This window comes from Rhamphochromis longiceps, linkage group LG18, assembly GCF_057381845.1.
Source record: "Rhamphochromis longiceps isolate RC_006_pf linkage group LG18, R_longiceps_female_GT1.1, whole genome shotgun sequence".
Lineage (NCBI taxonomy): Eukaryota > Metazoa > Chordata > Actinopteri > Cichliformes > Cichlidae > Rhamphochromis > Rhamphochromis longiceps.
This window is the reverse complement of record NC_140574.1, coordinates 11887175-12009070: the sequence shown is the minus strand read 5'-3', so window position 1 is coordinate 12009070 and position 121896 is coordinate 11887175. Positions and strand designations below refer to the sequence as shown.

At 38.7% G+C, this 121896-nt stretch overlaps 2 protein-coding genes across 3 annotated transcripts; one reads left to right on the top strand and one right to left on the bottom strand.

Moving 5' to 3' along the window:
• Positions 1–12954: 12954 nt before the first annotated feature.
• Positions 12955–79349, bottom strand: LOC146647808 (netrin-G1-like). 2 transcript variants are annotated; one of them, XM_085390078.1, is made up of 7 exons: positions 79023–79349; positions 73648–74291; positions 47024–47667; positions 24674–24846; positions 20593–20619; positions 19361–19405; positions 12955–13606 (listed from the first exon to the last, which is right to left on the bottom strand). In XM_085390078.1, exons 2-7 carry the CDS (start codon positions 73903–73905, stop codon positions 13368–13370), a joined length of 1386 nt encoding a protein of 461 aa, XP_085246204.1. In that variant the 5' UTR covers positions 73906–74291; positions 79023–79349; the 3' UTR covers positions 12955–13367. The 2 variants fall into 2 exon arrangements, with proteins under 2 accessions (XP_085246204.1, XP_085246205.1); XM_085390079.1 differs by lacking the exon at positions 19361–19405.
• On the top strand, positions 50174–106290 carry LOC146647807 (uncharacterized). Its single transcript, XM_085390080.1, has 3 exons — positions 50174–50456; positions 50814–50899; positions 106080–106290. The coding sequence occupies exons 1-3, from the start codon at positions 50283–50285 to the stop codon at positions 106183–106185; spliced, it is 366 nt and encodes a 121-aa protein (XP_085246206.1). The 5' UTR covers positions 50174–50282; the 3' UTR covers positions 106186–106290.
• Positions 106291–121896: the final 15606 nt, after the last annotated feature.

Below are 121896 nucleotides of genomic sequence, written 5' to 3'. Positions count from 1 at the left end.
TTTTATCTATAGGTGTGTTCATTTTACTGGTTTCGGTTTATTTTAATGCCGTGATGCAGTAAGCTAGTTCTCTTAATTACTGAATGTGCATTTCCTGCTGTTTTATACAGTCTGATCATATATTACCATAGATGAAATTCTCTATCAAATATAACAATGGATTGATTTACACACTGGAGCCTCACAGTATCAGTATTCTTGTAATGTAAACACTCCCTCAGGCTTTCTTTCCCCCCACTGCTCTGAAGCCACTCTAATGACCAAACCCAGCAGAGGGAGGGTGCTGCTCAGCTAACAGTAACCCTCCCATCACGAAAGAGGTAGAAAAAATGGCTCCCCTAATACTCTTCCTCTCCTTAATCTGTCTGTTCTTGTCTTAGCCAAGGAGATGAAAGGCGACAACAGAGAAGTTGGACACCAGCCAGAGAGAGAGAGAGAGAGAAATGGATGTACAAAGCTGCATGGAGTATGGTGAGATAAAGAACAGGTAGAAACACGATAGTGTGTATGGATATGAGAGAGGGACAAAGGCAGAAAGAGAAAGCAAAGGAGGCCCTGCATCATCTTCATCTGTTGGGATGATCTTCTTAACCCCAGTCTTCACCTGTCAGTCCCTCTGGATCTCTATATGGGGCTAAAAGGGAGTTTAGCAAAAGCTGAAACTGCAAATACAGTGAGCTCTCACGTCCCCTCAAAGGGGCTCAAATCAAATCAAATCAAATCACTTTTATTGTCACATCACATGTGCAGGCACACTGGCACAGCACATGCGAGTGAAATTCTTGTGTGCGAGCCCCACAAGCAACAGAGATGTGCAAACACAACAACACAAACGAGCAAAATATAAGAATGGCCAACCTGAAACTAATAAATATATGTACAATATATAATAGTGTATGCATTTCTGGATGTGTATACTAAATATTTTCCTACATGTGTGTGTGTGTGTGTGTGTGTGTGTGTGTGTGTGTGTGTGTGTGTGTGTGTGCGTGTGTGTGTGTGTGTGTGTGTGTACACATTTTTACAAATTAAATAGTAAAAAAATAAAAAAAAAAATAAAAAAAAATAATAATAATAAAATATATAAAATAAAATATACAGAGTTGAATATGTGCAAAACAAGTGGCATTTATATACAGTGTGGAGTGCATAATGTTGAAGTTCCAGTAGTGAAGCTGAGGTGTCTCAGCTTGGCTCGGCTCTCTGAGAGAGTTTAACAGTATGATTTACATTCAACTGATGACTTCTGACCATGAAACCTCTTACAAACTAAAACTGCAGCTAATGTTTTTCTTCACTGAGGGAAGGTGCATATAAAATGTCTCACAAGAAAAAAGGGAATGATTGAAAAAGTTATCAGATCTTATGAGAAAACCCAAACCTGACCCTGAATTGGATAAGTGAACAGAAATGGATGGGTAGGGGTGCAGCATGATGGCACAGTGGTTAGCGCTGTTGCGTCATAGCAAGAAGGGTTTAAATCTGCCGGCTGGGGTCGTACAGCTGCGGCCTTTGTATGTAGAGCTTGTGTGAGTTCACTCTGTGTACTCTGGCTTTGGTCCAAAGACATGCAATGGGTTCAGTTAACTGCCAGTTCTAAACTGGCTGTAGATATGAATGTGAGAGTGAATCTCTCCCTGTGTTAGCCCTTCACCCCATAGCAGCTGGAACAGGCTCCAGCAACCTCCCACGACCCTGAATTGGAAAAGCGGAAGAAAATGGGTGGATGAATTGAATTGTTATAACATGACATATATGATCTGATGGCAGCTCCACCTCATACATGCAAAACATTCTGATTAAAATCTGAAAATAATGTGTTATTCTTCTTTTTAGTGCTCTTACTGGGATTTTATGGGGAAGTTGCCCTCATAAGAAAAAACAAAAAACTGTATTGATTGTTCATTTAGAAACATGAGCAAACATGAACGGTAGTTTTGCTTAATTCATTAATTTATATGCTAGAAAATAACTCAATCTGACCACAGTGCTTTTGTTTTTTGGAAGTCCTTAGTTACTTGGCCCACTAGGAGAAAGGCTCTGAGTCACATGACCTATTTGAAAACCCTAGGGAAATGATCAATTCTGTGCCTACAAGAGAATAGAAGAAGTATGAGCGGTTGACTTTAACGCTTCAAAAATGTCATTATGAGGAAAGGTATCGAGGAAAGAAGAAATTGTACAGAAAACTTAGTGAGTATCAGTGACAAAGTTGAAAATGCTCATTAATTCTTTTTGCTGTAGTCACATGCAGTGATTGCTAAGTATGCCATAGGCCACCATTGCTGAATGGTCTGTCGAACTGAGACGAGTTAATCAGTAAAACAAGAGAAGAAGAGAAGGTAAGAACACAGCCACCCTCCTCCCTGCTCGCCTGTATGGTGTTGCTAAGTCTCCATGAGGACTCTATCAGTGCTACCCAGCAATTAAGATCTCACAGATCAAAGCAGTCTAAATGAGCTAATCCTCAGAGAACCGCTGCTCTCTGTCTGTCTCTCTCTCCGTGTCTCCCTCACCCCAGTTACTTCCTCTTGACTCATGGGCTCCATGTGCTGACTGCGCTTTGATGCTTGACAGCGGTGGGTCTTCTAAATGTAAAATGGTGAATAAATGTGTATTAATGGGTAATGCTTTCATATCCTTAATGTCAATTTGCACAGGTTGGGGAGCATGTTTTCAAAGCTCTTAAGACATAATTGACGATCACGAATCTGTAGCCGCTGTATCTGATGTCCACATGCAGTGCACAAAACCTCTGAGGACCCCATCGGCAGGAAGAGATTTAATACAACGTTTGATAACAGGCAGTATTAAAATGTCCAGGCCTGCATTAAAACGAATGATGCAACAAGCCCCTTCTGAGTGTGGCGAGTTGGAAGCAGCAGTGGCGTGAAAGCGAGTGACAGCTTTGAGGTCAATAGTTGTTCACAGGAGCGTGACGCTGGTAGCTGCTTAGCAGGTCGGTCATTATCATAGGAAAAGCAGAGCATCTGCCTGTGACTCCCGGGGACAGGTTTAACGAGGTGGTGGTGCTTGTCATGGGGGCTTGCTTTGGCAGGGTCTGTCTGTCTCTAACCCCACCTGCTCATCCCCCACCCCCCTTCATGTCTACCTCTTCTCCTCCAACCCTTTCCTTCAGGTCTGCCAAATGGGGGTGTTCATGTTTACAGCTGCCTCCTCCATCAGGGAACCATTGTTTCATGGCAGCCTTTTGTGATGAAGGTTTCTGTCTTCCCGCTATTATTTCTTCCCACTTGATTCCCTTTTTTGTTTTTTTGTCCCCCTTGTAAGCTGTCTATCTTCATGTTACTTCGGTCTTTGTCACTCTGTTTTTGTCATTCTCTGTTTATATTCTTCTGCTTGTTTGACCCCATTATTTGTGCCACTACCTCCAGCTTTCTTTTAATACATGTAATAGCAATCCTTTGATTCACTAATTGCCAAAGTCAATACTGCTTTGTAATAAATCACGAATAAATGCTTAATAAAATAACGTTAAGTCTGTGTGAGGGCAGTAGACAGAAACAGAGGAAAAAGTATTCTGGCTTTTCACAATCCTCCCTGTTTATCCAGGCTTGGACCGGCACTAGATGTACACCGGCATGTGACCCCCTTGTGGCTGGATCAGAGAAGTATGTAAGTGTGGCAATGGTGATGTATGAGGCTGACAGATGAGGACAGGCAGGAGTCTCTGTGGACTGTGATGTTTGCAGATAATATTGTGATCTGTAGTGAGAGTAGCGAGCCGGTGGAAGAGAGCCTGGAGAGACGAAGGTATGCTCTGGAGAGAAGTGGAGGTGTGTAGACGCACAGCAGAATACATGTGTTTGAATTGTGAATGTCTAAGGAGTAGAGATAGTGCGGGTAGATGAGTTTAAATAACTTGGGTCAGCTATCTAAAGCAAAGGACACTGCACGAGAGAGAGGAAAAAGAGAGTGCAGGCAGGGTGAAGTGGGTGGAGAGGAGTGTCAGGGGTGATTTGTTACAGAAGGACACCAAGCAAGAGTGAAAGGGAAGATTTACAAGATGGTAGTGAGATCCACTATAATGTATGGTTTGGAGATGATGGCACGGACAAAAAGACATGGTGCTGACGTGGAAGTGGCAGAGTTGAAGATCTCATCATTTTAATTGAGATTGAGCAGGATGGAAGTTTAAAAATGAGTATATCAGAGGGGGGTAAAAGACACAAAGTTAGAGGTGAGGCTGTTGTGGCTTGGACACGTGCAAAGGAAGGATAGTGAATATATTAGACAAAGTATGTTGGAGAAGGAGCTGCCAGGGAGGAGGACAAGGGAAAGACCACAGAGAGATTCATGGATCTAGTGAAGGAGGAAATGCAGATGGTTGATGTGACAAAAGAGGATGCTACTATTTCATGTCAAGATTATGGCTGTGAAAAATGTCTGCTGCAGAACATGAATTACAGGTGTAAAGAACAGATTAATAAGGTCCAAATATGCTTTAATTGGAGGGAAATGATAAAGAAGGTAGCTAATTCCTGCCAAAAGCAAAACATTCCAGCAGTCAGTGTATTCACATTATGCAACTGTGTGAAAAAAGTGATATGTAGCAGTCTTGAGTCACAGCTCACTTTTTTACATGTTGCTAGAAAAATGAAAATAGGTGCACTGATTTATTGAAACATGCACATATACAATGAAATAGAGTTGTAAAAAAACATCAATCCATACTAAACATTAAAATTGAATTAAGATGCTGTTGCAAATGAATATTGTAATTAGTAGTTAAGTAGTTTCATATCACTTTAGGAGGAATTTCAAAGGTCAGTAAAGCTCCTGTTTCAGCAATATCAAGTATTAACTAAATAAAATGTTAACTTGGTCTGTGCACAAGGTAATGTTAGCTGTTTATTAGCAATCACCCACATTAGCCATCCATTATCATCAACATAGCACCTAGCTCACTGAGGGTCATGGATGGAATATTGAGCTGTGGCATAGCGGATTGTGGACACATGGAGAACCAGGGGAACCAATCCGAGTAAATAAAGATTTAAATCTGGAGCAGAGCAGAAGAATCAGATGGTTTCAAGCCTGAAAAGTAGAGCTGAGAATGTAAAAGCTGCAAAAATGAGGCAGAGCGGTGCGAATGGTGCTGAGAGGCAGGCATGGGAAGCTGCAGGCAGATGTGAAAAAGGTGATAAACTTTAACCTTTCTACAGTAATTTATTAAAACATATTTTTGTTTTATTGTAGCCAGCTGTGTGGTCAGTTTTAAAATACAGGCAGTGATCGGTTCAAATATTTCACAGTGAGCGCTCTGTTATTTATATCTCCTTATTTTAGCATAACTAATACCACACTCTATCCAAAGTTCATTTTTAATTTTTCTCTAGGGCTCTTTTTCTACAGCAATTAAATGATTTAGATGTATTGAGGAATTGTGCTGTTGTGCCCTTTGCTTATTAGTCGGTCATAAAAATATATTTTACCTTTGGGATCTGTAATGAAAAAATGATGATGTGTAAAATGAGCTTAACTTAATCGGAACATACTTATTTTGTTAAATCTAATTTACAATTGGGAAAATTAGTTGAAAATGAAAGTAAAAAGTTAATTAAGTTACCTTGCATGTCTTTTTTGTGTCATGTATGGCTGGGGCAGGCAGGAAGTGGACCCAAATGCAGACACTCGTGCATGAAAAATAAACTTTATATTATTTTCAGCTTTATTTTTTGCTGGAGGAACATCCTTCATAGCATAAACTCATAATATATATTCATCACTTCACAAGTATATTTCTTGTGTAATTTGGAGCACCTCAGCCTTTTTTCTCCCTGTCTCTGTTCTTAAGATTGGGTTCTTGACAGCCACCTTTCCACTGAAATCAGGTTTCAGGGAACAGTCGATGGATCTGCTGAAGGGCTGGATGGATCTCTCAGGTATTTAGTATGTAGGTATTTCCACAATGGTAAACTGACTGGTACTTAAATAGCCTCTTTCTACTCAGTTGAGCACTCAAAGTGTGTTCTCGTAGAAGTCTCATTCACCCGGTCCCACAATCATCAGTTTTATATGTGTCTAAGCACGTTCTAATATTCACTATATTCTAATACTCCAATGAATGCATCGGGAGGTACTGGAACAGTGGGTTACTTGGACTGGAGAAGTCAGAGACTGATTGACTTGGTAGTCGGCCTGCTACAGCTGCAATTTAGGACAAAAAGGATCAATGCAACTTCAATTTTAAGTTTCAATCATTTGAATCTCTCATTTGGAAAAATATTTTTCCCATACCCAGAAAACAACTCAGATTTTCTTAATATACATGTAGCCTGTAACTGCAGCTCAGTTTATATATCACAGTCTGAGTGTAGACTGTACTTAATAACAGGTGGCAATCTTTCACACATTCTCCAGGTGCGTTATTTTTATTTTTCCAGTCAGACGTGTTTGTAATGCAACCTAGAGGTTCAACACAAAAAAACACTTTCTTACCAGCATGCAAAAAAATGAGGATAAACCATTTCTTCCGAGCTCCAGGAACCCAGGAACAGACTGTGAAAGGTATCTTTTATTTATGGACAGTGTTGGTGTGATACATAAATAATTTCTTCGACAGGGTGTTGGGGTGCTCGTGGTGCCAATCCCAGACGGGGCTGATTTGCAATTTAGGTGTGGCACTGAAGGCCAGAAGTGCTGGATCTGGCTCTGAAGAAAACAGTAGAAGACAAGTGCTGTGATCATGTTTGACACTGAAAAAGATTGCAATCTGTAGCAAAGATTGTATCGAAGTGAGGGGGGACTTCAGATTGATTTAAGCAAAATTTTCTGTAAGGTTTCTTTTAATCTCTACAACATGACGCTGCTCTGCTTAAATCTGTCTATGCTTTTCAAGCAAATAAGAAATATTTTGTAATTATTTCCCCTTAGTGAGACAACTATTATAGCACAAGTGTCCAACAACACAAGGACTGCTATCAAAACATTTTGAACAATAATATTAATCCCATGTTCCACAAAATAGTTAAAGAGTAAAAGGACTTCCATATTTAAAAACAGAGTAAATGGGTATTTCAAGGTTTCTTCAGCAGGGGCAGCTTAACTTCCTCTTTGTTTTGTCTATTGATTCCAGCGTACTCTGGCTCTCTGTGCCAAGCCAGCAAACCACCCACCAGCTGTCCTTGCAATGTCAGGAATGTGAATAGCAGTTTGATAAAGCCACATATGGCATGCTGCTCCAACCTCTCCATAAGTGCCATTCCTGATGTGGTGTCACATAAATGAAGTCGATAAACATTGATCAGGATGGAGGGGGTGGAAAGTCCTATAGATGCTGGTGAGTCAGTGTACACATAAGCGCACAGGTGATGCAGGTTTGCAAGTATGCTTCTTTCAGGCTGTCACATAAGGTGTTAAACCTCTTTATGCTGGCTCAAAAAGTAAATATCTAAAAGTGCTAAATTACGCTGCTCAATTCTGGCACCAAAACAACATTACTGCCATTTATCTGTTTAATAAATGCTCTTATTTTTTATTCAAAACACCTGACTTGTGCTCTGCTAATATGTGAATACAGTAGCTGTGTTAAAACAGCAGATATCTCCTTGCAGAGGTTTTCTGCACCTACATCGTCTTTTTATTATTATTATTTTTTATTACATGGTCTTATTCCTCATGGTGGCATTTAGACGAACCCAATTTTGAAGTAAAATCATTTTAAACAGGACTGTTGTAATGAAAAGATTTACTTGAAAGGATCAAGACTGTCCGCTCACTGGTTCCTCTAAAGAGTCCACAATGAAAATTTTATGCTACTGAACTACAGAAGGAATTATTTTAAGACAGTTATGAGAGATGTGGTGTCCCTTATTTACTAGGCTCACTAACTGATGGTTAAACCTGACTACTTGACACTTAATATTACTGTACTTAAGTTCAAATCAAAAGTTTATCCTAAAAATGATTAAAGTTTAAAGTTTATTAAGATAATGTACAAAAAATGCCTTTAGTTTGATGTGTCTAAAGAAGAGTCGCTTTAACTTTTTTCTTTTCAAATGGCATTTGCAAAACAAACAAATAAAACTATGAACAACGCAATTGTAAGTAAGTCAGTAAGCGTAACTCAATAAATGAAACGATAAGTTAGTAAGTGAATAAATAAAACAACTTTCACCGCAATGGATAAAGTTGCTTTAGTGCTGCATGAACAAGACATCCTCTCATCCTTTCTTTTGTTACAGCGACAGCTGAACCAGCAGTTGAAGCTTGCTAAGCGACAGGGTCAAGGACGAGTTCATGTTGCAAACAGAATGGAGTTTATCAATATTCAAATATTTAGACAAATTTGATAGGTTTATGGATAACAAAGTGCAGATCATTAATACGATCTGTAATGCCGATTGACAGAAAAGTGGAGATTTCTGGTGGAACAGCACCAGTTCTATTGCTGGGTATTTTAGAGCTGAATATGGATATTGGTTTGCTCAGTGCTCCAGTCATGTTGCTGAGCCTCTTCTTTCCTCGATATTGAATACCCCTTGTCTTACGTTATGTAACCTTCTGTTGGTGCCACCAGTGCTGACAGTGGCAGAACACAAGGACTGTACATGTCTAAAAATGTCCTCCTAATACCCCCTCCTGAGTCTTAGATGTGAAAGTAAAAAGGACAAGGCGTTGCTGTGACATAAAACAGTAGGGAGCAGAGCTAGTGGAGGAAAAAAAAACTTTCTTTCTCTCTGTGGTCTAAATTCTGGTGACCGAAAAATCATCATACTTTACAAAATCATCCCAGTTATTCAACTTCCACTGTTGCCACCAATAAGTTAGTAAAAATTCTTGAATAAAAATATCTACCTTCCACCTTTATTTTTGTTCTCTCCAAAGACAGATAAACTAGTGAGAAAAACATATTGATATTACCATTAAAATATGTCAGTGCTAAGCAGACTGTTTCCTTGTGAATCTCATTGCAAGAGTGTTGGAGCAGCTTTTGAGTTGGAGCAATGCTCCCTATCCAGTCATTCATCAGTATTTAAGGGCAAGAGACTTGGATTTAACCTTAAAACATTTTAGTGGCAATAGCTAAATACAGCCCAAAGCTAAGAGAAAGGGTCATAAAGCACTAGTTTTATTGCACTAACATGTCATAAAGGTAATTTTCTTTTCTACACACACACTGCTCTAAAAACTTCTTTTCCTTGAGCTATAACCACAGCCTCAAGTGGACCACTTCACATTCTCCAAAGCCAGTTCGGAGACAGGAACCTTGAAGCAAAGTATTAAATCACTGAAGGCGATATAATGCTGGACAGATGAAGTTGCTGCTGTATTTAGGATAACAGTGTAGTTATTTGCCAATTTACTCACACATCCTAAAGAGCTGAGCACAATCCCCTTACTGCAGAGACACATATGAAGTCTTCTGTTCTCACATGGTGAATATAACAATGGAGCCAACTTTACCATTAAATGTATTAGTCATTCCGGATGAAAAATGGATAGTCATTTCTAGCTAATTATAATAGCACCTTTTACCAAATAGATTTTATTAGCTAGTGCTGTTTCTGGCTCACTTCTTTCTGCTTTAGATCAGGTCATTTAAAAAAAAAAAAGGATGAAAGTTTCCATTAATCTGATGCCTGCAATATAATGTGAAATAATTGAAGCTAAAGCTGTATGTCCCAGGGAAAAGTCTGCATCACCAGCTAATGATTTCAGACATTCAAATAAAAAAGCTGTTGTTTTTTAAGATAAAACAAGTATAATAAATCATAGGCCTAATTATAGCTGAGCAGCTTCGCTTACGCACTTGCTTGCTACATAGGATACCTGAATAAACAAGATAGAAAACGTGGCTTTTACGTTTTTTGTCTGTCCACCTGTATGTTTCTTTTTTATTATTATTACAGCCCTTTTAGTGAAAACTGTAATAAACTCAGAGCTGGATATTTGGTAGTGTGTGAACCTTCATGAATCCATCACAGAACTGCAAGTAGTCTATAAACTACAAGTCGGACAAAATTTGTGGCAGAAATCTGGCACCTACAGACATTAGACAAATACACCACAGTATATGCACTACTCTGAGTAGAGACTTTCAAAATATGAAATTTTCCTTGGCTTTAAAAGCAGCTCAATTATTGCTGTTGCTGGTAAATAGTTAGCTTGCAATCCTTAGCGTAATGTTCAGTTAGAACCTCTCAGTCAGATGACTGTATTTCAAAGTTAGACGTAGCTTTTGGATATCATTACGACTGTGGTCTAATTTGTTCGTTTTAAGTCTGGTTGAACACAACATGATGCTCACATAATGCATTATTGCTCCCATGGAATCCTATATAGGCTATAGCCGTGTGTGCTTTTAGGGTGGAGTGGTAAGGTGTGCAGCATCCCTTGTTTCCTTGACTTGTGTTGTCAAGATAAAAATGCTCAGCTCAGTGCTTCATGACTCGTCTCCATTAACCAGTGGGTGATGTCACATTGGCTATTGTCATTATTAATATACAGAGGATGGGACAACTATAGTAAAAAGTAATTTACCTTCTGTAATTTCCATCTGCAGTAGTTTGGCAGCATGGCACTGTTGGGCCTCGTAATTGAAAGAGCAATGCCTAACGTAAAATTCAACCCTTTTAATCAGCTTCAGATATTATGTCTGCTTTATTCATCAACAGGCCTCAGCTGGTCATGAAAGTGATTGTCAGTCAGTTGTTAGCCAGCTGTTAGTTATCAATTAATTTTGAAATGGGGAAAGTATGAAAATGGCTGTAATTCCCAAACACTTAATATGTTTTTTTGTAAAACCCCTTGCATTAAAGCTACATGTCATGCACAATATAGATCTAACTGTACCTGGAAATAATACGTGGGGAGAGCAAGAGCGCTCAGCTCTTCGCATTAATAACACTGCCAGCAAAAACACTTGCTTATATTGTCTGCTGAGCACATTGTCCACATGTGTTTTTGTACTTCATGTCTTTAAGGCTGAGTGTTAATTCTCAGCATTTCACATTTTGGTTGAGGATTTGGTTCAAATTTCTGAGCAAAGGTAAACAAATAATATAATATTGAGATCAAAACAAGGAGTCGTAAGAGTGTGGTGGTGGTGGCCTGCGGGGTGATGATGGACTGAGGCCTATGCAGACAGTTGGTCATCACAGTCTCTAGGATCCTGGAGATTGTTCTTTCTTTGCTGATCCATCGGGATGACACCTTATGGGTCAGCTGATACCCTTCTGTGCTGCTGCTGATGTAGCTTGGCACGGGCTTGGCACTGAGTCGCAGGCCCACATAGGGTTTTGAGACAGATTTTCACACAGATCCACGAATGTAAGCTGCATTCAAGTCCTATTTGAAAACTGGGACATCTGGTCTTCCACTGTATTCTTTTTGTAAGTAAACAGAATAGCTCATCACACCTCAACTAGATAACATAGATTTAGCCTTTTTAATACAGTCGGGTGTAGACCAAACCTGCTGCTGCTGACTCATTTTCTGAATAACTGATAAGTCTGTTAGTGTTTTCTGCATCAGAAATTCTAAGCAAAAGATTTTGTTTTTTCTCTTCCAAAACTTTAAACCTTGCTAAATAAAATACACCCATACCTTTCTAGTGATTACATATAGTGAATTAGCCTTTTTCAAATACCCTGTGTTGGTTCTCAAAGGACGCTTTATAAGCAAGAGTCTGTCAAAAAAGGCATTTGCAACTCTTATCATAGATAGTAATTTAATGAGAGGCACTTATAATAGACTCTAGCACAATTAGATGTTTCATGACAACCTTTGGGAGTACAATTAATCTCTCAAATGAAATTGGTCTCAGTGCTCAATATGTCACCCAGTGGGATGCATCTTAATTTCTATTCATTGACCCTGCATGAATTAAAGCTCATTTCCTCAACGTGTAGCTTTGTGGTGGCTGCCACAGCAGGATGCAGGCTTTCAGTCGCACTAGCTCAGAAAAACGTCCCCTCTTCCCATTTGATTCAAGGATTAGATCTGATTACAGACTTGAGCTGAACAACCTCTGTGACAGCGGAGCAATCTCCTTTTCTTTGAATCTTCTTGTTAAATTTACATAAAATTGATGGGATTTTGTCTTGAGTTTCTTTTCATTCTCCCATGTTTCATGAGCACAACAAGAGCGTGTCACAACACAGTAAAATAACCAGCCATGGACAAAGAACCAGGGAGTTACGCGTTAACTGATATTATTATCAGCAACTGCTGTTGAGTTTAAAATCCTTTATAATGACATTCATCTATTGTCATTGGTTTGCACCTATCTAGAAACAATAAACCCGTAACTCTACATATGTTGTTTCTAATAATGTTACCATTGTTCAACAACAACACAAAGACATGTTTCGCTTTTTCGCTTTGGTGGAAGTGTATTGTGTAAGTGGGAATGTAAACATAGTTTTGACAGCAGTTCTCAAACCATGAAGAGAACCATGTGCCACACAAGCAAAGAAATAATACAACCAAAACTCCTTACGCACTCATAGTCCACATCTACTATATGACAGGTCGCCAGCAATAGAAAACAAGTAATACATCTTTTTTTTTGCGTAGTCATGAAAATATCTGTTTTATACAAAATTAAATACAGTTACAGTATGTTACACCTTTTTTCCCCCCATACAGGTGAGTTCAAGCATGACTACAAAGCCTCTTAAAAAAAAAAAAAACATACTAGATTGGTACTTTTAGGGAATTGAAAACGCATGTGCAGCTTTTGGCAAAACAACAGACGCCCTTCCGCAAAGTAAAATCACCAGGGTCACCAAAGCACATGAAGGAGAAAGATGGTAGCAAGGAGAGAAGATGGTAGCAAGTAAGGAAGGAGGCAGTGAGGCAACATGATTTTAGTCCCGTCCACACTATTATATATATATATATATATATATATATATATATATATATATATATATATATATATATATATATATATATATATATATATATATATATATATACTTTTTTTTTTAAACTTCAGATGATACTTAGAAATCATGTGTCTAGTTTTATACAGTTTGCTCTCAGGATGTGGGTATCTTTATCTGAGTGGAGTATCCAGTCTGCCTTTATTGAAGTATAAGCCAATGACAAGATCACAAAGCAAAGGCTCCAACCGTTTCCTCTGGGAAGTTATAAGACAGCAGTGATTTCACCAGACCTTTCATAAATCCTTCTATCATTCAGTATAACACATCAGTGCACAGCCATTTGCGCTAATAACACTGCCATCCACCACTGTGGCCTTGGATATACAAAAAAGAGTTGCTTATATTGTCTGCTGAGCACATTGTCCACACATTCTTTGTTCTTCATGTCCTTAAGGTTGAGTGTTCATTCTCAGCATTTCATGTTTTGGTTGAGGATTTGGTTCAGGTCCCTCAGCAAAGGGAAACGAATAATAGCGGGAACACTACAAGGGTAAGAGTGTGGTGGCGGCCTGTGGGGCGATGATGGAGCGAGGCCTGTCCAGACAATTGGTCATCGCAGTCTCCTGGACCCTGGCAGCGAGTTCTCTCGCACAGGATGCCCGTGAAGCCGGGGGAGCAATGGCAGCGTTGATGGTGGTGGCACGTGCCGCCGTTCTGACAGCGCAGCATCGCGTTGTCACACACCCGAGCTGCACAGACAAAGCAGAAAGGGCAGGGGAGACAGGAAAGCGTGATTAATAGATCACTCAGTGATAGGGCGGCAGAGAACATCAACAGGCAGGTTCACGGGGCACAAGCTGCCTCTTCCTGTCCTGTCTGTACTGCTCTGTGTCCTTAGAGCACAGCTGACACATTAGAGAGGGTAAAGCCAAGGACTTCAGAAAGTGTGCAAAAAAAGGAAGAGGACACCGACAGCAAGGGTACATATTAAAAGAATATAATGCTGCCAACAGCCTCTGAAAATACTTAACAAAGGAACACAGACATTGTATGGATTCATGGATATTTTTAGTAGCGCCAAAGGGACTTTATAGCAAATAATTCTGGCAAAACAAAAGAGCAAGCAAACCATGGCTCTGATGAGGTGAATTTAATTATTTGAGAATCAAAGGATGCCAGAGTATTGTGAAACAGCCCCTCTGTGCTGAGGTGAAGAGAACAGAAAGAGGAGAAGACACGGGATGGATACCTGGCTCCATCACATCACCACAACCTTTCATATGCAAATGAGCATTTCCAGGTATTTCACCAGTAGCTGTTATTTTCTTCTCTGTAGTTAACCTTACAGCAAGCAATACAACATTGTCAGAAGAAGGATGTAATATCAGTGGCTGGAGTTTTACCGGCTAACAAACATTTCTTTGTTTTGATGTAGACTGATTAGGACTACATAAGTTAATATCCACATTTCCAGACAAAAACTCACAACTCAATTATCCCAGGAATCCTCTCTGCTTGCAGAGGTGAAATCCTGGAAGAGGTAATATTTGCCAAGAGATTTCAGTGTAATTGGATATCTCTCCTTGCATAAATAGTAATCACATTTTTGGTTTTCAGTAATGTGGCTCATGCATCAGAATAAACTCAACAAATAATCATTGCTCATGCCAAAACCGATTAAGAAGGCATTGGTATTGCATTTAACTTAATAATATTCCCACCCACTGCACATAGACACCACTGCTGTTATGCACTTTAAATGGAAATTCCAGCTGTGGACACAGGGTTTTATCTTTAATATAGGATTTTCAATAACTTTGCGATGAAGTGTTGGAAATGATGCTTCTGGTAGATCTGCTTTTCCTGACATGTCTACATCTTCTTTGAACAGTCTCCAGACTTGTTTTGTGTTAGCCTTGTTATGTTTAATGGCCTTTCTGTGCTTTTATTTAAAGCGTCAATAACAGTGGCACTAAACAAGCAAATATGGTAGTCAAACCCTTTATTTTAATAGTAAGTTTGTTACTGTATGCAAAAGTTTTTTTCTTTGTGTAGCTGTTTAAAAGAATGAGTCTGGAAAGGAGAGTTCTAAAAAAGACCCAAATGCAGAAGGGCAGGTAAGGCAAACAAAGGTGAAATTTAATGAAATTTACTAGAGATGAATAACAAAAAGATGCTGGAGGGTTAAGACGTGTAATATCAACAAGCCAATAAAATAAAAAGCAAAGAAACAACCCACCCCACCAAATAAAACAGTAAGAGAAAGAAATAAGCAAGTGAAAATGGGCAGGAAACACAAAATAACTCACACATGCACTAACAGCTGACTAAAAAACATAACAAGTAAAACTAACAGGGTTGGGAAAAGCAATCAAACTGACTGAAATAGAGACAAGGACAGGGCAAGACAAAGCATGACACATAAGCTAAGTAACACATGAGACAGGAATATAATTTACATGTAGATATATGTAAATGCAATAAACAAACTAAACTAATTAATAATAAAATGGGCCTATGGCAAATCCAGTCTCTGTACACGGCTTGAATGTTGTGGGACTTTCAGATTACAACCATTTCATAACTAAATAGGTTGCCAATCAAATGTCAATGCATTAATCGTGTCTTTCTGTTGTGTGAAACTGACTGACTGGACCACCACGTGGGAACAATGTTGTAGTTGTTGCTCTCAAAGAAGGGACAAATATGACTGGGGAGATATTTTAACCAGGTGTGGTGGGAATGGACTCATGAATTATGGGTCCAGAGTGGGCGCAAACATTAATGGCCCTCTCGCAATTCCCCAATCAGTGATTTCTAGTCAGTTAAAAAAATAAAAATTCTAACAGCTAATGCAAACACCTGCTCAGTGTGTTTTGGAAAACACTTCAAGTCTCAGTAGTTTAGTCAACACATTAACATTGTTGCCTGTGGCCGAAGGATAATCTGTGTATCCTCCAGCAGACCCTCAGGACCATTACCTCTCTAAAAGCATCTGTAAAACCAATTAGTTTGCTTATGCAGAGGCTTAAGACTGTTCTGTCTTTGTTGTGCTGTCGTGACAAAAGATGCTTTACGCTATAAATTAATTATTATTTTTTTGTTATCTAAAGTGAAATGAAAACTTTCTCAGTTGGTTGTATTATAGTAACAAAGGACAGCAAACCAAGCATGGTAGAATACAACATCCACAAAGTAAACTACCTGGATGCAATACATTTCACATAACCGTGTACAGAGTGGACAACAGAAGAAGAACAGATTGGCTTACATCCACCCCAGCCCTCAACCCAGAGTGCTCCCTAGGTTTAAAATTGGGGTGTGGAACGTTTGTTAAATTACTTACTTTTTTTTTTTTAAAGAATAAATCGTATTTATTTTCTCAGCTCTTCTGCTATCGCTGAAGTGACTAATACTTTTATCATGAAGTCTTCGTATATACCCAATATTTTTTAAACTATTGGACAAACATTAGAGTAAATCTATTACTCAGTTCTCCCCTGTGGTGATAATAGTTGTCAAGTTATATCAAGAAATATTCTATAAAGACAACAAATGCACCCAGTCTCTCCAGGCCTGCAATCTGAAGCAGCAAGATCATATAATCTAAAATAATTCCTGACATGAATATTTATTCAAGACCTGCTATTAGATGTGGTTTACTAACACTAGGTATCACACCATCTTCCATGAGAGAAAAGTGTCTTTTGAATCGGAAGATGTGAATGAGAAATTCATTATTATGGGTAGTTTAAATTTCCTGAGCTAGATTGTTATGTAGTTTACTTTTTTAAGTGACACATTAAATAAGTGCACTGGCAGTGAAAGTTAAACTGTCCTCCTGCTTCAAACCCATCCAGTGGCACATATGCATCTCTTAGTCAATAGGCAATGGAGCGGATGCTGGCAGCACAGTAATAATGTGGGAAATTTGGCAGAGCTGGTCCTCCTTCTATCTTCAATTTACATAGATGAGCCTTTCCCATGTAAGAATAATGGAATCTGAAAGGACACCGTGGGACACTGTAGGGAGCGTCCCTGTAGAGATTCCTCACTGTATGCCACACCAGCTCTTAGCTTAAAATTTGTAGTCTTCAGTCTGGCTCGGAGGAATTAATGAAAACATTAAAGGGCTATTTTTCAGCCTTTGTAAAGCACCCTCCAGAAGACATTAAAAATCCCCCCCCCCCCCCCCTTTTTTAATGCAGTGGGTCTACAAATTTACCCTGTGTGACATCATTCACTCTTGGGCTTGTGCAAGTGAAGACACAGCAATTCCAGTCGTACCCAAGGACCGGCGTACTCTGCGGGAGACATATGTGCACCTCACACCTCTGTCACATGTGTGACATTTTAGCAATATAACTGTTATGACAGAGCCACTCTGGGGTTTTGGTGCTGCACGAAGCAACATGGAGAACATTTACCAAAGCAACAGCACAGAAGTGACAGGAAGGACAAACACCTGAATTATGTTTCCCATTGTTGTTTGTGGAATTGCAATTGTGACACAATTTAAAGCAATTGCATTGTGCTACAACTGGATTAGACTATTGTGGATACATTGAGTCTATTGTGGTTGTGACACTTTGGACTTATTCATCCTTCTTTTCTGTTTTTTAAAAGGAGATTGTAGTCTGTTTGTCCAAAAGCACACTCAGACAGTTCTTTTATCCTCTCATCTCTGTGAACTCTTGATGTCCTCACATACTCCGCAGCTGAAGTGTCTGAGATACCGAAAATCACAGCACGATAAGTTAAAAGGCACAAATCGATAAGCTGGATCACACTGTAGCTAGTGTCACTCTTTTAATGAAAGATCTAGATATGTCATGTAGTGGAGGTGTATTCTATTGAACATCCAATCTTGTTACATACATCTGTCTGTACCAGCCAATCGGGTTTATTACATGAATGAGGTTTGCTCATGATGACTGAAAGTGAGTCATAAAGTTTAAGATCCAATTTTTTAAAAAGACTACCCTGCAGAAACAAAATGCCCCTGTATTTAATTAAAGTTTAAAATATATTCATTCACAGTTATGCATTTAATATTTTTTAAAATGTCTCTATAACTATGGATTCGTACAGGTAATTGACTTTACCTGGAGACAGTTGTCAGATACAGGATCTTATTATCTGCCTGGAGACAGAATACTGTTGTTTCAATTACACTCAGTCAATATCTTTTGCCATGATGTCAGTGAAAGCTGAAACTTTCATTCAGCCATATCCCCAGTTATCGTATTAGCATGAAGGCTTCATCATTAGTCAGTAACTCAGCGCTCTGAAGTTCAATATAAACTGTCAGTTGTACAGTAGCACTTGAAGGTGGTTTTTAGTATATGTGCTTAGTTACTTCTGGGCCGACAGTATGATGAGGACAAGGCTATCACTTTTATGTTGATATGCTATACTTCAATGCAGCTAACATGCTACCAGTTTAGCTTAGCACACGGGAAACACGGGAGAAACCTCTGCTAATGTAGTTTGTTAGTTGATTTTTTTGTGTGTTTTGCTTTTTATTGGGTCTTCGCAAACAACAGAAGTGCGTATTAGGTCAACTATATACCCATTATTATAGTCCAGACTGGTTTGTTGTAAATGCTATTTACACTTAAGAGCAATTAAATCAGCGGGTGTTCAGGTTAAGGTTTTAGTTTTATATATCACAAATCAACAGAAAATTAACAGATAATTTTCTAAATAATTACTCAAAACATTGTCTGCTTCAAACTACTGGTGGAGTAACATAATCCATTTAAAGATGTCACGTTTGATTTAGAAAATTCTTGATGGAGTTGTTGTTTAATGGCCAGTTTCATTTAATTATTTTTTGACGGCAGAAAGATTAGATTATTGTTTAATCTCATACACAGTTTTACAAATCCAGAAAAAGAAAAAAAAGAGGGAACCCCCCTCCCCATCTTAATTGTGGAAATCCTCAAAGTCTTCTTTTAATTTTTTTCTCTCCTGGTTGTGAGAGCAGTGGTGCAGATGTGACTTAACACACACTACACAGAAAATCTGGGTTTGAGGATTATCTGGAGATAGCTGGAGATCAATCTACATAAACCCCCCCTGGAGCCTATTCTCTCCTTCCTTCTCCTTCTCCTCTTTTTTCTCCCTGTTTTTTCTTCTTCTTCATTTTTTTCCTTTCAGAACGTGGCAGAAAGGGTGCACCCCTAGAGAACATACTGGGTAATTAAAAAAAGGGCATGATCAAAGGGGTTAGAAGGCTGTGGACTCGGTGATCATGAGGCATGTGGTCCATTCCCTGCAGTGTTCTCACAACAAAAGGTCTGCCTTGTAAGGACCAGCGTGTGTTTGTTTGCATGCAGGATGAAAGCATTGGGGCTTTGGGAAGACAACCTACTGCACACAAGAATTTGCATATTCTACATTACACTTTTGTTTTTTTCCAAACGGTCAATCAATAACCAGTCGATAATTTTTTATCTATGGGTAATGTCATGCTGAAGTTACAAAGCCAATAAGCCTACCTTGATTACGATTTGCAACACCAAGAGATGAAGCATTTGCCCGATCTGTGTAAAAATGGGAAAGGTTATGTATTACACTGGCTGTCAAATAAGTCATGCTGTTATTTAGTTAAAGCACAGGGACAGCATGCATAGTTGCTGGTTTTTACAATAATGACCTTTATCAGGCCAAAGATATGTCCAATTTTCCAGAAGATTCCTGCCATACATTTGGAGTAGTAAATGGCTTAATGTAGAATAGTGTGCATGCAGCTTAAATGAATTTTCCACAGTACAAAGATAGCAATGTGTATGCATGGTAGCTGCTTTTGTTATCCAGTATGTGGAGACACCTTCAGGCATCAACATGCAGAGGGAAGCATGGCTGGAACCACACCTTCATTTAAAAAAAAAAAAGGTTTTCCTTTCTTTAGGGCAAATATCTGTCTGTGCGCTTAGAACAAATATTCTAGTTTGGAAAGGAAAAATCATTCTGATACACTGGCCAGACACTCGGGACTTCCACCATATTTTATAAACTCGCCAGTACCAAGATGTATCAATTGTTACCATTATTTTGCAAGTTTTCACATAATAGCTACCAAATATACATAATATTTCTAACCACCAATCCAATTTATGCATAGCTTAAAGTAATGAATATGGCAAATCTTAAGATCTGAATTTGTTTTAAACCTCAAAGATTATTCAGACTGGCTTATGGTATAATTAAAACCCAGAAATTTGATAGCTTAATTTAAAGAAGTGTAACTGATTTAGTGCCATATGGGAATTAATGCACATTGTTTTTTATTTAATATGGCAAAACAATCATTTCAAACTATGAAAACCGGCAGCATGAAATATGAAAAACTGCTGGAATGTGGAAAAGGTTTGAAATAAATTAGAGGAATGTTAAAAGGTTAAATTTTTATTAGTAGGATAAACTCTAAAGTTTTCAAACACTCTTACTTTTATGTCAGTGATCATTATTAGAACTACACTGGAGAAACTCAACCTCACGCCATGCATCGTTTCACCCCCTCAATAGACGTGGGTATTAGGATTCAATTCTACATGAGTGCCCTGGTAGGATGGATTTTTTTCCCCACTGTGGAAAACATGCTGATCAATGGTAATGGCAACGTACAGCACAATTTCTCACACAACATCATCAGTCAAACAAGAGTTAGCCATGACTGAGGGAGGAAAATATTAGTCAGCATGCCAATAAAAAAGCCTGATCAACTTACGCACTGGTCTGTGATTACTGGGAATACCTGCGGAAAGAGCAAGGAAATAATGTATCATTAACGCATTGACTCATTTCTTTTTACTTGTGAGAGAAAATATTGTTGATGGTGCTGTTTACTTTGAAAAAACAAAAAACAAAACACCAGCACTTATCACATTGATCTCCAGTGCATTCGCTGATTAGCAGCAGCTACTGTATTGCTCTAAAGAGAACCTGACCACTCCGCCTTCTTCTGATGATAATAACAGGCCTGCTGGCAACAAAATGTCAACCGAATCAAAACTCTATTGAAAAAGTCTTGTCATCAGCAGTTTCATTCATGTTTTCAATAAACAGAGTTTTTCTCTCTCATCTGCTTTTGGCTTATGTTCACCGTTTTTCAATATCATCTTTGAATGAATGAATCAACACATCAAACGTCATCTACAAATGCTAGTTGCTGTAATCGTCTTTCATTGTCAGGTTCATGGAACTTCCTAATATGTAGAAAAGAGAGATAAAAGCTCATTAAACACACTGGGGAAGAAGAACAACAAAAAATTACCTTCAACTGTCTTAAAACAAAACACACATTTGCAAACAATGACAACCTGACAATCCATGTGTGTTTCGATCTGGCTGTGGATTCACCATCTTTGTGTGATATTTATCACCAAGCAAATGTGACTCCAGGATTAGTGCAATTTTGGATGCCTTTCACAAGCTTTATCACTTTGCGTCACGTGATTATGTTTCACTGGGGGTTTTAATATTGTTTGCAGCCTATTCATCACTAAATTACCTGTTACAACAACTGTTGAAAAAAACGGAAAATCAGAGATTCTGAGCTCCAATTTGCAAAAAGCACATTTAGACTGCAATTTCTCACTCATAGCTTTATGTGAGAAATGGAGGGCAAACAATATTGCCCTTTGAAGCCAAAGCACATTCTACAGTCTGATCAAACTCTCAGACCCAACCTGCCTTAACCTCTGAACCTGCTTTGGAACACAAGATGAGTTGACGCTCTTTGCAAAGTGAACTGTCAACATAATTCTTGAAGTGATTCCTCTTCTGCTCTGAAGGCAACTTACAGACAACACCCCTTTTCCCCCACCACCACCACCTACACACACACACACACACACACACACACACACACACACACACACACACACACACACACACACACAGAGCTATTTACTTCAGAAAATCATGGATTTGAATCACTCTCAGTCTTTCTGCTGCTGACAGCTATGGCCCCTAGCAACTCAGTGCACCATTTTGGGCTAAAATTTATTAGATGAAGGGTCACGTATGTCCATATATCTGCATGTACAGTGGTTTTGAATATGTAATAGACCCTGCCCTGTTCCTAGCGGTGAGATAAATGACTTCCGAGATTAAAGAGGAAGACTTGATGACAGATGAAAGCTATTAAATCGTAATTACATTTCGCATGTTCCACATATTTGTGGTAATATAAGGGCTGTATGTTTAATATCCTCATGGGAAAAATGAGCTTCACATAATAGGTAAAGGCATATTATTGGACCCAAGCTTAGAAATAAGAATCATTCAAGACTAAAGTGTGTTCGTTCAACACCTGGGGGACCAATATTGTTACGTCACTACCATGTGCAACATTATTGCATTTTATGCCACTTCCAAACAACTGCTAATATTGCTTTTGATATGGGTAGACCTTGGTTTCATCAGTTCAGTGCAGATGCGGCCAAGTGTTGGATTTTTTAATAACACCCTGTCAATCTGACAGTGAGCACCACATTGCCAGGAGATTCATAACACAGAGGAGGTGTAGGGGTAAATCCAGCAATATCTCCTTAGAGTTCACAAATGTTCCCACAAACAGACTCCCACACACAATCGAGTGTGGTGCGTGAGCGTGTATGTCATGCGTGTGCGTGCACACAGCTTAGCGTGCATACATGCAAACAGGAGACTGATAAAAAAAATTCTAATGAACGAATAATCATCCAATCCATCAATGAGAAATTTCCCTTAGAAGAGCAAGAAAACTAGTGTTACTGCACAAATTTACCAACACAGCGGATCGATAGCAATACCATATCTCTGTACAAATCTAATCATAACACGATGTCTGAGAATTCAAGTGAGACAATCAAACTGAACATCTGAAGAACTTGCTGTCAATCCCAGCAGACGGCTGCTATGAGAGTGTTTCTGACTGGAGGCTGAATCAGAGCGAATGGGGGACCAGAGGGCTAGATCTTCCACCATCTGGCCTTGCCTGGCCGTCTACCACCATATCCCTGCGTGGCTGTATTAGATTTATTGAAGCAATGAGCCCCCTGCCTCAGGCATGGGATTTGATAAATGTGACTCAACTCCAGTCCAAGATTATAATGGGGATAATGCAAAAGAGCACCTTCTGCCTCAGAGATACCAAATTCACACTTGTCATGGAGTTGAGGTAGCAATAACAAATTCAATGTTAAAGTGTTACTACTGTAGGAGGACTATTGACACTTATTTAATTGTGAATACTAAATGAATGAAATACAGAAAATAGGTTACCAGTGATGCAAAGACCCTAAGACTAACAGGTTACATTGAATTTGAGTCAGTGATCCCATTGCGTTCGCATCCCAGGGCACAAAATACTTCTATTCCGTCAGATGCAGAGATATGGACAAGGTGTCCTTTGGTGTCAGTGCCTTGACTTGCTGGCTGCAGCAATATTAGACACAGAGAGATTAAAGTTCTCTGTTAAAGCTCGCTATAGTATGCCTTACGTTTGTCAGACAGGAGAAAGCTGTCTGTGACCTGCTCAGGAGCTTTCCCCTTCCCAACATTAACCCTTCACACTGAAAAATGGAGACTTACTCAGTATGTTTAAATGTGACACCGATGAATCCTTTACATACACATACATCCATATGTCACATGTTTGGACTGAGTCGCCCATCTGGTTATTGTCTGACAAAACATGAATGTGAACAGGGTTTTTTTTCCGCTGTATTTTTCTATATTTTTTCTATACTGGCTTTGCTAACTACTTGGAAATACTTTAAAATTATTTATAAGTAGCAATTTAATACAATATCAAAATAAGAAAATTATAGGATCTGAAAAAAATCATTAGCGAGAACAAATACTAGTGCATCTAGTATTATCAAGAGCTTGATGCTGATTTCCTTTCCCAGCAGTACCAAACATCTACCCACACCACCAAAGCTACTACCAAATGGTTTGCTGACCTTCAGATTACTGTGCTTGACTAACCAGCCAACTTGCCAGACTTGAACCAGGTATTGTCAAGACAGATAAGAAACAAATGACCCAGAAATACAGATGAGCCAAAGACCGCTTTTAAAGTGCCAAAAGCTGATCTGCTCCAAACCACACCACACTTTACCAAGTAATTCTTGGTAATCTACCGAATGTTTAAATAGACATACATTTGGAAAGCTGTACATCATTTATTCTAATAAATTGAGACAATTGAGTTTGATTGTTTTTTTGTGAAAACACAAAAAAGCTTATATTATTTGACTTTACATGAAATGAATATTGAATAAATGAAAGCTCACCCTTTTTATTTATGAATTTTTTTTCATATTTTAATGTTTTTGTGTTTATAACTAATATGTTGTAATTTCTCTTGACAAATGATTTGAGTAAACTATGTTGAAAGGCTGTGCACTCTTGGAATACCCAGCTATTCACCAGTCAGCTTGTCACAATGTAAACATGGGTCTTTTAACGAGTTTCACCTCAAATGTCAAAAATACAAGTTATACTACTGATCATTGTCAAATATGATGTGACATGCAAGTCCTCAGTATGCAGTTTGTTAAATCTACAATGCATTAGAAAACATAGTCAAAAAACTAGGCTACAAACAGCATCTGGCAAAAATGCAGTGCAGTGGCAAAGAGCTGAAATCATAAAGAGGCAGAATAAGCTCTCAAAGAGAATGAAAAGAGATGTTTCATTGTGGCTCCCTTTATTGGTAACAAGCAGCAAGAGTGGAAACAATGTGCTGCCAGCCACTTGCAAATTAGCTGCATGGCCAGTGCTTGTCCACATAGCATTACAAGCGCTTCCGTACTTACATATATTTGCAGTTCCTTTGGGTATAGGGAGGTAGGACCCCACACTCCAGGCTCTTCCATGGTAGTGCTTCTTACAGCGGCTGCAGTCTGGCCCTGTGGTGTTGTGTTCACACTCACAGCCCAGCTTCCCCTTGTCAAACACACAGCTGTTGGCATGCAGGTTACACTTGCACCTGAGACACAAGAATAACAACAAAAGACAGAGACATGAATAGGCATCATTCTGCATCCATTGAATCAATACTTTCTGGAGGGAATATGCATACCCTGCCCTCGGTATGTTTTTTTGCAGCTTTCAAAGTTTTTGACAGTGGTAAATTAAAATCCTGGTGGGTTATCTGACTTGGATCGTTCCTCCACAAAGCTTCATTATGCTCTCCTTTAAAAAAAACAAGGCCTCATTTGTTACTGCCCCTGCGGAGAGAACGGCAATGCGAATAAGGTCACTTTTGCCACTCTTGCTCTACATGAAAGGCACTCTGTAAGATTCGCTAATTGAGCACAAAGCAGGGATCTGATAGAGAGATGATACAATAAAGAGAAGCTGGGCAGCCAGAGAATACTCCTTTTTTCTTTCTCTTCAAAGTTATTTGGCAAGGGAGCTTCCAGGCAGGAAACCCTACCAGTTGGCAAAGCTGGTTTATTAGACCGAACTGTGGCAGAGCTGACAGATTCTCCTGACAGGAGAAGAGAAAAGGGCGGATGGCTTTCAGGCGCTCCAAATCCACCTCCCTTCTGACCACATGGAAGAAGCATGCGCCTATGCTTGCTGAAAAAAAAACAAGCTGTTTGCAATTTGAGTCTCCTCTGAGTGTTTCTAAACAACCTGAATGAGCAGACAGTAAACTACGTACACTTAGAATATAACCTTTTTTCCATTTGTGTTAACTCCAAGGAAAGAGCTCTACCCGAGGCAGAACAAGCTGTTTTTGTCGCCAAATGAGATAATACAGTTTCATATAGTAAGTGTTCCAAATATAATTCCCTTTATTTGATTTCAGTCCCATGAGGGTAAAAGGTTACAGCTAGTGACCTCAGATCTTGTAAGGAGGAGGGCACTGATACAGAAACAGCTGGGATGCAGGCCATTGAGTGAATCTGACACGGGAGACCTCCCCAGAGGTTTGGTCAGCTCATGGTTTCACATCATGCCTATGTTTGTTTTTACAATGTGCTTCCGAGGGAAGATTTCTCTCATTTGAGAGTCAGGATCTGGGTATCTGTTTCCTATAATCACCGCTGAACATGAGACAAAGAAATAGCAGCAGCAATCTGAAATACATCTGTTCTAATTGACTTTCTGGCCTTACTGTGACATCTCACTTTAATGATAGATAACTGCGGGAAACAAAGGAAACTAGACCCCGTCTGGTATTGCTGTTAAACAGAATTAGAGAGTCAGTGAATAAGCTTTAAAGGAGCGGTTCTCAAACTATTTCTGCCATGGCCTACTTCAATCAATACCAACAAAAGAAGCTCAAAAGTGTACTTTACATAAAATAATAGTAGAATTTAGATAAAAACAGGACATTAAATAACCATCAGCACAATAATATCAGAACTATTTTAAAACTAGGATTTAGACTTTCCTTTTTTACTTACAGTATGTACAATGACAATTGGATAAACTGACCCTGAATCCAACCCTAGTTATGCTACATTACTTGGGCTACTGGGGCTTTCCATGATGCGTGAGTGTTTCTCCTTCTCTCATACTTTTTCACTCATGCTGCGTTTATACACAACTTTAGTAGTTTTTATTCATCTCTGGTTCTCACATGTCTTTGTCCTGTCTCCCTCCCCTCTCCCCCAAACCATCGTGACTTGTGTGACATCGTGACATTGATGTCGTCACATCCTTGTGACTGCTTCTGCTGGAGGATTCTTCCTGTTAAAGGGGAGTTTTGCCTTTCCACTGCCTCCAAAGTGCTTGCTCAAAGGGGATCATCTTTGTATTATTGCAGGGGCTTTACCTTACAATATATAAAGTGCCTCGAGGTGACTGACTGTTGTGATTTGGCTGTGTATAGATAAAACCGAATTGAATAGAAAAAGTCTCTATCTATCTATCTATCTATCTATCTATCTATCTATCTATCTATCTATCTATCTATCTATCTATCTATCTATCTATCTATCTATCTATCTATCTATCTATCTATCTATCTATCTATCTATCTATCTATCTATCTATCTATCTATCTATCTATCTATCTATCTATCTGTGTCTAAATGCACGCACACAAATCATCTTTCCTCATTAGCAACCATTATAAATTGCGATGAATATTGGACGACAATCACAGCAATGAAATACTAGTGCCTCTTACCACGCATTCCCTATAGTCCTTAACTTTTTAATCAATTAAAGTCCCCGCTTCATAAAATTAATGACTGGGTGTAGCTCTTCTGCCATGCAGACAGCATCAGCTCCCTGAAGTCAAGAGCGATGAGATTTGACCTTCCACTTAATTAAAAACCAGCAAAATCTGGATCATCAGGCCCGACCGGTGCAGCTAGCAGGCTGATAGAGTAGAGGATGTGGACTCGGGGGAGCTTGGGGATGTGACGCTTTTGCCACTGGCATTGTCATATTGAAATCAGAGAATTTTATTTTTTAATAAATGGTTTTGGCCACAAGAGGAAAGCGGTCCCCTGTAATTCCAACCTATTGAGCTCAAAACACTATAAAAACACATTTTATAATTGCTGGTTCAGTACTGATATAGGCGTGTTTTGTCTGCAGTGAGGGGATTATTAAACAATTACAACATGAGCATCTCAATAAATACAAATGACACAAACAGGTAACTAGCACTAAAATATTAAAATCTTCCCATCAGTCAATTATGCAACAAAGTAACAATGAACTCTATTTCAAATGCCAAAACAGCTGACTGCTGCTGTGCAAAGAAAGAAAATTTTTTAAAATGTGGTAATTTAAAAGGAGCAACACTGCAGATTTAACAGGGTGGAATAGATGTTTCATCCTACTACTGCTGTCAACAAAACAAAACAAAATAAAGCAAAAGGAGTCTTTAATCTTGACATTAAAAAAGAAGACATTATAATACTGCTAATTTTTGCTACATGTGGAAAATAAAGAGACATACGGATCTTGATTCCAACTAAATTTGCTGCCTGCTCATGCAATTAGCAAATTATTAAGCAAGATGGATTTTTGGTTTATTTTCTGTTGATACTCTCGAGTAGACAGCAGAAGTGCCTTTTCTTCTCCTCTGGCTGCTGCCTAACCTTGGCTTCTCCTAGCTGCTTGGCACTGTGTTGACAGGCTCACTATGTCTAACACAGCTTTTCTTCCCTGTGACAGCTTCTAGCATCACTGATTCAAGACAAGAGAGAAGTACAGAACTTAAGTTAAATAGAGAGCCTGAACTGGCAGGTTAGAGAAACTTTCTTTTTGTTTTTATTATAGTTTTTCTTTCTTTTTTCATTTCCCTTTATTACATTTTTGTTGCTAACCGTCAAATTGGATTTTCCAAACGGAAAAAACCCCCCATTAATTTATCTACTAGAGTGTAGTTTTACTTCAGACAAATACCTGTAATTACTGCTGTTTTCTACAGTTATATAAACGTATTATTGTGAAGCAGCACTGACTAATAAACCACTGTAATAAACTATTTTGATAAAAATTATATTTTTATTACAATTTCATTTAAGAAAACATTTCAAACATTTTAATAACAAGAAATCTTAGTTGAGAAAAGAGGCATCACACTAGGTACCTACTAATTTGTGCTTATTAACATGAATAATAAAAATGTAATTCCACCCCCAAAATTGACTTCTTGGACAGTCTGTTAGGAACGTTACCTTAAAGAATCATATTAGATAATTCCCTTTAAAATGCAATACAATCATGGTCAAGTGATTGAATTCCTTGAGTTAGTTCCTTAAATTATTGTCACTTTCGATCTAAGACTAGATATCCACTTAAAGAGGTCAAGGTGACCACAGTTGGCTTGTGGAGCCAGCCTCAAGTGGGCACTCGAGGAACATAATGTTTTGCTTCTGCACTGGTCTGAATCTGAAAAAATATATACTTCTTTTTTCCTTTTGACAAGCTATATAAGCTAAAGGACCGGTATGAATGATATAATTGATGGGTGACAAATTCAATTTAGCTGTCATGGTTTCAAGGTCTCATTGGTTACTGCGGGCTCTCTAAGTGCATCTTGATCTAGCTCTTTTTATATTCACTTTATAAAAAAAATCTTTCAGGTTTGTGTGAAAGGCAAAGTTGATGTGTTATTGAACAAATAAAAGTAAGAAGTGACAAAGTGCAATGGAAACAGACTTAAAAAAATCATTTTGTGAGATTACATTTTCTGCATTAGTTTAACGGCACTTTCAAGATACAGTTAAGATGAAAGAGAAACCTGTCTGCAATTTATGTTTTCTGAAGCACTTTATTAGGACAGAATCAATATTATTAGTAACATATATACTTTTCCTACAAATTTTCCATGTTGAAAAGGTCTGCTGGTGCACTGAGTCTGGCCTTTACCTTTTATAATTCCCAGGATAGCGCTGCTAACTTTAGCCTGAACATAGGTCCAGTCAATCAAGTGTGCTGGTGTGCAGGAACATGTGTGCAGACCACTGACATTAAAGAAGATGTTGGTTATATATAAACTTGTTCCAGTAATATTTTACTGTTAGCAGATTAATAAATCACCAAATCCATGTCTACCAAAAAGCTACATAAAGCTTAAATGCTACAAACTCTCTGTTTCTAACTTATTTCACATCTTACTTTTTTATCTTAGGTCCATCCATCCATCGATCCGTCTTAGTTATTTATCTAATGAGTCTATCACGGCTGTCACAGGGCAAGAGACAGGATATACCCTCCACAGATCCCATTCCATCACAGTGCTAACACAGAGGGACAGACCATTTACAGTCCCATTCACACCTATAGCCAATTTTGAATCACTAATTAACTTAATAGCAGGACTGTAGGAGGAAGCTGGAAGCCCTTTTTTTTCTTTTACCACTTCAATTAATTTGTTGCTGCTATAAATATTATTTCATGTTAATGTGTTAATGTGCGATGTGCCTTGTTGTAGCTGGTTCAACTTGGATTCTTGAAATGATATAATTTACTGTGGTTGCATGCAAACTAACACTTCTACATAGTTAGGATATAAACTGCTAGAGCGTTGTCCACTGCTATGAAAACAGGCAAAATAAGAACACCTCCATATAACTTACACTTAAAAAATACAACAGATTAATACTATTAAATTATTATTATTATTATTCATTATTATTCCTATTTTGTCAAAGAGCATCACTGCAAGAAAATTGTCTAAAAAAGCTGAAAATGTTTATGTTGGTACTACTGTCAGATTTTTTTTTTTCTAAAATGGACACACAGTATCTTAGAATGGATAGCCTTTCTCCCTTTTTCATTCGAGATTTAACCCATGGCCGACACTTTGACTGATAAGACTGAGCAAACCAGTCTCCCTCAGCTCCATATCTCACCTGTTTCCTCACACAAGTCACCCATGGTCAGAGTCCGTAATGTGCCTCCATGCTGTATAAATACATACTGAGGTTTCCTGACACTTTTTCTCTACAAGACACTGTACTGAGCCTCACATATCCTGACCAGTGATAGCTTTGACAGATATGGAGAGATCAAGGCTGTTGAGGGAAACTTTGGCCTTGGTGAGAGTTTTAGAATGTCAATGTGTTGCTGGGAAAGACAGAAAAAAGGCCACCACCTAACAGAGAGATGGTGGCTGTTTGAATGAACACTGTAGTGCAAGTACGCTACAGGGCTCCAAAATAAGAAAATCAGAAGTCCTTGTTTTATTTTAAAAAGAATTATTTCCCCTGAAACAATATCTAACCTCTTTATCCCCAAAGGGGTTTCTGAGCTTCGTGCTCGAAAATGAAATGCCCAAAATTATTTGATTATTTCTCTGCAATTACAAACTCTGTGCTTACAATCTTGGTATCAAAATAAAGCTAACACTTGTGAAATTTCATCAGAGGTGTAAAGATTGCAGCAGATATTACTGTGTAAAAGTTACTGAGACTGGAACACAGAAAAAGGAAGTAGATTTTAACCTCGCCTAATTTCTTTTATTTATTTTTCAGCATATAACCATTTTAAAAATATGCTTCAGTTCACATTTCATTCCAGAAATTCAGTAACCAACATATAAACATCATCTGTGCAAAGATTTATTTTGATTTGTTTCTACAGTGAAATAGTGAAAAATTTACAACACTATCAATACATGAATAAATGTCAATTTTTGGTACACATTGGACACTAGGCCAGTTGAATTTTTTAGGTATTAAAGAGCAGAAATTAATTAATTTTATTAACAAGCCTAAAAATGCTTTTTTTACAAATATATTTTTCTAGGAATTAACCACACATTTACATGGCCTTTTCTGCCGTGCGCATGGAGCATTTAATTGGCCACTGGCCCTTTAAAATTTGAGGGGCTGTAACTTTGGTTTCTTTTGGTCAATTTGCATGATTGACACCTCTTTTTATTCGTTTGAGCCAATAGGAGCACAATAACGATGTCACGGTCATGTTACTTCAACCAATCAGAAGTTGCAAGGCCAAATCCCGTGGGCCCAAATTTACTGCATGTGGCGTCTGTCCAGTCACGTGTCTGTAGGTGGGTCTAAAATGGAGGTTGTTGACGGAAACGGCTCTGATGCAGCTAGTTAGGCATGGTAACTGCTGATAATCACGTGGCTACCGGCTACGACAAAAATAACAGAAATCAGGACGGTAAGCCAATTTCTGTCTTAGCATTTGCGCAGTGTGTGTTTTTGTGGTCTTCTTTTGCGACGCATTCAGTGAATTTTGGTCAGAGCGTGGTGAAACTTGGTGTTTGGGGTCAGTAATAGCTCTGGAAGATAACCAGCCTGTCTTTAGCCAGTTACATGAAGTTTGGAGAATTTCTTGTTTGGTGTTGTTTGTTTTGCGGATTTGTGTAACTGCTCGTTTAATCGTGGCTTGTTTTCGTTGTGTTTGGTGGTTGTAGAAACGATTTATAAGCGATTTTAGCTGAGATTCAGAGGTTTCTGTGGATACCACACATGTTGGGACTTATATTTCTCAACCCCTGTTATAACCGATTAAACGTGATCTCCTCCTTTTTCCCCCGGTACCAGGGGCGTGGGGCTTAAGTGGCTAAGACAATATTTACATTTCTGGAATAACCTTAAAACCAGTTATTGGGGAAATATATATCAGTGAGTGTCAAGGTTTAATGATATTACAAGTGGCCATGAAGTCATAATGGGTATGAATACTATGGTAATCTTTTTGAAGTTTTGTTTTTCCTGGGTGTAATAATTGCATTCAAACAGCAATTGGGTGCACAAGTTTGAATTGATTTATTATTTGATTTATTATGTATGGATTTATTATTGAAAAATTGTGTGTGTGTGTGTGTGTGTGTGTGTGTGTGTATACTTGGTTAATAAATTGCAACTTGACCAGGTGCGTGTAGCCATTAACAGGTGTGTGGCATAATTCCGATATTTGACCATCATTCTTGGCAAAGTAGAGTTCATTTAAATTGGTTGGTTTCCTGGCACAGACCAGGTTTTCCAAAACACAGGTTTGAGTTTGGGGCCTTTCCAGAAACTTAAAGTTAGCCTGCTTAATCCATTCCAGAACCAGGTTTAATTTGTGTTTGGGATCAACGTCATGTTAAAATACAAAATTTTGGCCCTAGTTACCAGCTAGCTGTTGATTTGAGGAGAAATTGAAGAATTTGGAGGTAGTCCTCTTCATTGTTCTGCAATGTATAAATATCACAGACAGCAAAAAAGTCCCAGACATGACGCTGCCACCACCATGCTTGACAGTTGGTACAGTGTTCTTAAGCTTGAAGGCCTCACCTTTACCTTTCATAAATTGGCATAACATCAAAATGCAATGAAAAGAAAACACAAGTCTTTCTACAGCATGAACAGAACAAATCCAGCTAACACAGTGAGCTTGCCAGGGTTTCTTTACATTGAATTCCTTCACATTTCAGATGGCATTGAAGTTTTTCACAAAAAGGCTGGTGAGTCGCAGAGTCACCTCATTACAGCAGCCTGTGTCACTGTGAAATTGAAGAGTCCGATTAGGCTTGTTTTTGTCGCTCTACGCTGTGGCCAATTTTGTCATTCTTCGCGGTGTTATGCAATACATATCAAGCAAATTGTTTGTGTTCCCCATTGAAATATAGAGTAGCACCGCCAAGGCTCCACAAAACGCTGGAGAAATATTAGGAGTGGATCACAAGTTAATTCCCCCTGCTCCAATTTTCTGCTGAAGCGAAATGAAATTTGAATTTGCATGGCTTGGGCCACTGCCCCTGAAAGCCTGTGATTTGTTTACATGACAGGGCCTATTATTGAGGTTGTGCTTTGATGTAGGAATACAGTATGGTAATGTCTATCCCCCTAATCCCACCTCACTCCTCATGGTGGAGAGCTGTATCATTCGTGATGTGATCTAAGCAGCTGAGACAAGGAGGAAGTAGTGAAGGAACCAGAAAGGGAAAGCTATATTAATATGAAAATCAGAGTTTGGCTGCATGCTCTACAGTATATCTGACAGCATAGGCCCTTGCATGGGCACGCAGTCACCTAGTGCATTATGATGAGTGAAAGCATTAATACAATATTTTCAGGAAAATAGTTTTAGCACTTTAATAGGAAGAGGAGAGAAAACAATTTGCCACTGCATTCGTTAAGAGTGGAAACACCCACATAAACCTTTATATGCCCATATAGCATTAGCACTCAAGAAGCCAAAGCAACCTTGTCTGTTTCACTTCTGGTATAGCCTTATCGTACAATATCATACAATAAATGTAGCAAGAGAAAATTTGTGATGATTTTACTGGAAAAATGACTGATGCCTCTCCGGAGACTGCTTATGTTGATTTACTTTCTCTATCTACCATATATTATTTACAAAGAAAACCTAGGCCTTAATGAGCACTAATTAAACACTGGAGACTAGGAGATGACTGGCAGAAAACATCGCAGCATGTGACAGACATCTGGTGGAAGATAAGTGAGCAGGCGTTGGCAGAGCTGGGAAGAACCTTACATTGGAAGCAGAGTAATGCTGGGGTCGTGTGAACCTGCACTTGAACCTGACTTTCAAACTCTGTCAATCAAGCTGGCTACAGCTGTCATGGTTCACAGGGCATGGGCTTAGAGGATTGGGAGTGTGTGTATGTGTGTGTACTGTATGTAAAAGACTGGATAAGAGCCAGTAAGTCGGTGTGCTTGTTTTGTGTGCAAGCATGTTTGCAGTTTGTGCTGGCTTCTGTGGCTATGTGAAGAGCAAGCTCGCATTTACAGTGTCAGCAATAGAGATTCTGTAACAAAAAAACTAACAAGAAAAAACTGCAAAACACAAAGCTGTGTTTAAGTCACAGTGAGACACAGTGCTTTGAACAATATATCTCCTTCCAGCTATTCACTTTGTCGTGTGTCAGTGAAACTTTGTAAAATGTAAAATTTGAATTTTTTAAAAAGCATAAATATCAAAAATCCTTTTATTAATCACCCTTTATTAATAACCTAAAAAGTAACAACTCTATCAGTATTTCTTTCAGATACACTGTGCTGTAACTGTACACAACAACTAATAAGGACTTTTTATGTTTTCTATAGCTTGATAATGATAAATGGTCACTCAAGCTCGTTAACACGCTATACTTAGATTTTTACATACTGTATATACCTGTAGGTTGGGTATCATTTAAATGCAATTAGTGCACAGTTAAATCTTGGGCCATGGCAGCAAGGTCTGACACACTCTGAGGGCAACCTCCTACAAGGGAGGGAAAGAGAAATTATGCAAAGAAGGTGATTTTGGTTTCTGGAAAATTTCCATGTAAAAATTCTTCAGGACGAAAAAGTATAAAATTGAACAAGCCATGGTAAGAACCCAGCGACTAAGCTGATTCACAGAGCATGGGTTTTCTGTGCAGTAGTTTTAAAATAAGTCACTTCTCAGTCCTGTTAAGGGTGACATCCTAGAACACAACTAGCAGCTCTACAATATTATCAGCACAAAATACCACACTGCAGAGCAAAACTGCTAAGCATTTCCCAAATCAGATACACTGTGATGTTATGAACTTGCAAAACATTCTCCAATCAAGGTCAAACTACTGCCATTTGTCAGCAGCACAGGCTTCAATTGTAGAATATGGGAGATGGATTAAACTAAGACTTAAGGAGAAAATCTATAGTGCTACAAACACTGATATAAACTGAGAAACTTGAAAGAAAGATCTGCAGAGACAGTAAAAAGGCTATCTTTTGCATAGAATGATATTCAAATGTCAGTTCTAGTTTAAATGAGGGAGGGAAATGTGTAGGCACATTATACAGGAGATAACGTGGCATAATGTCATTACTCTGCTTTTCCCCAATTCCTGTGTGCAGCTCTTTGAGACACAAACTGATAGATATCCTCTGGGTTTAGATCTTCTTTATGCAGTTCAATGGGGTGTGGTAACCATCATGTGATGGCACTGGGGAAGAGCTACAAATTTAGTCTTCTTTTAAGTGCAAGATACAGTTGAAATGTGGGATACAGTACTTTTATGCACTTAGGATTCCCACAAGGGGAGGGAGATGTAAAGTTTTTCTGTGGCTTGAGGGGAACATTTGGGAGTGTAAAATAACAGTAAAATGTTTCATACCTTATCTAAACCTATTATTCTTTTTATTAAAATTGCCTTTGAATAACTCCCATGTCTACCTCAGAGGAACTGTTCAGGATAAAATAATTTTTGGTCTTTGAAAATTTGGTTTGGTTTAAAATTTGTCAGCATAAAAAGTCAGTGGGGGATAAAGGATCTCTTTTTAATTTCTGAAAGCCTGCAGTTATGTCAACACAACTCTTATGTGTTACAAAGCTTGTGTTTTACACTGATCTGCACTAGATCTGTTGATAGAAAAACTAGCATATCATGTCTATTCTAAGTTTAAAACTGGCTTATTACACAAAAGTTACGCAAGTACAGCCCATAATCCTAGCCAAGGCATGCCATCTGCAATCTTGTATTCACCCACAACAACTGTAATCTATTCATGCTTTTGCAGTATCTGCCAGTTGGTTGCATATCTAACTAAACCAACCGATGCAGCCACAGCATTACTCTACTACAGATGGCAAAGTAAAATATTCATTTTTATCAAGATGTCATAATGGTCAGTTGTTACAAATTAAACCTATTCAAAATGGAAATACATCCCAGTGAGACCTACCAGTCAAACCACAGCATTGAAAATAAAATGAAAATACAGGTGCATTCTGAAAGCAATCACATTCAACCATTAACAAAACATATGACCAAGCAACTGCAATGTCTTGGAAAATGATTGTGGCATTTCAGCAATATCTCTTGGTTGATCTATATTCAGCCAGTCTATGGTCATTCTAAAGATTCACGACTGACATCAGTCAAAGAAAAAGCACAACGTCTTCTTTTAATGCTTTTTTCTTTGTTGTGTCATGAAATTTCTCTGTCAGTAAGAAGGCTGTTTAATGGACCTCAGACCTTTTACTTTGATTAAATGAACATTTCAGACAAATACTCACACAAGAGAAGAAAATCTGCATCTTTGCTAACACTAAACACAGCTACACTAACTACACTAAACACAAGTATAATGATTGTACAATTCCCAACCAACAGTCAACTTAGAAAGTGCTATAGTCTTTCATGGCTAAGATATCAAGTTTTAATACTAGATATGTGAGAGTGCTGCTTTTCCTCACCCCTTCCACCTAGTCTCATGTCTGCCACACCCACATCACCTTGCTCCCAGTTTTCCCATTAGCCTGTCTATTTCCATTCATCACTCTGGCATAGTGTACAATATATTCAAGATTCTCTGTCTCTCCAAATGTACTCTTCCCAGGTTGTCTTTGGATGTTCAATCAAGCATTCCAGCCTTGTTTTGTCCTGTTTACTTTATTGCCTTCTGAGATTTCTTGCCTTACTTACAGTCTTTATTCTGTTCTCACCCTCCTGTTTTGTTTGCTTGATCCTTTTTTCCCCAATTAACCCATAATCAACTTTTCCTGACTTGCTTTGGTGTGCATTTGGGATGTCCTCACTGCCTTCCCAACATTGGACTGTGACAGGAACTTTAAAAAGACTAACAAAAATTGACACAAACAAATAAATGAATAGCAGGCGGAAGACAAATCAATATTTTATTTACAAAATTGCACTTGCAAGATAACAGGGGGTGTTTAAATCCTTTCATACACAGGACAGTGTTCATCTAAACGCATCTAAAGGCGCTTTATCTACTAAGGTGATTTTGTTCATACAACAGAGCAAAAACCACAGATTTTCTCTATGTTCTGTCTCACCTAAAAAGAACCTCATGTTTAGCAATCTGTGATCCTGAAGTGATCTTACACAGTATCCATCATGAGGCAACCGTAGCCATGTTGTTGACAGTTGCTAATTTTAATGTTACTTTGAGACCGTTCTGTGTAAAATGGGAAATGAAGGAGAACGAAACAGTGATGCTCAAAGAAAGAAATAAAGGAGAAAAGGTGAAAAAATCTAGAGCGTGACATGGAGAATACGAGAAATAGCACATTAGCACTTATAGATTAGATGCCTCTCGTTCCCAGGCCCCACTGCAGCCCTGCAGATGTGCAGCGGTGACCACGCAACCTGCCGGTAGCGGTCATGTCTTAATTAACAAGCAGACATCTGATCAATAAGTGAGGAAAGATGGAGAGGGAGACGAGAAAGGTGGGCCCGCTTGCATGGTTCAAGGTTTTTGTTTTCTGTTGATGTGGAATAACATTAGAAATCAATAGCACAGCTAGCAGTGCCGCACTCTCTGACTCTCTATTCAGAAAAGGTGAAAAGGAGAACTCCATTTCAATTCTTTTCCCTTTTACCCATCTCCTTTCTGTCACAATAAATCATTACAGGGGATGATTTGTGACAGTATTGGTACATTTTGAATCAAAGCACTGTTGAGGCATTTTATAAACAACTCGTAGATTATTAAAGGAGAAATCTACTCCTTTTCTTTGCTGCCCTAAGAGGTAAACTCAAGGTTCCTCACTTTTGTAATGTGAATCTGCTAAGATATGCCATCTGCATGCCTTTTATAAATGAACCAAATAGGAAAAGCTGCTGTTTTCTTTTTTAAAGCACATTGTCAGTTTATTTGTGATAGCTACTACAGCTGTATGGATGAACGCACATTCAGTGAAAAATCATAAGATTTTAGTGATAGAGATGTGATGTATAGCAGTTTAGGCAAAACATGATATTTGAATGTCTATAAACTTCTTGTTAGTAATCATGATTGACTACAAATGATCTCTTTGACAGCATAAAAAGGATTTGCTTAACAGCAATAATTGAACTGACCGATACTGAAAATAGTGGGAAAGTAACTTATTGATATCTTAGAAGGATAATTATTAATTGCATTCTAGTTGTGTGCTGAGTCGTTGAGACACCTGTCTAGTGCACTGGGAGGACAAGTTGGGAAGACATTTCTAAACCGATGCTGATTCCACAACCATCAGCTCTAACAACTAATGCAAGTTAATTGGATGTGTAACAAACTGTGACTGTTAGATTAGAAGAAACTGATTAGGATGTTTGATTAGGAAACTGATTAGGAAGAAACTGATTAGAAACTGATTAGGAACAACCCAGGAACCACCAAGGTTCAAGACTGCCATGAACTGAAAACTGCTGGATCACTGTACACAGTAAAATGAGTTTTACATTGCCATGGACGGAGAGGCTGCTGATCAAAAAAAGGAGTCCATCTCCTAAATCGACAGCATCGAGCTTGCCTGAAATTTGAAGCTGTCCACATAGAGAAACCAAACGCTTTTCATTGCTCTGAAATCCTTCCTCTTGGGCATGAAGCTGTCAGATTTAAAGACATTCAGTAGGAAGCGGACTGAGCTGCCTTTAGTACGACAAGTTATGACGTGGCAACTTCTCAACATCTTCAACTTCCCCTCAAACCAACAGGCAAATGGCTGAAACTTGGACACAGTTGGGGGTTCCAACAGGACAATGATTCCAAACACATATCAAGACTGGTTTTGGAATGGATACAACAAGCTTATGCTGGCTTATTATTACTATTACTGCTGTTATTGTGGAATTTGTGTCTCATTTTATTTTCATTTCTGTAAAAAAACAAAAAACCTTTTGTCACTCATTTCCTGTCTCCAGCCATTTCATTTCGCATCCACCTCAGTTCCTATTGTAATCTTGTCAAACCTAGCCACTGGTCTGTACTTTTGGCTGTTCTAAACCATTTAAAGTGAGTCAGGGGTTACATACGCACTCTATATTTTATCAAAAAAAAAAAAATCGTAAAAAGCCCCAAATTATCATGACATGCAATAAACAAAAAAAGGAAAATTATCATTACTATGTTATGTTTGTGGGTTTTGAAAATGACATTTTTTGGATAAATCCACACCAACAATTTGTGTTTACACTAAAAAGGATATTGAAAGACAGTGTGTCACTGCAAAATATGTACATCCAAATCCTAACTTATAGATCACCGTGAAAAAATAATTTAATATTTATGTTCAGAGCAATAACATCACATTTACAAACACTTCAGGATGTAACTTGAGACTAAATATTCTGGTGTGTGTGTGTGTGTGTGTGTGTGTGTGTGTGTGTGTGTGTGTGTGGTAGAGAGAGACTGTGTGTATACGTCAGTTAAAGTTTATCAGTGTTTGTGGAGTATTCTGGGAATTCTTGGACAGGATGGCCATTCTGTGATAAGGCTTTCACATTTGGTTGTAGCCAGAAGGCTGCTGGGGCTGGTGGGAACTCTAATCAGTCTCTCCCCACCTGCCTCCATCACCCTCTTTCATGTGAGTTACTGATCCACCTCTGGACAAAAATCGTATGTTTATTTTCTTTTCTTTCTCAGTGCAAACTTTTGGTCAAAAATTGAATTTGATGCCCAGGGGCAAGGTGGAAAATTGGGAAAAATAGCTTATTTTCCTCACATTCAACCTTTTGCTACTCTTTCTAATGAATGGCAGAATAAGATATCTGTGGGAGATGCTATTCTGTGCTGTGGAGCAATCTCTGCAATTTAAAACTCATCAATTCATGTTTACACAAAAAAGAATGAATATTGAAAGACTATGTTTACTGCAAAATATGTACATTCATTGGCCACTTTGTTAGGTACGCCTGTTAGTCATCTAGGATGTAGACACATCAAGATGACCTGCTGAAGTTCACACCTGGTATCAGAATAGAAAAAACTGTGATAGGAGTGACTTTCAATGTGGCATGGGTATTGTTCCAAATGGGCTGGTGCAAATATTTCAGAAAGTGATGGTCTACTTGGTTTTTCCCACACAACCATATCAAGGGTTAACAGAGAATGGTCCATTATCCAGTGAGAGACAGTTCTCTGGATGAAAATACTTTTTTGATGCCTGAGGTCAGAGGAAAATAACCAAAATGTTCAAGTTCACAAGAAACAGTAACTCAAATATACACACATTACAACCAAAGTATGAGGAAGAGCATCTCTGAACTCATAACACAGTCTTGAAGCAGTTGGGTTACAGCAGTAGAAGACCACAGCGAAGGCCACTCCTGCCAAATAAGAACAGTAATCTGATACTACAATTTGCACAAAGAATGGAAAAATGTTGCCTGAAGAGCTTCATATTTATTTTCAGTTGGTACGGTCAGAAGTTGGAGTAAAAAACATAAACGCATGGATCTATCTTGCCTTGTGTCCACAATTCAGGACCAAAGTCTCTGAGGAATACTTCCAGCAGCTTGTTTAATGAAAGTCATGAAAGGTTAATAATAATAATGGATTGGATTTATATAGCGCTTTTCAAGGCACCCAAAGCGCTTTACAATGCCACTATTCATTCACTCTCACATTCACACACTGGTGGAGGCAAGCTACGGTTGTAGCCACAGCTGCCCTGGGGCAGACTGACAGAAGCGAGGCTGCCATATCGCGCCATCGGCCCCTCTGGCCAACACCAGTAGGCAAGTAGGGCAAAGTGTCTTGCCCAAGGACACACAACGACCAGGACAGAGAGCCCCGGGATCGAACCGGCGACCTTCCGGTTACAGATACGCTTCCCAACCCCCTGAGCCACGGTCGCCCGTTAAAGATGTTTTGATGCTAAAAAGGTGTCTCACTGGTACTAGTATCATGTACTCCATAAAGATCATGGTGAATGTATTGTATATCTGTCTTATGCCTGCCTCATATTTTTATTTTTCCTTAGTTTTGCATTTGTATTGGCTCAGTGTCACTACAGGTAGCATAAGGTGACACCTGACCTTACAGAGGTTGCACAGGTATTCCAAATTCATGATGGCACATGATCATGATGCTGTTGGCAGAAGTTTTGCTGCGTCTCCCAGCACAGTCTCAAGAGCATGGAGGAGATTCCAGGAGACAGGCAACTATTCTTGGAGAGCTCCGAGTGCAAGAGCATCATAATATGGCCTCCAGCAGGCCACTGGTGTGAATGTATCTGACCAAACAATCAGAAACAGACTTCATGAGGGTGCCTTGAGGCGGTTGGTGGGCTAGTGGGCCTTGTGCTCACCAACTCAACCGGCATGTCCATGAAGGGATGTAAAGACCTCTACAGACTCGGCAACAGCGCCCGAACTGCAATTAGGTACTGAGATGAAATCCTTCGACCTACTGTCAGACTCAGTGTTGGTGCAGTGGGTCCTGGGTTCCTTCTGGCTCATAACCATGACCGGGAGTGGTAATTGTAGTCAGAGTATGCAGGCAGTTCCTGGAGAATGAAGGATTTGATACCACTGACACAGGCAGGTTGCACCTCAGACTGTCCAGAAGTTCAATTGATGCCCTGATCCAGATCTGGGAGGAGATCCTGACAGGATGCATTCATCGTCTCATTAGGAGCATTTCCCAACATTGTCAGGCTTACATATAAGCATGTGGAGGCCTTACAAACTACTGAGTAACATTTTGAGCAATTAAAATGAAATTTCCGAAAAAGAACAAGCCTGCAGAACCATTTTTTTACTGTGAGGTTTTGGTGTTTGTTAATTCAATCATCTGTAGTTTGATAGTTTTCAATTCCATCAAACGATGTAGCATCCTTTCTTTTCTAACACATTACACAGCCCATATTAGTATACATATCCAGCATGTTTTTCTTCCAAGTGAGATCAGATGTGTATTCAAAATGTTCCTTTAATCTTTTGAGCAGTGTAATAATAAGAATATTAGAGACCTGTGAAACTGTTACTTCTGAAACAAAAAGTGTTGCTCGCTCAAATAGGAAACCTCATTGACACAACATAAATCTACTCGTTATTAAAGAAGGCAAGGCTAAATTTGGAACAACAGCCTGGTAATTGTAAATGTATTCACGTTTCACTGATGTGTCCCTGATGATTACCATTTAATCAGCTGCAAATGCTCTTAATTACAAGATTAGTCTCCTACCAATTAGCCAATGTGCTAATGGTTCTAATCTGCCATTGAAGTTGACTGAATTCTAATTAGGGACTAACTGTTTTAATTCACCTAGGGCCCATCTGATGGGTCATTACCAACCTAGTTACCCTCCTATAAACTCACTGCAGAAAGCAGCACAGGTCCCATTTGGAGAGCAGCTGTGGAGGCTTTATGATCATCATGTGGGTGATTTCCATGCATCATGAAATGACAGTGTTTCCATTTCCTTTCCTCACAGAGGCATTCTGATGACTCACTGAAAAAAAAAAAACGCTATTATTCTCTGTAATATCACACTTTATGTAAATTAAACGCGCACCATAAGTTCCCTTGATTTTACTAAACAAAGCATGGTTGTTTAAATATAGGAAAAAGAGGGATTGACTCTTGTTGAAGAGTATTGAAATTAAAATATGTCAAATATGGTTATAGGCTTGAAAAAGAGCTCAGCACCAAATACCTTTTTTAGGTGCCAGTGGACAGAATGGCAAAATTAATTAAACAGATCTTTTGGACAATTACCCAAAAATAATGGATGTTCATAATCAGAAAACAATTCTACTGATAAAAATATCAGTAGCTCTCATTGCCATCAGAAAACAGCTGATAAAAGGCTATTAGCTGATAGCCTTTTATGGATCTCACCACATTTATGGTTACATTGTTTTCTACAATTGCTCCACATCTGCAAGGTGCTTTGTAACCCAACTCTTCCCCAGCTCCTCCCTCTCATGACATCATCTAAGTTACAGCAAATATTGTTGAGTTTATGCTCTTCTCATCTTGGGATATTTTGTAGGTATACAACCTAACAGATAGCAAGTTGTGCACTAAATATAGCCATCACACCAAACACCAATTCAGGCATTTATTTTTCTGACAGTAATGGTCTTGACTGGCTATTGACTGCACGGCCAGAAGATTTTCAAAGCAAACACTTAACTGAAGTAAGTAAGGTAACTCTTGATCTACAGCTTGACTCAATGATTATTTCTTAATCCTCCAGCCATTCGTCTGTCAAGTTATTTTTCTGATAAATAATTAAGAAATTTAGTATCAGCTCAGTCTGCTCCTTCTCCCAAAATTCTGGTCAAATTAAATAAAAAGGCTGCATTGAACTTAGCCTTTGCAAACTAAACACTTGTGAAAGTTTAAAAGGTTACTATAAGAGTGGTACTCAGCGTCCTATCTTTCTGAATTACACTGTAAAAAAAAATCCTAATATAAAAGTATTTTACTGTGTATTTTACAGTTTTGTACTGTTCTTCTAGAATATCGTTACATTTACATCAATAGACTTTGATTTCACATTTCAAATGTAAATGCAATGGGGAAGGCTTTAGGACCCAGGGGACCCAAGTAGCAGCAGGTGCTCGTCGTTTCATTTGTACTGATGAGCGGCTGTGAACAATTGTTGTGTGAGTAGGTGAAGAGCCTGAGAAGTTTTAATTGTCTTCTACACAAACGGTTGTTTTAAACCTCTACAGCAGAGTTTCGAGGTACAGGCTGTTTTTCTTTCAGTGCTTTTTTTAAAAATTCGTTGAAATGTATTTGATGTTTATTGTATTTTATGTTTCTAGTAGTGATTTTAGAAGACAAGCCAGGTGTGCAGCAAACACAATTGTCTGCTGGAGGTATGTTAACTTAATACATTTGACATTTAAAAAAAAAAAAAAAAAAAAAAAAGTATATTTATGCACTACAATCTAATTTATATTGTACTGCCTTCTGCAGGACAGGCTGCACATGTGAATTTGTCACTGTTTTTTTTCCTCCTTCTCTTTTTCTTTGCGTTTTTCTCCCAAGTTGGTTTTAGAGTAGGGTCACCTTTTAAAACTGATTTTTTTTTTTTTATGCTGGGTTTGTTTTTATTTCTACTGGGCTGGTGCAATATTAGTCGGGCAATGTGCAATCCCGGAGCTGGGCTCTTACCTTAGGGGAATTAGGTCTTTTAGAGGTGCTCCGTGTGGATTTGCAGTGAATAAGTTTTATTAAGAGTGATTTTAGTGGCACCAATTATTGCCTGAACTAAAACACAGTGCATGCGATAAGTGTTCTGTTGGGCTCGTATTTATTTGGGGTGGATTTGTTTCTTTTAAAGCAGCGAGCATCTGGGACCACCGGGGTAGAGCAAGCCCTCAGGTGATAGTTGCATTGCTGGCACCCATACGGAAAAGAAATGGTAAAAACTGTGAATACAGAAAGAAATAGTAAAAAATGTGATTACTCATGAAAGTGGCCACTTTCTCATTACTTTCATATATTGTTTTAGTAAGTATCCAAAACATACAAGTTTCATTATATAATTTTTCAAGGGACCTTATATCTGTTTTCACTCTTATATGCTTTTCATACAAGTTTCACACAAGACAGATACAAACTTTATAAGATTTATATATATCTTTTCCATATGGGCAGGTTGCACCAATAAAACTATATTGTGGTCGTTAGTGACCTTCCCCATTTTGATGTTTTAGGCCTTTTGCAAACCCTTTGTTTTCTTTTAAAATAATAAATTTTAACGTATCTGACTGATATCGACCCTCTTGTCCCGTTTATTCTGGGCTCGTTTCTGTAAGAGCTTTGGTCCTGAAAGTTTGCATGAGTAGTATAGAGGCCCTTAGCAGTTACTCGGTGGCTTTTACTCGCTACATAAATTAACGTAAAATCACTGTAATGTAATAAAACATATATATATATTTTTTTTTTTATGTATTTGTCTGTACATATGCATATTTAGATTGTTAAAATACATTCACAAATGTATCATGATTTCACAAATATTTGTCCGTTATTTGAAAATGTAATGCTATGGAAAAATGCATAAAATGATTCTTATAAACTTTTTTTACATCAAATAATTATTATTATTATCATTATTGAGTGAATGGGTCAAATGCAGAGAAAAACAAGTAATTTCCCCATGGGGATCAATAAAGTATCCATTATTATTATTATTATTATTATTATTATTGCTATTTAGGGCAATCGTGGCTCAAGAGTTGGCAGTTCGCCTTGTAATCAGAAGGTTGCCGGTTCGAGCCCCGGCTCCGACACTCTTGGTCGTTGTGTCCTTGGGCAAGACACTTCACCTACCGCCTACTGATATTGGCCAGAGGGGAATTATAAAGTGGAATTGTAAAGCGCTTTGAGGGTCTCAAAATGCGCGATATGAATGGAATCCATTAATTTGTTCCTAATTTAATGTTTAAAAGCACTTGAAAAAGGCAAAATCCCATGTAAAATTAGGGCAACAAATTGTATTTTCATTACTGGAAATAACCGTATTTTTGAGTTATTTTCTATTATTTTACGGTATTATTTTAGCGCCCCAGCTGCCGGAATATTACTGTTTTGTTTTTTTTTGTTTTTTTTTAAAGATGTTTTTTCTAACAGTGTACCTTTGTACCAATTTCTTTCATTAGGAAGCCTGCTTATCAACATGAATCCAGTCTTTCAATCATTCATCTCACTTCATATCTGGACAGTGGGGGACGAAATGTAAAGTACTGTCTCCAGGCAATTTTTTTTTTTTTCAAGTGGTTTCTGCACACAGGATGATTGCAGACACTCAATGATGCCAGTGGTTTCACAGTCAGGTGATTGTAACTGACTGATACAAACAGTGAACATTAACAACAATACAAGCCAGTAGTATTGTTAGACCTACAAGTCAAAATCATTTGTCATTCATTCAGTAGCACTGAACATAAACACAAATATGCAACTACAACAACCTATTAAGGTAGGTGTGTGTGTGTGTGTGTGTGTGTGTGTGTGTGCATGCATGCATATATATGATAAGCTCATAGTTTTTGTTCAAACAGAATGATTTAGGGGGAAAACAACTTTTACGTGCTTGTAACTGTTTACTTATCCATTTTAAAAAGCCCTAAATTAGCTATCTTTTCTGTGGCTTTCAAAAATATTGAGACCTATCAAACACTCTGCAGTACTTTCTGAAAACCTGACAGTTTTGTAGATGGAAATTTACGTAGTTTAAAAAAAATCAATAGCTCATAATGATGACATGGAAAGATGATTTTAAATTTTTGCAGATGTAATTGACAATAATGGACACTGCCAGCCAGGACTGATTTTAACTGACACAAGGTCCAAGAAACTCTCTGCAGACCTTTCTGTTAAAACTGTGACACGGTGTGGATCAGCAGTGTAAAATCATTTCTAAAGTTTCAGTTTCCATAAATCTGTCATCTCAGTGACTCTGAAATAAGGGAGGTTTGGAATGACCAGACCTTTTTATGGAGTTGGTTGTCAACCAACTCTGCCGTTGTTCATCAGTCAAACCTTTATACTAGAAATGCTAAATATAATGAACCAAGAAACACATGAAAGCTCACATCTGAGTTGACAAACAGAATTTAAAGTAAAATATAAAGGAAAAGATTCTATGTCCTGATGAGACAGACTGTTCTGAACCCTGCTGTCGAATACTATGTCTGTTGAACAGCCTAAGGGCAAATACCTTTACAGTGAAACATGGTGGTGAACCTCAATAGCAAGGACAGGGAGAATGCTCAGATGTGCCACGGGAATGAAATCAGCCACAAATCAAAGAGTCCAAAGACTACTACTACTTCTTCATCGTGGCTAAGTTGTTTAGACTGGGAGTAAAATATTGACCCCCAAAATGCTCATCTTTGCAAGTCCATCTTAATAAAGCAGGTAAAAATCTGCTCAACGTGGAAAAAAACAGCTGAAGTGCAAAAATGCTAAGAATCTGAATACTTTCTGAGGAAACTATTACTACTGAACATTACCATATGTAAAAGAGCTTACCTGCCCTGCACTTTGATGTCAGAGATTGCGTAGAAGTATCTAGATAGGTTGTTCTCATCTACCATGGTGGCTCCAGTGGCTGGCTTCAGCAGCCTAATCCTTAGATCAGTGATTGTGAAGAAGTCTCTCAGGTTCTTGGTGGTATCCAACTGGCCATATAGTGAGGCCATGTTGTGTAGTCGAGGCCCAGCAAACAATGCAAAGCGGTCCTTTATCTCAAAACGTACTGTCTTGTCATTCTTCCACACGTACCCTCTAGAGTAGTCCTCGGTACAAATGATGTCCAGCAAGGTCTGCTGGGTGAGGTCATTCGCTGTCTTGGGCTCCATGGTGAAAGCGTCCAGGCAGTCAGTGGCGTAGAACTGGTAAGGGGTCCAGGTCCGGCCGTAGTCGAGTGATTTTTCCAGGACCATCTGTTCTGGTCGGCCTGACTCGAATGTGAGTACGATGTCATCAGTCAGCTCAATTGTCTTGTTCCATGACAGCGTGATGTTGACCTGCAGAGGCTTTGGGTATTTCTTCCATGACGTTGATTGCCAAAAAGTTGTCGGGTTGCGACCCTCAATGTCAAACATCAACTCTGGAGGATGAGCCAGCTCCTCAGTGGCAGCATCACATTCATTGTTGCACATATAAGGATTCTCCTATAAAAAAACAAAAAAAGATACAAGTATCGATTAACATGTTTGTTTTTGCCCCATTCTGTATGTGATGCAATCCAGTATTTAAAAGTATATTCTTAAAAATGTATTACTTTAAAAATGCCCATTGAGCGATGATGTGAGCTCTTTAACATGTGCAAGAAAACTTCAGTATCTGTAATAATTTTAGTGAAAAGCACAAGACAACTGTAGCATAAAAATGAATGCAACATCAAATTTACCAAAAGAAAGTTAAAACTGCACGACCTATTCATGAGAGTGAATTAAGATTTCACAATTCGCTGACAAGCGTTCAGTGTGCAAGGTATGTTGAAAATGCACTTCTTTATACACTGCTTCCCTTTTAACACCTGTACAATCTATCAGGGAGCAACTCCCTCAGCTAAACAGGCAGGCAGGCAATGCTACAGCACATGGATTTGATCAGAACTGATCAAAGCAGCAGTAAAACATTAGAAATGCAGCCAATACTGAAACATTTTAACGTGCCAGTTTACCTTTGCACAGAAATTGTTTTCTACTATGTACTTGACAGTTTAAAAGCTGCCCTTTGTGGTTTTAGAAAAGAAAGCTTGGCAAGTGACTTGTCAAAACGGTAGGTAAATATTTAGTTTTTCATAAAGTATTCAGTAGAAATGCCACAACTTACAAAACAGTTATAAGGCAACATTGAGCAATATTCTCATCCAAAAATATCCCACAGGTTGAGGTACTTTAACTTGAAAAGTTATTTACTTTTACATTGCCTTGTTGGCTCACGATCCCACTGCTGTACTCAGTAACATTCTATCACATTCAGGGCCAATGTGTATTTTATAATCTGCTCCAGGAGACAGTGACCCTCTCACTAAGATGACACTGTGGATGCCATATTCTAGCTGCACGAATTCCCTGCCTAAACTGCCACCCAAATTGCTTTCGTAATTGATATTCCTGTGTTGTATTTCAGGTGAGATGGGAATGGAATCCTGATGAGTGTTTCTTATGAAACACGCAAAGGGACATGCATTTTTCATAGGCCTGTGTCTGCTCTGTACCATAGTGAGTCTGGATGTTTGAGTGAGCATGTTTGTGAGAGGAAAAGAGGAGCTCTTGATGTCTGTGTGTTTGTTTGTGAGTGAGAGGGATAGAGAGCTCTGAATGTGTTTGTTTGTGTGTGTGTGTATGTATTTGTGTGTGTGTGTGTGTGTGTGTGTGTGTGTGTGTGGATGGCAAAGAGAGGAACAGAGAGAGCTGAAACAGGCCCAGAGAGCAGAAGACACACTCCAATTGACATTCCTCTCACCTCTGCTGCAGGAACAATGAGGTTAAGTGCTGAAGAGATTCAGATCAACTGTAAAGCGGTTCGATAATCAGCAATCATCCAACACTACACGCAAAATTATCTAAAGGTGAGAAAAGTGCTATCTGCAACATTAGTCACTTATCTCTCCAATATTGTAGTGCATTCAACCCAGACTGCCACTTTCTCTGAAGATCACTGCCAGGAATACTGATAAGCAGACGCTATTATATTTCATTTGAAAAGACCAGTAGCTGTTTTTTGTTTTTGAGTAAGTGCATCAAATATCTCCTCCCCAAAGAGGGGAAAAAAAAAAGTGATGCTTTATCTTCTTCACAGGAAAATGTATGGATGACTTCCCTGCTTTAGATATAGCTCTCCAGAGACCGCATTATTTCCTGTGAGACTATGATATGTTATCAGTTCCTTACTCCTCAGCTAAAAGTGATAACTATTTGATGACAAGACTGAAAGATTGTGGGTCACTAGGCCTGCTCAGCTGACTCAAAGGAGCATTGCATGATCCAATTAGGAGGGTAATAAGGGTTATGCTGCCACCACAGATTGTAAGAATAAGAGAGAGTGGGAGGGAAAGTGAATGTAACCTTTTTTAAAGCAAGACTTCAGCTGCTAAAAGTATTCTCCTCTCACGCCCATGCACACCCACACACATACAAAGCTAACACAAAAGCTTGAAAGGCCGGGCTGTAGAAACACAGAGAAAGAGAGATTTGAAGGAGAGAGTTGCGCAGTAATAGGCAGGTTGGTGGCTGCCTGAGTTCTGCCACAGGGACAATAAATTGTACTTGAGTCAACTGTTTACCAGTGATGTGTGCTAAGGCTCCTTATATTCCCTACTTGTGCTTGAACAGCCTTGGAGGTCTGCTCAGAGCTCAAACCTTAATGTTACCTAGAGAGAGAGGGAGGGAGAGAAATATATTGTAAGAGAGTGATTTCCCTGTTGTCATTCAAGACCATGAATTTTCACCTATATTTGATTTATTTGTTGTCATGGTTTGGTTCGGGGAGCAGTGGGGTGGCTGTTTTTGCATCTTCCGAAATGGCAGCCTTATTCACAGTCGATATGAAGAACTCCGACCACGGCGTCCGTAGCTAATGAGAAAAACAATTTCCCAGCAGAACAGTGAGAAACAGAGTGAACAGAGGCTTTAAAAAGAGAGAAATTTGCTTCATCACACTCAATGGCGTGTCCAGCGGGGTGGCCTGGGGGGGCACAGGCCACCCCCCCCCAACCAGACTGGCCACCCCAGGTGCCACCCCAAAGGCAAAACAATAAAATTCAATCAAATATCAAATGTCCGATTATGTTTTCACGGTGACGCTCAGATATCCGAGTGTAAGTGAATGCAGCATCGGCTTCTGCGCTATGTGCATCACGTTAGCAAAGGTAGGAGAGCCAAGCACGAAAGACGTCACTGCAGGAAACAATTTTTCGGTGAAAGAAAATGAGGACAGAATAAATGTCCTGGTAAGTAATATTAAGTTTGTTGAGTTTAGTAAACTTCGGCGAAATTAGAATACCAAGGAAAAAATAACACTTAAAGAATTATTGCAGCCGTGGAATATTTCAGACAGTATGCTACAGAGGGGAGCTAACATAAGAGTTATGAGTTATAAGATGTAATCTAAGTCGTAACATTGCTGTATGGAGCTGCAGATTTGGTTGCAGGTTAACATAGCTGGACTGGCCATCGGGCTTATTTGACTTATTTTTTATTTTTTTTGTAACGGCATGAACAATGAGAGGTGGTGGATTGGCCAGATGCAGGTCGATGTGTAGAAATAACTCCGTTGTTTGGTGGTGGCTATGGCGGGGCTTCCACAGAGGCAGCAGGTGGATGAGGGAAGGGGAGGCAGAAGGAGAGCCCCGAGGCAGCCGCCAGTCCGAGTGTCAGGTGAACTGAACTTCAGGTAAGAAGTTATGACCTGCAGTCTATCTGGGTCAGATATGAACTAAGTTTAGGTGGAGTTTATTTTCGTTGTGCTGACTTTTTACTGTCAGTTGCAATAACTCATACTGCGTTCTAGCCAGCTTGGAGTTTTTATACAGCTGTTCGGTTGCTATGATGTTACTGATAGTGAACTTTATTTTATTCATAAGGTTAGTTAGTAGAGTTGCCAACGGCTCCTTAAAAATGGAATGGTCCCTCAATCAGAGAAAATATTACACGTTTCGTATTGAGCTGAGAAGAGACGCAGTTTGTCCCGAACTTCAGCTAGAATGGAAAAAGACACAAAGCTGGATTTATTCTGTCTTTACGCTGCACAGCTGCCTCTTCTCTCATCCTCCCTCTCCTGTTGCTACTTCAATCATGAAACTGATCGATGATCAGCTGATCGGCTTTTCTCTCTTGTTTGTTTATCGCCCACTTTGCGCCAGAAAGACGAAACCAGCAGATGTCGCGCTAAACAACAGCAGCACGTTTAAGCTTGATCGGCTGTTGTTAGAATTTATTTAATATTAATTTCTAGTATCAGCTGATGTTTGCTGGAGCCACAGCTGTAAAGCTGCTGGTCATGATGTCGGTTTGGATATCTGGTGAGAGGGAAACGTGAAGACCACCCACCAGGATCCTTTTTTATGTAGCTGACAGCTGGTAACTGTGCAGGGGCGGGTCTAGCAAAGTTTTGCCAGGGGGCCAGGTAGGGCATTAACAGGGAAAGGGGGCACAAAGAAATACTTTTCTTTCCTATTCTCATTTAAAATATCTAGCTTTTATTAAATAATTATCTAAATCTTACAACCAAAGTTTTTATCTGATGTAAAATGTATAGAAATCATACATATACCAAAAAGACTGTACATCACTGTCACAACAGGGTTTGTTTTCATTCAAAGGCTTTATGGCTTTAATACCTGGTGGGTCGGTCTGTAGTCAAAATGCCCGATTTTCTGTCCCAGTCCAGCCCTGCAGGTTATACTGGCAGTGTCACCATGCCAGCTGAATGTATTTCATCATCAGCCAGTGTTGTTCTTTATCAATATTACCAAAGTTTACCATAAGGCAGCATAGAAAGTATTTACTTGCTTTCAGGTTTTATTCAAATGTTAGTCTTTTCAGTTGTTTCTCCACTTTTTTCCTGTTTCAAAATCAAACACCAGTTTGTGAGAAGATTATCTTCTTTTTTTAACAGGCAGAGAAAGTTTTGCATTGGAATGGCTAATTTGTCAATTGTTTGCTACAAATGTTCGTATTTTAATATTCAAAAATGTTTTTGCCCAAAACATATGTGCAGTATATGTCAGTAAAAATACTATGCAAATATTGCTGTCCTTGAATGCTGAGTAAACACTGACAAAGCACTGATTGTATCTCTTGTACTTTATCAACGCAGTATCTAAAAACTTTGCACCGTAGTGGTTAAAATCTCATTCTAATAAGAGTTAAAAGTGCATTTGGTTATTAGGTTTATAGGATTATTGAATTATGGTTAAGGGTTGGTAGAATTTTTTTTTAAAACATTATCTGCCAATTAAATCTGCCACCCTTCTCCAAATCTGTGCCCCTACCTGGCCCCCCCAACAAAAATTTTCTAGACACGCCACTGATCACACTAGTAGAAGTGTTGGGAGACCAGTGGAAAGCAGTCATAAATTTGATCCATAATCATTTTCTTAGTGCCTGCCTCAACTTTCAGGCCTTCGGGGAAGTGATCACTCTAACCAAACAGCCCATTCATATTTGGGAGCTGGCTGGGGACAAACCTTTCATAAAAGCCCTGTCCATCATTAATAACAAACAATAATCTAAAGTCTCTTTTCCAGTTGAACGTGAAGTGACATGTACAGTATTTAGTTTCTACCAGTAAACCCCACCATACTTCACTGCTTTCATATAGCCCAGTTTAGGTGAAATGAAAGACTTAGACAAAGGTCAGGACCTTCCATCGGATTTCCTGTGGTGGTTATTTAACAACAAAAACAGTGCCTTATGAAGATCAATACCTTCTGTGGTCATTCAAGACCAAGGCTACAGCGCTATGCCGGGGGGGAAGCTATTAAAAAACAATAAACCCTCTCAACTTGATCCTTTACCTGTGATCATAGGGGCAAGTAGTCAGCAGAGGATTTGGGGGAAAAAAAAAACCCTGAGTTTTGGACTAAAATGAGATATTGATCAAATGAAAAATGTGGCCAAACAAATTAACTGGTGCCACAAAAATATAATTGAAGTAATAATGGCACCACTTCTAACCAAAATGTTTCATGGTGATGATATGATTCGACTACAATATCAATTCCACTGCATGTTTGAAATACTAAAAACACATTTTTGCTAAAGCAGCATGTTTTTTTTTAAATTTTTTTTAAATATCACCTTATTTTAGTAGACAAGAAGATTTATTTCACATTTAACAGACAGAAAGCATTTAGACAAAACTAATTGTCAAATTAGAAGAATTATAGTAGCCAACATGTTTGCACGGTCCTTATGGTCACGTGAAAAGCAAAGTTTTCCAAGGACTCTATGCAGATTTGTGAAAAACATTCTTACTTTCAGGAATTAAGTTGCCAGGTCTCTCTTGGAAATGAGATTTGTATCTGAATGAGATTTTTTACCTGGATAAATAAGTATTTAAAAAATAGCAGCCAGGTTCTCCTAAACAGTGCGGCTAATAAATTAATTATCAATAAGTGGGAGCACTTCTATAAAAGAGGTCTCTGCACACAGGATGATTGCAGACACACAGTGATGCCAGTGGTTTCACAGTCAGATGATTGTAACTGACTGATTGTTACAAAAAGACAGTGAACATTAACAGTGCAAGCAAGTAGTACTGTTAGACCTGCAGGTCAAAATAATTTGAAAGCTGAGTTCATATTTTTCCTTCAAACAGAATAATTTAGGTGGAAACCAACTTTTATTTGCTTGTAACTGTTTAGTTATCCATTTTAAAAAGCCCTAAATTAGCTAGCTTAATTTTCTGTGGCTTTTGAAAATACTCAGACCTATCAACCACTCTGCAATACTTTCTGAAAACCTGACAGTTTTGTAGATGGAAAAAACAGTAAAAAAAAATAATGCAGACTGCGAGTCAGGGCTGATTTTAACTGCATGAAGTCCAAGAAACTCTCTGCAGACAGAGGTTTTGATAGTTTGCTCGTCTAGAGCATTCAGCTGATGGTTGAAGAAAGAAAAAGAAAAGAATCAAAATGTTGCAATGACAAAGTCAAAGTCCAGACCTCAACTTGATTGAAATGTGGTGGTAGAGAATAAAAAAAGCTGTCCTTAAACAAAGTCCACAAATCACAATGAACTAAAGACATGTTGTAAAATAACTCCACAATGATGTAAGAGACCGAAAAACTCATACAGAAAATAATTACTTCAACTTATCACTGCTAAGAGTGTTTCTATAAACCATTGTCTCATGGGGTAGTATACTTTGTGTTTGTTTTTTTTTTTTTGTTTTTTTTTTTTTTTTGTTTTTTTTTTTTACAGAACTGCATAGAGTCATGTGAAAATTTTCTTCTTCATGCAGATCTACAAATCCATATTATCACTATAATTTCTCATTAAATCTTTATCTTGCATAGTACATATAGGTTCATGTTATAGATTGATGACCTTCCTATGTATCTCACACCCACTGACATTACAGAACATACAACACTGCAAGAGCGTCTAATGGGTCATCATTCATTGGCATTGCTGACATCTCTGTTACCCTCATGGCTGCTGTGTAACGGAGCACAGTTTCTATTGATGCTAGATGATCCGTCCGGGGGCACTGCCTTAGTGAAAGAGTGAAAGGAGGCCTGAACAGCAAATGATGTCCTAATCTCTGGAGCCTATACTGTACAGCCATTTATGAGGGAGACCCACATTTTACACACACACACACACACACACACACACACACACACACACACACACACACACACACACACACACACACACACACACATATACACACATAATGTGTGAGGCAGATGCTTAAATGAGTGACATATGGCCTGTGAGATAGACAAAGTGCAACCTCCTGTTGAGGTGCCGTTTGACAGAGGATGTGGCTCGGAAGATAAATTCTGTGGCCAGTGACAGCCACTGCTGAAGAACGGATAGAGGCAATCCAACCAATCAGTTTAGCTGACAGATTTCTGGACCTGAAGCACAGATTACATATTGAACTCAGCATAGTTTTGCACTCCAGTCATCTTCTTTAAGGCGTGCTTATTATTTCAGACTGTTTTCAGACTGAACATTAACATGTTTTGGCTGGTTTACTTTGTCTGTCTATTGCTTGGAGACATATCACTTTGCATAGTAAATGTGTATTAAGTGAATTAGACTTCACTTTTTTCATGGTGATGTCTCATTTAAATTTACACACTACCCTGTGATAAATGTGTTCAATTTTAGGTGCAAAAAGAGGCTCAGAGGATATGAAGAGAGATGCAATTTGTGCACTTAAGTTTACCTTGACTAAGAAAAACAAAAGGAAGACATAATGATGACATTTATAAAGTCATATTTTTCAAGTTATTACTAAGAGTCAGACTAAATCAAACAACTTCTTTGGGTTTTCATATGGAGTGTTAACCCACATTAGCACCTACATATACAAAATAATACATGTCTACAATGATACTCTGTATGCATGCTTATACAAATGGAGTAGAGAACAAATTTATACAAAAAAGGAGAGAAACCACATTTTCAGTTCTAGCTAAAACTGACAACTTGATAACAATGATTCAGTAAGCATTTATGTTAAAAAACAAAAATGCAATTTCATCAGATTCAATGCAACAAAAATAAGCATATAAATGCAGCAAGCATTTTTTTCTTGCAGTGTGGGTGGCCAAAGTAAATGTGACAACCAGAAGCACTATTTGCATGATAAAATCTGAGGGGGTAAGGGAAAAAACAAGAGTTTATCTAGATTATCTAAACCGCATTATTTGGAGGTTTATAGAAAATAGCAGTGGACTTAAAATGGAAAAGTTTAAATTAGCAAGATTTTGAATAATTTTAATAGAGGTTGATAATTATTTTGATAATATAATATTATGATAATTTTCCACTCACCCACACTTTTTCTTCCCCGGTAAATCTGACTAACCTGTGGGCTTCCTGAAATACACAACAACATGACTTCTTGGTACTTTGGAGATTGTTGTAGTATAATTCTGTGGTTTCCATTCTTATTCATGAAATCTGCAACTACAATTTTTAAGATGCTTCAGTATTTGTTTATATGTACAAATTGAAGTAAAAGTGCAATATGAACCCTATGGTAATATTAATCTGTGACCTGCGTGTGTCTCGCTAGTTTGTGCTGAGACTTCAGTAACTTATTTGACTCAGCACCTCTGTGGCAGCAAAATCTCTCCCATTGGACCTGAGGTGTTGCTGGATTAATCAGCCCATCATCCTGCTCGGCCTTGCACCTCCTGACTTGCTGCATGACACCTGCAGACCTGTCGCTGGCCCAAACCCCCTTTATCACACAATCGGATGCCCATCCTCATTCATGGGGTGCACCAGAGGAGGAGAAACCCTGACAAATGACAGTTTGAAGATGTAACTCGGCTGCGATTCAGTGTTCAGGTAGTTGATCCAAGAAAACCAAAATGGCGATAATTTGAGCTGAAGCGCCACTCGACAAAATCAGAAGATGCCCATCAGATGTGACAATAAATTCTCAACTCTCAGGAAAACTCTCTTTTGAACTGAACTCATACTGTTCCTGGCTTTAAGTGAGGATGATACATTTGTAATGATGCACAGGCGACAGGCCAAAACGATGATATCCAGGAATGCACATGTGTATAGTGAGCACAGAGGCTGGGTGTTGATCTTTTCAGGGCTTGGTATAAATTGGACAGAAAAGACAGCTGAGATGAGCCATGGTGAGATATTGGTAGAGTCAGAGCTTTGGCAGAAACTCAATAGAGCTTTAATGACCTGCAGTCAGGGCCAGCAGTGGTTCACAACAGAGCCAGACTTTTCATTCTTCTGACCTTCAGAGGAATGAAGGACATCCGACCTCTGTGTGTGTGTGTGTGTGTGTGTGTGTGTGTGTGTGTGTGGGGGCGGGCTGGCTGGCTATCATATCATTTCTGAGGTTGGTGGGATATGGGTGTTACTGACCTGACGACACATAAGTTAAATTATATATAAAACATGTACATTTAATACACAAGACAATAGGATAGTTTAAACTAAATATTTTTAACAGTAAAATTATACTTATTATAAATTGCAGGAGCTTTACAGAGGAGATAAAAAAAAAAGTTAATATAACCATTACTTAACCTCAGAGATGTGAAGTAATGAAGTACAAATACTTTGTTACTGTACTTACATAGAATTTTCAGGTATCTGTACTTTACTTGAGTATTTATTTTTCTAGCAACTTTTTACTTTCTACTCCTTACATTGCATCTGGCTAGCACTACAGAAGATACGGAAATGTGAAGGGAGGAGGATTTTTGTCAGGTAATTTTAAGGAAGCTGTAGGAAGACAGACAGGACAGGAGAGGAAGAAAAAAGGTTAGATTTAAAGGTAAGGCCTGCTCAGTAACACTCGATAAACTGCAAATTTAAAGCTTATATCTGATGTCATAATTTTAATCACATATTGGTTTTGTATAGGATGTGTTTTGATAAATTATGTATTTTCATATTGTGAAACCTCCTGCAAAACAAACTAAGTATACTATGTCTGTGTTATTCAAATGTTGCATGAACATACTGGATAGTTTCGTGCAGGATAAGCAGGTTAGCTTGCAGTAGAATTCACAGTGGCTGTGGTGCTCGTGGTCAGATTTAGGTTTACATCAAGTGTAGCAGAGATCATTTTGCATTAAGCTGATTAATTCAAATTAACTGACTGAATTCCAACTTTATACTGTGAGTATAAACAGTATAGTGTCAGTGAAAGGGATGGACATTAGGCATGATAACTGCTCAAACTGTGTACATCTTGCTTGATTCTGATGTGTAAATCCACAATCAGCAGCACATCAGCTGATTATATCCTGCAGACTAAGAAAATCTACTGAAGCTCACAACAGAAATTACTGTGATTTTTTTTTTTTTCCCCTGTGCTGAGCCACTGCACAGATATTAGGGTTCCCCCACCTTCTGAATCTCACTTTAACCCTTAACTGCATAGAAAGCAAAGAAAGAATGCCTGTATGAATGGGTGTAAATGGATGAATGAAGCAAGTTGTATAAAGCACTTTGAGTGCTCGGATAGAGTAGCACAGCACTATATAAGAACCAGTCCATTTACCAGTTACAAAAAGGTAGGAACTCAAGATGCTACATAAAGATGGCAGAAAAATATTAAATCTAACGAAGGAAAAAAAAATAACGCAGGGGAAAAAAACCCTCAAGGACACAAGGTTGGAAAAACAGACTGATATACAAAACCGAACATGGAAAACAAAAAATCTGAGAAAGAGGCTATATAAAGGTCTTATATATAGATCTTAGGCTATATATGCATTCTCAGGGGAAACTGACAATGTCACACAAGTGAAAACAATTAGGGCAGACATTACAAAAGGCAAGAAAACAAAGATAAGAACAAAAGACACCAAAGACACAAGATATAAAATATTTTCAAAATAAAACAGGAAATTAAGATTAGCCAGTCCTTAAACTCATGACAAAAAATTTAGCCCCATGACAAATGTAATAGCAAGAGTTTTTATACCCGTCAAAGATAATAAATAAGACATATACTCAATGGTTATTTGAGAAAACTGTGCAAATACACCAGTATGTTCCTCTGAGTGTCACGCATGACACCGCATACTGCAGATAAAATCTTATGCATGAGATAGTTATGCAAACAACATATCGGAGGGTGTTGTAATGTGTTATTGGTGCAGACGTTTGATCAAAACGAAAACACAAACTTCTCCCGGCGCTCGTGTTTCAATTTGCCACATGCCAAACACTCCGCCCTTTGGAACACAGCTCTTGCCAAAGGAGTCCCTTTGAGGGTTGCAGCACAGCCAGTCTGGCCTTTTAAAGTACACTGCTTGGCAAATCAAGCGCACCACGATCCAGTGCCCCAGTCTTGATTGGGATTCACAGGGTGTCAACAGACTAGGAGAAACGCACTCCACATTAATTAACACCTGGCCTCATTATCTATCCCATGTGGCAGAGTTCCAGTGGGGTATATTTAACACTGCCTTATTATCATGGGGGATGTTGGAGGTGAGCACTTGATTCTGTGTATGAAATTTGTGCATTTATATATGGAGAAGTGAATTAATGTGTTTTGTACTTGTGTATTTGTGTGGCTGATTTTGCTTGTATATGTGGATATGTGGATGTGTATGTTTATACACCCATGTGTATCTGTGTATTGCTGTGTGTGCTTTGTAGGTATCTGCTTTGTGTGGGATATATCCTCTCTTGTGTCAGAATTCAATAAAAAGCTTTAGCAATGCTATAAAGAGTGGATGTTTCAGTGATTAATAGAAGATGTTTAATTCTCTTTGGTAGATTTCTATCTCTTTGCCTACTTATATGGCACAATTTATATTTCTCTTGTCAAGACCTGTCAGACAGAACACTTAATGCAGTCAGATATTTCTGTGTAAAAAAAACACCACTCAAATTTAAAAGGTTTTGATTCTGTATAAAGTAAGCAAGCGTGCAAAAGTAAATTGGACAGGCTGGACAGACTAACATAATTTTAAATAGCGGACATCATGGACATCACCAAATATTGAGTTTCTTCCCTTGAGATGCTTCTCCGGGTTTTTACTGCAACCATCTTCAGTTTCCGCTTGTTTATGAGTGCCTATCTTCATTTTTGTGTTCAGCACTAAAAACAGACTCTGCTGGGTTAAGATCAAACTATCCAATTTCTTTGCCTTGAAAAACTTATTTTTCTTTGGCAGTTTATTCTGGGTCATTATCCACTTGCACTGTGAAGTAATCAGTGATCAGTTCTACACCATCTGGCTGAATCTGAACAGACTGTATAGCCCTGTACTCTTCAAAAATCATTCTCCTATTTATATTAGCACTCACATAATAAATAAATAGTAGTAGTTTCACTGGCAGCCATACAGATCCATGATCTAACACTGTCTCCATTATGTTTGATGCTATTCTTCAGACTATGAGCTGTTTCTTTCCCTATCCATACTTTTGCCATCATTCTTGTGAAAGTACAAAGGAGTATTAGGGGCACATTAAAAAAAATACTATCAATCATTTTGAGATAAAAGTTGAGATAGTGTTTACAATTGTTGTTTCAAGACAAACTGCCATAGATGCTATACCCTCTAAGTTAGTGAAATCATACTTCAGAATCAGCTTTAGTAACAAGGAAGGAAATAATTTTTCTTTTGTCACATAAACATATTGTGGTGATGAGTATAAGGATGCTGAAAAGCTGGTGCAGAAATCTGCGGCTGCGGCGGCTCAGTCAGAAAAACCACACAAACTTGGAAGAGTGGATTTGTACAAAATTAAATTTCTGTTCATGGCTAGATGCAAGGATGGTTACACCCTTGCACAATAAAGAGGAAGTATGTTTTATCACAAGACGGCTGATCAGTTTGTTCCACTATCTCTACTACACAAGGCTTTTTTGTAAAGGGTATAGCAAATATGGCAGTTTGTCTTTCTCAAAATATTATTTCAACTTTTTCCTCAAAATACAATTTTGACTATTTTCAAAATGATCAACAATACTGTTTTTTTTTTTTTTTTTTTTTTTTTTTTTTTTTTTTTTTTATATGGCCTTATTCTATGTCATAAAGCTTGCATTCATATGTTCAAAGAATCATTTTCCACAACTGGGCACTGCCTTTAAGAGCTTTTTATAGAGTTTAAGCAGTGGTTTACACCTTTTCTAAACTGTCTGTATTTCTATTGCTGGAGGTGTCTGTCCATTGTAGATGTCATCAATGATACATCTGCCTCCTCAGGACTATTTTTGACTTGGCTAGACACTGAGATGTGGTTTCTCTTAATCAAGGGAAAAACTCTGTGATCATCCACTCGAGATGTCTTCTGTGATCTTTCAGGCTTGTTGGTGTTGTTGAGCAGGCCTGTAGATTCACTTTCTTTGAGGGTGGACCAGATTGCTACTCTAACCACTATTAGCAAGTTTTTGTCATCTTTCTGATAGATTTATTTTTTTCTTCATTTTAATAATGGACCTCTTTCAAATGCACCAGCAGCTCTTTGGACCTCATATTGAGATTTCCAATAGGCAGCTACCAAATGTAAGTTCATGAGAAAGAATCAGCTCCAGATTTTTTATCTGCTTAATTTGTCATGAAAGAAAGAAAGAAGAAAACAGCCCTCACTTGCCATAAACCTGCTCAAAAGTCCAGTTATTTTTAAGCGTCTAAAAATGGAGAACAATTTACAAAATTGCCTGTATTTCTTACATAATTAGTGCAGTATTTTTAAATCAGTTGAATTAAAGCTAAAAGTCACTAGATTAGTCCAACCTCGTTTTGACTATTCAATTTAAAATGCACTTTGGTGTTGTACAGAGGCAGAATTACAAAAAAAATCATTGTCCAAATACTTTGACAGTATTTTTGGAAGAGTTGTTTTCTGTACCTATAGTAAGAACCCAGCAAGACGTGAAAAACCACAGAATTACATTTTGAGCGTTTGTCTTATGTGACTGCATTATACTTTTTAGCACATATACTCTTTGTTTGCCAGTTTAGTCACAGATATCTTGCACATCTTGTGTTTATGTCTTATACACAAATATTAAGTATGAAACTTGCTTATAATAGAAGCCCACCTCAAGTTTCCATAGCAATGCAAAACAGTAGGTTGTGTTTACATTTGGAGATTGGAAGTGATTTATTTACACCTTCTAGCAAACTTTTATTTGCATGAATTATTTTTTTTCCATTTTGGCTAAATGCCATTTTGTTTTTACATGATACAAAGTCTTACTTGCATGCCTGTGTCAGTGAAATCAGTATTTACCTGTCCAGACATGAGCAATCATATCAGGGTTCAGAATAGTGGTCCACAAACTTAAGGTCACAATGACCTTGATATTAGATCTAAATCTAATCAGTTAATCCAAAAGTGCAAGTAAATGACTCCAAACAGTCCTAAAGAGATCATATAAACCATTGTTTCAGGCATAATTCTGAACTAATACCAGCTATAGAGTATAATCTGTAACACCTTCTTATCTACCTCTTGCCATTAAATGCATGTTCAAATGTTTTCAGCCCTGGAAGTTCATGTTCACCAAAGTCAAACTTATTAATACCAAGTAATTTGACCTCATAAACAAATTATTCCACTGGAATTAACATATTTTTCACTCTGTAGTCCAGGTAAACTTGCTTCTGCTGAGTAAAGAGGCTTGTGTCCTGTTTAACATTTGCCACATAAAACCCACAAAATGGCAACTGTTTGCATCAGTGCACTCACTTTCAGTCCTATTTGGCCCTACAGTTTGCAAGTATTTTGAAACTAAATTAGAATTAAAGTGTAATCCAATTCTTGCCTCAGAATGCTGACAGGCTAAGTATACATTGATAAGCTGCCGTGAAATCAATATTTTATTGATTTGACTCATTTGTTTCATATAAGCAGCTTGGAATCAGATAGAAATCGATCACTGGTTCTAGGTGCACTCTAATTGAGAAGAAAATCAAAAGACACCTACTCAGTCCTTAGCTGTTCACAATGGGATGCAGGGGCCATCTCTAAGAAATTGGTAGAAACTGGGATGAAATTGAAAGAGTGAAAGCAAGAATGAGGCGAGTGTGAGAGTGAAATTGCTGCATTGTTCATCAGTGTGTTAGCTCATAGTGTGTCAACTCAACCTCCATCTTTTCAGTCTGCATAGTTATTAGAGGCTTTTATTAATTTGAAATGCCAAAGTAAGGAATAAAACATTACTGAAATGTCACCATTTCACTGAGCATGATAAAATCGCACCAGCCACTTTTGGAAACGAACACTCTTCCCCTCTGTACTTTACATCTCTACCTCTCACTTCCTCCCTCTCTTTACAGCACAGTCTCTTTCATTCTTTCTCAGCGATCAATATGGCCTGACAACATGATGGCTGGGTTTCCTAAGGGGAGGTGGGTTGCAACAGTTGCCTGTCATCTCCTAACCATTTCTGTCTTTCAAGTCTGACCCCTATTACTCAGTGCATGATTCTTTAAAAAAAAATACAAAAACATAAAACAATGCTCTGTAAGGGCTGACCTTTTCAAATTTCATTTTTCTCATTTGGACTTGTTTGAGATTTTAAAGGCAACATATGGTAAGTCTGATGCAATATAAATATTATCACCTTAACAGAACAGTGCAGAATTGTTTTGGTCATGTTTGTGGATAATTTGAAGCTACAATTGATAAGCTGTTTGCCTGCTTAGCTTAAAGACTTGAAAATGGAAAGTTAATTTGCTTCATTAAATATAAAAAATAACAAATAGGATAACTTTTTAAGGAAGATGTATATTTTCACCTTATGATACTGTAACAGTAAAGCAGTAAAATGTAGAATCTATAGTCTGTAACTCAACTTTTTGAACATTTAGCTCCAAATGAAGGTGGTGCCAATATCCAGATGCGGCCTCATGTAATTCTTGGACATTCTTGCCAGCCACAAAAAAAAAAAATCACATTATACAAACCCAAGTTAAACTTTTAATCTCTTCCTCCAGGGACCATTTCTCGTATCCGGGCACTGATTTAATTAAAAAAAAAATATTATACATCTTTATATACAAGCTATATCTCTCTATATATCTATAGATTGATATTCTGGGCATCTCTGCTCAAGCTTGAGACCCGAACCCAGATAAGTGATAGAAAATGGAAGCATTCATGAATAATTTTCTAATATTAAAATTTGTTTGATGATCGAAAAGATTTTTGACAAATATGCAAAAACCAAAACAAAGCAAAGCAATCGGTAAGGGGGAAACACTTTTTCCACAGTGCTGTAGATAGACTGTGCTTGTTTCAGTGCGTGTGCTCAATCTCTCTGATTAATTTCCTTGTATGAATTAACACTGCCTCTCATCTATTAATCAGCTCAATAATCATTGATCATTCTGATCAACCTAAATCCTCCATATCCAGCACAGTAGACATTTGACAAGAATGCCTTTCTGGAAATTCAACAAAATGTTTTTTTTTTCTGGAAATTGGCAAAAGAGCACTAACATTATTTTCCAAAAACATTTGAATAAAAAAATTCAAACACTTTAATACTTTACATTACTTTGCATTTTATTGTATTAAAACATTTGCTGTTTTTTTAACACTAATAACTGGTAACCTGTTAAACATCTCACCAACAAAGACTTCTGTGTTTACTGCTTTGAAAGCATTCCTCCCCTGTGAGAGAACTTCTTGATTGCTTGAAACCCTTTATTCTAGGCAAAATTATAGGCAATGTCTTGAGGGATTGGAAGTCCTTCACACACACATGCACTTCACATCTTAGAAAAAAAAAATCTTTCACAGATGGATGAACCAAGTGGAGTTTTTTCTGGGGGCACCAATAGAAAGCCATGCTGCCAAGTAGGTTTTGAGTAATTCAATTACTATATCTTAATAAGAATTTAGTTCAGCTTGTCAAGCATGAAGGATGCTGAATAGATATACAAGCACTGAAGGCCGAGAAAGCACAAAGAATGCAGCTTAATAGTGAAAGAATATCTTTTTATTTTTTAAATTGCAGCAGACAGTGTCCAGTCACCTTTATGTCTTTACTGAAAAGCTACAGGAGGCAAGGTGTGCAAAGCAAAACATGCTCACATGGAAGTCACTGCAACAATATCTTCACTGGGAAAGCACTTCATTAACAGCTCTGAATTATAACTTCTCTTGAAGAGTTAAGCTGGCTCACTGGTAGTGACAGGCAACCATGCCCAGTGAAATGACAAATTATTTCTTAAGTGCTCATTTACTCATGTTTGTATTATGTCTTTGCCAGTAGAGTGCCACGAATGTGCTAGCACAGTTACAGACCACACACAGCCCACTTTGATCTTAGGAGGCCCGGACACATGACACTCCCCTTTCTGTGTAAAGTCACATATTTTACTTTTTCCACCTGTTAAGGAAAAAGCTGCTGTGACAAAGAAAGAAATCGGTCAGCATGACTCTTTGGACTTAAATTGTAAGAAATAAATGTATAAAATTACAGTAGTAGTTCTGGTAGCTCATTGTCCAGATTGTCCATTTTTTGTGGTTGTTGTTGTTTTTTTTAACTTTAGTCATAAAAAAACCAGAGATTTCTATAGTAAAAAGCAAAAAAACAGAAACAAAGTCATAGAGGTTTTATTAGAGATATAGTTCAGCATTTTGCATAAATTGTGAAAGCTGAAATGTCTGGTGCTGTAGGCTTTCTTGTCAGATGGCATTTTTTGGGGAAAAAAAACCAGCGGTTGACAACACTGTACACAACGGCAGACCGGTGCGTAATAAGCAAGCAAATAAGACAGAAAATAAAGATTTTTGGTGGGAAACTAGTCTTGAAGCACACTGAGGTAGAGCTGTGAAGGAAGTGTGATTTGATTGTGGTGGAAGCAAGACAGCTAAAGTAAGTGGGGATTCATCACAATGTTTTTCAAATATGAAGTGTAGTTTACTGGTCTTCTTTTGCTGCTGGTTCAGTGATTTTCGGTTGGAGAGTGACCAAATCTGGAGTTTGAGAAGCTGTCAAATGTTGGCTTTTCATGCCCGATGGGCATGTCCTGTATGTGGGATCCGGGCTTTGTGTTTACATCTTTTGGCAGAATCTGTTTACCTGCTCTTTAATTGTTTGCTGTTTTAGCTTTTTGGTGGTCATTGAAATGGTTTTATAAACTTTTAGCTGAGATTCTGACCTTTCTGTCGATACCACACATTATCACATTACTATATTTAAATAACAGATCTGGCAGTACATCACGTTAAACTAGCTGTTCTCCTTCTTGTCCCTGGTACCAGGGCTCACTGAGTTTCAAATAACTGAAATGCATTGTGGTTTCATACATGCTGCTTTACGGCCAATGAGCACTTTTAGGCAGCGTACACTAAACTTATTTTAAGACAATCGTGCACAAGCTCTCGTGGGCCACATAAAATGACTTGGTGGGCAACATTTGGCCCACAGGCCTTGAGTTTGACACGTGCTAGCATTTGCATGTGTAGCGAACTAACTGTATGTGGCTAAACTATGGGAAAAAAGATGTGTCATAGATGATGTAAGTGGATTTCCTTTGAATCATTTTGAGATACATATTCCTACTACAGTCTTGTGAAAAAGAAACTTTGCACAGGACTGTGCGTTTGTGTGAAAAACTAAGTACACCCCATGTCTCAGTAGCTTTCTGCTTTTAGCAGCAACAACTCAAAGAAATCATTTTCTATATAACTTTATAAGACTCACAATGCTGTGTATGAATTTTGGCCCGTTCTTCTTGACAATGTGGCTTCAGTTGACTGGGCTATTGCAACACTTGATTCTTTTCTTTTTTGTTGATGTGCTTGCCGTCATTGTCCTATTACATGACACAATTTCTTTCTGGCTTTAGGTGTCAAACAGATGGCCTCACATTTGAGTCTAGAATACTTTGGTATACAGATGAGTTCATCTCTACTTGTGCATCTGTCATTGTACCATGAAGTTCAAAGTGCATGGAAAACAACAACTTCTGTATCCAAATTACTTTGTGCTGAAAATCATCACAATGGATGCAGGGCGGGTCTCAGACTACAAGCACGCAGCTTCCAAACCCAAAGGCAGCACATGATGTCAGGTATGTGACCAGAAGCATGCTTGTTTACAGGGTTTTATTCTGAGAATTTTCCCACATTTTTGTCACGCCAACACAACCCTCCCTTAACCATCCCACCCTACTTGCCAGATTTGTCTCTGTCTTTTGACTTTGTCCTTTTTCTCAAAGTAAATTAAAGCAATACATTACAAATGCACTAGAAAGCATACATACCTTCTCCATGAACCAACTCTGAAGGGGGGATCGGGCAGATTTAAATTATGGATAATGTTTGGTTATCGTTGACAGAATCGTGGAACTTTGTGTCACTACTCATAATGAAATGTTTTGACGTTGAAACAGAGAATGATGAGGTACTGAGATGTATTCAGCTCACGATAATCTCTCTTACATGAAGTTTGTGGGAGTGTTTTTTATTGAATTATTCTATTTGCTAAATGTTTCCAGTATAGGTTTAATAACTTTCTCTGTGGAAAATGAAAACCCAGCTATCCAAATTAAACATGCTCCAATGAAAAGATTGGGGTCACAAATAATATTTACCTTACTTTGGCAAGAAAGCAATTTGATGAATAGCAATTACAGAGCCTTTGAGTCAGCAAAGTGAATACACTTTGATAATGGATCAAGAGTTATGCAGATAAATTACAAAAAAACCCACAAAAAAGGGTAACACATGCTGACATATGTAGCAAAAATGTAAGGCTTAGGATTTGCAGAGATATATAAAAAGAAAAATCTGTGAAACAGCTGGCCAATGTTATAACAATAGAAGTTTAAATACATTTTGGTAATTCAGCTGAAAAATCCTGCATTTCCTTACTTGCATGTGCTTGACCCCAGCTGTGTTAAGTGGAAATGTATGTCACATTTTCACTTGATTTTAAAAGCAGTTGGCAAACATAATGTCAAGAAACATCACGGTCTGACAATCTGCCGTGCCAACCAGCTTGGTTCCATCACATGCTGGTGAAAGTAGTGGAGTGTAAAACTCACAAATCCACAATAAGAACTGAACCATCTGTTTCACTGAATCAGAATGGTAAGCTTTCCCGTTTTGTAATAGATAATAGATAATCTTAATAGGCATGCACTTTTATATGGATAGCAAATATCATGGGGGTGTAATTTGAGATTATAGCAACACAATTAGTAACATTTTTGCTCAGGAAGCAGTATTTTCATATACACATTAAAATGTCAAAACTGGCTTTTGTGTACTCGACAACAGAATAAAGCAATTACGATATACAGCAATAATACTGTATGTGCTCTAAATCAGAGTGAAAACATGCTTTGAATATTAAGCCAGGAATACTCTGCCTATTTAAGCCACAATGCCCATCATTTTCTTTTATATCTCCATGCATAATTCATCCGTCTTTGTATTTACAACCCTCTAAGATTTAACCTGTCACAGATCCTGGGGCAATAATGCCGACATATCGCTATCTGTCAAGTGCTCACCTCATATGGAGCATCCAACCTCCACATGTTCAAACAAGACATGGATATTATGCATCATCAGCTGACAGAAAACAAGGGAGAAGGAAATTAAAAAGCCAGGAGACAAAAGAAGTGGCAGGCGAGTGAAAGAATAAATGATGACTCTCCTCCTCTCTCGGAGTCAGGGGACATGTTGCATGTCATCTCGGTGTCTTGGTACGCAGTGGTGCGGTGATGATGTGCTGGGCAGGGCCAGTTCAGAACAGAGTCAAGGGCATCGGGGTGACGGCAAGTTAAATGCTCCAACTGTTCCCTGTCTCCAAACAAATACATGGATGAGTGAATTCCCCACCGAGGAGGAGGGGTACAGAGATCAGAGAGGTCCAGTGACAGTTTCTGGCTTGACCTCTGAACTGCTTGGTTAGTTCCAGAACTGGAGATAGACACATAACTCCTGATACCACTACTTAACCTGGTTCTGCACAGACACGTTCATCACTTATTGCTGACCCTCATTTTATCTCAGAAAATTGGACTAGTGAGAGATTACAGCTGATCACAAACTATACAAAATAATAAAATGAATAATGCTGCTTCTTTATTCACTGAAATAACTGGGAGTAGTGTAAAAAAGTGATTTTGGTCAAAACCATAAGAATACAATTACAATGTATTCTCATATTTTATATAATCTAATCTTTTCTGCCTTGCAGTTGGTACTAGATTGATGGTATAGTGTGAGCGTGATTATGTGATGGGGTGTGGTTTGTGGCACAGCTGAAGGGGAGGGGTGGAGCAGTGGGTTCAGGGTGTGGTGGCATAGGAGGCTGACCCACACCGCTGTTCTTCATCACCTGGTCAAGCCTTCCCTGTTTTAGTAAGTTGTAGGGACCTGACGCGAGTGGTGTGTGAAGTGTTGAGTGAAGAAGGTAGCTGGAAAGCTGCTCTAAGAAAAGCACGAAAGATGCTGAAAATAAGGATCACTGGACTTGCACTGATGTGTGCTTCAGGTCTTTTTGTTACAGATTAATCCAAACATCAGTGCAGACTTGACATTGAAGACCTAATGCTTTTTACTTTACCAAGTTTTAGCCCTAATTACAAGCTCTGCACAACCAAATATTTCACCAACTCAGGCCTAAAAACACACATGATATATGCTTTGTTAACAGCTGAGCATTTTGTATTTTGAAACTTGAACTTGACAAGCAAGATGTTTCACTGCAATCTAATAAATGCACACCATGATCTATTGAAAATAACTGGAAGCTGGCAAATAAGGGGGGATATTTACCAAAGTCACAGAGTGAGATGTAGTTTGACTTTCTCATAGAATAGGTCTTCATTGATTCATGAAACCACAGAACTGGCCCCTACATGCCATGAGAAAAAAGCCATTTTGGAGATTCATCTGTCATTGCCCTCACATCCAATGTATGTATCAAAGGTTACGTCCCCTTTTCTCCCCCATAATCTAGTTGTCTTTTTAAAGTCTATTACGCCAATTCTGTGTGCATGTAAGACACAGACTGAAATTTCACAATGACTGCTGTCATTGCCAGCAAAGATAAGTCTGCTGCATTGACTGTCAATAATGTGGCAGTCTCCAAGCAGCTTACTCGGAGCTCTCGTCTCGTCTCTCCTTACTAAGCCTCCAAAGGGGGCCGTGTGGCAAACTGGCAGCCACAACTTCTTTCATCCATTCTGAGAGAGCTGAATAAAGTTCAGAGGAATTACAAGAATATACCCAGTTAGACCCAGAGTAGCTGGCATAAGCACGATTACTGAATCACTCTCAGAAATGTTTACACAATTGCCAACTTGATGTGGTTGAACCAGCATGGCTCAAGATAGCGTAGAGCATGTGGGCAGATGACACCTAACTCAGAGCTCACATTCATTCGTTTAGATTAACTGCCAGATCCCTAGATGTTGTGGAAGCACAGAGTATCTCTCATCTTCTGCCACGTTTCAAATCACCAAACCACTGGGTTCTCTAATCAGAAAGGTACAATCCAGACACTACTACACTATGGCAGCTTCAGAGGGAAATGCTTGACAGGGTGGTCTATTCAGCAAAAGAGAATTTATTTATCCAGTATATCCAGATCCATCTTCCTGATGCTAATTTATGCTTTGTGGAGTAAACATATCCATGCTCATGCACTTGAACTACAAAAAATTAAGTCTATCTATGAAATGCTTGAACATTAAACCTCATTTCTCGCTGCATTTGATCCAATGGTTTGCTACTTTAGTGAATTACTATCAGATCCCCACAAGCCAGCCTAATATGGCTTTTAGAGACAGAAAAAAGGTGTGTAATTGAAAACACTTATTTAGTTTCTCTGTTTTAACAGCTAATTTTCATTAATGCCCAAGTGGTACAATAGTATAATTATCATTTGGCCAGCAACTTTTTAAATACATTTAATTGGATCATTTGTATTAATACAGAATATTACAATTTTATTGTTTCCTTCCTTTCACACAACCTGTACAGTAAAAAATACCAGTGTTGAGTGCTACTGAGTGACAGCGCCATAGCACACCGTAGGAGAACAGGCTTAATACCAACACATTCTGAAGAACCCCTGAAGGTCTGCAGCTAAAAATATAAACAAGGCTAACTCCTTGATGCAGAACACATCTCCTACACCCTGTATATCCTGGAGTCTCATTATTGAATATTGAGTCTCTAATTCAAAAGGTTGTATCTTTGTCATTTTAGCAAAACCACAACACAATTGAATGATTAATGAACCTTTCATATGCATAAAATCTTCTTTGAGCAGCAATCGAAATAGGAAATGGGAATCATAAACACATGGAGAAAGGGATGGGGGCCAAGACATTGAGGATTCTTTGACCATCCACTATGAGGAAAACCAACTCCTGGGAAAAACTGATTAGAGTCGGCTCACAACAACAGGCAACTTAGTGATTGGCTGAAAGAGCTGATTTGCATGCTCCTCTCATCTTCAACAAAGTCTCAGGAAGCACTGGTGGATAAGGTCACTGGTGTCAGTCTGCATGTAAACAGATCAAACACACAACAGGCATTTAAGTGTTTCCAGAAGGAGTCTGTGTTCTTGATGATCTAGATAATCATGACCCCAAATTCATGTCAGAGGTGAAAGGCATTCTAGCCAGAAGCAAGAATAGTTGAGAGTTACCATACAGCTGGAATTTACACTAATGGGACTGTTCTGTCCTACCAATGAGGCAGAAAAGTCTCACAACAGATCAATATGGTTTGTCCTCAGCTAATCTTTTCAATTTATTTCATTTGGTGGCTGAACACAGTCTACTTGTGTCTTTACGCACATGCAATCATCCAGTGAAGGAAAATCCTCGAAGTTTGATTATTTTCAACATGACATTGTTTTCTTAGGCACTTCCTAAGCGAAACAGCAAGTTGTGCTGATGTCATTTGTTTAGCAGTGTAATCTGTTGTAAATAAAGTGTTCCGCATAGAAAAAATGATGTAAAGCATCTCAAGGGGGAACTGAAATTTTGTAGCAAAGTCAGAACCAAATATTATAAAAGTCCTGTGAAACATGTAAATTCCACCAAAATCTTTATGATATCATATGCGAACTATGAATGCTTGTTCAAAAAATTTGATACCATCCATCTTGTGAACGGGGTCGTACATACAGATTTGCTTGTAAATACGGACATATTTCAGTCTGAATTTAAGTGCTGGACTCACTTGACAGACTGATTTCAGACTGAAGTATTTATTATTAGTTCTTATTAATCTCTGGATCTTTTCCATAGCATGTCTTTGTCCTGCCTTCTTCCCCTTCACCCCCAACCGGAGGTTTCTTCCTGTTAAAAGGGAGTTTTTCCTTGCCACTGTCACCAAGGTGCTTGCTCATAAGGGATCATATGTTTGTCTGGGTTTTCTCTGTCGTCTTTGTATTATTGTAGGCTCTTTGCCTTACAATATAAAGTGCCTCGAGGCAACTGCTGTGGCGATTTGTCCGTATATAAATACAACTCAATAAAATTGAACTGAAACTATTTTACTTAAAATTGTTTTTAGTTTGTCCCTGTGTATCATAACATCTGTGGAGAAAACTGATCCACAATATATTTTGTTAGTTCTGTATTTTGCCAACATCAAAATAGATAGAGATTTCATGTGCTATTAATATTTTAATAAAAAATCAATAAATAATAAAAATAAAAATAGATTACAACAAAAGAAATATAAAACACAAGTGTTTCTAAATTATACATAAGCTGAGTATGCATAAAAAAATGACATGGCAAAGAAATATAAGACATCTTTTCTATGAACAAATTCTGTATTGACAAGAAAAATCAAACAAACATACAAAGTATTCCAACCACGTTGACTCTGTTTGTCTCTGTTCTGTTCTTTATGCGCCCCGTGTTATGTAAATGTTGAACATTCAGGATAATCTACTGATCTGATAAAGGTTTCAGTTTGTGTTTTGATAGAGAAAAAAAAAAAAAAAGCTTACCAGAACGTCACACCCGACTGGAGACTAGCTCCTTTTTCATCCTACAGTGGCATTAAATGTCTCAATGCCATCTGGAGCTGTGAGAAGAAAAGCCCTCCTTTTAAAGATGCCCATTTTAATTGGTAAATATTTACTCGCACGAGCTCTTGGCAGGCATGAACATAACGTCTAATGAAGCACTTTAAAGCCTATGGGCTCTTACAGCTTACTTTGAGTGTGATTCTAAACAAATGCAACCTGGGGTTGAACTGTTGATGAAGGTTGATAAGGGGGCTGAATACTGCATTCACTGTTCTTTGTTTAATAACCGTGCCAGCACCAGTGCAGTTACCCTGTCAGTGCCTGTGTGTGTGTGTGTGTGCAGTCATCTGCACAGATGCAGTCAGTCTTCAGTCAGCTATAAAGATAGATGTTTGTTTATGTATTTGCATGTACTTTGTCTGTTTAGACTTAGTAATAAATCCATTTTCACAATATTTTTGCCCCAGTATAATTTGATATTAAAACATATTTATTAGAGCGATCCTAAAACTTTCCTTTGTATGACCGCTAAAGGGCAACAGTTGGAAGGACATCAAAAACTTAAATAAAAAATACATTTGTAAGAGAATTTCAACAGAATATGGAAAAAAATGGCTCCAAATTTGTGTACATCTAATGTACACATACAGATTTGTGTATGCCTGTGCATCAGTTGTGCAAGGACATATTTACAGATTGTTTGTGCATGTAACGGTTTCCAGTTGTTTTGTGCATCTGTCTGTTTTTACATTTACCAGTCTCTCCAAATTCATCTCCAAGATTTGCACTACAGCATGTGTGTGTATGTTGCTGCTGTTGTCCTAATGCACAGGTCTACATGTACATTAATCTCCGCTGCAGCGGCAGCTCATTGCCTTGTATGCGCCGCTCTCTATCCCTGACCCAGTATGCTGTGCGATCCTGCCTACAGCCTCATTTGTCTCCATCAGGGGACAACCGAGGTTACGACTCACCAAAGCGCAGTATGTTTCTGGCGGATCTCCACACGTGATATTTGGAGGGTCGAGGGTCACTCGCAGGTACTCTGTCATGTCAGTGGCTTCGGGCTGACAGGCCATGTAGTCCCATGCCAGGCCTTCCTCTGTGTAGATCTGGGACTTGCACACGTCATAGTGTCCCCAGACCGCAGGGTAATGTTGCATAGCGTGGCCCACACTGGTGCACAAAGCTTGCAGAGCGAACAACACAGGCAAGAACATCGCTGATCTCATTCAGTATGGTTTCTGTAGGATTCTTCTTTTCTTTTCTTTCTCTTTTTTGTCTTTTGCTTAGTCACAGAAATGACGATAGCACTCTAACTTAACAGCAGCTTTGAACGGGGCAATAGAGCATTTAGGAACTGTGGCAGCATCTTGCTAGTTTTGTGTGAGGAGCTTCAGGCAACTATTAGCCCCCATTCAGTTATTTTGTCTTTGATTGCCACCGCTTCTGCCAGGCTGATGAGGTGTGTCAACAAGGGGGTGTCTTCGCTAGTGTTGGTAGTTGATGAAAAGGTGAACTAACGGTCAGATGTGATGTGCAGAGGAGTGACACTCCTCATAAATCAGCAGATATCTGAGCTTGATCCCCAAGTATACTTTTTGGCACCAGCAGCATCCTAAAGGACAGAAGAAAAGGATAGCTTAATGAATTAAAAAGATTGGATACATTTACAAAACATTTGAAATGCGACATTAAAATATTAAATGAGTTTTAGCATGGCTTGCAGGGAGCTAGGTGGAGAAGTCTTACATCTTACTACCCACTCCAACACATGCACAAACCCAGACACAAAGACACACGTATGTGCAATAAGTGCACAAGTGTAATGTATGGCTTTGCTGCTTTTATGGGTCCCTCAATAATAACCTTTTCAAAATCACTGTGTACAATTCAAATTGAGCTTCTTCTGTAGAGTCTAATCTCCATGTGATTTTCATACATTGTGCAAAAAGACTTATTTCCATGTGTCAAGTCACTACATTTAAGTTATTGCCTTTTCTGATTCTTGCTCCTTTATAGCCGAATGTGGAGTTGCATTTGTCTCAGCACCTTAAGAGGCATTTGGGAAATATTAAAGTAAAATTGGAAGACGGAAATAGTCTATTTGAGGGATTGTACATTTCTCAAAGCAATCGCAAGCCATCAGTCAGATGGCCCGACTCATCAGGTAATGGTGCCTGGCAGCAGTCAGCGGAGACCTGCACCATCTCAGTGACTCAGGTAAAAAGTGTGTGCAGTAGCAGGGACTAAATGAAGCAAGCATATACACTAGCACCTCCAACTGAGTATCACTTTAAATAAGAGTTAAGCTACTGTTGACTGTCAATTTGCCAGAGCTTTTGCCTTAGTGAAAAGTATTTGTTGCTGTGAATAGCTGTACAGAAAAAATACATTTCAATCTAACCTTTGCCCACACAGGTCACAATGTTAAGAAACGCGCATGGTTATCCTCTTAAGTGCAGGTTAAACGCATTGTGCAAGGGGAGTTCAGCAGTACTTGTTGAGGCAGAACCATTACTCATTGAATTTCTCTGCTCTGATTCCTCCAGCTGATACAGTACATGAAGTTGAACCCGTAACTTTACGGTCAGCAGCTTTCCTCTCTACCCTTCAGGCTACAGCCACCCCCCCTGTGACTGACAGTTACAGCTGAAATTTATTTATTTATTTAGGTAACCTGGGGTTTGAAGCGTGTGGAGGGAGTTTTATGTTCAGAAGAGTGAGAAAATTTGGTGTGTCAACACAAAGTATTACCATATTTGAGGTTATTAAATCAAATTAATCAATTAAGCAATTTAACAATATTTATCAAGAGAAACTCATTTTAATGAGCGATGTCTCTGTTCACGAACACATACTACGTGATGCCTGCTAGCATATGGAGGTATTAGAATTCAATATTTTAATTTGGTCATCTTGTCTTGGACTGAAAATGGTGCCAATTTGAAGGAGTTAAGATCACATTTCAGACTTCCTTAGAAATACTGCATTCCTTTTTCTAACCTAATGCCCCTTTTACAAAATGACTATGGGCTTGAATACATTCCAAATGTAATGAAAGTTATTCATCTGAGCCGGAGAAATTACTGAGCTGCTTTTCAGACCCTTCAAAGTGGGCCATGACAAAAGGTATAGATGAATGGTTGTTTAAAAAAGAAAGAAAGTAGAGGAAATAAAGGCGAAAAGGTAGAATTCTTTTTCTTTAAATGCACTCGTATCAGTCGGCAAAGTGTCTTTAAAACATGCCTGGAAGTGTAATTGTTGATTAAGTAATTTCTTTCGCAGGATGTGTGTATAAGATTTCATAAATATAAATGTCAGTGTCTGATCGGAGGTGCGTCATGGGATGGAGCACTTACGATTGACATGCAAACCAACACACACACCGTGATACTGCAAAGTCCCACACCCCCTTTCATAATGCTGAGGTTGGCTTTCATAAGACAGTCAAATTAGGTAGCAGCAGCAGGGTGGTGTAGGTCACTTATCGCTAGGAACATTCAAAGCTAATAAGGGACAACAAATAGGCCTGACCATGGGATACTGGATTTAATTCACAGACATCTAGAGCAATGAAATTATATCCAGATGAAAGGCAGGTATCAGGTAGCTCAGTAAATCGGCATAGACAGGTATGCTCATTGGTGCTAAGGTAGGAAAAAGGAATTGCAATTTTTTTAATCTTTACTCCTCTAAAAGAGAAAATTAGTGCGCCGAGTAAGCGTTCCCACACAATTTATGAAGTAAATTCAACTGCTTTTCAATGAAACATGACCAAGAGAGGTGACATTTGTGATAGCCACAGCAATTTGTACTGCATTAATAATATGCCTCCGTGCTGTAGTGTTTGCATATTGGGCTATACAGCAACACCATCAGCCACAACATTAAAACCACTGACATGAAAACCTGTTTAACACTTGGGACATTTCTCAAGAAAACGCGTTCTGTGTGTTGACCTCCAGTCTCCACAAATCCCAAATTGATTAAGCATCCATAGGAGGTACCAAAACAAGGCAGCTCCATAGAGGACCATAATACCAGCTGACAATGTACTCTAGCCTGACACTGTAGGACACCATAGAAATGTCAGTGCCCCGATGGACCAGAGCTGCTTTGGCTGCACATGGGAACACATTGCAATAATTGGCAGCACTGTATATTTTGCATCAAAATTATTACACTGAAAAAATTTAATGCAGAAGAACACTTGTTTCCTCTGTCATCGCATGTCTACCTCATATTCTGTGCTACTCAAAGTGCAAGGAGAAACCTGTGAATGTCATAATTTCACTGAGAAAAATATGAGTCAGCTTCTATATTAGAAGTTATTAATATTTGAGTAGCCCTCCATATGCCGGGAGAAAGCTCAGAACTTTGGATGACCACCCCCCCACTCCTTCTCTCTCTCACACTCTCTCTCTCTCTCTCTCCCTTCCCCTCTCTCTTCATCTCTTTTCCTTTACTTGTTTTTGAAGCTTCTGAAACACCCCCTTGTGTCCACTTGCATTCCATCCCCTGGGCAGCTCAAGCATAGCAGAGTGTTTTAAAAGTCAGCAGGCAGTCGTGCCCCGTGGCTTATATTGGTTACAAACTCCCAGCCAGACTCTTAAAAACCATAACGGATGTATTCCATTCATTTTATAGTAATCCTGCTTAAGTGTGGCTTTTCTCTCTGTCTCTGAGTGTGGCTTTTTGATCCCCTCTTAGCTCTCATTTTCTAACCAACGTGAAAGAGAGCTGTCCATGGTGCTGAAAGGCAGGACCTCAGATCTACTCCAATACTCTGCACCAACTGACATCAATGATTGCAAAATAACACTCGTATTGATTTTGAAATAAAAAAAAGACCCTAACATGACAGTCTGATTTGCACTTTGTGGTTTTTCTACTGACAATTGCTATTTTACCGTCTTGCCTTTTCTTTCTTTTTTTTGTACTGGGCATCAGTCAGGCTTTTGGATGTGCACACATACAATACCTCCTATTGTGTTCATTGATTTTGTTGAATTCCAACCAATAACTTATGATCCATAGCCAGTTTGAGCAGACTAATGCTTTGTTTCTGGCTGATGAGTGCAACAATAAACGGGTTAATGCTTCCAAATTTCTTACAGCCAAGAACAAACCCCCCAATATGAGTCACAGTGGGATCGACTGGCAAGCAGAAGCATGTCTGTACTGTAACACATTTATCTTCTGACTGTCATTCCTTTCCGTCTTGATCCTTCATTCAATTGTTATTTCTCTTCAACTATCTCTTTCTGTCTCTCTCTCTGTTTACAACTGTGTCTCTTAGCTTCTCCCAATATGAACACTTGACATAAAACATACAATTATTGCCCCTGGGCTGCACCTTTAACCTCTCCAACTGGAGCCACGTTAGGTCACTTGTTATTTAAGGACTCACTCTAGGATGTGGTTGATGTAGTTACAGTGTGATGGCCCCAGACACAGCCAGACAGCCTTCACTACAATCACATATGAAATCATGCTGTCATGAGTTCTTCTCCAGGACGACTAACATGCAAAAACGCACAGCATCAAAACAAATTTTTGAAATTATTGTTCAGCACATGTAATGTTCAAAGACAGAGCCTCGAGCAAAAGTCTTTTTAAATAAAAAAAAAAAGTATTTTTCTGGTCTCTAAATGATTTCAAAATGGAACATGCAAATATCTGATAGAGCTTGAAAAAATGACATATTTTAAAGAAGCTGTTCTTTTATGTTCTGAATCCAGTTTTGCGCAGAGACATGGCACACCTAGATTTGACTTTGCTGACTTGCTGCGCAACAGGTTAAACTGACATTGTTTCCACTATTAAATTTTGGGGGCGGACTTGAAGAAAGGGTTTAGGTTTAGGTGCAGACTACACATTTCAGTTTCTTGTTAAATGAAGAAAACCTTCTGAATACATTTAAACTCTTTGAAGAAGGATGCCAATTAAACACTATGGACATGCACAACAGTTTTTATATATCTCATATAAAACTCGTGGTTATGTTACCCACTTCTCACCTAACAAACGTTACCGTTCCCACAAACAGCCTACTGCAATTACCCTATTACGGCGGCCCATTTAGTAACGACGATCCCGGTCACAGAAGCAACAGTACACAAATAACGAAAACGTACAAACTCATCTGAATGCTCAAAACATAACACTTACATTTAAATACGCTCCTGGGACAATCTGCTCATTCAACAAGTTATTTTGAGGCCACCGGTAGTTGCAGAAAGACGTTTATTGGTCTCTGACTGGCTCTTTTCTTTCTAATTTCCTTCTATTTTTTGCACCACATAGATCAATAAAAATGATGTGTGCGCAGAAAGCGGGAACTGACCTGGAGACTACGATGTTCTCTCTTGCTCCCAACTTTCTTTAAACTTTTGCATCCGAATAATGAACACGGGGACCCGATCACCAGAGCTTTTCTTCCCCCTTTTACAAACGCCACTGTGCCTTCACGGGTGTCCAAACAAGCGGCTCCTTGATTTACGCAGCGCTGGTTGGCGCAGCGTTCATCCGAATGGCGCACGCGAATACTTCAGAAGCCTTTAAGGTAATTCTCAGTTGTCCCAAATTCGATGAAGTCCATCAACGGCTATTAAAATACATCCCGATGAAGAACAACTCTCGGGGTCGTTTGGATAGGTTAGACTGATTTCTCAGCCCAGCCGAGTTGTGCTCGGAGGAGGAAAGAGATAAGCAATCTTTCTCAAATGGAGCTACTATGTCCAGTTACATATGAGCGCTCCGCCGGGTCCTAAAGATAACACTGACTGGCTGGTAAATCTCAACTTCAGTCGTTGTTTTACCAGAATATTACAGCCAGTTCCCCTTTACGCGCAAATTAAATGTAATCAGAGCAGGCACAGTAAAACATGCGCTTTTCAAAAATGCTAGAATATTTGAGCATTTGATTATTTTTAATCTACATTAAATTATTCCAAAGTAGACAAACTTGCTGTAGTCTTGAAGTTGAATAATATTCATAAAGTTGCTCCATGATCTCTTGCAACGGACTACATCGGTTTCTACATAAGCTTCCAACTCATTTGAAGCCAGCTGTAACTGTAAATGCGCTAATGATATTTCGAAACCACAGCTGCACTGCGCACACATACAAACACACGCGCACACACAATAATGATGTCCACCTAGATTTACTGTATAACAGTTCTGAATCTAACCCTATTGCCGCACAGATCTCATCATCAGCAAAACTCACTGCGGTTTCATTATCACATCGCACGAACCATGAAAAGGAAGGGCTGCACGTGAAGAGTAAAACCCCCCAAAACTTGACAGCTGCGACTCTTCGGGGCGAAAATTTCAAGTACAGCACAATTAGAATGCAGCCTGCGGAGTTTTGAGAACACGAGCTCGGAAGAAATAAGTGAAGGACCCCCCCTCCTCTAAAAATATAATATAGGTTATTCATCTATGCACCAATAACCGCCCGATTGTCTGACACATTGATTGCTACTACAACATCACCGCCTCGGGTTTTAATGCGATCAGAAAATAAATAAAGGGGAAAAAAGATCTTACCTGTACATGTTACAATGTGGGGAAATAACTGCGCTTGTAAAACAGATAAGTGAAAAAAAAACTCCTCCGGTCGGAGTTCGTGCTGTAATTATTCGTTGAATTTTGCGGGCAGAGCTAAAAGAATAACTACAGTTAGGTGCGTCTGGCGGGCTCCCTTGGCGCGGAGTCACAGATGTCACCCGCTCCACTACAGGGTGCCAAGCAGCACGGCAAACAACCACGGTGACAGGTCGCTTTGAATACGCATTTTAATTGTGTTGTAATGCCAACTGGTGGCGATTGCACGATAAGAACAACCGCGCCCAGCTGAAGGTCACCACAGTAATTGAGCAGTCCGCATCTCACGTCGACGCTGGAACCGTTTAAAAACTTCTAAAGCAATAAGAATCAATAAGTCTCGCGCTTATTCTTAGTTCATATTTCTACCAGCTGCAAAATTACTATGCACATTCAGAGGCACGAAGTGAAAAACGGTCTTTTTCTGTTGTAAGTTTAATAAGAAATGCAAATATCCATATTTCTCTGATAATCTTTTCTCCGATTAAACATTTTCACCGTTTTTGCGACTCGCATGAATCTTGAGTACTCTGGGCGGCTCTTGCGCCCTTTAGGCAAACTGACCGGCTGTATAAGTGGATTTTCAATAAGAGCAAAATATTTTTCAAATATGTGACGTTTCAAAGCTCTGCGTTGAAGTTGTTTGCTATAATAGGTAATAATTATTGCGTTTTTGAAAGCCGAGGGCTTTCCAGTATTGGCTGTTGGCGTTTTCTGTCCTTTTCTTCTCATATCTATGGATGCAGATGACCTTCCTTTCTTCCCTTCTTATATTCATCATCCATTCATCCATCTAATTTACAATTTTTTTCTTGTATTTTCAAGGCATCTACTTGACCTTCATTCCTTCTTTGTTCCCTTTCCTCCCGCCTCTTTTTTTTTTCTTCCAGAAATCTGAATAGAAGTCTTATTCCTACCCTTCATTTCCCTGCTTGTCCCTGGTTTTGTAGAATGTAAGCTAAGCAGTTATGTGTTTTAAATGCCCCCAAATAGCACCAAAGCCCATATTGATTTCTTGCAAATTGATATGCAATGAAAGACCTGTAATCCCATTAAAAAGTGACAATGCCATTTCTGTTCTGATAAAGGCAGATTTTGGTTAGGACTGGAGCTGCATGACAACAAGTCTCTCAACCCCAGTGAGTAAAGTGTCTCACGCTGTATCAGAGGGTTCAGCCTTTGCTTCCAGCTACTGCTGCTCTTGACATTTCCATTAAATCATTCCTCCTGGAAATACTACTATACCACCCTGACAGTCACATGACTGCCCTGCTTCATTTTGATTTGAGGCATACATAGATAGATAGATAGGTAGGTAGATAGACTGACCATGTGAATTTGATATAGTTGTAATTTCTGATTGCACAATGTCGGTGAAGTACTGGGACCTTTAATCTAGGCAGACTGCTATTCAAGTTGATCTATATAAAAAAAATGCAGACTGCTACTCTTGCAAACCCCAGCCTCAGCCCCCCCTGGTCAAAGGCTCCAGGGTCAGCTCAGTGAATAGACAAAGCCTCCTTGAAATCACATCAGAGAGTTAGAATTCCACCATAGCAGCTCCACAGTTTTTCAGCAGAGTGCTACAGTGTTTGACGAGGATACAGAGGTGGAGTCTGCCCTCTCACCCTCTGCACACCCTTTCCCTTGGTGCCACCAAGAACCTAGGCTGACAGAGATGGAGCGCTTGCTGTTTGATTCAGTTCCCGGGGGTCTATTGATAGTTTCAAAGTGGAGTCCACCTGCCACTGCTTTAATCATCTGTGACCCCACTGCATGTTGGAAGACCACAGTGGGACAGCAGGATCAGCAGCCTCGTACTTAGAGTGTGTGTGAGCAGTCAAGAGGAAGAGGAAAAGAAGGAGAGGCTGACATGCAGAGATGATAAGGAAACATTTGGACCTGCAGAGATGAGATAGATAAGATGTTTTTGGTGAGCTGCAACTTTTCCAAATTCCAAACATTTTCTTTGTTCTGCCTAGCTTAAGATTTCCTTCTTTTTTCCTAATGACACATTTCTATCCTATTTAAATGTATTATTGGTGTATTTAATCTTATTTCTCTCTAGAGGTGGGGCAAAGTGAATCAGCATGCAGGCACAACTTATGGCTGCCAAATTAATTCAATTTATTCAGAAACCTTTCTTAAGGCCAAGGTTGTAATTATGGCATGCAATTAGAGGGGGTATAAATATTAGATAACTTCCCAAGTCCCTGTGAAAGTTAACCCAAAAGCTGTTTTTTTCAGGTATTGGTGATTTACATAAAGATCTCAGAGGCCTGCCGGCTATAATTAAAGTAAAATTCACATGCTCTGACAAACATCACTCAGCTATTGCAGAATTTAGGTGAAGAGGTTCTTATAACTGTTTACACGTGCTGATTGCATCACTAGAAGCTTACTCACAATTGAAGTGAAACGTCACCTCTGAAATGATGAGCTGAGCAACCCTGTGTTGGCATGTGACAGTATAGCTTTTCACCCGGCAAGACATAGTTGTGAATTTGAGTGGGTTGTTACCACACTTAAAAGTGTCTGTGTAGAAGGAATATGTGACACTGTTCTGGAGAGTATGCCAAAGCCACTGCGGTGCAGCTTAGAACAGGAAGTGATCAGGGTAAGGAAGGAGCTGGGAGAAGCAGGAAACACTCTTTGGAATTGGTTCAAGCACTTGCAGTGTGTCCTTGTGTGCATGTGTTTGTTTGTTTGAGTACATGTGTGTTCAGGCAAGAGTATTGCTCATTTGAGACACTTAAGTTTGTAAACATCCTTATTTACTTCTTTGGTGAGATGTTACAGATGAAAGTTAGTGGATTACATCACTATCTTAAAATCTTTATTTCTTTTATTTACCAGTGCACAAAAAAAAGTGTCAACACAACAGAACTGCCAACAACAAATAAATCTATATGCTGTCTGCACCTTTCATTAGAGCAGACCCACCACTGAGCAGGAATTGGGTAGAGTATTGGTACACTAATTAGTGCTGTTGCCTCACAGCATTAAGGTCCTGGGTTTGAATCTGGTGGCCTCGTGGAGCCTCGCACCTTGTAAAGGACTCGCAGCCTAGCCAGACGAGTTATTGTTGTTGTTGTTGAGCACAAAATTAATGAAGGCGCCTCTCCTTTAATGCCAGCAATTTCAAAATCTCATTAGATTTATGATTTGAAAGTTTTTTGTATTAAAGTTTAATTTATCGGAATTTCTCAGCAAGACTTGCATGGTGAATCATGCTAATTATTGCCTGAACAATTCATGGATATGCTTGAGTGAGCGTCGTCTCTTGCCGTCTCTTGTTCCCCACTATGGATTGTTCTCTATGCCTGAAAAACAGAAACCTAAAGACGATGTCAGACTAAACAAGTGAAAAGAAGCAGAGATACTCACTGATTGTCAGGCTAACAGTAGTAGTGGAAATCTTTCTCAGAGCTTAAACCACATTATGAATAAACCCAGTAGTTTCCTATAGTCTTGTGTAAAACGCAAGAAGCACCTTACATTACATATAGGAATGGCTCATCATTGTAAACATCACTATAAATAAATATATTAATATATTGTGTTGAGTGGGTACTGGGTAGTACACCTAAACTGTTTGCCAGCTATGATCTGGCCCCAAAACCAGGGCTCATAAGCAGCTGGAACCCAGCATCACTTGGTTTGGGAGCTGCTGGCAAAAAGCCAAACTCTCTGGGAGCTGTTCTACATTTTACAACATGATGGATAGCATAAGTCAATTTTAACCGTAACAACAAATCAGTTCATCAAGCGCGCTCATTAATAGTTGAGAGGAGGTAAAGGCTTTCTTTTAGGACGACGGCTAAAATTTAAAACCTCTAATGAGGTGATAACTGTGAACGATTCCCATCTGAACGATAGGCCAATTGACACGTTCTGATTATTTCCTGCCCTTTTACTTCAGTAGACAGATGAGATGATGCTATTGAGTATTCAATTGTGGCTTTATGCGCGGCAGATAGCTCATACTTGCCATGGGCTTATTCAAATTTTCATGAAAAGATGACCTTGAAAAAAATTGTATTCACAATGATAGAATCAAAGTGCTTGAGGTTTCACAAAACAAGCCTGAAAGTGAGTGGACAAGCCTGAAAATAAAAACACTTCAAGGTTTGGAGGTGAAAAAGAACATTCGACTTGGTAATAGACTGAAGGAGCCTTTCATGTTTTTGTTTTTTTTTTAAACAAAAGCATTGATTCTGATAGCTCTAAGATCGGATTCACATGTCCACAAACCCATGTGAGCCTCTTGACATTTATTAGGTATGGCATGCCAAAAAGTCCCGTATTCCCTGAGGTTCTTTTGCTGTGTCTTGACAAGGTTTTGACTTTTTATGTGGCGCAGAGGAAAGCTGAGGTTTTCTTCCAAGAGTTCTGGTGGATCATAATGCTAACAGTCTATTCCACAGCACAGTGACTCACAATTTCAGATTCTAAAACAGACTTTAAATAGATTTTTGGTAACCCTATTTGCTGGGTCGTAATTGCTGTTTGGCTTTATCTTTGCCAGCATGACATTTGGTGAGGTTTAATGCCAGAATCCAGAGAAACTGCTGTGTCACTTATACATTGTAAAGTTTATTAAATTCCCTGAATTTTTCAGGAAGAATAAAAAAGAAAATCATTAGATTCAGGGTGGGATGCTGTTTCTTGGCTCGGTATGGATGTCTAGAAGCTTTTCAGTAGTTGGGTGACCACTAACATACTTCCCAGAAGGCTGACTTAGTTGGACTATATCCCAGAATCAATTATCTATAAACTGGATTGTATTACAAAGAACAAGAGTTCTGAATATAGCTTGTCGAGGTACTCTGGAGACAAAACTGAGTTTAACCAGCTGATGCTAGGCACATGTTAAAACACTTTAGGACAGACCACTGTTTTAACAGTCATTAATTAAAGTTCTGATCAGTCATTCATTAATCCTTGTTCACAGTCAAATGCTTCCCCCTGTTTTACAAGCATTGTCATGGGCATGTTTTCTTGCAAATGCTATGAGTTTTCTTGTGTTCTGCCTTATTTATCACCTGACTATCAATTAAGCCTGCACAGTCTGTTACTCCCATATATCATGCTATTTGCGTCTGTCATGTTTTCAGCGGTTCATTATTTTCAACATGGACCATTGGCAGCCAACAAGGTAGTCCGTGACCTCTACCTAATCTATTTTTGATTGAGGGTAACATATTTTCACATAAAAACTGCTTCTGGTGTCTGTGTGGTTTCAGAATATTGATTCCCAGATTATGGGAATGTTTAAAAAAAAGAAAGAAAAAAAAAAAAAGGAGTCCACTGTCTTGATTTCTGTGTGCATATGCGATATGCAAATGCTGAACTAAGTAGTCACCAATCCATGCGTAATCTACTTTTTATTGACTCTAGCTGCTCGTAAACTGAACTCAGTTGCATGAGCTTCTTTACTATCAGGAGAGCAGAGATCACATCTTCAAAAACTCCAGCCAGCAGAAGGAATAACAAACCTGCTCCCACTAGCTCCTCCAAACTACACACATTTCACTTTCGAATTAGAATAGTGCAGAAATTGGCTTACTGCTGTTTCAGAGACTATTAACTTGCTTGTCTCTTGCCACCAAACACGGCAAGATATTATTATTTCTAAATAGTTGTTATAAAAAAGATTCATTATCGACTGCACCTTATGTAATAGTCACAAATTACCCAGCGTGGCGTCTGTAATCTCAGGGATGGACTCTGGAAAAAGTTAGTTTCCAGACCAAATCCAGGTTAGTCTGAGGTTAGACCAGGTTTATAAGATCATCTGTTAATGCATTCATCCCCATTCACACATATAGTGGAGAATGACAACAACTGGTTTGTCTTGCTCCCAGTATTAACAGATACTGACATGCCTCCAGCTCAGTATTTCATCAGAAACTCAGGTGATTAAAAGTAGAGGGGGAGCAGATTTCCAATTGTTGGAATGTCTCAGCCACAAGTTTTCTGGAGCATTGCGTGAGCATACTTTTATGTTGGAGATAACTGTCATCACATATTTTTTTTCTGCCAATCTCATTTTCCCCCAAAACACGATATTTTGGGAAATAGAGCTACTGTATTTTGCAGGCTTATGAATTTGCCCATAGTGTTCTCTGTTCTCTCTCTATACTACCCCTTATATGTTGCTACTTTTATTTATTCCATCCACACAAGATAGATACATATGCAGACGAGTACGCTGACACCAGCACACACATATCATTCCAACAAGAATACACACATTTGTAAACAGCGCCCTCAAACAGAGGCATCCTCGTCAAACATTTCCTGTTGTTTTCTCGTTCGGCTTTGCTGTACTCCTTGAAGTAACCTTTCCCATTCTGAGAATCTGCAATGCAGGCTGCCTTCATTTAGGTGTTTGTTGGGTGGGCAGGATGAAGACTGCATTATTTATGATGAGGCAAACCAGCAGCAAGTGATAGGCACCAAACAGACACGAGAACAGCTCCTCATAGCCGAGTGAAGCAATCAAACAGTCCCGCTGCATTTAGTGACACCTCATGACACCTCTTTTCATTTTAAACATAGAACATTGCATCCTTCCCTGCTGAGAGCCTCGGAGAGGACACAAACAAGAGTCTTCAGAATTGGAAGTCCCAAAGGAGGTCGCTTGGGATATCTACTTCAAATGTTGGTGTAAAAAGTGTTGCAGCTGATTTGTCAGAAGAGAAAGAAATGTGTGGGAATCATGATAAACATTTCCCCAGATGAACAAGGACACTTCTATCTCCACCCCTCATCCGGAGGAAGCATCATTTTCCACAAAAACAACAAAACACCACATCACTGCTGAAATAGGCAGCCATCTCCAGGATATAGACCGATCTAATAAATTCACATTACGATGCAAATAGCAGCTATTCTTTATCACCCACTACTGAATCTTCTTTGTTTGCTGGGATTTACATTAATCCAAGAATCCAGAGAGAGGCTGACAGACAGAGACTTACTTGCGATGTTCATGTTATGGAAAATGAATAAGGCATGAAGGCGAAGTGTTTGGGTGCAGACCAGGCTTTGTGTCCAAGACAGGGATGGCTTGAGAGTGGGTAGGGGGTGTTGTGGGATAGAGGGCAGTGTGGAGGCCACAGGGTCTGCAGGCCAGGTCTGCAGAGAAATCCTCAGTTTTTCTTCAGCATGCGAGTCAGGTGCTTGAATCCAGCAAAACCTCTTAAATATTAAATGCCAACCACCTGCAATATTTTTCCTCTTTCTGTTCAATAATAGAGGCCAGCAGTTGAAGCTGTAATATTTCTATGTGTAAGAGAGTGGTGATTGCATAACAGTGAAAGATATAAAGCACATTTACAATAATGCTAAAAACATAAACATCCAACAGTGTGTATTATTACACATGTATTTACATCCTTTACAGCATGTATAGACTGTTATAGAAGAATAAATAACATATTTTGCTCTCTAATGAATCCCTCGTATCCACAGAGTTTAAAAGCAAGCTGACAGGTCATTCATTTTATCTAAAATATGTGGGTAAGAAGAACCGCGAAACAGCAGTAGTCTAATTTGTGTACATTTTACTTAATTAGATGACATGCACATTGCATGTAACAAATCGATGGTTTGTTGATCTTTTCATCCCTTGAATTGACTTCAATCCCCCAAATGGAATTTAGGTATTTTTCTGGAGGCCCAGTGCTGGCCTCATTTCCTGATCAAAAGAGTTCTCTGTTCCTGTCTGGGACAGATGTGGGATTAAATGGCTATCTTTGATGACTCACTTAGAAAAATTACAACCCTGTCTCCAAAGATTACCCTCCCTAGTCCACCCCCTCCCCCTGTTTGGCAGTTAAAAGACTTAATTTTGAGATGTCAGAGCATTTGATGGACTCGTCGCATAAACTTGATCATTTTATATTTCAATTAGATAATTTCTTAGTCTAGCTTTCCTGGCTATGTTTGAGATTTGTTCCCTGTTTTCATTTATCTGACATGTTTTCTTGTATTTCTAAGCGATTAGTAATTATTCACATTTTTGCAGTGCCTCCTGTATCTCTTTGTCATTGTCTATCATCTATTGTTTTCTCTCAGTGTTAGCTTCCCTGTCCTCCCTTTGCTTTATTTTGAGCTTCTTCAGCATATCTGGTGCTTTTGCTATGTTTTTTCATCCTCTGTGACCGTCTGTCTCATACACAACAGTTCAGCCCTGAATGTATGAGTTGTGTCTACTCACGCTGGAATTCTGTTTTGTTTTAAGTAGCTCATTGAGCTAAATATTTCTTGCTTTTTTGTTTTAGACACTGAAGACTTACTTTCTCATTATTAATTATGCTTCACGGTCATGCATTTGGGTCTTTTCCCCTGTGTTATATTAATAGAATGAAACGACCATAACTTTTAACCAGATTTTTGACAGTCTATGTTGCCCCTCTCTTAGCTATTTATGTTCATTGTACCCACAGCTGCCCAGCGTGCCAGGGTCACTGTTCCCTAGTGCTTTGGAGGTCCTGCAGCCACTGCAGTTCCCTGGCCTCTAATGCTTCCAGGCCCTTGGCTGGCCTTGGTCTTTTTCAGCTTCTGCTCAAGAGTCAGTTCAGAATCCTGCCCAGCTTACAGAGGGGATTCACCTCAGTTGGTGACCTCTTGAGGTCTCTCTCCTGTCTCCTAGCTCCAGTGCAACTGTTCTTGTCTGCCATGCTCTCTGACTATTTATTCAACCTTTCCTGCTCATCTGTTTTCCTATGCCACTCCACCTGGACACCCAGGTCTCTCTGCTCCAGGCCATGTTTGGTTTTGGCAAAATCCGTCATATGTCAGTACACCAAAGTAAGAGTATGTAGAGTAGAGTATTTCTGAGCAGGTGCTGTTTTAAAATAGTTCAGAAATTTTAATTTGTCATGCCTATAATTAAACAAAATTCTAGTTTTGTTGAGGATTCTGACATTTTATGTAATATAAACATTCACTTTTACTACAAGTGGCAACGCATTTGGCAACTCAGCAAAATAAAAGAAAGAAAGAAGGAAGCCAATGTTGAATTACCACCTGACTGGAGCCTTCTTACAAAAAGAAAGCTAAAATTTACAGAATGAATAGTGTCTCGGTGCTGACTTTCAGCCCAGCTATGTCCAGCCGTTGATAGAAGAAGCTGCTGACATAAAGAAATCCTATCTGCCAATGGCACTTGCCTTGCGGGGGCCTGTCCTACCATGGTGGTTCCTCTTCTTGCTTTATCTTCTTTCTCAGGTTTCTGCTGCCTGAAGTATTCACTAAGCACTTGGTTGATCGTGGCCATCTTCCTAATATAGTTATGGATCTTTGTTTATATCTTTTAACATATATATGTAGCACTGTTGCCTGAGTTCAAATCCACCATCTGGCCGGGGCCTTTCTGTGTGGAGTTTGCATGTTCTCCACATTCTCTCTCTGGCCTCCTCCCACAGTCTAAAGACATGCAGTTAGTGGGGTTAGGTTAACTGGTGCTTCTAAATTGCCCGTAGGTGTGAATGTGAGAGTGAATAGTTGTTTGTCTCTCTATGTTAGTCCTTCATCAGATTGTCAACATGTCCAGGGTGTATACCTCGCCGGACACCCTATTGTAGCTAGGATAGCCCCAGCCCCCCAGACTGACCTGCACACCGCCTGGATTGACCACAAGAAAGTCGTCTAAGGAGCTTGGAAAGAAAGTCTCACACATGGATCCTGGACTACATCAGCGTAGGAGAGATGAACTCCGAAACCTGATGCGTTCTGGTTAACTGAATCACGATGTTAACACAAACACCCTTGTGTTTCAAATTGAAATCCCTCATTTAATGCACAGTGGATATTTGCTCTTGCAGTCCGTGGGCATAATATTAAATCATTACTGAGCAGTCATCAAGAGAAATGTGTAGTGGACTGCCTTGGTTACAGGGTTGGTTTGTGCTTCTCTATAACTGACAAGGAGCAGAATCCACTCCAGTTACTGGAAATGTATTTAAATATGTATAGTCACATTTAAGAATATTCACACTTATATATTGTCTTTGCACGGCTTAATAAAATTTGGGCGTAGCATAGAGGTTTCCACCTATTTATAGTCTTTAGGCTAAGTTGAGCTAAATTAAGTTAAGCTTGAACCAGTTTCATTCTATAAAGAAAGACAAAGACAAAGAGAAGCTTCTTTTCAAATAACTGGCAGGACTACTATTAAGATTTACAGTTTTAAAATGCTGAACTATCCCTTTAACCTTACACCAGGTTACTTATTGCAGAACTAAAAATGCTGCTAATCTCAGTATATTTTTCTTAATAATTATGAAGAATTGTAAAAGGTAGTAATGAGCTGTTAGTGGCTGTTAGTGGCTGGGAGGAGATGGTATGAATATTAGGAAGGTGCGCAGGGCTCCATCTATGTCTGAACCCAAAAGCACAGTGCTTGAATACCTAGCATACCACAGTAGTCATCACTCTTGACAAGTGAGTTTATTTCCCAATATTTGAAAGCGTTCTTTAATTTTGACTCTATCACCCCTAGGGTGATGAGTCTTTGATTCACTTCAAACAAAAGCATGCATTACCTATGCAGTTCAACAACAGCCTTACAAACTGTGTTCTGTGCATTAAGTAATTATTTTTTTCTTAATGGGTTATTTAACCAGTTCCTTACATATTCTTCTTTATGCTTTTTGAGCATTAATGAGGAGAGTGGAAATTATGGACCTGAAAAAATTTCCAATTGAAACAGACAATGGAATTTAAATTAATATCAAAGATGAAAAGAACTATATCCATGCTGATGGTGAACCTGTAGACAATGCATAGAATACAGTCTCCACTCTCAGTTAAAGCAAATGGAAATTAGTTTCTTCTGAGGTTTTATTTAATTTTAATAGTGTGGCTGGTCTGGAATAAGTGCTTAGTGACCAGTGGGAATATCTTATTGGACAAAGAGAAAGTATTAACAATAACAGCAAATGCAGCCTGAAATAAAAAAAATAAAAAAAATCAAGTGTGTCCGATGTTCATACTGTTAAATGTGTCATTTATTTTTTGCATACTGCAGTTTAAGCATGGAATGCCTGTACTCAATTGACATTGGGTTTTAGTGATTGTCCAGAGGCGTTAAACTGAAGTTTTGGCTGGTGGGTTTCCAAACAATTCCTCAACTCAACAACCTTATATTTTTGTTTTTTAAAACTGTCTCTGTAGCCTTTGGTTTTTACTTTTAATTAGGCAAATATTCATGCTGTCTAGAGAAGTCCTAATGACTCTGGTTGTTCTTTGACTTTTTATTTGGGGCTAACATAAAGTTTTGACCAAAATGCCTAAACATCTATTGGATAGACTGTCATTAAAATGTTTCTGTTCAGTGTGTAGACTTCTAATTTGTGTTTAGAGCTACAGCAATTAGTAGATGTGGACATGGTATCACAATAAATATTGCTAAACAGCAACTTGTTAGTATTGTTAAAGTTGTACAGCTTGACTTGCTATAGAAGAACGGTAGACTCTTAGTCTTGCTTCTTTAAATATTCTGAATGTCACTCAAAAAGCAACCTTTGGGACCTTTCATGAGTATTTTCAGCATAGTGTGTGACAGGAACATGGATAAATGAGGTACTAGTAATACACAAATAAGAAAGTAATTCCACTTGGGATGGACAAGTAAAATTATCTATATATTTTACACTGTACAGAAAATTTTTCAAAGTCACAAAGCCCTATATAGCTATATAAGTAAAAACTAGGAATAATCACAATACAATAAAACAGAAAGTTAAAAAACCTTTAATACCAATGCTGTTAAAACAGGATACAAACATAATAAAACATAACAAAAACACATAGTAAGAAAGATAACTTCCACTGACTATCTTTTAATAACAAGTCCACATGGAAAAACATAAATTAAACATAAACTGCATAATTTTGATTGTTGCTGATAATTGTTGTTAATGTTTCCCTTCGCGAATCGCTACCTTATTGTGGTGCAGGGAATTGTGTGTCCCAGGGATTCCAGGGGATATGTTGTACTGGGGCTCTTTGCCTGGACAGTTCACACTGCCCAGGATAAGGTTACCGGGGCCCTAGACCCTAGAGCCAAGCCTGGGGAGGGTGCCCGAGGGCGAGCGTCTGGTGGCTGGGCCTTACTCTATGGGGCCTGGCCGGGCACAGCCCGAAAAAGGGACATGGGCCCATCGTCCTGCAGGCCCACCACCCAAAGGAGGTGCCGTAGGGATCGGGTGCAATGTGTGCCAAGCGGCTAGGAGCGGAGGCCTCGGTTGGCTGATCCCCGCCTACCGAGACTGATAAATAACATATATGCAGTATTTAGTAAACAGTACTGTGCAAAAGTATAGTCACCCCTTATTTCATTATTTTGCCCCCAAGGAGCATGGCTTTCTGATTTTGAGGAATACTTCTCCAGGCTTTCTGAAGTTATTTCAGAAATTTTCTTTTGATATTTTCTGCTTGACCATTTTTTAGAGGAAAGGTTATTTAGTTTGTTGTGGCACTGAGCCAGTGTTGTGTCTGTACATAACAGACAACTCAGACAGTTAATCAATTTCAAATCATTTCTTTTGGCAAAACAAATAATTGTACCAATTTCTTTTGTCAAATCTGTGAAAAATGCCAAAGATAACACACCTTGACAGACATAAAACTACATTGTTGGCATCAAAAATGTAATTTCCAAAAAGTTAGCTGCTGAAAACTTACTCAACATGATGTACACTGTGTTATTAAAAATGAGGACGCCGGACAAGTTGAGGTCTAAAGAAAAAGCTGCTGGCTTAAAGCTATATACAGCAGATGAACAGTATTTGAAATTCAAGTAATTATGAAATAGGAAAAAAATCAAGCAAAGTTGACACAGGACCTGACAGATACATCTGACCCTTCAGTTAATCCATCTACTATTTCTTTGTTTGGTCTGTATTATTGTAGGGTCTTTACCTTACAATATAAAATGCCTCGAGGGAGCTGTTGTTTTGATTTGAAGCTATATAAATAAAATTGATTTGGACTGAACTGAATTGAACTGAATATTTTCCCGAGGCCTCATCAAAAATAGTCTGGTGGCTGTCAAATAGCTATTGATAATGAAGGAAAATGCGCAGAAAAGGTTGAGGTATGCCAAATTACACAAGAACTGGACTGAAAACCTTGTGCAACTTTCGTCTTATGGAATGATGAATTGAAACATCAAACTTTGTGTTCAGATTGTACAAAGGAGGTCAGGACACATGTACAATAGCTATAGACATCTCTAAAAACATGGCAGAAGATCTGTCTTCATTTGGGGCTGCATTTCAGGCAGTGGCCTGAAAATGAACGCAGAAAAATTTGGTCAGATTTTGACTCACCATACAATCATATTTAAAAAAATGTGTCTGGTTGATCATTTTTCATCAGGACAATAATCCCAAACACACTAGGACTGAAGCACTAAAAACATATCAGTGTAGAAAAATACACAATGGAGCACAATCATAGACTGGGCTCCCCAGAGACTGGACCTCAACTATATTGAGGCAGTGTTGGATCATCTTGACAGAGAACTGAACAATAGGCAGCCAACAATGAAAGAAGAGCTTCAGAATGTCCTTCAAGAAGTGTGGGGAAGTGTTTTGGGAGGACTACTGATAAATTACTGAAAAGCTACCCCAAGAGAGTTCAGGCTATTCTGAAGAAAAAAAGGTGGTCATGTCAAATATTAACTTTCAGGTCTATTTGAATTGTACAAACACTGCTTTTGCCTCATGCAATGCATTTAAATCAGCAGTAATAATACATTGCTGCTCCTTTTTCCCACTTTCATAGCAAATATAGAGAAATGGGGATTGACTAATTTGCACAGACTTTTACACAGTAATATATATATAAACATTTATAAATAATACTTTTATATACTATACTATTATTTAAAAATAATATTGACATTATCAAAATCAATTGAAACCACAACAAATGCAGATCATAAATACTTGCATACTCTTAAGTATGTACCTGGGAACATTCTTACAAATAGAGAACAATGGGCACACATTCTTACATGTTGTCAACACCATGGATACACACTCACTGTGACTTTCCCCAAGGTACCTTAAATCTCAACAAACAACATCTCCTTTAATGGAGCAGTCCATCAATTCTTCCTCATAGTGTCTCCCTCAGATGTGTACTTAAAAGTTAATCCCATTTCAAGGGGCAACTGTGAATGTGGCACACGTCTGATGGGCTATAAAGCCTTTTCTTTGGCTTGGATGATAGTGTTAACAAGGTCCAACACGGCACTATTAGGGTGCATTTCAAATGTTGCCATTATGTCATTGTGTTGCCTGACAGCTGTGAATGGCAGAGACAGAGGGGTTATAACGGGGAATTTCATCTGCTCTCTGACGAGGGGTGAGCTGAGACATGAGAACCTCTGTCAAGGCAATCCCAAGCTCGCCTGACAGATACCTGATACCTGGGCTTTAAAAGAAATGAGAATGAGAGTAAGTCTAGGGCATCATAATCCCTTTGGAAAGGTTTTCCATCTGTCACAAACGGCGGTGACCGGGCTTGGGTAATTTCCCCCCAGGATTTGCAGAGAACATTAAAAAAGGAGCCATGTAATATTCGCCCTACCTCAGAGAGGCTGGCAGGTAGAGAGCAGCAGAAATGCCATGTATGCAAGGATATTAAGATCCACTCTTTTCATTTCACATGAAAAGCCAGGCTCTAAGTTTGAAAGCCTCGTTAGGCTTGCGTCTGTTGTTACCTGTCGTTTGCATGGATCCAAATTTCTAGTACTCACACCTCACCACATAGTTATTATTCAACAATATTATATTCCATTCAGAGACTCTAGACTCTGTATGATTGTGCTTTGAGTGATTTATTTAATTTAAAAAATTAATGCAGCTGACACTGACTCTTAATTCAAATGTTCATAAGTCATGGGGCACAGAAGATGTTGTGATGCAATGTCAGTAGACACAACTACTGCAAAAAGAGTTTTGGTCTAATATCAATAATCTTTTATTTGTATAAGACACATGTGGCCAAGAAGGCAGCAAACAATGTAACAAGTCTGGACATAAGTAAAGAAACAAATACAACTGGACCCAGTACAAGCAAGTGAACACAACACTGGGATCATGTGCAATAACATAACCCTAACTCTAAATCCAACCATATCTCCTCGATTTCACCCACAATTATTTTTAAAGAAAAATAATGAGAGCATTTTGTAAATTATTTACCAGGAAAGCTGAAAAATGTACTGAATACATCCTCAAATTTTCATTGCTATAAAATGTTCACTCAAATTGTATTTTATCAGTTTTAAACCCAAACAGCCTCGTGCAAAATTGTATTTACTTAAAGTGACTGTAGCAGGATCAAAACAACATAAAAAAAACTAAAACCTTTATCAGAAGTAAAATTCACAATATGAACCATCATTTCATTTAAAACATGTGCTTGTTTCATAATGTAAGTTTGATACCTAGCTCAGTCATGACTGACTCCATCCATCACTAATTAACTCATCGCTATCGCTGTTTAAATTTTTGCATAACCGTTCAGTGGAAGAATTCGACAGCACCAGTGATCAGCTGCAAGGGAAAGCTAGAAAACATTGACTGAAGGGTCAGGGGTCACTAGAGCTCATTGCACCTGACAAGCCTCTGCCATCTGTAATTGGATTCTGCATCATAATAGGTGGTGTTTCACAGAAGGAAAGAAGCACAGCTCTGACAAAAGGCTTGCCTGCGAATCATATTAAAAGTCCACACCTTGCTTGTGTGAAGAGTGCCGTAGACAGTTTATAAGCAGTTCCAATTTTACATATACCTAAACAAAAGACACCATTGGTCTGGAAGTTTTCTGCAACATGTTTTGTACTAACCTTTTAATTAGCAGTGTCAGCAGTGTGTTTCTGTGCAGCAACAGTGGCAGTGTGGTAAGTACTACCTTTTACCATCAACAAGGTTCTGGGTTTGAATCCATTAAGCGGCCAGGGCCTGTCTGCATGGAGCTTGTTCTTCTTTTGCCCGTGTGGCTATTCTGACATACTCCCACACTCTCAGAACCGTTCATCCAGAAGTGGATGAACGGTTAAGAAGGGGGCAGACTTTTTTTCTTTTTGTAAAGCGCAAACAGAAATTGCATGAGGCACATCAATCTTACTACGATACACAAAATCATGCTCTGTTCGCTTGTTTGTTTCTTGGTCATTGAACTACTCCTTGACCACATGGAGTTTACTAGCCAGATTGTACACACAGGTATATCTTATGCACCTGAAGGTTCTTAGCTGTATTAGATACCGAGATGTTGTCTAGTAACCAATGGACTAAAATGGCTCATTTTACCATTTATGAACATATAATACCCCATGAAATCATCCTATCATTTTAATTTAACAACAATTACATGTCATTTATGTCCACTCAAGGTGAATTATTCATGAAATCTCCTGCAATGGGGAAGTATGGCATAAAGAAATAATCTCCCACCACTTGATTTCTATTTTATTACATGTAGCATGGAAATGGCTCAGTTAGTTAAACACAGTCTTATTATTATGTTATTTCATATTTTTTATGTACATATTGCACATTTGAGTCCTTGCCTAAAAGGCAATGTTAGATTTCTTCCTATATAACATTTGTAAATCAGTCCCCTTATGATGTAAAGTGCCCTGAAAAGATTGTTCTTGTGCTATTTAAATACATTTCTTGTGAAAATGAATTTTGTAATTATTACCTACAAATGAAACTGTGGATTGCTTCCTGTATCTGTGCTAAGAACCAGGAGGAGGCAGATGAGACTGTGCTTTGTGGTTTGAGGTGTTGTTGTACTTAATACACCTGCCTATTTTGCTTTCCACCACCTACTGTTTGGCAGCTGGGATAGCTGGTGGGTGGCATTTGCTGACTGAGAGAGGGTGTTGTAGAAGAGACCTGTGGGCCAAGAAGAGACCTGTGGGTGTGAGAGACAGATGCCTAGGCCTACAGTGCTGAGCACCGAGTCAAACCTTGTACTGCATGTTTGCACCAACATTTCCAACAGGCAAAGCTACGTGGGAAGTAGCACATTTCCCTGACGGTTGGCGTGTGTCAGGTTCAGCACTCTTTGCTATAGGGAGAGACCTGTGGGTATGAATGATGAGAGCTTTTTTATATGATGTGGGGTGCTGACATCAGCCCTGTGTCACCTGAGCTATCCACCATGATGCATGACACACCGAGATGTCATGATTATTTCCAGCAACCTTGCTGAAAAGTGACAGTACAGTATGTGAGAATGTGATTTAAGCAAAACACTGCTGAATACCATTTGAGATTAGGTCACTGACATGTAAAGACAGTACAGAGCATTGTGTCATGGCATCTCATAACTATGACTTGTTGAAAATCAAGTGTATAAAGATGAAAGGAATGTGATGTTGGGAAATTTAAAAAAAAAAGCCAGAATCTTCACTGTTACCATTAAATAAAATAGATGTAAACATCAGAAACTGTCAGTTTCAGAAAGTTACAGCTAATGTTTCTAAACACAAACACACACTGTGTAATATCAGACATGTGTCGCTATGCTTCTGACTCTTTGTTCAGTTGACATGCATTTCATACACAGATATGCATTTCTGTTAACTCCCATTGTAACATAAGCATACTGTAACCATATGCTACTATAGAATTGCTGAGTGGACACAAACATGACACGAAAATTATGCCAAGCCAAGATGTGATTGTTGCATTTGCTTATCTAAATGCCAACACAGTTAGAGAGAGAGAGAGGGAGGGAGAGAAATAGTATTCACAATATCCTGAGCAGAACTTTACAGGAGAACTGCATAATGCATAATAAAATGGTTGTGTTCAAGCCACTGCTTCCAAAGAGCCAAACAGCAGCCCAGCCTGGAAATATATGTGCCAGTCATGTTGTCCCACTGAAGCAAGATCATGAGAGAACTGTGTGATCTGTTCATTAGGCTACTGTATCCACATCATTAGCATGTTCTTAGTTCAAATACTTTGGTAGGAAGATCCAAAAATGGACCTCATTCACAAAACTGATTTGTCAATATTTTCCTAAATGTGTTCATACTCTCCAAACAAATTTAGAAGACCCTCTGACCATATATGCAAACTAAGTTTAAGGGCTAGCTATCTCAGATAATTTACACACACCCTTAACTGAATACAATTGCTAGCACTGGAGAAACAGCATTGAGAACTTGGAGCCTCAGATTTTGTAATTAATTAAAAACTAATTGCATAATGGATCAGTGTAGATGTCGTATGTTGTTATCTGGTTATACACCGAGCTAAAGTGTCACCACATTAAATATTTGAAACCATGGAAAAATGTAATTTTTCCGGCTTCCTTGGTGGCCACTGTTGTTTCAATTTTTTTGTTGGAATTTCTTCAAGTAACTTATTTTATCCAGGCTAACACTGGATTCAAAGTACAATGATGTGGTATACAGTCATTATATCTTACCCTGTAAAGCTAATCTAAACCTAATCTGGTTAGTCTAAAGATTATGGGCGACCGTGGCTCAGGGGGTTGGGAAGCGCATCTGTAACCGGAAGGTTGCCGGTTTGTTCCCCGGGCTCTCTGTCCTGGTCGTTGTGTCCAAGACACTTCACCTACTGCCTACTGGTGTTGGCCAGAGGGGCCGATGGCGCGATATGGCAGCCTCGCTTCTGTCAGTCTGCCCCAGGGCAATACTCAATCATAAACCATCAGATTCTCCTGTGTCTTAATGATAGAGATATGATATTGACGAGTCTGTTAACATTTTTCCAGGCCTTCTTTCCTTTCTTCGAATAAGGTGGACTTTATTAATGTAGTAGCGCTGTTCCAGTCTTACCTACCAAAGTGCTTAAAGCATACACCTTTATTACTATATTACTCTACAGTGTTTTTCCTCTTGTGCACACTTACACTATTGATCTGTCGGGAGCAGCTGTGTTGTTTTCAGTTTGTATTGTGTTTAACTTCTTCAAATTTTTTTCTCCATAGTATAGATTCATCTTCCACTTGTTGGCATTAGACTTTGTAGTAACTGGAATTGGTCAGATGCTGCCAAGGTCATGTCTTTCATGTGCACTTTCATGCAGGGGAAACCCTGGGTTAACAAAAAGAGTTGATAACTAAGGGTAAGGGAATCCAGATAACAGAGACGTATGCTAGGTATTTTGAACTCCCTTTGTAATGCAGGGACCTACTTTCTTGCCTTTAGCGGTGTAGGCTTGCCTTTCACATTGTAACCAGTTTCTCCATTTCACCTGGAGGTTTGAGAAATGGGGCACTATGCCGATTGTGTGCAGATTTCACAAGCCTTTCAATGGTAAGAACAAAATATTCTGGTGCACAGGGTTTTATGAATGTTTTATGATGGTAAACGTACATATGCATTTGTTTTTTGTGCAGGGTAGGACCATTTTCACATAAATATTAGTGAATGACCACCATTCTAGTCAGCCCTCTGGATTAATTCATAAATGAAGCAACAAGTTGCGAAACTTTGTAGATACATAGTAAACATAGTAAAACTATAATCTGAAGAGGGAAAGTTTTTGAAACCCTTATTTGCGGCAAAGTTTCAAACTTTCTAAGAACTTTTTTAAGAAGTTAAAGGTACACTATTTATTTATTTAGAATTTACCAAGACTACAAGGACACTGACCAAACAAAAATTCATGAAACCTGGCCAGAGTTGTAGCATGGGCAACATCAGAACTGACTGAAGTAAGTTGTAAGATTTTATACGATGTTCAAAATGTACTCTCTGGCTCCCCTTCTAGTTACTCTTGTTAGTATAAAATATAAAAAAGTAAACTATAAGTTTTAAAATGTATAAAAATCTCAGGCATAGAAAAGGAAAAAGGGCAAATACACATTGTAAGGCACGTTGATCAGGGGGCATAATAAGAAATAGCAATCAGCAGACTTGGGAAGCATTCTTGTGTAACTGCTTATATATGGGTCATTCTTGCTGTTTCCACATTATTACATGAGTGAAAATAATGTGTAATAATTATTGTGCAGTATATCTCAAAATTCAAAGGCAAATTTACAAATGTAGCCATCCATCCTTTGGGGCTGTATGTTTTTTGACTGTATTACTTTTCGTCCACTTCCTAGTTTACTTGTACAAGCAGGCAGATACTCCTAGGTTTAACGTGTGTTTTTTCTTTGTGATATATTGAAGATCTGTCAAAAGTATTTCTGTGTTTTTACCCAGCACTGCTAAATGTTCAAACTTCTCAAATCCAAAAAGGTTACAGAGTTGGTCAGAAAAAGATTAAATATTTATTTTGCAGTCAAGTTACAGACCATTGTTTAAATGTTCTAATACAAAATCCAAAGTCCCTGATGCTCCTTCAGTTGATCTAACAGTTTCTCCTTGTTCACTCGTTCTTCCTTCAACTAAACAGGTAAATATGGCTCAGCATAGTAATGTGAGCAACAGTGCATGGCCCTGGAATTATGCCTGTCTGATGCTCACCCTTGAGACACAGTTGAACAGTTCAGTGCTGAACCAGAGTAGAGCAGCAAGAATGAATATGCACTTTGACTGGGTGAGTAGAAACCGTAACCCCCTTAGCCAGGCTGTCTGACAACCTCCTGCTGTTTAGTACTTGACTTGTGGCAGCTTACATTTCTTTTCTTTATGGATGATATGTTTTAGTGGCTCAAAAGCTAAGCTGCTCCTAAATGATAAGAGGAAAACTTTATTATATACTTGTTAAGCTTGGTCACTTAATTTACCAAATTATTATTTGGAGACTGACAAGGAATCTATTTGGAGGACAAATAAAAGTATGTATTGAGGTTATATAAATATAGAGGTTAGATAAAGATATAATTTATCTAACCTCTTTCTTTGTTTGTTTCTTATGCCACAATCAAAGTGACAGTGATTTCCACTAAAGTGGTGTCAGAATGCAATTACTGACCTAGTAACAGAAGAACGCAGTATACAGAATTGGCGCCCTTCAGAAATACTTGTGGAACTGTCGTATGTAAAAGTAATTAAGTACTTGTTTATCCCCAGCTGAAATTTTTGAGAAGGGTACCAACAAGTGCCTTTTATACTCCCTCGTGCAACAGCTCCCTGAATTCAATAGGTGCAGAAATCCTTGGCTGCTGAGGGTTGAAGATATGCACATTACTTTGAAACTGATCAACAAAAGGATGTGATGGTAAAGTGCAGAGATCTTGCATGTGTTCTGCTTATAAGATCAGGGATTTGTGCTAATACCTGGGCAGTTTCAGGGTTTCTATTATTAACTGTCAGTTAAGTTACACTGGATCCCTGGTGATGTTGCAGAGAGCAAAACAAGCCGTATGACCAGTGTAACAAATTAAAATGAAAAGTAATTAGAAATGTGTAATACACTGTCTTTTTGAAAATAATGGCCCCAAGACTTGGGTAGGGCTGCATGCTTTAACTGTGGGAGCCAGCATGGCCAGTGGACTAACAACAGCAGGCCAATAATTTGCAGGTTGTACCTGCTGTTATCAACCTCTTTCACTGCAGATGACCAGCATCCTCTCTTTGATTTTGTTTCTACCATTTTACTGAGCATTTCAGAATTGTTGAATGAAAATCCAGTCCATAATTCAAGTGAACTTAAACTGTAAACATAAATTTCCTATTCTAGTCAAATGTATTTTGACACAAAAAGAGGCTATACATGAAGAACAGAACAATAAATTACAATGATCCCAAACTTTTCAGGAATATTATATACACGTGCACCTATGTTTTTACTGCATACATAGATCACAAAGTTGTGCTTTGCCCTATAGCAACATCTTCATTACTTTCTTTGACATAAAGGCCTTAGAGGCCTTACAGTAAAGAGGAAGTTAAGTTACTGTAAAGCACTTCCCTGTATGGTCTGTCACAATGAAAAAGAAGCTCAGTGGAGCGAGAAGAAAGAGGAGCACATGGGATGTGAAAGGCAGGACTGGGGCTAAGTGTTGTGTAGAAACAGGCAGTGACCTCATGGGAAAGGTACACACCATCTTAGTTCATGAATTGGCTCCAGATGGGAACTGGCAAGTGGGAAAAGCGGAACAGAATTGTATTGACAAGCTATGCCTGGACAGGCCCTGAGCAAAGCCATTAGCCATGTTGCCGAGTCACCAGGGAAAGCTCCGTCGGTTTGAGATTTCACTTCACCTCAGTGTTGATGGGGACACACTCCACCCGTCCAGTACAGCAGCCAAACACTTCGACAGAGCCTTTATCAAAATACTGATGAGAAAAGCATCACACAACTCACTTCATTTTTTCAGGCTCATTTTCTAATGAAATTACAAAAATCTTTTCTTACTTTTACTATGTTCTCACAGAGAAAGATGAGGGTAAATGACATAACTGGGTATTTATCAGAAGATTTCACCACTGTGGTTATGTCAAGATGGTGCTTGTTTCTAAATACTAAATAGTGATTATTATGTACAATTATCTAGAATAGAATATTAGGATATTATGGAACACTCAAAATGATTTGCCTCATTGGACGCACAAAGAAATTAAAAGAAATAATAATCCCTTCATTTTCCTGCACTCATTCAATTCAGAATCACAAGGGAATATAACCTATCCCAGCTGTCATAGGACACGAGGCAGGGAATACCCTGGACAGGTCACTGATCAGTCGCTGATATAAAACATAAAGACAGACAACCATTCACACCTACACCCAAAAATTAACCTTTGGACTGTGGGAGGAAGCTGGAATACCTGCAATACCAAACAGAAAGGATTCAGAAGCAGGACCTTCTGGCTGTGAGGAAGCAGAACTAACTACCATATGACGAGAAATAATAACTGTATGGTATAATGTAGCACATTCAACAAACTTGCCAATGTGCTGATTCAATGAACGAATAAATAAATAAACAAATCTGCTTTCTGTCTAATTGTCATAAGACCTGCAAAGAGATGGGTTTCATCATTAGCTGAGGGCCGTGAGTAAGCAGTAGTTTTTATTCAGATCATTCAGATAATCTTTTTAGTCTTAAATTAGTAGGTAACACGATAAAAAATGCAATGAGAAAAAGAAAGAAAGAAAATAGGCAATTTTGAGAGTTTAACAAGATGTTACAGCCCATCTCTATGTTATAAAGTGAGCATCCAAGTGCAGGCCCCACTTTTTGACAGCAGTGACAGACATGATGTGGAGCTCACCCGGCAGTGCTGAGAGAGGCGTCTATTCTGATCAGTTCCACTTGGAGCAGGATATCTGGAGTGAACACTGTCAAAACCCTCTGCAGTCCTCTTCCCAGCTGAAGACAACCATGCCACAGCGCATCCGTATAGACAGGCCTCAATACCTCTGTCGCTGCAAGAGAAAATTTTGTGACTGTGTGAATGCATAAAAAAGTTAGAAGATGGTATTTTTCTTTAATGTGGGGCAAATATATTGGGGTAGACAAGCTTTAAGAATTTTTGATAAACCCCACCATATCAGCAAGCTAGATAGAATATTTTTTTCAGGAGTACTTTAAAAGGATTTGTAGCTTTTTAAATGGTACAGATTTTGTCACATTGATGTAGTGGTATGTTTTTTTTTAAGGATTATGGATGATGTGATTATCTATGTTATTAATAACAAAAATTAAAACCAGAATCAAATTTTACAGTGCACTTGTTTTTGCCTTCCAATCCATCTTTGAACCTCTCTCTCACCTTATACAGTATGTATGTGAATGCATTCTTCCTCCTCTAACTTGTCTATCACCACCTACAGTATGTGTTGGCGTGCGCCTCTGTGTATGCATGTGTTCACTGTCTGACTCCATAAGCCAGTGGAGTCGAGGGAGTTGTCAGAAGGTGGTTGCCCTGGTTTCCTTAGCAAGAAAGATGAGCATCTCCTGCACAACCCCAGAACAAAGATGCAATCTGCCTGAATGCAGCAAATAAAAAATAACCATTAGGAAAAGCTCTGAAAAAAGGGAAACTCTCGTACAAGGCAAAACTAAGTAGATTGAGTCTGACCATACTGAGAACGATGAGCAGCTCTGTCATTATTTTAGTGTTATGCACCTTGGATGGGTGGCAGAACTGGAGGACCGTGTGCCTGGCGGGACTGTCGATCGAGGAGGCTGAAGATATCTACCTATTCGTAACCATGATAACAGGGTTCACGCTGATCGGCGTTGGCTTAGCCCTGGTTTATCAGAGAAATAAGAAAGCGGAACCGGCTGTTCAAACCCCCACAAGGCTGCCCGCTGGATTCGAAGCGACGGGACGAGGTGCGACCTCTCACAACGAACGTAATATGGTCAACACCTTGGAGACGCTTACAGCTGCTGTGAAGGCTCAAAACAACACCATTGAGCGTATGAGGGGAAACATCAGAGAGAGGCCTGCTCAAAATGAGACCCTTGAGCGACAGTTGGAAAACATCGCGGAACGGATCACTGCAGTTGTGAGGTCTCAGAATCAAAAGACTGACAACACCACGGAACAGAAGTTTGATACCATCATGGGGAGGCTCGCAGCTCTTCAACGGGAGATCGAGAGACCAGCCTCGGAGTGCTAGAATTCAAGCTGCTCACAAAGGAGAAATCAACAATATGCAACATTTGGACACCACGGCCCCAGCTGCAGGCCCAAGGCTGGAGCCCACCAAAACAACTCCCTGATAACGACTGTGTGATGACTATTCTTCCCGCCCCATGAAGGACACCTGGATTGGCTGGAGGACTGTTTACTTAGCCTGATAGGCCGAAGGACACTGTCTCAGCTAAACTATGGACACGCACACACACACACTTACACTGATAAGCACTCACTCATCCCCCTCCCTTTCCAACGCCTTCGATGCTTGTGCCCTACCGGGGATGATAGCAGTCAACTGGACCAGCACAGATGCTGCAGGACCGGATGCGCTGTCTACGCCGGCTCTCTCTTACCCTTTACCCGCCCCTGTTGCTTGTCTCGTGTTTCTATGGTGTATTGATAGTCATGTGCTTTTGTGCTGAGGTGTTTTTTCTTTTATCAAACTGTTCTCCCACTAGGAGCTCAGTCTGAGTGGAGTTTTTTTTCTCCTCCTCTTACCTCATGTAGTGTATTTTCGTTGTTTTTTTCCTATCAGCCTACCTTCTGACATGTCTGCCCAATGTGATGTTTGTGTAAAGTTGGTCAGAAGGTTCCTTTGTGAGTGCGCATGCGCCATTAGCGTGCTGCCTGCTGTAACCCCTAATTTCCCTCGGGATGAATAAAGTATTCTGATTCTGATTCACAGTAAATCTGGATTATGAATCCTCATCTGATGGGAAGCAGTAAATTGTGTCAGAGGATTAAAACTCTTCCGCACACTTGTCTCGGCTTCTTGGGAACAGTTTGTTTGCTGTACTTGTGTCTGAACTCCTCCACAAGCTGATGGATTTTGAAGATCCAGAACACAGCCTCCTTGGGCTGTGTTAAATGAATTAGGTAGGCCTGAGTAGCTACATTTTTAGCTTCGTGCACTAGATGCACATTATCCTGAGCTGTTGAAAGCCTAAATACCTGCTGGGCCTCTCTATAAACGTTCAGCTGCCATCAAGAGCCCACAGAGAGGTCGGAAAGAACGAGAGACTGCACAGGATAGAGAGAGTGTTCAGCAGAGAGTGGCTGATGACAGCAAAATCAATTAATTGAATGAGTGGACAACTCTTGCATGGATCGAGTTTCACTGCTTTGATAAAAACAAAGTGCACATTACGGTAAAAAACGAGTTAAGCACCTGGAGGCTGAGCAAAGATACTGACTGTACTCATTGCTTCTCATCTCTTACAGCTACAGAGGCTCCCTGCGTTATGCTGCTGCTCACACAGACGCCGAGGCCCCAGAAGACGCCTTTGCTTTCCCTCCCAGGAGAATAACATCCTCCATCAATATTTAAGTTTGTTTATGTTTAGCTGTTTCACTTTATTGACCATGCTCAGGGAACTTAATATTTTCCTTTCTTGTCTTTGTTTTCATATTGCAACAGCTCCAAGCCGCTAGGTTTGCATGTACTGTTTTGTCTAGGTTTCTTGTGTTAATTCAGTTTGTCCTAGAAAACACAATCAAAAGCATTTCTAAACTGTCCTGCTAAACCTTGAACTAAAGGCCTTATCATTTCTTTCTCTTTATGAATACCATCAGTGCTGTTTTAACTTGACTCTCTTCCATAAAAGCGTCAACATTACCTACATACAAACTGTTATCAGCAGTTTCATTCACCTCTTCTGTCCAGTGTTTTCCCCTGACAATATCTAGTTCAGTGCTCACTTATTTTAAGTCTAATGATCTATGACAGCCCAGGAACTCTTACAAAAGCCTCACTGGTTTGCTACCAGCTTTATTCATGATTAAGATTAGACAAGATAACCAGATCACAGGTGCACCGCATCAGTCTCTGCTACTGTCAATGGGATTACCTGTCCTCTGTAGCCCAAGCTGTACAGAGGGAGGGATAGAGGAAAGAAGCTGGGGAAATAGGTCAAGCACACAGATAAGGGCAGGTGTTCTTTTGAAGATGTGTCTACAGTCTCAGAGGGACCAAGTACCGCAAAACATTACAACTTCAATAAAAAAGAGGGAGCTCCTGTTAAACTCAGTGCAGGGGTACAAGAGGTTCTGTTCAATAAGTTTGATTAAATTCAGAAGTGCGTGTCTTAGCAGCGTAATTATTGGATTTAGAGGATATCCATTTCATTGCTGTAATGTTCAACACACTCTCTCTTTTTCTCAAACACGCAGATAGTAAGATTAAATGTGAAATAATACTTTTTTGTGTGGTTCACTGATTTCCTTGCCTACAAGTACCATTAAAAATATACAGGTCCTTAAAGCTTTATCAAGGGGAAATAAAGCTTTTGCTAATCGAGATCCTGCTTGTTACTCAAAATGATACTACACTGAAGCATAGGGAGTTTCAGTCAACAGTCACACGGAGATTTGAATAGCAAAAAGCTTTACATACACAATATTTAATACTAAAAAAGTAATTTTTTGATCAGATAACTCATTTGAAGTAAAAGTTAATACAATACACACATTTCATTATTGCACGTAAATGTTAGGGACTACATTTTTTCTTCCTAAAATGGTTATAGTGTAATAAAAAGAGGGTCAAAGATCCTGTCAACAAATCATTCTAAATGTTGAAGCTTTATCCCCCCCGATGTTATCATTCTTCTGTGTAAGCGAACCATTCCCAATGAAATGTGGGATTTTATCTTAATATACAGAATTCCACTTTAACAAGATAAGTTCTCAGGTGCACCCAGAGGGATGATGTCATTGTGATGAAAGGCAAAGTGGTCATGTCTTTCATGTCGACAATCCCTCCATTAAATACCAGATGAAAGAGCAGCTAAAGAGAAAGGAGAGCTGGTCATGCTGGATGGAAAAGACAAAGCTGATGCTTAGAACAGTGTTTCAAGGACAGGTGGCATTGTGACTCTGCACTGACAATGAATCTGCCGACCCCTCTGTCATCTTGGGAAGTAGCTTTGACCTCGGTGACGGATTTTGCATTTGGCATCCTTTTGACTTTCCTCCAATGCCGACATGAAAAAGAATCCAGATACTTTGAAGTTAGGTGTCAAAACACAAGTCCTCACTTGCTATTGAATAAGTTATGACAGCACCTCTTGTGGACAAAATTTGATTCTTCAAGGTTTGTTTGGAAGAAGTTTAAAAACACATACTTGTAATGCTGCAAAAAGTAATGTGGCAACATATTTCATGGTATAAGGTTGTGGTTTATATGCTATAGGTGTAGTTAAAAGAAGATAAAATGTTTAACATCTAACAGTAAAACTTGTGAAATTATAAAATATAGTATTGTATACCAACCAAAGAAACAACTGATCTGCAAAAAATAAGTACATTTTCTATTTTTGTAGGACTTTTTTCTCCTTAAACTTAACTGTGTTGCTATTGTGTATATGTATATGTATGCTAATATCTTTTATATTGGACGTTTTTTATGAGTGGGGTTTGTCTGAAAACCCTTTTGTTTTATAAAGCAAATTTAACCTTCGGACATTAATTGTTTAAATTAATTATTGTGAGCAGGAGAAACAGATTGTTACATATTGTAATTATTTTACTCACACGCCTACCATTTTGCCTTCAGGAGAAATCAACTTCAACAAGATGCTGGTGACATGATGATACTCGCTTCCACCACCAGTGGGATACAGTGAAAGATTCGTCTGTAATTTGGTTTTCTATACAGGTACTCATTCATAAACATAGCAAGGGAGGGTGTGTTTTCCATCTGTTATATAAAAAAATAAAAAATTTACAAGACTCTGCATGTAGCTCATTATATGGATTTCAAACAAGCCATCATATCGGTTGTATAGCAGTTTAGCTTGCCAAGATTTAATTGTCTGTTACCCCAATGTCAGTTGATGCTGCTATTTGCTACAACCCCCTGTCTCCTCATCTCACCATAGCCATCCCACCCCCTCATTAAGTGAATCGTTTCTTAGGATGCTCTAATGGCTCCTAAATTGTTTATGGGGCAATTTAATTTGTGTGTTAGGAATCCTAATAAACACTCTTGGCACACAGACAAGTAATTATACGATTGGCTAAATAGATAATTGGATGGGCTTGAAGATAAATTAATGCTTCTGAGGAATGCTTTGAAATGCAGTAATTTTTGAAGAAATGCAAAGCAGCAAATTTACAGTATGCCATACTATGATAACTACTGATTTACGAGTCCATAAAACCAGGTGAAATTGCTTTTTTTCTTAGTAAATAAAGTGTGTTTTCAGATTTTGTAAAATATTGTTTGTCGCCATTATGTTTTCTCAGAAAAGAGCAAATATCGAACCACTTTGGGTTTGTGTTTACAATATAATCTAAGCTACCATTGTGTAGCTTCATCCAATAAGATGAACTCTCCCTGGAAATCTCACATATTGCTTTGTTTCACTGAGGAATACTAACCTCTGACAAAGATAAGAGTCTTTTGCTATTGAGGTCAAGCACAATATCAGTGGCAATATAGCATCAACAAGGCTATAATGTAGAATATATTGAATTAGTCCCTTATTCTTAATTTAGAACATTGATTCACAATATTTATTATTAAATTATATTGACCGTATGCCCACAAGTGAGATGCATGAATGATTGCATTTGTAAAAGTGCAGCAACATATATGTACAGAGTGGTATGATGTAATGGTCTTATGTCGTGGTTTGAAGCTTGAACAACGGCTCTGACCATTTTTGCATATCAATGGTGACATGAGACTTCCGTGGGCTTTCCTGGAAGTTTTCATCAGCAGAGCATCAAACAGCCCGAGTTTGTGTCAAACTGAAATCTCTACGCGCCAGAGCTTGAATGATTTATGCATTTGTCATTTCTCATTTGTTGAAACAAGGTGTCAACTTTTTTGTTCCATTGCACCAGTCAAGCCCGCAAAGTCGAAGAGATAAGCATGGAGCAAATGTCCTTGAAGAAAATAGCAAAGTCAACTTGGCAATTTGTTGATGCTCAAGTATTTCCTTGTGAAACTGCACTGTAGTAGTCAGTGACCGTGTAACTTATTTGGTAATCTGTCCTTCGATGATATGGTTTCACAATGGATATTTGTGCATCGTGAAAAAAATAGTGCTCTGTCTCAATAGAAAATTGCTTCGTTTTTAAACACACCTAGTCATGGTAGACTGATTCAATGCTTTGATACACTTTTACTTTGACAAATCACTACAATATGGGCCCAAATATGGGAAAAACCTGGTTATAAGATCATCCCCAAGGAATTGGAAGCGCTCTCTCGTTCAGCACTGATGATGATGTCCATGGGTTGTAGACTTCAGGTAGTCACTGACTACAAAAGGTTTACAAGTATTAAAAACAACCTTTATATTATATTATATTATTTTTTATAATATATATATATATATATATATATATATATAGGTCTATCACACCAGGCAAGACCCCAGGTGCAGGCTGTGTAAAGATGCCCCTGAGACAATCCAGCACATAACAGCAGGGTGCAAGATGCTAGCAGGCAAGGCATACATGGAACGCCATAACCAAGTGGCCGGCATAGTGTACAGGAACATCTGTGCCGAGTATAACCTGGAAGTCCCGAGGTCAAAATGGGAGATGCCCCCAAGGGTGGTGGAGAATGACCGAGCTAAGATCCTGTGGGACTTCCAGATACAGACGGACAAAATGGTGGTGGCTAACCAACCGGACATAGTGGTGGTAGACAAACATGAGAAGACGGCCGTAGTGATCGATGTAGCGGTTCCGAATGACAGCAACATCAGGAAGAAGGAACACGAGAAGCTGGAGAAATACCAAGGGCTCAGAGAAGAGGTCAAGAGGATGTGGAGTGTGAAGGTAATGGTGGTCCCAGTGGTAATCGGAGCACTAGGTGCGGTGACTCCCAAGCTAGGCGAGTGGCTCCAGCAGATCCATCGGAGATCTCTGTCCAGAAGAGCGCAGTCCTGGGAACAGCTAAGATACTGCGCAGGACCCTCAAGCTCCCAGGCCTCTGGTAGAGGACCCGAGCTTGAAGGATAAACCGCCCGCAGGGGCGTGCTGGGTGTTGTTGTTTATGTGTGTGTGTGTGTATATATATACGTGTGTGTGTGTGTGTATATATGTGTGTGTATAATCTATGTCACTGTCTAAATACTTATGGACCTATCTGTACATAAACCTACATCTGTATATGCCATGTCTAGAGACTGTGACTCATATATTCACACTGTTTGCCATCAGGTAGTGGTCAGGATAATTTGTTCTGAGCATTTTTCAGACCGACTTTTTGATCTTATCATCTGTGCGAGGTGTAATTCTCATAATCTTCTGTTGATTATGATGATCTGCATAATTCTTTCTTTGGCTTCAATGTTTCAGTGGAATTGATAAATGAAAACTGCTCTATATGAAAACTGAACATTAAAAGTAAAAAGGTGGCTATGGAATTTGATATTTAGCTTAATTAATTAATATATAATTGTTATATATAATTTGATATATATAAAATATATAATGTATAATATATATATATATATATATATATATATATATATATATATATATATATATATATATATAATATAGAAAAATATATTATATAGTAGAGTAATATAAATGTATACAACCTTAAAGGCAACCAAAATTATATATAATGCAAAGCTCAAACTGAGGGTCCAACAGCATGCTTTTCTTTAGCCCTTGTGCCATCATGTCCGTCCATCATACAATGAATCAGATCCCTTGTGGACTAACAGATGGAGCCTAAACATGTTAGTCATTCAAGCATTCATGAAATTTGTTATGGGAAGGATATTCAAAATGCAAACTCAGGACAAAGATTAAATTAGGCACAAAATGTCAATGTCAGGCTGGTGTGAAATGACAAAAACATGCTGAACACCAGCAGTGAGGGATGACTTCCCGTAGAGATAATTCAAACCATGTAAAATCAAACACTGCACCAGATTTTATCTTTGCTCACCCCTCTGAGTGCTCACCATCAGTCTGCTTTCTGCTGCTTCTGGTGACTAGAACTTACATAAATGAAAGTACTGCTTTAAACTGGAGTGTTGCTGTATTATAGAATGTGGCAGCAGTGGTAAAAAGACAATATATCTTCAGTGTAATAAATGTCATGGATACCTGGCTTAAAGGCTCAGGTCACCCCCAGAAGCTGCAACATTTCAGGTTTGTCTTTCAAAATTTTCAAATTTATAACAACCATTTTTTTAACACTACAATGACTATTTTTATAAATGCATAAAGTGTAAGAAAATCTAATGGTTTTGTTATGTATAATAAATTCATGTTAAACTCTGCAGTGTGCACGTGACTCTCAATAATGCCTGTTGCATGACATTTGGAGGATACTGGGTTTCTTTCCCCACATGGCTCATGGGTTGCTTGTTATGTCTATGTGCACAATTATTGTGCATTGATTTGGAGTAATTTCACTGATTCTCATCATCTGATGGGAGTGCACCTACTAACAGTAGATTTACTTCATCAGCCTCTCTCTCTCTCATGTCATCAACAACCTCCCAGTGTAATTTTTTCCATGTGGCGTCAAAAATAATTCAGAAATAAATTATTTTTGAAATCTGAAACAAGGCCAACTGTCTCACTAAATAGTAAGCTTTAAGAGGCAGCAAGAGCTTAATAAAGGCTCTCTCTGTCTCTATCTTCTCCCTCCCCCTGAAGTCATCCTTGTTCCAGACAGGTTTTTATGACAGATGTATCGCCTGCAAAACTGGTCCGATCTGATCATGTAATAAGCCTCAGTAAAAAGGCTCAGTAAATGATGTATTTTGGCTTTGGTCCGATCAGTTTTATTGCATTTTTTTTTATCATATGAACCCACAGTTTCATTGCAACCCTGTTTCCTTGATGCCTTGTTTCTTGGCACTTAAGATAGAGAGTCCATAATAATATAATCCTGTGCATTGCTGACGCTATGTCACGAAATAATGTCACCCTGCATGCCATTAACTTGTGTTATCTCTGTCATAGTGTATTGTTCCTGTTTTGTTATTCTCCTATATTACTGAGGTGGAACCTTTTGGTTGCACCCTCTTTTGCCTTCAGAAATTTCTTAATTCTTAATTCAGCAAGGTGCTGGAAACATTTCTTATTCTTTTCTGGGCACAGTGACATTGATAGTATCCCTCAGTTGCTAAAGAGCTGTAGGTTGCACCTCCTTGATGTGAATATCCCTTTCTACGACATCTCAAAGGTGAATCGAGATCAAAAGCCATTTCAGTATACACTCAGCTTGTCATATTGAAGAAACCAGTTTGAGATTATCTGAGCTTTGTGACATGATGCTAAAGCAGCCATCAGAAGATGAGTACAGTTTGGACATAAACGGGTGGACATGATCAGCAACAGTGCTGGTAGGTAGGCTGTGGAATTTAAATGATGCCCATTTGGGAATCAAAGAGTCCCAAGAAAATGCTTTTGGCACCATTACACCACCAGTGTGAATTATGGATACAGTTAGTAATCTGTTCAAGCCAAATTCTGAGTGGATGTTGTGTATCTAGGCATATTCAGATGACTGTATCTTGCAAAAAAGTATTTGAAAAATGTTTAACTTTATATTACATGTTTACACAAACTGATATTTTTCTGCTTTTGCAAACATTCTTACATACACTGCATACATAACTTTTGGGTAAGTTTGGCCTCATCCTGTCAGTCCAGGAGCTTTTGCTGTGTGTGTCAAAGGAAGGTTTCTGCTGTAGACTTGAGGGATTCGCTAACTAACGCTGAACAGGTGGAGCGAGATGGTGACAGATAGAATGGGAGACAGACAGACGGACAAAACTGAAAAGAATGACAGATACAGAAAAAGAGAGACTGAGAGGCTTGGGAAGAGTGATGCGTACGTGTCTGATATAGAGGGGGTTTAAAGTGCCCCAGGCTAAACCATGTGTAAAGACGGCAGAGCCTGAGAACTCCCTGCTGCTGGGGAAACAAGACAAAACAACAAGCCCAAATGTATAAACTTTAACACCCTGTCCTTCCTTGTAAGTGTATGAGAAATACCCAAACCCACTCTGACATTTCACTAACTCAGTGTGGGACAGAGCACTTTGAAATGATGGTTCACTTGCAGCTACTGTTGGATTGAGCTGCACTAGGTTAAACTAAAATATCCTTCTGAATTTTTATCGCAGTGATGTCCAAACACTCAAGGTCAGTGGACTCAGAGATTAGATTCACAATATTTATTTTTTTCCTCACTAGCAACCTACATTAATGATAGGTTTGTAGCTTGAACCCATCCGCTGGAACGTTGAAGACAATATAATTACACTGCTAAGCAAGACACGAAGTAGGCAAAGTTCTTCATGTTACTCGTGCACGGGAGAGACCGGACAGAGCGCCGTCCCTTCGCTTGACCCCAGTCGCTCTCGTCCGTCCTCCCGTACCACTGTCCTTTTATTGAGGTTACATGAATATGCATAGGTTCATTAACATACGACGTCTACATACAAACAAAGAGTACCTTGCCTGTGTGTGTGTGTGTGTGTGTGTGTGTGTGTGTGTGTGTGTGTGTGTGTGTGTGTGTGTGTGTGTGTGTGTGTGTGTGTGTGTTGCTGATCAAAGGGTCAAACATCCTTGGTCAGGAAGAGGGTAGACTAGACCCCCCCCCCCCGGTGAGGAAGTCCAGCAGTTCATCTAAACAGAAAAGCACTTAGACTAGAACAGACGTAGCTACGTTAATCCTACCATAAAACAATTAAGACAAGGTACGAACTTTCCCATGCTCCCAGGATATAGGTGTGCATTCTAGTGTGGAATACACACCAAGCCTCTGTAGCCTGTTAAAGATCACACAACTTATCACTACACAATTGATTATACACCTCTAAGCATCTATGGTTAAATATTTCTAAGCATAAATGACAATCAACAATACAAACTCTAACAAGCTATATGCAGAGGGTTCCCTTTTATAGCTGAATTCGCAATTTGCCAGCAAAAATAAACGTCATTTGTACATGACCAACAGAGATTAGGCTTTTGGCATTTAAAAAACAAAACAAACAAGCAAAACTAATACTTCTTTAAATGCTCCTCTGAATAGTGATTGTCCAGAGTTTAGAAACTGAACCTGTCACTGCTTGCTTTGTATTCCTCAACACATGAAAGCAGTGTGCAGGACACTGCAATAAAAGAAATACTAGGTTTCAAGTGCAGCAGTGAAAATGTCAGACAACATAGAAAGCTTCTTTAGAAAGTGTTTTTTCGTGTCCGTCTGATGTCCATCTGATGTCCATCTCACACAACAGACTTCCAATCTACTAAATCTGTCAATCCACACTGATTGCTCACCTACACCTGTGAATAACCCGCCCACATAGCACCCACATTTTGTGCGTAAATGTTTCAAGCCTATCCCTTTTTTAACACTATTTATATGTTGTCTAATTTTTAAAAGCTACTATTTGTAATCACTTTCTCTTGACATAACCTGAAATCTCTTTCTTGCATATTTTTTGTCTGATTTATGAACTGTTGCTGCCTAGTGGATTTCTCCTATTTTTCAGCTTCTCTTAGCTCCTCTGTATTGCAGACAGAAAGCTTATTTCAAGGACAAAGCTGGCAAATGGAGCTCGGGGTCATGTGGACTGAATGTGTCAAATACTTCAGCAGAGGTTACCCACAGCTCACATCTTACTTTCAAGAAACAGTTTGTATGAATAGTATACACATCAGCCAAGTCAGACTCCACAGTAGTAAAAAAAGAAAAGAAAAAGAAGATTAAAGTCAATTTTGAACAATAAACTCACCTTCCACCAGTACAGGAGTAGCAAAAATAATTAACTAAAGAGAAAAGTGTTGACCAATGTGCAGTTACTGGAGGTAAGCACACTTTTCTTTTAAGTTACGTAGCTTGTTTAGTTGTGCGCCAATATGAAACTAAATGTAGGTTTTCACCCTCAGCATAAGGGAACCATACACCATATAGCATCAAGGCAATGACAAAACCTCTTCCAAATCTAAGACAGAGCAGCGAGACAAGATACTTTGAAAGTCACAATACTAAGGGCATAGGAAATGACTTTAGCACAATAGTAGTCTGCTCAATGTTCAATTATTGCTGATGAAAGGGACATTTTGTGGAGCGGACATCAGAGAGTGGGATTAGTGAAAGTGATTTCCTTGTCCTGGGTTGTTTGACAAAGTCTGCCTGTAATCCTCTTGAAAACTTTGCCTGTCTTGGCTTTTCCTGACCGCTGGCTTTCCTCTCAGCTGAAGATGGCACACAGAAGAAAAAAGGACAAAAAAAAAGATGTCTACTTATCAAGCAGGACCTGCAAAAATATTTAGCAGTAGAGTAACCTAAAATCTGAGTGTCATGAAAATAAAGAAAACATATGTTTTATTCCTCTTTGTCTGTATGCTATGCAAATAAAGAGGAATTTCATGGTACAAATGTTAATAAAGCAGTTTAAATACTAAACATGTCACAACTACAAAAAGGACATAAAAGATATTTTACAAATGAAAATTAAAGATTGACCTAAATTTCAAAGCTTTTAAAGAATTATTTCCTGGTTCACTGTTACCCACAACAGTCAGTGTGAAGATTAATCCTATTAAAGGATAAAAGCCTTGATTAATTTAGTGTAAAGGGAGCAAATAGTGCTTAAAAATGGAATAAAAGCATTATTTCCATAGCTGCTCATAACAAGCCCAAAGCCTTTGCTTAGACAGAAGGTGGCTGATTTTATACACAATTTGCAACAATGAGCAACAAGTTTTACCATCTACAATATGTGTGCATGTGCACTTGGTTATTTTCATTAAGGAGGCAGTGAAACAATGGCAGCTCTTCTATTGCACAGATGATCAGTATAATAATAAATTTGAATTTGGAATATGCTAAATATACTCAGTATTTTCCAGGATCATTTATACATTAAAAAATAGCAAGACTTTTCTGTAATTATTCCCATATTCAAATCCAATAAAGATTAAATTTATAATTCAAAAACAAGATTACCTGAAATTAGTTCAGTTCAGATTCAACTCTAGTTTCAATATGGCTGAAAAATTGTATTCAGTTTGTCTTTCTTTGTGACAATTTTTCATACAGTTCCAAGATCCAACCAAGTGGATCTAAAGACATGAGGATTTAATAAAACATACCAAGATTTGGCAGACAGTCACCATTTAAATAAGGCAGGATTATAAAGATGGAGCACGCTGGTAGCGGTGAGATCCTTGCTGCCTGAGGCTGTCATAGAAGAAAGATTTACCCCACAGAGGTCTTTCTGACAGGGAATGAAGAAAATAATACCTCCTTCACATTTCACATGTGCATGTATATTGCAAACCAAGAAATGGGGCATTCACTGGTTGCATGCAACATCTCCTCTCAGTGGAGAAAAAAGAATTTCTCTATATGAGAGTACAGCAGCAGATAAGGGCATGGTTATACTAGATATGTGTTGACTGAAGATAGCAATTGTTTACATGTTTAGCATATTGTATTTCTCCTAGATAGAATTTTCAGCTTTGCATATTTCTGTAAACATGAACATGACAAAAAGGAACAGACATCGTTCTAAATGTTGTAATGAATTAATGTGAATAATGAATCAATTTGTTTTCTTTGCACTCACCTTTTTTCACTCACTATGTGCTTAAACACCACTCTACATTTAATCATTAGTTATTTTTAATCTTTGGCTCTATTCCTATACTACCTCCCATCACCCACAACCTGTCCCACAATATGGCCATCCCCCCCAGCCTGTTTCTGTTGGAGGTTTCTTTCTGTTAAAAGGGAGTTTTTCCTCTCTACTGTTGCCAAATATTTGCTCGTACGGGGTTGTTTAATTATCGATTGGATTACTGTACGGTCTTGACTTTATAATATAAGGTACCTTGAGGCGACTGCTTTTGTGAATGATGCTATATAAAAAAACTGAATTGAATTAAATTTTAAAAAGAAAGAATTTAAAATAGAAACAGACTTTGAATTGCATTATCAGCAAGAACTGATCATTTCTTTTTTAAGTGGGGATCAATCAATTTGCGGTTCCACCAGCCAGCAACCTTACCTGGAGAGGCCAGTAAAAAAATTAATCTGACGGTTCCATTTTTAGGCCAGATCTAAATTGTTAAATTAGATTCTTGTTTGTGAAAAGACTTTGTTTAAATTTGTAAAAAAGGAGGAGTGGAGTTTTATTTTTTTTACACAGGAAGTTGAATGTCACATTGTGAAGGCTTAGTGTCATAGTCGTAGAAAGTTGAGTGTGATAATAGGTCATCAGATAATAGAGCTACATCCGTTATGTTATATATTTGTTTTTGGGTAATAAAGCTACTCTATTAGATTGACTAGATTAATTAAACTGAGCTAATGATTGTGATTTGGGTTCCAATAAACCCCTTTACAAAGTTATCCACACAAGCTTTTTTGGTAGAAAGCTCTCTGGTTTAAAGGAGACAAGGTTCTCTGAGAGAACGCCCTGAAGTCAAAATTCTTCAATGTGCATTAGGGGTACACCTGATCCTCTTGTGGTGTGAAATCAATATTACAGAAACAACCTCTTATTTTAAGCACCTGCATCTTTTTTCTTATCTTTCTCTCATTCTTTTTTTTTAAACTTTTTTTCTATTCATTTCATTCATTCTTACAGCTTCCACAGTCATGAGACCGAAATTTGGTAAAAGCTGCTGTTTTGAATACTCTGTGCTAACTACCACAGCAGTGTTGCTTTAAATTAAGATTGTGGCTATGCAAAAGTAGTTATACTAAAAATGTGTTCAGGTTTAATCATTTAGAACACTTTAAATAACAATTTTAAGTGTGTGCTTAAAGTGCTTGTGGCCTTCATCAGGGGTCATCGACCCTGATGAAGGCCACAAGCCGAAACGCGTTGGTTAATTATTAAAGTTGTTCATCTTCCCTTAAGTGTTGCTGGAGTGCCTGCATTGTGAATTCTTTCATCCTCTCCATGCACCTTGGAAGTAGGTGAAGTTGTACCAGAAATTTTTGCCGTGAACACTTTAAATAAAAATGGTTAAGGCTTTTAAATATAAACAAATGCTACAAAGGCTATTACAGGAAAATGTGATGTTTGTAGCCCCGAGTATGTCAGGAACACAGTAAGCTGCACAATCAGCCAACATTTGCTTCTCTCAAAAACATCTTTCCTTGTCAATATTTAGCAGTGATAAAAGGGCCCAAGCAAGAAAAGGTAAGAATGAGCCACACATTTCAATGCCAAAGACCAGTATTAGATATCATGTAATTTGAGTCAAGTAGTAGACACAAGCACAAATGACAAAAAGGTTAAAGACAATGGCAGCACTCAGTGTTAGGAAGTTTAGTAGCTTGCTGTGTCACAAGAATTCTAGCAGAAATATATATTTGAAGTAAAAGCAGAAAGACGGGTCTACGACTTGCCCTCAGGGACTAAAGTTTGTAGGATCAAAGATCCACAATTCTTTACTCTATGACTTTTGTGTCAGCTTTCACTGTAGCTGGGGATTTTTAGATTGAGTTTCTGGGCTTTACCAGCGACACTGTTAGACACATAAGTTTACAGCTTTGATTAAAATTTGTGAATCATTTGCAGATATCTTAAACTTTTCTAGGAATAATATATGCATTGCTGTTAAGAATGCAGTTTGAGCAAATCAAGATTAAACCATTTGATCAGAAATCCAAAAAGGCAAAACCAGTCAAATCAGAAGAATTATTTTAAGGATCTGTCTGGAAAGGAAGGCTCTGCACTGTATCTGTCCTTCAGAGGAAATGTATTTTGAGAATATTCATTAAAATGTCCAGATGATGTTTAGATCGCACCTGCAATGGTTAGGATGCGTTGTACAGTATGTGTCAAATTATTTGAGATGAAGGTGGATAACAGCTTTAATCTCCATAGTGGATTAAAATGCCAGGAACAGAGCCTGGGCAAATCCATAGCTCTCTATTCACCGAGGTGTGCTGGCCCCTGTGAATATGTATAATCTGTTTAGTATTCTTAGACAGATCCAGTGCATTTTCTTCAGATGCTCACCCCTTTCTCTCCATTTATTGAATCGTAATAGGATATTTAAATTTAAAGAATCATGTTGAAGAAATAATTCCATGTTGTCCCCATTAATCCACACACAAAAGGGATGAGCCCCGTGCTGAGGTCTACACTATACTGTTATCTGGGGGGAAAAGTAAATAAATAAATATTTGTTTTCTGTATTGCTATATCTGCATTTGATCATTATTGAACAACAGTGATTAACCTTATGAAATATGACATTTAGAGATCGGATAAAATAGACTTAATAACCAATTTTCTATCTATGCAAAAATATTCTTGCAGAAACAATAAAAAACAATCTGGCTGTTTTTATCTGTCTAGGGCATTTTCCTAGAAGATAGATGATTTATCCAGTCATTCAAGGTCGTCTACTTGGGCATGTCCACACGAACTCAATTTCGGTTGCTATTTTATGCTCACTTGCTGGAGTCGCCTTGACCACTTGCACATTACTGTTTCACCAATGGACTTGCACATGTGTCTTCCAAGCTGAACTGAATTTCAGGTGATGAGACCTTGGTCTCTTGCAATGACTGTCCTGTTTACAGTATTTTTCAGTTGCAGGCTCCACACTTAAGGCATAGCATCAGGTAAGGAGTAAAGCCATTCATTCATTCTTTTAACATTCATCAGGATGTGCATTATGTCTTCCCTATAGTTCAGGGCTGGGGAACCTGTCCTGCAGGTTTTAGATATCACCTAAATCCTGCAGATGATGTTTAATCAAATGATTAGTTCTTTACCAGGCCTCTGGAGAACTTCAAGACATGTTGAGGAGGTAATTTAGCTATTTAAATCAGCTGTCTTGGATCAAGGGCACATCTAAAACCTGCAGGACACCAGTTCTTGAGGCCTGGAGTTTCCAACCCCTCCTATAGTGAGACTGCAACTTGTCAACTTGGCTGTATTGTCCCGAGGTCTAAAGAAGAACATTCAGAGGAAATAAGCTGAACTGCTATGCATGCTGTCTTTTGCATGTCAGAGAGCAGTGATAATGTGACATTTTCTTGTCCACATAAATATACTCTTCATTCACCACCTAGAACACTTGTCAACACTTTTTCCACTTCCCAAAAATGAAAATCAAGTTAAAGAATTTCCATTTTGACACACTAGAGGAAAGCCAGTACTCATGGGAGAAGCATAGATGTAAAGGATTTTACAAAAGGATTCTAGAAGAAGAGGCCATTCTGAAAATGGTCCAGAGGCACACGAGCTGATAACACTGAACATGATATTAGGCAAATGATCTTTTCTGAGAACTTTTTCCTCACACCTTCCAAGAACATTTATTTCTGTTGGTCTGTTATCTTAACTCATCATCCTTAATTCTGTTTTTCTTCCAGACATCTGTTCATATGTCTGTGAATTGTTCACTGTTTGGAATTCTTCTTCCTCTCTCTATTACCAGCTGTATGGCTGCCTAACAGTCTAAGTACTGTTTTTCCTGCACCTGTTTTGTCTCCTCATCCTTCCTCAAAGTTTAATACTATGCATGACTTTTAAAAATGGAGCCAGAATGATGAACATAGAGCTGCCAGGTATTGACAGTTAACAATCTAGTAGAAACTATGCTTCAGTTACCTGCTAATGATGGCTAAAATCACATCAATATGCTATACTGTGGTTGATATAAAAACTTCAAGGATATATGAGATTCTTACTTTAAGAATATATTTAAAGAAAACATGTGGCGGTGCTAAGTGGAGTGTGGCTTGGACAAAAGTTGAAAGAGAACCTGGATGTGGGAAGAGTTTCTTAAGGCCATGGAGCAAGATTTTCTGTTGGTCTCTAAGTAGTTTGGAGAAACTGTCTGGTGCCTCAGGAGAGTAAAGCAGCTTCCAGCTCATGTTATATCTGGCTGGATTGGACTCCTGCTGAGTTCAACTAAGGATATAGTTTGACCGTGGAAGGAATTCTTTGAGGATCTGCTAACTCCAGTGACACACCTCCTATAGCAGAAACAGAGTGTGGCGATAAAGGGGATGACCCATTCATTACTTTGTGTGAGGTCACTGAGGTATTTAAACATT

Coding starts and splice junctions, on each gene's coding strand:
- LOC146647808 (XM_085390078.1), bottom strand. CDS start 73,905: ATGAGATCAGCGATGTTCTTGCCTGTGTTGTTCGCTCTGCAAGCTTTG. Junction 20,620..24,673: donor CAAAGGAACTGCAAATATAT/GTAAGTACGGAA, acceptor CTCTTTCCGCAG/GTATTCCCAGTAATCACAGA. Junction 13,607..19,360: donor TGTTGCAAATCGTAATCAAG/GTAGGCTTATTG, acceptor TTGTCTGTGCAG/CTCGGGTGTGTGACAACGCG.
- LOC146647807 (XM_085390080.1), top strand. CDS start 50,283: ATGTCCGATTATGTTTTCACGGTGACGCTCAGATATCCGAGTGTAAGT. Junction 50,457..50,813: donor AGGACAGAATAAATGTCCTG/GTAAGTAATATT, acceptor GGGCTTCCACAG/AGGCAGCAGGTGGATGAGGG. Junction 50,900..106,079: donor TCAGGTGAACTGAACTTCAG/GTAAGAAGTTAT, acceptor CATCTCTTACAG/CTACAGAGGCTCCCTGCGTT.